At 31.4% G+C, this 143,019-nt stretch overlaps 13 protein-coding genes and 1 pseudogene across 20 annotated transcripts; 8 read left to right on the top strand and 6 right to left on the bottom strand.

Moving 5' to 3' along the window:
• The first annotated feature begins 33,845 nt into the window (after positions 1-33,845).
• On the top strand, positions 33,846-36,050 carry LOC111290987 (O-Glycosyl hydrolases family 17 protein). Of its 3 annotated transcripts, none has more exons than XR_016346685.1 (4): positions 33,846-34,039; positions 34,134-35,148; positions 35,279-35,594; positions 35,743-36,050. XR_016346685.1 is itself a non-coding variant. In XM_022882510.2 (4 exons), the coding sequence occupies exons 1-4, from the start codon at positions 33,958-33,960 to the stop codon at positions 35,763-35,765; spliced, it is 1,398 nt and encodes a 465-aa protein (XP_022738245.2). In that variant the 5' UTR covers positions 33,851-33,957; the 3' UTR covers positions 35,766-36,050. The 3 variants fall into 3 exon arrangements, 2 of the variants coding, with proteins under 2 accessions (XP_089624910.1, XP_022738245.2); XM_022882510.2 differs by having other exon boundaries at positions 33,851-34,039; positions 34,134-35,110; XM_089768784.1 differs by lacking the exon at positions 35,743-36,050 and having other exon boundaries at positions 34,134-35,189; positions 35,279-35,407.
• Positions 36,051-37,404: 1,354 nt separating this feature from the next.
• On the top strand, positions 37,405-40,984 carry LOC111290322 (acyl-CoA-binding domain-containing protein 1-like). 2 transcript variants are annotated; one of them, XM_022881617.2, is made up of 6 exons: positions 37,405-38,050; positions 38,492-38,597; positions 38,726-38,826; positions 39,779-39,870; positions 39,982-40,079; positions 40,370-40,984. In XM_022881617.2, the coding sequence occupies exons 1-6, from the start codon at positions 37,566-37,568 to the stop codon at positions 40,544-40,546; spliced, it is 1,059 nt and encodes a 352-aa protein (XP_022737352.2). In that variant the 5' UTR covers positions 37,405-37,565; the 3' UTR covers positions 40,547-40,984. The 2 variants fall into 2 exon arrangements, with proteins under 2 accessions (XP_022737352.2, XP_089624083.1); XM_089767957.1 differs by lacking the exon at positions 39,779-39,870 and having other exon boundaries at positions 38,733-38,826.
• A 90-nt stretch (positions 40,985-41,074) lies between these two features.
• Positions 41,075-59,840, bottom strand: LOC111290148 (luminal-binding protein 5-like; annotated as a pseudogene).
• Positions 59,841-60,703: 863 nt separating this feature from the next.
• On the top strand, positions 60,704-62,700 carry LOC111291510 (Calcium-binding EF hand family protein). The gene is made up of 6 exons (XM_022883351.2): positions 60,704-61,296; positions 61,408-61,510; positions 61,604-61,669; positions 61,801-61,956; positions 62,153-62,249; positions 62,355-62,700. Exons 1-6 carry the CDS (start codon positions 60,816-60,818, stop codon positions 62,481-62,483), a joined length of 1,032 nt encoding a protein of 343 aa, XP_022739086.2. The 5' UTR covers positions 60,704-60,815; the 3' UTR covers positions 62,484-62,700.
• Positions 62,701-63,447: 747 nt separating this feature from the next.
• Positions 63,448-67,703, top strand: LOC111291508 (importin subunit beta-1-like). Of its 2 annotated transcripts, none has more exons than XM_022883349.2 (3): positions 63,448-63,583; positions 64,178-66,598; positions 66,703-67,703. In XM_022883349.2, the coding sequence occupies exons 2-3, from the start codon at positions 64,191-64,193 to the stop codon at positions 66,899-66,901; spliced, it is 2,607 nt and encodes an 868-aa protein (XP_022739084.2). In that variant the 5' UTR covers positions 63,448-63,583; positions 64,178-64,190; the 3' UTR covers positions 66,902-67,703. The 2 variants fall into 2 exon arrangements, with proteins under 2 accessions (XP_022739084.2, XP_022739085.2); XM_022883350.2 differs by having other exon boundaries at positions 64,171-66,598.
• A 2,698-nt stretch (positions 67,704-70,401) lies between these two features.
• On the top strand, positions 70,402-74,772 carry LOC111289573 (importin subunit beta-1-like). Of its 2 annotated transcripts, none has more exons than XM_022880725.2 (3): positions 70,402-70,503; positions 71,142-73,556; positions 73,653-74,772. In XM_022880725.2, the coding sequence occupies exons 2-3, from the start codon at positions 71,143-71,145 to the stop codon at positions 73,849-73,851; spliced, it is 2,613 nt and encodes an 870-aa protein (XP_022736460.2). In that variant the 5' UTR covers positions 70,402-70,503; position 71,142; the 3' UTR covers positions 73,852-74,772. The 2 variants fall into 2 exon arrangements, with proteins under 2 accessions (XP_022736460.2, XP_022736459.2); XM_022880724.2 differs by having other exon boundaries at positions 71,136-73,556.
• A 6,022-nt stretch (positions 74,773-80,794) lies between these two features.
• LOC111291122 (uncharacterized) lies at positions 80,795-81,752 on the top strand. Its single transcript, XM_022882713.2, has 3 exons — positions 80,795-80,982; positions 81,154-81,200; positions 81,330-81,752. The coding sequence occupies exons 1-3, from the start codon at positions 80,910-80,912 to the stop codon at positions 81,450-81,452; spliced, it is 243 nt and encodes an 80-aa protein (XP_022738448.1). The 5' UTR covers positions 80,795-80,909; the 3' UTR covers positions 81,453-81,752.
• Positions 81,753-82,525: 773 nt separating this feature from the next.
• LOC111290389 (protein phosphatase 2C 57-like) lies at positions 82,526-86,034 on the bottom strand. Its single transcript, XM_022881678.2, has 11 exons — positions 85,553-86,034; positions 85,309-85,437; positions 85,068-85,176; positions 84,756-84,866; positions 84,498-84,577; positions 84,331-84,384; positions 83,998-84,114; positions 83,817-83,871; positions 83,651-83,683; positions 83,506-83,552; positions 82,526-82,904 (listed from the first exon to the last, which is right to left on the bottom strand). Exons 1-11 carry the CDS (start codon positions 85,870-85,872, stop codon positions 82,781-82,783), a joined length of 1,179 nt encoding a protein of 392 aa, XP_022737413.2. The 5' UTR covers positions 85,873-86,034; the 3' UTR covers positions 82,526-82,780.
• Positions 86,035-86,776: 742 nt separating this feature from the next.
• On the bottom strand, positions 86,777-92,357 carry LOC111290781 (RNA-binding KH domain-containing protein RCF3-like). The gene is made up of 8 exons (XM_022882250.2): positions 91,318-92,357; positions 89,572-90,045; positions 89,020-89,268; positions 88,588-88,848; positions 87,683-87,762; positions 87,360-87,468; positions 87,147-87,273; positions 86,777-87,039 (listed from the first exon to the last, which is right to left on the bottom strand). The coding sequence occupies exons 1-8, from the start codon at positions 92,029-92,031 to the stop codon at positions 87,020-87,022; spliced, it is 2,034 nt and encodes a 677-aa protein (XP_022737985.2). The 5' UTR covers positions 92,032-92,357; the 3' UTR covers positions 86,777-87,019.
• A 3,545-nt stretch (positions 92,358-95,902) lies between these two features.
• On the top strand, positions 95,903-101,164 carry LOC111289599 (uncharacterized). The gene is made up of 11 exons (XM_022880765.2): positions 95,903-96,159; positions 96,266-96,464; positions 96,765-96,847; positions 97,019-97,119; positions 97,715-97,810; positions 98,106-98,159; positions 98,787-98,935; positions 99,646-99,763; positions 100,143-100,230; positions 100,536-100,715; positions 100,811-101,164. Exons 1-10 carry the CDS (start codon positions 96,042-96,044, stop codon positions 100,697-100,699), a joined length of 1,170 nt encoding a protein of 389 aa, XP_022736500.1. The 5' UTR covers positions 95,903-96,041; the 3' UTR covers positions 100,700-100,715; positions 100,811-101,164.
• A 982-nt stretch (positions 101,165-102,146) lies between these two features.
• Positions 102,147-106,685, bottom strand: LOC111289600 (protein ABIL2-like). Of its 3 annotated transcripts, none has more exons than XM_022880768.2 (10): positions 106,257-106,685; positions 105,191-105,324; positions 104,496-104,578; positions 104,232-104,382; positions 103,711-103,810; positions 103,524-103,616; positions 103,365-103,431; positions 103,173-103,261; positions 102,927-103,051; positions 102,147-102,651 (listed from the first exon to the last, which is right to left on the bottom strand). In XM_022880768.2, exons 2-10 carry the CDS (start codon positions 105,284-105,286, stop codon positions 102,481-102,483), a joined length of 975 nt encoding a protein of 324 aa, XP_022736503.1. In that variant the 5' UTR covers positions 105,287-105,324; positions 106,257-106,685; the 3' UTR covers positions 102,147-102,480. The 3 variants fall into 3 exon arrangements, with proteins under 3 accessions (XP_022736503.1, XP_022736504.1, XP_022736502.1); XM_022880769.2 differs by having other exon boundaries at positions 105,191-105,333; positions 106,257-106,561; XM_022880767.2 differs by lacking the exon at positions 106,257-106,685 and adding an exon at positions 105,958-106,097.
• Positions 106,686-106,701: 16 nt separating this feature from the next.
• On the top strand, positions 106,702-110,925 carry RKD4 (RWP-RK domain-containing protein). Its single transcript, XM_022881331.2, has 6 exons — positions 106,702-106,710; positions 107,260-107,339; positions 109,181-109,232; positions 109,352-109,407; positions 109,532-110,045; positions 110,676-110,925. The coding sequence occupies exons 1-6, from the start codon at positions 106,702-106,704 to the stop codon at positions 110,832-110,834; spliced, it is 870 nt and encodes a 289-aa protein (XP_022737066.2). The 3' UTR covers positions 110,835-110,925.
• LOC111289963 (uncharacterized protein At4g00950) lies at positions 110,919-112,793 on the bottom strand. The gene is made up of 2 exons (XM_022881332.2): positions 111,888-112,793; positions 110,919-111,376 (listed from the first exon to the last, which is right to left on the bottom strand). Exons 1-2 carry the CDS (start codon positions 112,455-112,457, stop codon positions 111,299-111,301), a joined length of 648 nt encoding a protein of 215 aa, XP_022737067.1. The 5' UTR covers positions 112,458-112,793; the 3' UTR covers positions 110,919-111,298.
• Positions 112,794-117,735: 4,942 nt separating this feature from the next.
• On the bottom strand, positions 117,736-121,707 carry LOC111290388 (Ribonuclease P protein subunit P38-like protein). The gene is made up of 4 exons (XM_022881673.2): positions 121,029-121,707; positions 119,541-120,752; positions 118,405-119,312; positions 117,736-118,207 (listed from the first exon to the last, which is right to left on the bottom strand). The coding sequence occupies exons 2-4, from the start codon at positions 120,727-120,729 to the stop codon at positions 117,869-117,871; spliced, it is 2,436 nt and encodes an 811-aa protein (XP_022737408.2). The 5' UTR covers positions 120,730-120,752; positions 121,029-121,707; the 3' UTR covers positions 117,736-117,868.
• Between the last annotated feature and the right edge of the window lie 21,312 nt (positions 121,708-143,019).

Genomic DNA, 143,019 nt, shown 5'->3' with positions numbered 1-143,019 from the left:
GGCCTAGCCTTTCACTGTTGTCTACCATTGTTAGAGGCTCTCTTATTCCCTGTAAGTTCTTGCCTAGCCCTACTCTTGGATACTAACCTTTATTGATGACTTGGCTCATTACTACCTTTGAAAATGATTGATTTTTAAATCCATCACCCACAGAATTGACTAACTCGAAAGATCAATAAGAGCATTCAATTGTTTTCTCAGTAGCTTCCACATATGGGGCATTCAATGGTTGAGTACTAACATATCTTCTTCTTCAAATATCATTACCAATCGACCTTCTACATTAAACTTGATCTTTTGGTATAGGGTAAAGGGCACAGCATCTGTCATGCGAATCCATGACCTTCATAGCAGATAGCCATAAGATATAAAGATATCCATCACTTGTAACTTGACATTAAAAGTGCATAGTCCAATTTGTAAAGGCATTTTGATATCTCTTAAGACTTTCCTTCTAGTCCTATCAAAAGCTTGCACGACCATTTGACTATCTTTCATATGAGAGTAATCGATAGGTAGCCTTGTCAAAGTTGACATGGGTAAGACATTGATAGCAAAGCCATTATCAATAAGGACTTTAGCCATGATATGGCTCTTGCACTTGACTGTGATATGCAGAGCCTTAGCATTTCTCCTTCCTTCTGGGAGAATCTCATCATCACTGAATGAAATGTAATTTGGCATGACTAGATTTCCAACTAAGTGGTTCACATATTCAACAGATACATTATGTGTCATATATGCCTGGTTTAACACTTTCAGTAAGGCATTTCGATGTGGTTTTGAGTTTAACAACAATGATAATAATGAGATATTGCTGGCATTTTGTTCAACTGTTCAATAACTAAATATTCACTATATTTTACTAGCTTTAAAAATTCACATGCCTCTTTTTTTACACTGGCTTCAGACAATCCTCTTCAGGTTTTATTTCAGGGTTATTCTACTCTTCACCAACTTAGCTTTCTCTCTTCTAGCCTTCTCTAATATTTTTGGAGTATAGCATCTTCCACTTCGGGTAATGCCTCCTACATTAGTTATATTAGCGGCATAAGTCTTAGAGACATTTTTCTCTTACCCCTGAACTACTGTGTCACAACCATATTTTCAGGGTACAACTTTATCATCTTTATATGGGAATGGAGCCAGGACTTAAAAAGTTACCGACCTAGGAATGAGTTTGTTTATGATTGATTTTAACTTGTTCCCATAGTGAATTGTTACCAACTTTGGAAATAATTTTACAAGCTTGTCAGTCATGGATACTTCAACACTCTTTAAAACTTCTCTCTCTTCATAGACTTCTAACTAGTATGACTCCAAGAGCTTTTGTACCTCTTGGTGAAACTGCTCACAAGTTTTGATAGGGTGACCAATTACCTCATTATGATATTTACAACTAGTACCTGCTATATATGCTCCATGATAGCTGTGTGGACTCACTGGTATCATGTTTGCTTTTCATAAAACATCAAATAGTTGACTGAGAGAAGTTTTAATATCTGTAACTTTTCTTTTCATACGACACTCTTGTTTGTTATTCAGGACATTTACATTATGATTAGGTAAAGAATTGCCACTAACATTTGGTGTAGTTACCCCTCTTGTATCAAAGCTAATCATTCTTTCCTTGATTAGCCTTTGCTTTTTATGTTTCAAGGTAGTGCAACTTTCAGTGGAATGACCAATAATCTCGTAGTGATAGTCACAATAGGCTGTGGGACATACCACTTAGGGTAAGGTGGCTTGAGTGGCTTTAATTTGCTAGGAGCAATTAGATGACTATTGTAAAGCTTACGATATAATTCTCTATAAGTCATGAGAATTGGGTCAAATATAGGCTTTTCGCGAGTAGTTCGTTGCTCTCGTGAACCACCAATTGGGCTAGCTGGACGGGTCTAAAGTCTTGAGGTAGGTTGAGTGTTAGGATTGTATGTGGTATTTTGAGGCCTAAAAGAGGGTTGATATGTTTGAGGATAAGAGGATTATGGGATTGATTGGTATGGGTAAGGGAAAGTGTTATTCACAGAAGGGTAATATAGAGGATATCCTTATGGTGGGTAGGGTTGATAACCCTTGAATTGTTGTCTATCAAAGCTCATGGTTTGAGCTTCAGTCTTTTTCTTCTTTGGGGCTCTTTTGTTGGATGCTTCACCTCCTTCCAACTTGCCATTCTTTATGGCTCTCTTAATAATTTCTCCTAAAATCATCATATCAACGAAAATTTTGGTTGCATTTCCTATTATCTTTTCATAATAAAGAGATTTCAAAATGCTGACAAACAGCACTGTAGTCTCTTTTTCAGTTAGAGAAGGTTGCACCTGAGAAGCTTCATCTCTCCATCTCTAGGCGCATTCCTTAAAAGACTCATTTGTCTTTTTATCCATGTTCTGTAAAGGCAAATGATCAGGAGCTAAGTCTATGATATGCCAATATTGACTCATAAAATCATGAGCCATATCACTCCAAGAACGGATGGAGGTTCTGTCTAACTTAACATACCACCTAGCAATGGAGCCTATAAGGCTATCTTGAAAAATATGCATTAATAATTTTTCATTGTGAGCATGGGCTACCATTTTTTGACAGTGCATGGTGATATGAGTTTTTGGGCATTTCGTACCATCATATTTCTTAAATTTTGGTACTTTGAACTTTGGTGGAATGACTACATCCGGGACTAAGCAAAGCCCAGCAGCATCGACAAAACCATAAAATCCAATTCCTTCTATAACCTGTAACCTTTGTTCAAGCATACTAATATTCGAATCTTCATAAGATTCTACCACTTTTGCCTTTTCTTTCTCTTTCTCTTTCAAGTTATCAATATCAGGAACTTGGATTGGTTCTACTGCCTCTTCAGTAAAGACAAGCTTTACATAGCTATGGTAATGCCTTGGGTTTAAAACTGATGGCATTTCAAGGTATACAGAATATATGAACTACTATGGTGGTATATCCTATGTGGACTGGGCTTGTTGTGGACCAAAACTTGGAAGATATAGAGGGTCAACCACTTCTTATGTTGGCTTATATTTTCTTCTATTCGTTTTTCCTTGTTTAGCTTGTTGAGAGCATCTAGAATCTTGCTCAACTCATTTTCAATCTTTTTTTGTGCTTTTTTCAATTTTTCAAATCGATAAAAGTTTTCTTACTCCATTTATCTAGCTCTAGCTCTTGTGTTATATCGATGGGTGAGGTTCTTGCTAGATAGAGCTATTCTTGAATCTTGAATACCATATCTTAGAATTAGCAAGTTTATATGACTATCTCATGGTTACTTTGTTAAATGTAATGAATGAGGATGCAATGAATGAAAATACATGTATGCAAAGAACATTTGTCTTAGGACAGTGCTCAACCAAAAGATTTCATTTATTCCAAAGAACTTTCATTTACATAGAGTTTATCATCCTAGAGTTATAACCATAAAATTATTTGATCTGTTCATACTAGGCTCTGGCTTTCTTGATAAAGTTTAGGAGACGTTGCTCATGTTCTCCTACTGGGCCACCACTTGCTTTAATGCCTTATCTCTTCAACTATTTGTCTTGCCTTACATACCCTTTTGTAAATTTAGGCCGTTAAGTGCTCAATGTATTTCTGTATTCCTAAGTTCTCTCTTTTATCACACCAAACTTGGCATGATAACTCTCTATGCTCTCTAACCAATGCAGTGATGTAGTCTTCTTATTCATTCAATTTCTATCTCAACTTGCTTAGGTAACTGTTCAACATGTTATTCTCTGTCTGTATTTAGGTTTTTTTTTTTCTAATTCAGCATATTCTTGTTTCAATCACACATTCTCTTCAGTCAGTTCATCAATTGTTATCTCTTTGGCTTATACCCTCACACACAACCTTTTATGTTCATGGTAAAACTCTAAAAAGTCTTTGACAGTCGTGTCACGTTCCTTAGCAATCTTGCAAACTTTGACTTCATGCTTTTCAGCTTTATCTTTCCATTGATCCTTCTCATCTCGAAGCTTTTGGATTTCTTGCTTTAACTTATCTTTTTAGACTCAAATTTTTTTGTCGAAAGCTTTAATTTTGATGGTGTTTCTTCAAACTTTTCTCTTGTTGGTGATTGGAAGCTTTCATAAGCGAATACCATTTCCTGTCTCCGCCTTGCTATCCAAACCAAGTACCCTTGAGTGACCTTATCAGTGAATGGTCCATGACTCACTCTATGAGAATTTTTCCATGCTTTAATCATCTCATTCATCCTTTAAAATACTTTTGGCTCACTATAAGAAAAATCTAATTGATGAAGCCCACGCATCATAAGAATGAATTGTTTTGCCCCAAACTATCTTCTTACTAGAAGCGTATAACTTGTTGCTCTTCATAAACCCAAAAGTGGGACAACAGTGTTATCTCTACACTAATAACACAGGTTCTAGATTTATCCATGAGACTGACCATCTTATTTTGACACTTATCAGTTTTTATAGGAAAACTATCCATTCTTTTTTAGACTGTTGTTCTGACCACCCACTTTCACAAAATTTCTTAATCGGAGCTTGATTACGAACATAAAGCTTTCAGAAAGCACCTCTTCTCCACTCGAAATGGCTTTTGATCCATAAGTACAATAACTGTATATAGCTTATAAAATGCCCTCCATTCTGGTAAGAGTAACTCAAAGATCTGACAGTCTCTGCTAATATTACCATTGAAGGGTTACATCCATTTATCATACTCTTGAAGAAGTCAATCACTGCTATTTCAATATAACCCAAAACCTTTAAAAATATCACCATTCCATATATAGCTAAAGCAAATACATCTAACCCCCGTTCTTCGTCGGCATGTTGCACTAGAAAATCATGAAAGAACTTTCAAGGTAGGCTAACCTGTTCTTGTTTCTTCCTTGTATGTGAATCCACAATCTCCTTGTCTATCCTCATGAGATTGGCCAAATCTTTACGGAATCTTAATTTGTGTTTTTTGACATATATCTTGTCAGGAGCCTTGAGGTGCAAACCCAACAAAGTCAATTATTCTTCGATGGTTGGCATCATATCAACTTCATTAAAGATGAAACACTTGTATGCAGGATCCCAGAATTACGCTGCAGCTCTAATTAATTGATTTTCAACACTTATTGCGAGAAGGTATGCTATATGCCCATGTCTTTGGAAAAAATTCTCTTGTCTAGCTGGGCTCATCTTCTTCTATATATCAACCAAATCCTCTAGATTATTTTATTTGATGAAGATAGATGTTTCTTGAGACAAGATAGAATCATAACCGATTTGTAAACAATCTTCCATCTTTAGTTGAATCTTTTCTGACTAGACTTTTACTTCGTTGGATGGCTCATAAGGAGCTAATACAGATGAAGAGCAAACTAATCGTTCTGTTGAGTGCATAAAACACTTTTTGTTGAAGATCATTTTTCAAGCAAATGTTCTTTATGCAACTTTATGATATGAGCATGAATCGATACAAAAGAACGAGAAAAAAAGTTAGTATTACCAAATAAGGAGAAATAAATAAATAACTAAGTAAATTAAAACATCACACAAAATAAGAGGAATGAACCCTATGCTTTTGGTCAATTCTAAAGGGAGGGAGATGGCTCTATCTATAGGTTAGGCATTCTTAAAGTTCACTATATGTGGTTCAAAGTTAAAAGTCTAAAAGTTCCCAAATTGTTTCATACATCATTGTCTATTACAGACTAGTAAGGCACCCCAATCCTCACCCATTATAGGTTACATGTGAAAAAGGTTCAATTTGAGTGGGAATATTTCGCTAGCTACTACAAAGGCATTAAACCTCACGAAAGCAATAAGTACTTTACTCCCTCCTAGAGGGACGAAGCTCGGGTATAGAGCTCATGTTATGCACATGCATATGAATGACAAAATTAACAATGTAAATAAATATGAATATAAAATCCATACAAAAGGTTCAATTTTATTAGGTTTTTGAATGACACGAATTTATTTGCTAGCTTGGCTCTCGGAGTTTCCCCAGTGGAGTCACGATACTGTCATAACATATAGATTTAAAATTCTATAGCAAGACTTATCAAATGAATGGAGTCGCCACCAATCTTTTTTTACTAAGTGTGATTGGAAACCTAAGGAATCTATCATTTTAAGGAACACCTAAGTTTAAGGGTCCCTAAAAGAATAAGTTCAGATCTACTAACTAGAATAAGGTTCCGGAGTACGGTTATATGAGAAGAAGGTTATAGCATCCTCACAACGCCCATTGAAAGATGGTACCAACTCAAATTCGTGTTATCCAATAAGCCTTAAAAATTTTACCAAGTAATTAATTATTGAAAATTATTCTTAATTAACTCAAATACTTTTAGCAGAAAATTAAGAAACTCCCCTCACCTCAAGAGTATGCAAGAAAACTACTGTTTCACTTGTGGAGACTCCGTCGTTGGATTATTTAATATTAAAAAAAAATTCAAGAAAGAAAAGAATAAAAAGAATAAAATAAAAAGGAATAATGATTCAACTCTTGATATAAATCTTTTTTTTTTTCATTTTATAAAAAACCCATTGCTTTTATACAAGGAAAATTGATACTTTCAACTTTTCCTTAAAATACTTTTTAGAAATTTTTATTTTAGAAATTTTGTTTTCAAGAAAAATTGATACTTTCAACTTTTCCCTAAAAAATATTTTTTAGAACACTTTTATTTTCAAAGAAAATTAATACTTTCAAATTTTCCTAAAAATATTTTTTTAAAAACACTTTTATTTTCAAGGAAAATTGATACTTTCAACTTTTTCTAAAATCTTTTTGGCAATTTTTATTTTAGAAACTTTATTTTTAAGAAAAATTGATACTTTCAATTTTTCCCTAAAAATATTTTTCTTAAAAATTTATTTTATATTTTATCCATTTTTTATTTATTCATGCAAAAATATTTTAAAAAAAAAAAACATAAAAATATATAAAATAAAGAAAATAAACCCAAAAAATAAATTTAAAAATACAAAAAAAAAATCGAAATGGCTCGGCTGAAGGGATTCGACGCAATTCGACTCCAGGCACAAAGGACGACTCGAAGGATACGGCTTGGCTAATCGGCTCGGCTCCAAAGATCAGCTGGTAAAAGGGTCAAGCACGGGTGAAATGGTTCAACGCTTGGGTCGAGTCACTCGATGGCAAAACTCATGGATCCTTTGGGTTTTTTAACGCCAAAACGATGTCGTCTTACGCAGGTATAAAAGGCAAATATCTTCGTTTTTCACCAGATGCTGCCTTCCCTCTCTCTCCTCTCTTTTTTTTTCTCTTTCTTCTCTCTAAAAGAATCTCAAGAACACCGATTGAATCTCGTCATATTTTGAAAAATATTACCAGAATCTGGATTGTTCATCAAAAGTTCATCAGTTTTTGGAAATGGTACGCCAAAAACTGGGTAATTGGCCAAAAAATTCAATCGGTGCTGGAAAAGTCATCGAAAAATTCTATCGAAATCTGGAATTTTCAAAAATTTCCAAAAAAAAATCGTCAAAAATTCCCCAAAAATTTTCTAAAATTCCTAAGATTACTCATGACTTTTCTAACGCCTTTTTTTATTTTTCCTTTCTTCCTCCGTGTTTTTTCTATGTCCTTAGGTTCTGTTTAAACATCTATTTATAGGGATTAATTCGAAGAGTTTATGATCAATCCCAATTCCATTTGGGATTGGGAGTCAAACTTTGAATCCAATCCCAACTCTACCAGTCTCCAAATTCACGACCAAATTCATTCCAATTTTTTCTGATCCTAATCCTAATCCCAGTCGAAAATTGATAAAAAAAAAAGATAAAAATAAAAATAATAGATAAATAATAAAATATATTAATAGATAGCTAAATAATAATAATAATAATAAATAAATAAATATTAATAGATAAATAATCATAATCATAATCATAATAATAATGAAAATTAAAATTAAATTAAATTAAATTAAAATTAAAAAAAAATGATCCCATATTACCCATTTGGACCAGGCCTAATTGATCTGGGCGTAGACCAAATTGGGTGTCTACATGTATATTTATCGAATAGATGCCTCAAATGTTTTGTTTTTCCATATACATGTTTTTTCATTATTCGTTTTGGTTAGCATACTTTTAACTTTCATTGGTTAAAATGCCTACCTTCGCTATGTGCTAATCAACCATCTCTTGCAACATTTGATTGTGTCTTTGAGCTCTAGTAATGGCCTTTTGTCCCTCATCTACCTTTACTTACAATAACTCATTTTCTTTTAAGAGTCAAGCAAGCTTAGGTGTGACCGATGCATGTGTTTTGTCTAAATCAATGAATAATACCTTCCATTGATCTTTTTCCTCATTGAGGCTCTCAATTTTCTTCTCCTACAGCTTCAAACTCTCTCCCATTTCTTTCTTAAAATGTTTATTTTCTTGTTCAAGTTCATCTTTCTCAATTTGTAGCTTTTTTTTTTGTAGTTTTTATCTTCAGCTAAAGATCTTGGGGAGTTGGCTTTGTAGAAGGGTCAATTCTTCACTTCTGTGGAAATGCAATATCTTTACCTTTTCTTGCATGCCATACAAAGTACTCAAGGGTAACATCATATGTAAGACTCCATCGGATAACTTTGATAGTCTGTTTTCATGCCTTTTTTATTTTTTCGATTCTTTCATAGGCCTAATTGTCAGCAAAAAAGAATTCTAACTAGATGAGTCCATGTGGTTTTGGAATGAATTGCTTACATTAGACTATCTTCACGCCATAGATGAGGCATAAGTAACAACACCTTATAAACCCAAAAGCAAAACCCAAAGTTGATTTTCACAATTGTATAACACCGAATCATGACATATTTAAGGTACTCTCTAAACTATCTCTTAGCTATAAAGTTTGTGTAAACATGAAACCCATTCGCTTCTTGTGATAACCCATTTTATTTGACTAGTAGATTTTGCCTGGTTTTGGTAAATCAAAGCAAAACAAAACTATGTACTTTTCAATTATTGGCAGCATATTTACTTTATTGAAAACAAAGCACCTATAAGAGGGATCCTAGAACTACATATTAGCTTTAATCATATTATATTCTACATCCACTTGAAGAAGTGAAGCTATGTCCATATATATATTCTTAAATATCTCTTATCTTGTTCTACTCATAGATTTCCAAATATAGACTTTAGACATTTCTAAAAATATAAGACAAAATCTTCATACAGACAATCATCCTATTTTCTTTTGACTTCTTCTAACTTGATTTTCACCTAGTATGAGATTCATAACAAATTGATGTAGACTTTGATTGCATTTGACCTTCCATGAATGTAGTATAAGATTTGGTTTATCAACAATTGATATGTGGCAAATATTCCCTATAAGATAATTAGAATGATGCAAATGCACAAAGTTAAATAAACAGACAATGTGACAATTGAAATTATGTAAATGCACAAAGTCAAATGGTTAAATAAACAAATACAATAGTTAGATAATCAATGTATCACAGACTATTCCTTCTTGTGTCCTAATTTAGGTTATATCTAACAATGGGAAATAATGTCTCTATATGAATGTTGGCCTCTTAAGTGTGGACTATATATAATGCTAAATGATTTTGACCGCTAAGGGTTCCCAAATTATTCTTGTCATAACATATAGATTCGTGGACCTATCACTAAACATAAATTTAAGCAGTTACCACCAATCTTTTTTATTTTGGTGTGATTAGCCATTTAACAAAATTTGTGTCATTTTAAAAAGAAGTACTAAGCTTGACTTAAGTATCTTTAAATGATAGATTCTAGTCTATGAAACCAAATTTAGGTTCAGGAGTGCGATTATGCATGAGAAAGGTTATAGCACCCTTACAGCACCCATCTAAAAGATGGTACTAGTTTGACTTCAAATTATCCAAGCTTTAAAAAATTTTTATAGTTTATCAAATAATTTAATATTGGAAATTTTTCTTAAATTACTCTAATATATTGATAATAATTTAAGAACATTTTCTTACCTCAAGAGTATTCAAGGAGATTATTTGTTTCACTTTGAATAGGCTCCACTATTAGAGTCATTTAATTTTTGTAAAAAATTTTATTTTTGATTACGAGATTTAGAACCTTGGTATTGAATATACTTATCTAAATTCTCCAATATGTTAGTAAAATTTAGAAAAGATTTTCTCACCAAAGAATTTATATAGAGATTACTATTTACAACCCTTATAGTATTTTCATCATCGGAGATCCAAAATCTAATTTTTATAAAAATAATTTATTTTTAAAAATATCTTCCACTATATTAGTAAGATTTTTTGTCAAAGATTATCCTACAATATGTTGGTAAGATTTTATGAAAATTATTTTTTTTTATAAAAATTAGGTTATGAAATTCTCCAATAATTTGGCAAAATTCATAATAAAATAAAAATAATAATAGCAAACCCATGAAATTTCTCCAATAGTTTGCTATGACTTATGAATTTATTTGGAAAATATTTTTTAGAAAAAATTAATTAAAACAAATAAAATCTAAATCGAATAAATTAAATAAAAAATTTACCAAAGGTGGCTCGACTCGGTTGGGATGCAACTTGGCTAAAAAAAAAGGAAGCAAGCTAAAGCGACTGGAAGTTTGACTTGGCTCGGCTTAAACTAGCTTGAAAGATGGCTATTGGAACAAGGTCATACACTGAGGGTCAAGTTTCACATGGGTTGGCAGGTCTCCATGTAGGTCAGAGCCTTCTTAAAAATGATGTTTTTTCAGTGTTATATAAAAGCCAAAATCCTAAAGCCAAAATCCTTTATTTTTTCTTAGACTTGCCTTTTCCTTTCTCTATCTCTCTTTTTCTAGCTTGATTTTTCTCTAACGTTTCTTTAGCAGTTCACTGAGAAATTCAACAAAATCCTAAAAAAGACCATAAAATCTAGATTTTGGCATCGAGAAATTCAACTGACTGCTATAAAATTTAACCAAAACCTAAAAACCCAAACTATTCACAATTTTATCATTGCAAAAACCCTTCAACCACCATTAACCTTGTCATAATCTTCAAACTTTTACTAGAAAATTCAACAAAAAAGCCCAAAAATTCAAACTAACTGCCCAAAAAATTTAAAATTCAAACCCAAAACCCTAAAATATACAAAATCAAACCAGTGACTCAAGAATCTAGAAATCCAAACAAAAAATCTGAGTAAGAATTTATTTCCTAAAGAAAAATTCCATTTTACAAATCCTAGCAATTTAAAACCTCAATGTTATAGAAACATCCAAAAAATTATATCAAAATAAAATAAACATAGAACTCAAAAAAAAAAAAAAGAGCATAATTCTCAAAAATCCAAAAAAGTTGACCCAAAACTAGAAATTTTCAATTGCTTTTAATTGCTTTTAATTGTTAGTGCCCTTCCCCATGCGTTGCTTTTTTGTTTGTTTTATAAAGATTTAATCCTTTTAATTTGGAAAAATTAAATCGAATATGGGATTTTTATAATTTTATTTGATTTGATTTTTTTGTGAATTAATTTTCTATGATTTGGTTTTGCATGAATTAAGCCCCCAAACTTTCCATAAATGCATTGATCATTAAGTCCCAAAGATTGAATCCAAGATCCAAATCCTGGTGGAAAATCCCATGTTTTTGTTTTTGGGTTTTTTTACTTTTCCTTTTTTTTTTTTAACCTTTGGCTAAAAAGTAAAATCAAACCAAAATCAAATTAAAATTCAAAAATTTAAGCTTTTATCCCTTTGGGTCTAAAGCTTTCTAATCAGGCCTATTTACAATCAAAGGCCCATTTCAATTCCCAAAAACTTTTTGATCAAAATGGGATGTCTACAGTTGCTCCTATTTATGCATTTTTTGTGAAATAAAAACTGTATAAAAATAAAAAGACATCCATTTTGTTCAGGTCCAAGAAAAGTAAAAACATTTCTAATTTGAAATCTAAAGATTGATAATTTGGAAATTTAAAGGTTCGTCATTAAATTCAAAGGTTCAAAAAACTTCAAAGATTCGCAAGGTTTTATAGCAAAAATTGAAAGATTTGAAAAAGATTAAAAAATTTATAAAAAGCTCAAAAAATTCAATGAATACTCAAGATTCTCAAATATTCAAGATTTGCAAAAGCTCTATAACTTTAAAAAAAAGATACCTAGAGGTTTTAAAAAATCATGCGCGAAAGTCTTATAAGTCATACCCTAAGGACTTAGAGATTAAGTCTGGAGGTCTTACAAATCTTAACTCCAAAATAGATTCAACTTGAAAAACTTATGAATCGTACTTAAAGGACTTATAGATTATGCTCGAAGGTCTAACAACTCTTAACTTTAAAATATATTTGGCTCAGAAGACTTTACAAATCTTGCTTGGAGAACTTAGAGATTATGCCCTGAGGTCTTACAAATCTTGACTCTAAAATAGATTCAACTTGAAAGACTTATGAATCTTACCCAGAGGACTTAGAAATTATGCTTGGAGGTCTTACAAATCTTAACTTTAAAATAGATTTAGCTTGAAAAACTTATGAGCCTTACCTGAAGGACTTAGTGATTATGCTTGGGAGTCTTACAAATCAATCTTCAAAAAAGCTCTTTTAAAACACATGTTCAGAGGTTTTATAGATCTTTCCTGAAGGATTTTCAAAAAAGTTTAATAGTTTTGAAGATGTACCCAGAAGTTTTAAGAAGAATTATCTAGAGGTTTTTAAGATTGATACTCAAAAGTTTTAATAAACATACCTTAAAGTAAAATCTTATTTGATTTCTATAACAAAGTTTTCTTTTTTATCAAAAATTTAAGTTTACATCTCTTTTCTTTAAAAAATATAAATGCAACATATGAAATGGATGTAATGCATACAATGCATGAAATGCAATGAAAGCAATGCACAAAATCTATACCTTAATTGAAGTAATAAGACTCTAAAAATTTTTTCTTCTTTTCATCTTTCCGTGGCATAGCTTCCGAATTGGTTAACAAGTTCTTTCACTCACTAAAGCAAACATTCTTAACATTTTCATTCTTAAAACCATTTTTCTCATCTAGTGAGTTGTTTAATTATTGATCCCCTGCGTTTGGCATTTTTTTTTAAACTAAAAGGTCTTTTATAGCATTCACTTATCTCCCACCACTAGTATTAAAATTCAATACATTTTAAATATTTCTCAAAACTTCCTAAAAATAGCAATGAAAATTGCCCCACATAACTCTTTCCTACATACGACCAAATCTTTTAAAAATCAACAATTACTGCCTATAATAAAGATGATGAATCACAACTTGGTTTTTCTAAAATGATGCAATGGTTTGGCACATCAGAAAGGATATTAATTATGATTGGAATTTAGCCACTAAATGAGAACAAGAATATGTTTTCATCTTGGCTCATAAATAAAAATTATCTTTTAAAGTGCAATCTATTTTGGCATTCTTTTCAGTTTATGATATGTGATATTTTAATAAATATCAAAACCAACTATGGGAATCTCAAAATTTCAGATTTAAAAGAAGAACAAGGCTCAAAATTTAGAAGAAATCTTTATAGTGAGACTAATCTCCTTGGGCTTTTAAAGAAAAGTCTCCAACGTCCCTTAGTTTATTCAAAATGCCTTCTTGGTGTTCCATGAAAAGTCATGAGTTATTTTCAAAGCTTCAATCTTGCTTTAGGCTGCTTTTTTAGGTTTTCACCTTAGAGTTTCATTTTTTTTCCTTTTTCTCTCTTTTTTTTTTTTTTTTTGAGATTATCCCATCATGCATTTGAACATTCAAAATTCATTAAAAGCAAATCATAATAATTTTCTAAGGAATAAGCTTCCAACTTAGGTATTTACATATGATCAAAATTGACTTTTTGAATAATATAGCATAGGCCAAGGTTTAAAATTTTGAAAGAAAGAATAAATAAGACCAAAAATACATTTAAAGGTGATCAAACCAATGATAATTTCTTTTCTAAAGACATCTTTCCTTTTCTTAAAACATGCATTTTCACCCTTTTTTTTTTTTTTTTTCTTTTCTTCCCTTCCCTTTATTTTTTTCTATATTTTTTATATGAGTTCAAAATTTTTAAAACTCATCTTATTTCAAGCTTGTCCCATAAGGCATTATTTTCTAACCCTCAGTACAAGATCACATGCCATCTTGATGATTTTTTTTCTTTTTTGAACTTGTCCTTATATTTAAAAGATGATCTTTGTTAAGGGCTATTTAGAAAGAATAATTAATAGGCTCAAAAGGAGTAGTAAAAAAATATTTTCCTCTTTTGTAAAGGAAATTTGAAAGATGACCATTTTTCATTTTAAGCATGGATACTTTCTATTGAAAAATAGTTCTTATGAGACAACTTATTTTCTGATTGATTTTAGATTTATTTAAATGCCTCACACATTTGATTTTATAATAAACTCTTTTTTTTAACTCATACTCATAATCTTTTCTTATAACCCATATGGATGTTCATCAATCAGAATGGTCAAAAAGGCTATTTAGGATATCAAGTAAATTTAGTTTTTTCAATAAATTTACCATAAGGTAAGGATAGAGGATCGCTTGGTGAAGACTGAAAAGGGAGAAGAATGTTGCACAAGTCAATATACTAAACAAATTAGAAAAATTTAGCTTAAGGAATTTGGGTGGTGAAGTGTTTGAAATAGCCTTAACATTTATTAAATTACCAAAATTCAAAAAGCTTAGGAAGGTGCCTTAAAAGATTTATAAATTAATTGATCATCTCATTGCTCATAGCCCAAATGAAAATCAATAATTTTTAAAGTTTATCATGGTTAAATGGGATGAAATTTTGAAACATTCAGCCTTAGAAATTCTTAAAGTTTTTAATATTCTAATTGAAAAGAATGAAATGATTAGGAAAATGGCTCACGAGGCTCATTCTCAAAAGTAATCATCAAATTTCTCAAGATTTTTTCCCACATGCATATGTAGTAGCCCAAACAATCAAAACTCATTAGAAATCAATGACTTCCTATTTGAGAAATTAAATTATAAAGAAAAAAAGTCAACCTATGATAAAGCAACTTTCTATTGCTCAAAAAGCTCTTGGGTCAAGGTGCCACTATGGATGAAACTTTCAATATTCTCTTTCAATTGCCTGTATTTCTTAGTCGAGTACTCAATTGTCCCTATATGATAATCACCTTTACTGTTTGGATCATAATATTTATTGATGGATTTGGAATTGCTTTCAAAGGTACTTGGGTGAGGTACTTGTTCGTTACAAGTAAAGACAAATGATCAAAAATTAAAATTGGGATTTTTTCAAAAATGTATCTTAATTTTCTTTGACTATTCAATGGTCAAGTAGTAGACTAGGGACAATGACTTATGTGAGGAATTGATAGTTGGGTTGGCTAGTGAAAATAAGGATTCTGAGAAAGATTACTTATGGTAGAGTAGTAAGGTAGGTACATTGAATAAGGATAGTGTGGGATAAAACCTCTAACCTATATACCTTCATACATCACAGCTTAAACATCCTCTATTTACATTCTTAGTACACCTTCATCATTTATGCTAGCTACATCATCCTCTTAAGCTTTCCACTTTTTATGGCATTTTCTATTATCTCTCCAAATATAACCATGTTAATAAAATTCTTTGTTGTATTTTTTATCATCTTTTCATAGTATGGAGCTTTAAGAGTGTTGACAAACATGACTATAGTTTCTTTTTCTGTTAAAAAAAGGTTGAACCTGGGCAACATCATCTCTCCATCTTTGAGCATATTCTCTAAAGCTTTCAACATTTTTTTATGCTTTGTTGAGATAATTGATTTGAGGTTAACTCTACGATGTGCTTGTATCTGGTTATAACTGTTCTAACCAATTCTTTCTATGAAGTGATATGAGTTTTATCCAACTAAGCATACCACCTAATGATAGACCTTATAAGACTATCTTGAAATACATGAATCAAAAGCTTGTCATCATGGGTATGGACAGCTATCTTTCTATAGTACATAGTGAAATAGGCTATTAAGCATTCAGTTTTATCATATTTCTTAAATTTTAAAACTTTGAACTTAGGCAAAATAATCACATTTGACACCAAGCAAAGCTCTAATGCATCCATAGATCTATAAAAATATATTCCCTTAATAGCTTAAAACTTCTTCTTTATAAGGTTCATCTTTTTTGAGCACTTGAATCTTCTGTTACTTCAAATGAACTTTCTTTAGTTTTTTTGGCTCTTTAAGATTGTCAGGAACTTGGATTGAATTAGATTTATCTCTATTCAAAACAAAAATGATTTATCCTTGAGGCTATCTTTGTGTGGCTACTGAAGGTATTCCAGGATAAAAGTATGCCGTAAAAAATGGTGCTTATTGTGATTGTGCCCCTTGAGATGCTTATACATAAGCTTTTTAAATTTTTTTCTCTTTATTTAGATTTTTTAGCATGTCCATTATCTGGGCCAGATCTTCTTTCATTTCAACTTAAGCTTTCTTAGCTTTTTCAATTCGTTTATGTTATTTTGATTCCATTAGTGGCAAGTAGATTACCTTGACCATTAGGCTCTTGAACCTTTATTACCATAATTAGGAATTAAGATGATGTCTACTGTAAATTTATGCAAAAAGAAAGAAAAAAATGTATATATGAATTGATGCATGCATTAAGTGCTACACATAATAAGAAGTAAAGAAAAAGTCCTTAATTAAAAATTAAAAATTATTTCAACAAAAATATCCAAAAATATTCCTTAAAAAAATCCTAAAATCTATTGCCTGGTCTTATTCTTTAGCTTTAAAATCCTGGTATTGCCATGGATAAGTTCTTTAGTCACTATGATTAGGCAATGACCTCTTAGCAATCTTGGGTTTTCTTTTATTCTTAAAACTTAATACACTAGCTCTAATTAAACCTTGCACCTTATGTTTCACAACAAAACAATTTTCTATTGAATGACCCTCATTCCCAAAATGATAATCACACTGAGCCTTAGCATCAAACTACTTAGGATAAAGAGGTTTTAATGGCTCTAGAAGAACTTGTGTAATTAGATAGTTTTCTAGGAGTTGTGGGAATAATTTAGTGTAAGTCACATGGATTGAATCAATGATGGCTCTTTCTTTCTTTTTACTCAATAATTTTTTAGGTTGAGTAGTTGTTTGACATAGGGGTGCAGGTTATATAGTAGAATTAAGTGTATATGTTTAACGGTTCATTGGGAAACTTGATTGCTAGATGGGTTGATAAGCACTGGGGTTTTAAAAAGCATTGTTCATAACTAAGAAGGTATGTAAGTATAGGCTAATATATAAGGATTAAATGGAAATAGGTCTACTTTGAGATGCCAAAAGAGGTTGTTAAGGAATAATCAATTGGGGATTTGGGTATGTGCCAATTTGTGGAGTCGACGTGAAGTCAAAAGGCTTTATACCTTTTGCCTTTTTTTTTACTTTGTCTTTTCTTAGGCCATCAAATGCATTGGCATGACTTGGATATGCATCAATATTGTGAGAGGCTTTTTAATCTTAACAAAGTGGTTGTTTAATGCACACATGAATTAGAGTTGATGAGAATTCTTGAAAGTGGATCGCTTTAACATTTTCCACCAACTGGGCAAGTTGTGATTTTATTTCTCATAGGTCATGCCTAAATTCCTCCTGGTTGAGTTCCAAAGCTTGGATCCATGCGTCTAATTGATCTTTCGTATCTTTTGAATTGTTGCCCTAGCTAAGCAAAAGATTTTTATTATGTAATGACATGATGAATGAATGATGATGATTTATGAATAAGTGAGATGCATGAAATGAATAAAAATAGACAAACAAATAAATAAATAAATGCGAACCTATTGATTTTAATGTGATTCATGCAAAAAGAAAGTAACAAAAAAGAACAAAGTTAGCATCCAATATAAAGAAAGAAAAAGACAAAACAAGTTAGTGACAACTCATATATTAGAAAAAGTATATGACCTAATTTTGAATCATTTCTATCAAAAGGAAACACATGGCTCTACCTATAGGTTAAGTCCATTACAACTCACTATATGTGATTTGGGATTGAATCTATAAGTTTTCAAATTGTTTCTCACACCATTGTCTATTACAGACTAGGAAGGCACCCAAATTCTCGCCTATCATAGGCTATAAATGGAAATGGTTTAATTTGAGTGAGAATATTTTGCTAACCCATGTGGACACATAAAATCTCATAAAGGCATAGGTATTTTACTATTTCCTAAAAGATGGAACTCAGTTGTAAAGCTCATGTTATGCATATGCAAGTGAATAATAGATATGACTAAAAAAGATAAATAAATAAATAAAATATAGACAAGAAGAAAAAATTCTTAAATTTATTAAGTTAGGCTTAGATAACAAAAAATCATTTATTGGCCTAACTCTTGGCTGTCCCCAGTGAAGTCGCTAAACTATCATAATGTATAAATCTGTGAACCTTTCACTAGACATAAATTTAAAGAGTCACCACCAATCTTTTTTGTTTAAGTGCGATTGGCCACCTAACTAAATCTATTCCATTTTAAAGAGAAGTCCTAATCTTGACTTAAGTATCTTTAAATGGTAATTCTAGTAAAAAAAAATAGATTTAGGTTCAGTAGTGCGGTTACAAGTCAGAAAGGTCATAGCACTTTCATAGCACCCATACAAAGGATGGTATCAAAATTATCCAAATCTTAAAACATTTTTATAGTTTACCAAATAATTTAATATTGAAAATTTTCCTTAAATTACTCTAATATGTTAGTAATAATTTAAGAACATTTTTTCACCTCAAGAGTATTTAAAGAGATTATTTGTCACTCTTTGAAGAGGCTTCATCATTAGATACATTTAATTTTTGTAAAACTTTTACTTGTGATAACGAGATATGAACCTTGGTATCGAAAATTTTATCTAAATTCTCCTATATGTTGATAAATTTAAAAAAGATTTTCTCACATAAGAATTTATATAGATATTGCTATTTGCAACGCTCTTAGTAATTTCATTATCAAAGATTTAAAATCTAATTTTTATAAAAATAATTTATTTTTAAAAATATCTTCCAATTTCTCAGTAAGATTATCTATCAAAAATTTCCTTTAAAATATTAGTAAGATTTTATGAAAGTTATTTTTTTTACAAAAATTAGGTTATGAAATTCTCTAATAATTTGGTAAAATTCATAATAAAATAAAAATATTAATAATAAACCCATTAAATTCCTCCAATAGTTTGGTAAGACTTATAAATTTATTTTGAAATTATTTTTTTAGAAAAAATTAATTAAAACAAATAAAATCTAAATCAAATAAATTAAATCAAAAAAATTATCAAATGTGGTTAGGTTCGACTGGGATGCGACTCAGTTACAGGAAGGGAAAGCAAGCTAGAGTGGCTGAAAGTTCAGCTTGGCTCGACCTCAATCGACTTAAAAGATGGCTACTAGAACCGGGTTGTTCGTTTAGGGTCAAGTTTCACATAGGATGGCACACAGGTTGGTCGGTTTACACGCTAGTCAGAGTCTTATCCAAAATGATGTCATTTTAATGTTGTATAAAAGCCAAAATCTTTTGTTTTTTCTTATACCTGCCTTCCCATTTCTTTCTTTAGCTTGATTTTCCTCTATCTTCTCTCTAGAAGTTCATGAAAATTTCAACAAAATAAAAAAATGGCCATAAAATCAATATTCTGACATTGAAAATTCAATCAACCATCATGAAATTCAACCAAAACCCAGAAACCCAAAAAGCCCAAAATCCAACCACCACAAAGCCCTTCAACTGCTATGAACCTCACCGAAATCTTCACACTTTCACCGAAAAATTCAATTAAAAACCCAAAAAAAGCACCTAAACACCCACAAATTGAATCTAAACCTAAAAATTCAAACTAAATGCCTAGAAAATTTAAAAATCAAACCCAAAATATCCAAAATCAAACAAATGACTTAGGAATCCAAAAATCTAAAAAAAATTCCAAACAAAGAATCTGAGTACTAATTTCTTCCCAGTAACAAAATTCCATTCTACAAATCCTAGCAATTCAAAAACCTCAACGTTATAGAAACATTTATGAAAAAATTATGCCAAAATAGAAGAAATGCAGAACTAAAAAAAAAATTAAACAATTCCCAGAATTCCCAAAAAGTTGACCCAAAACCAAAAATTTCCAATTACTTTTAATTGCTTTGAATTGTTATTGTCCTCCTCCTTTTGTTGCTTTTTTGTTCATTTTATATGGATTTAATCCCTTTAATTTGGAAAATTTTAACTGAATTCGGGATTTCTGTTGTTTTATTTGATTTGATTTTTTGTGAATTAATTTTATGTGATTTGGTTTTGCATGAATTAAGCCCCTTTAAACTTTTCAAAACTGCATTGATCATTAAACCCCAAAGATTGAATCCAAGATCTAAATCTTGTTGGAAAATCCCATATTTTTGTTTTTGGGTTTTCTAACTTCCCCTTCCCCCTTTTTTTAACCTTTGACTAAAAAGCAAAATTAAACCAAAAACAAATTAAAATCAAATCAAAGTTTTTAGCTTTTATCTTATTGGGCCCAAAGCTTTCCAATAAGGCCTGATTTACAATTGAAAGGCCATTTCAACTCTAAAAAAATTCTTAGACAAAATGAGATGTCTACAATTCCTTACATCATTGTCCATCATAAACTAGTAAGGCATTCCAATTTTCATCTATCACAGGCTACCAATGACAAAAATTCAATTTGAGTGAAAGCATTTCACTAACCATTGTAGAGATTATCTTCTTACAAGAGTGTAGATACTTTACTCCTTCCTAAAAGGGATGAAGCTTGGGTATAGAGCTCATATAATGAAAATGAATGTGTGTGTAAAGGAACATTTACAATTTTCAACTCTAATTTTCTTTAAATCAAACAAAAAAAAACAAAGGAAAAAGTGTTAGTAAACATATAAAATAATCATTACAATTTAAAACCATTGAACCAAACGTGTATATCTATGAACATATAGCTAGACACAAACTTAAGAGTCGCCACTAATCTTCTTTACCTAAGTGTGATTGGCTACCTAATAAATCTATCATTTTAATAATGTCCTAAATTTAACAAAGGGTCCCTAAAAGAATAGGTTCTGGTTTGCGATTCAGAACTAAGTTCGAGAGTTCGATTACGTGTGAGAAGGTTATAACACCCCCATAACATCTGTCCAAAAGACGGTACCACTTTATTTTAAATTAACCTAAAAGTCTTGGTTCTAATGGTTTTCTATTAAATTTTTAGATATTGGAAATAATTTCTAAGATTTCTCTATCAATCTAGTATAATTCCTAAAAATATTTTCTCACCTCAAGAGTATTCAAGAATCTCATTTGTTTTCTTATAAATGCCCCATCGTTAGAGAAAAAACTTAAAATTATTTTTTTATTAAATTTTTTTACTAAAAATATATCTAATTCTTCCATTGTTTGGGCTAAAATTAAAAATACTTTCTCATTCAGAAATTTCTTACGTAATCATCCCTTTATGATTACTAAGAATTTCATCCTCAAAATTTGTTCTTTATTTTATTTCTAGTATACTTAAAGTTTCCACAATTTAGACCAAATTTTAAAATATCTTTCTTAGATTTTAGACTCTTATTGTCAAATTTTTTTTGTTATTTATTTCCTAATTTTTTGAAAGAAAATAAAATGCCAATTATTATTTAAAATTTCCCCCAAATTCTTCCATTATTTGGGTTGAATTTAAAAAAGACTTTTACCTAGAAATCTCTTATAAGTTCAACCATTTGTGATTTTCTTTATATTTCATCACTGGATAATTGTCATATATTTTTAAACAAGTTTATAATTTACATTTTTATTTTGGTTTGGAAATGAATATAATTATTTTTATCCAAATTTCATCTAAATTATTCCATTATTCCGGTTAAATTTAGAGAAATTTCTCACCTAAAATATTTTAGAAATTTTACCATTTGAAATTTTTAAAAATCTCATCATAGAATAATTGTTAACTTATTCCCAAAATTTTATAAAGTTATTTAGATTTTTTATTTTGAAAATAAATAATAATTATTGTTATTAAAGTTCCATATAAATTTTTCTTCCATTTAGGTCAAGTTTAGAAAAATCTCTCACTTAGAAATTTCTTAAAAAATTATCCATCTGTAATTTCTAAAATTTCATCTTTAAATAACTATAATTTATTTTCAATTTTTTATTAAAGTTTTATTTTATGTTTCATTATAATTCAAAATAACTTCCTTAATTTTCCTATAAAAAATTAATCGAGCAAAATATATGATAAATAAATAAAAACTCATAAAAATAAATAAATAAAATGGAGAAAAAGAAACAAAATACCAAAAAACCACAACTTAACTTAACAACTGGAAAAGAGCTCAGCTACAAGCACAAAGGTCAGCTCGCGACTTGGAGTCTCAGCTAAATGCATGGCTTAGCTTACATGGCTGAAAGAATGGATTTGCAGGTCAAGTAGCATAAGTCTAGATGGTTTCTTAAAGTGACATATTGATCTTGGAGAAATTTTGTTCTTAAAACAACGATGTTTCATCAAAGTATAAAAAGCCTAAATCTTTCTAACCCTTTTTAGATTTTTTTTTTTATATCTATCTCTTTTTTTATTTTTCTTTACTTTTCTCTCTAAGGCTAATGAACATCGATGGTTGAATTCTACAATTATCATCGAAAAATGTGTCCATCATCGAAATGTCACTGAAATCTTGGTCAGAATCTAGGTTTGGTCATTGGATTTTGGAATCAATTGTCAAAAACTAGGCTTTTTGCCAGAATGTCGCCAAAAAATTCAAACTTAATTGAAAATTTCAAGTTTTTTTAAAATTTTTCATAAATATTCAAAAAAATGATAGAACTTCAATTTGATGTTTTTGGACCTTCTTGATCTTTCAATCACACTATTTTGTCTCAAATTGAACTTAATCGAACTCTAACAAATCCCTAAATTCCTAAAAACAAAATCCTTTAAATTCAAAACCCCATTGCCAAATTAACTTTTCTCTCTCAATTGTTTTTTGTGATTGTTCTCTTTTTGTTTTTTACCATGATGATTTTTTATCTATTTATAGATCAAAAGTCCTTCAAAGATAGGAGTTAGGATCAAATTGAATTTCAAAGCATATGAATTATCTTTCCAAAATTTATCTTTAATTCACAAAATTATCAAAACTTTAGCCAATAAGAATTGGATTCAATTTTCCTTCTTTTTTATTTTATAAACACAATCAAACAACTAATCCATTAGAAACATGATAAATACTACTAAAGGATTAAATTAACTCAAAAGATAAACAATAATAAATAAATAAATAAATAAACAAAAATATTATGTAGATAAAATTGAAAAGTAAAAAAATAAAAAAGAAATACACTAAAATAAAACAAAATTCAACAACTAGGCTTGAATCAGGTCCAAGCCCAATTGGTTTAGGCTTCGAACTAAATTGGGTGTCTACACCTAATATGGAAATCTTCTTTGGATAGCTAAATCTACTATAAATTATAGCTAGGTATTTGGTTTCCAACAAGCTATATATCATCCACATAAAGCTTTATCAAAAAATGATTATACTTCCATTAACTTCTTGCACATACAAGGTTTATCTTAGTCTTTGATGATAACAAACTCTTTTGATTATCTCTTAGAACTGAATTCTCCACTCTTTTTGTAGTGTCATCATTTAAGATAAATACATCTTTGTCCATAAAAAATCTATATTTTTTTGGAAATCAATGTATCCTACTTATACTTAAGAGTTTATTTGTACTTTGAGCTTTTAATTGCACACTTTGATGCCTTAGTCTCTAGCCCATGTTCCATCGAAATGCTTAGTTTGTGTTCTTAAACTTTTCAAATTCAACTTTACTCCCACTACCTTTTTAAAAATGAACAATTCCTTTTAGAAAATGGCATGCAATGGAACAAATACCTTTGTTCATTAGGATTGTCGAATTAATATCCAACGTTTTAGATATCCGTTAACTTACATTTATCCAACCAAACTCTAAGCTTGTTAGATGATGCATACTTTAAGTAAATCATGCATTTTCCAAATATTTTAATTATGACATGTGTGGCTTTTTGCCATTCCATATCTCATATATTATCATGTCAAAGGATTTGGATGGAACCTCTATTTAGTAGGTAAGTGGTAGTCTCTAGGGGTCCTAAAGGAAGTAGGAAGATTATATATCAAGGATCAAGCCATATCCAACAAGGTTTGGTTTCTCCACTTAGAATTGTTATCATTGGTCGTAAAGTTTACAATGGAGTCCATTGTGAGAGAATCTAATTCTCTTTTAAATAATCCAAAGTGATTGGCTAAAGCACTCCACCTTTAATCAATCTTGGGGTTAAGATACTTTGCCAATTTGATTTTCAATCTCATTTCTAAATTCTTTGAACTTTTCAGAAGATTTAGACTTATGCTTCACTAGATTTAGTTAAACATACCTTGAATGGTCCTTAGTGACTGATAATGAAGTAGGAACATTTTCTTTTTGGCATTTAGATTTACTAGACAAAATACATCTAAATGTATAAGTCCAAGGAGCATATTAGCTCTATCTCGTTTTCAAGTAAAAGATGATTTAATCATTTTCAAAGCAAACATGATTCTCAAGTTTCATAAAATTCATAATCATAAGGATCAAGATACCTTTGTTTATGTAACTTTGCAATTCTTATTTCTTTGATATAAATAATTCTACAATATCACATGTAAGATTGATTTAGTTTTTCTAGCTTAGTTTTCCTTGGCATTTATATTGAGAATTTTGATTTTATACTTTTTTGTAGTTCCTCAAAATTTATCATACAAATGAGAATTTCATTTAGTATCTAATACTAATGAATGACAAGTTTTCTCGATCATAAATTATGTATGAAGTAAAAACTTCACTAAGTTTCTTCTCGTTCAAGCTTTACCAAGTAAAATTCTCAATTTTATCTTTCAACAACTTATCTTGTCATCATAGTACAAGTGCCCTTGTCTTTATCCTTTCTTATTCTACCTTTCAACTTAGCAACTTATGATGCTTTGCTTTTTTTCTTCTTAAAGAATCATTTTTAATTATTTAAAAAAAAACCATTCTTAATCTTAGAAGATGAAACAATAACAAAAATATCTTTTTGGTTTTCTTTTATAAACTTAGAACTCATGATAGCTAATATCATATATGTGGTTTTATCAGTATCATCTTTATGGATTTGATGGATTTTTAGTTTCTTAATATCTTCAACAAGGATAAATATATTTGAACAAACAAGTTTTTTTCTTGTTTGAGAACTACTCTCAAGTCTTAGTACCAATCTAACAAGTTTTGGCCAAGTTGGTATCACATATGCTTTAAAGTGACAAGTTATTATTCTATATTCTAAAAACCATACAAGTATAAACAACTAAAAGTCATATTGCATTAACCCAATTTAGATATGGTCTTTTATCTTTTAATTGGTTGCTTTCACTATTTTAATCAAATCAATAGCCCTCACTATCAATTCGAAAAAATTATATTTTTCTAGTGGACTAAAATCCCATTTAGTTTACCATATCCTTAAGGTTAGTCTCAACAAGTCATAATAAGTAAATTAGGCAGATAACTTGCTTATCAATCACATTTTCGCATAACTCCTAGATCAATTGGGTGACAACTCTTTGTCTAATCACATCTTATATGATTTGCCTAATCATTGACTCTATCATTATACTGTCAAGTTTGTTGCATCCAGATAGTATAATGATAGTTAAGTAAACCCATTAACTATAACACAATTTTATTTCAAATAATGAGTACCTTAAGTTTAGTCTCAAAAAGCCCTACTAGTAGAAAGTTTGGTTGTTTATGTTAATGAAAGGCATCAAGACTTAACATTTTTCATAAAAGATTTTTTATTCATAATAGGTTTCATATAGCATGTCTAAGAATTCATCATATACCCAATACATGTAATCTTATCATGCATCTCACAATTATATAAGGCATTTATCATACAAATTCTAGCATGTATAATAATGAACCAACATAGCATATATGGTATTTATCTTATATAACATGCATAAGTATTCAACATATATCATGTATATGTAATCTTATCATACTTATTTAAATATGCATGGCATTTATCATATATCAAACATATATATAAATCTAGCATGCATACTAATTTGGATGATTATGAACTTTCACCAAGCTAGTTTGCTTTAAGCCAATAGAGAGTTATCTGGTAAAAAACCTTGGAATTGCAATGATAAGACTTCCAAAGCCATCTTATTGAATCTTTTTGGTACCTTCATGGTGCCATCAATCTTCATTCTCGAACTTGAAACTTAATTTCTATCTTAATTCTAACATATGTAACTATTACATCATTTAGAGAAATCTTGAGTTATATTCAAAGGGAATAAGATGAGAAAATAATATTACAACTTTAGAATTTAAGAGATGAGGCAAGGCATGCAAGCCTTATTTCAAAAGAAATACCATAAAGCATAATTTAACCATCCACACATATATGTAAAAAGATCTTAAGTCCAAGCCCTTCGCTATTGGATAAAAGATGCTTCTTTTTTACATTTATTACGGTTCCTTCTCTACGAATATTGTAATTTAAAAAGTTTTTACTTCAAAGAAATTTATTTCTATTTTTAATCCAAGATTATTCTTGTTCCTATATAATTCTCATGTACGTGAATATGAATTTATTTTCCTTTTTCTTGGTAATCAATCTTCTTACTTATGACCAACATCTTCTGGATTTTTTCTTGAACGAATTAATTTTTATGGCAAAATAAAGTATCAAACTGTGATAAATAACATGTTTGATTTAAGCTCATGATCTTAAAAATCTATCCTTTGAATTAATATCAACATCATATTTCCAAATATCCAAATATTAACTCAACTATTATGATGCAAGGCGTTACTTGTTCAAATAACTCATTATTTAGAACCTAGACAAATTAGGACAATATGGCTGAATTTATCTATTACATGTTTTAGGATAAGTAGTTTGTAATTATTTGTCCTAAACCATTTAGGATTTATAATTTGATTTTGATACTTAATTTAAATTGATAATTCAAGTCCTAAACCATTTTGGATTATCAATTAATTAAAATCCAAAACAAACTACTAATATTAGGAAATCCTAGTCATACTAGGATAGTAGTTTAGTTTTAACTAAAATAAGAATTGTAGTTCCTTGTGCAATTAATATCCTAAACTATTTAGGACTATTAATTAAACTCATATTCTTACTCTATTCTGGTCATAAAAGTCCTAATCCAATTAGGATTACCAAATTACTTAAGATCCAAGTCCAACTACAAATCTTGTGAAATCCTACTCCAATTAGGATTCTAGTTCTAGGTCAATTAGGAATCCTAAACCATTTAAGAATTCTAATTTGATTTGGAGTCTTAATGAAATCCAATTTCTTAAATCCTAAACTTTTTAGAAATCCAAATCATAGATGGAGTGGAACCAATCTAGGGTTTCACCAAATCCTATTCCAACTAGGAAAGCTTGCTTGCCGCTAGGACATCTTCGTTAAGGAATTTGTGGTTTTCATGTTAGGCATCTAATGCTACTCCTTTTGAGCATCCAATCTAAAATTCACAACTCCTTGACAAGCTCTTATTTGCCTCTGGTAATGGGTCTCAAACCATAAGTAACAATTACTTAGGTTTTAAGTAAACAATCCACTTTTCTTGATGATTAAGAAAGTAAATCTTGAAATCTTAATGAAAAAGTTTCCTTAGATTCAAAAACTTGATTACCACATTAGTTTTTATTAAAACTTTAGTGAATAAGTTTTATAGGCTCTTAACAATTAAGAATACTAGTTGCATCAATAAAGCATAGTCCCATAATCAAATTAGCATTTTTATGCATCCAAACAATTTAGACACATGCAACCACTAGAAACAATTTTCTAGGCAAATTTTGTCATCAAAATTTGAACAATAGATGTCTACTATATATTGTGTTAAAATTTTGCAACAAACTAATCACCTTAAAGAGAGAATTAATTTTTCTTCTCTAATATCGCTGGATTTCCATGAAACAGTGGACAAATTTCAAACTAACTCCAATTTTTCCAAGCAAATCTTGTCCAAAAATTCTCAAATTTTAAACAAGCTCTATCAGTATGGAATCATGGGTTAAAATTTTAGATCAATCAAAGATCGTTAGAGAAACAACCAAATTTTTTTCATGCACACAGCAGGTTGCCAAAATCCATAGCATTTTATTGATCATAAAGTAAATTCAATCTTGGTGAATAAACCATGTCCATAAATCTTGAAATTTAATCTCACTCATTCTATGACAATATATGTTCATATTCTAAAAGAACCAAGTCGAAACAAAATTGACAAACTTGTTTTTCTAGCATTCTCATCATAATAGACAAATTGTAATCAAAATAGTTTTGATATTAAAAATAACCAAACAAGGTTCCAAGTTGCATAATCTATCTTGACAAGACTTTAATATCACTTAAAGGGAAATAAGTATCAATATACAGAGTTAAAACAGTGAAACTTTAAAAATTTTAATTTTTTAAAGTCAAGATCAACAACAAGATCATACAAACAATATATATACATGCATGCATGGGTTTCGGCTATAGGTGTTACCTTGAATGACAAAATGCTTTTGGTTCAAGTTGGTGACCTTTCCAAATAGTTACTCAAGCAAAAAAACTACCTAAATGTTCAATCTTTAATGATGATCCACATGAATGCTTGTGAAATAACCTTATCCAAAGGATGGTAGAACATAAACCACACTTTAGATAGTGAGTGTTTACAAAACCTCTTTTGTTTTTTTCTTTTGTTTTTGCTTAGGGATGCTCTAAGCTATTTTGCATCAAAATATACCTTGTATCTTACAATAGGGGTGACAGTTAGTGTTCTTATTTGGCTTAAGGGTAAAAAAGGCTCTCAAACAATAATTCATTTATCAAATAAGCCTTTAATGTTTTGTTACAATCAATAAAACCCTTATGTTTTTATTTTCTATCAAATAAGCCCTAAATTGGATGGAAACTATTTAACTTGCAAAGTTGACATACATGTGACATTTAATAAATACGTGGCACATGATATGAATTTTTTCCCACCATGGCACATGACATGGCCAATTTGGCAATACTAGTCACCTTACAAATTTACTTACCTAAAATGGCATAGTTTTGGTGTCTATATAAAATTTCAAGTTTTTTATTTTCCTTCACTTTTTCTTTCTTTCTTTTTTTTCTAAAAGCTTTTTTTTTTCACCTTTCTCTCTATAAACAACAGTCAACCAGTCCCTAACCTTAAGCCACCCAAAAACTAGTCGTCACCTCTAATCACCAACGAACATCATTCATCGATGCCAATTGGCTTCCAAACTTTACCAGAAAGCTACTCGTCATCTTCTTTTTCCAATCCTAAACTCAGATTATCCCAAAACAAAATTCACTCATCTAGATCTGAAATTGAAGTCATAGTATTTTCACCATTGTTTCAACCATTTTTCACCTTCTGATCATTCTAATTTTTCAATATGTTGCTGTCTTCATCATTATATATCTTTTTACCGTGGAAGAGCTTCCGTAACTCTTTTTCGATTTTTAGTTTTTCAAACCTTCCAACTTCTCTCTAAAAAATCTTTAACTTAAGAACCAAAACCTAGAACTTGTTAGTATTATGATGTTATTGTTGCCATTTGTCACCATTCACCACCACTAATCTTTGTCAATAGTTCCTTCTTCCTCCATTTTTTATCTCTATTTTAAAACCTAAAAATTAAAAAAAAAAAATTCAAACCAAAAACCACAAAAAAAAACTCTTACAGATGAGTTGTCATGGCTATTATGTGGATTTGTGGTTGTTTTGTGGGTATGGGTTTGGATTAACTAGGTATTAAGGCTTGTTTGGAGTTGAACTTGGCTTTGGGGTTTTCTAGAAATTATGGGTATTTTTACTGGGTTAATTTGAGGTATTGTTTCTTGAAATTAGGTTGTTAGTGAGCTTGGATTTTGGTTATAATTCTCTGTTGTGTATCAACTGTTGTTGAATTTCTACTTCTTATTACTCTATGATCCTAATGGCTTAATAAGGTTGAAATTGATGTATGAATTGCTTGTGTGAATTACTTGTTGTTGTCAAATTTGCTTGAAATTTTATTGCCAAATTACTTATTGATTGCCCAAAATTGTTTATTACTTGCCTCCTATGTGCAGTTAAAGATGAATGATGAAGATGCAAAGGGAAGGAAAAAGAATAGATTTTCATTTTAAATGTAGGAATTTGGGACTTCATTTATTTTACTTTTATCTTTTTTTTTAATTTTATCTTACAACCAATCATAAAATGCCATGTGTATACTTAATGGTGGGAAAAAGTTAGCCAATAGCCAAATTGGCCATGTCATGCACCACGGTGGAAAAAAATTCACTACATCATGTGCCACATATGTCAACTTAACAACTTAAACAGTTTCCATCTAATTTAAGGCTTATTTGATCGAAAATAAAAATATAAGGGTTTTATTGATTACAATAAAACATTAAGGGCTTATTTGATAAATGAATTATTATTTGGGAGCCTTTTTTACCTTTAAGTCTTCTTATTTATATGGAAAGTATTCAACCACATTAGGTTCAATGCTTGAAATGCATATTTTCATAATTAATCCTATGCTAGCTGAATGCACCAAAACAAAGACGACCATTTCTCTTGTTTTTATTTCTTTTATTTTTTGTCATACAAAAATCGAATGAAGTCCAACTTAATTTGTTCTAATTTTAATATTTCACAATTGTCTTATTGTGTGTGATTTATTAGGCTCTTTAGCATGTTGGCAATAAATATAATCATTTTTAGCCTTTACATTCGGCTATAGATGAATCAAAATTTTTTGACTTCATCACAATTCTCCAACTAGCCAATCTTATATTTATAGATCATAATCAATACTAGTTTCATTACTATGATTCTCAATTGCTAAAGAAAAGTCAGTATGGCTTGATAACTTATCCATGAATGGTCTTAGTGTATAATTAACATCATTTCATCATTTAGTATCTCGGCTTGAACATTAAATATGGTTTAGTGTCTATTCAATCTTGTTCAACAATATTAAGTCTTGTCCTTAACATTAATTCACAAGTAAACTCTAGAACAATTTTAAATTACTTCACTTTGGCAAAAAATTTCTCAAGTTCATTCAATAAAAACTAGTTGAGATACTATATTGATAACATAAGGTGATGAGTTCCATCTTGATTACTTCATACATCTTCATAAGCCTCATGTTATATCCAACAATACTCGACTGAAGCATTTTTGGTTAGAACTATAAGTAAAGTAAAGTTAAAGTATAACATTTATCATATAAGATTATAAGTAATTTTAAATCAAAAAATCACTTATACAACCATCACATGAGAATTTAGCTATAGACACTATGTGAACTACCATATAACATTCTTATCTTGGGTCATATTCAATGAACTTGTTCTTGTAAAAAGCGCTCACATGTTAGCTTAAGTTTACCCAAACTTCAACATATGAGATCGATTGCTCGCTTCATAACTAAGTCCCTATTTAGATTTCACCGCACTTCTGGTGTGATGCGATTAAGCTGACCACACCACCAGTTGAATCAAATGCCAACTCCAGTGAGGTCAAGTCAACATAATTATCTCATTAAATTTTTTTTCAGTCACGGTAATAATAACTTTTTTTTCAATAACAACTATACTAATTTTTATTATTGTTTTCAATCTCACCGCAATCAATCTCACCGCCCATCCAAATGAAGCCTAAGAGTATAACTATGTGCTGGTCTCAATAGCTTTTATCAATGTCTTTTCTTAACAAAGCATCGAGTATGAACAATTTAAGAATAATGCTTTATTGCTATGACGACCTCATAATTACAATTTTATTGTAATTCTCTTACAAAGTATATTTATTCAAAGGACTTTATCTATCAGAATTAAGTAGTATCAATTATGTGTATACAATCTTATAAATAAAGAATGCCTTTGATAATAATAGAAATGCGTAATATGACATGTATTACATAGCTAATCCGATTAGTCATAGGGCATATTACCAACAATTAAAAGACTAAAAATTTATCAAAATCATAGAAATGATATTAATAAAACCACATATATTATATTGGCTATCATGAGTTTTAAGTTTCTAAAGCAAAACTAAAATGATACTTTTGTTCTTATTTCGTTTTATAAGATTAAGAATGATTCTTTAAAAAGAAGAAAGCACAAAAAATAAAATGTCATAAGTTGTTAAGCCGAAAGATAGAATAGGATAGAGACAAAGACACTTGTCATATTCTATATATAAATATGTATTTATTGCAAAGTATAAAAAATTCGAAAGCATTTTAAATGCAGTTCTTTTCATTATGATTTTTTAATTGTTTAATTGTAATAAAAAATCATGTAAAAATTTGTCACTTATAAATATAGGTTTTATATAAAATATTAATGACTTTTAAATAAATTTAAATTATAATTTATTATTATAGAATAATTGTAAATGATATGTTAAATAAAATATTATGATCGTCGCGATTTAATTACATGAGATTGAGGGCAAGATAAATGACCGGAGCAAAAAAAAAAAAAAAAAATCACTTTCTGAATTAGTAGTAGCAGGAATATAGTCTATGATTTTTGTAAGAACGGGAAATAAGGATCAAACTAAAAAATGGTAGGTAGGAGCAGCAAAAGCAAAACCATGGCTGCGACTTGTGCATGTGTTTTGTTTTGGTCCTGATCAACCGTTGAAGTTAAGAAATGATAAAAGCTGATAAATTGTGCATTTCCTTTTCATCACATTAAATGCCACTGTCCTACATTTTAAGGATTACTTATTTATTTACCACGTAAATGAGTGACTTAATTTTTTTTAGACACTATCATTTTGTAAGTTTTAAGGGATACGTATACACCTTCTAGTATCATTTTTTCATTCAAAATGTCGATTCATTTTTGCGATTATTGACCACAAACCCAAAATAAATAGTAACAGTATAATTTTAAGAAAAATTCTCTCATTTATCATTCAATCGAATTTTAAATTCTATCACTTAAATTTATAAAATGATACATATTCATAAAATGTATTTAAAGTAATTAAAAAAATTAATATAACAATAAATTTTTTAATCATGTTTCCATAGTTTAAAAACTTTCTGTGTGATGTAAAAAATAATAATAATAAACAAAACAAAACAAAAAACCAAAAATAAACTCTTATTTTAGTCTTTGAGACATTAATGGTCATGAAACGCCCACGATCCGACAGCCATTTTATACCAACTATTGATTGGAAAAAGCAGACCTAACAAACAGAAGCTATATTCAGCAAAAAAAAAAGTTCAAAATTGATAAATTGAATCTTAGGCTCTTTAAGCTGTTTTGTAAAAGTTGATTGGATTCTCATAGCTAGGTAGGTTATATAATGTAGGAGCTGTAAAATATTGTTTATGCCATTGTCAGCATGAATATATATAAACCAGCTCCTTCCAGTTTAAGCTAAAATGGAAATCAAGACTGACCTTTTAACAATACCTTCTCCAGGATGGAAGAAAAGATTATTCCCTGCCATATGAAGTAAAGTAAGATCTGACAAGTTTAATTATTAATTGTCTCAATGACACCTTCACTTCATACCAAGCAGGTTAACTGCTCAAAGCACAGTTCACAATCACATCGTTGGATTGGTTCATATTTAGTTACAAGAACAAAATCTTCTTGCAAAGAAAAAGGGAAAATAATGAAACAGAATCAAAGGAAAAGATGTAATTCCAAGTTACATGTAAAGCAGGCACAAACAGTAAAGTTGTTGCAAACATGCTTCACCCTCAGCATCCAAACCTCCCCCATTGACAAAGAAAAGCATCTCATACTCCACTTCTTAAGCTATAGTTCCCCCCCCAATGCATCATTCAGCTACAATCTTCTCTAACCCACCAAAACCATGTCTACAGAATTCATCTCTATTTCATCCTCAATATTGGTCAGGGTGATTTCGTTTTTTCTGGCCTCAACACTGGTCCGAGGTATGAAAATGATTGTGAATATTAATTCCACTTGCAAAAATTTTGTATCTACGTAGATGTATATCTAATTTGGTATGGTTATCTTTTTATCTAGGAGTCCAAGGGACAATTGGGGTGAACTATGGCACCGTTGCAAACAACCTCCCTGAACCAGATCTAGTGGCACATTTCCTTTTAGAGTCCACTGTTATCAACCGCGTTAGGCTCTTTGACGCGAACCCAGACATTCTAAAAGCGTTTGCCCACACTGGCATCGCTGTCACAGTTACTGTTCCAAATGATCAAATTCCTCACCTTACCAAGCTAAATTTTGCCCAACAATGGGTGGAAGACAATATCCAACCTCACACACCAGCAACCAATATAGTCCGTGTTTTAGTAGGCAATGAAGTAATATCAACAGCAAATAAATTGTTAATAGGAAGTCTAGTTCCAGCCATGCAAACTCTCCACACAGCCCTTGTTGAAGCTTCATTAGACCGTAGAATCCAAGTCTCGACACCTCACTCTTTAGGCATTCTCTCAAATTCAAGCCCACCATCCACTGGAAAGTTCCGACAAGGCTATGATTCTCATGTTCTCAAACCATTACTTAGCTTCCTTAGAGCTACCAATTCACCCTTTATGGTAAACCCGTATCCATTTTTTGGCTGCTCATCTGATACCCTTGATTATGCCCTGTTTCGGCCTAATGCAGGAGTGTTCGATGAAAACACAGAACAGCTTTACACAAATATGTTAGATGCTCAATTAGATGCGGTCTTTTCAGCCATGAAACTCCTAGGATTTAATGATCTTGAGATTGTCATAGCTGAAACTGGCTGGCCATCCATAGGGGATTCAACCCAAGTTGGTGTTGATGCAAAGAGTGCAGCTGAATACAACGGCAATCTGATGCAGCACGTAACATCAGGTGTTGGCACACCCCTAATGCCAAACCGGACTTTTGAGACGTACATTTTTGCACTTTTCAATGAAGATCTTAAGCCAGGGCCAACATGTGAGAGGAATTTCGGGCTCTTCCGACCAGATATGACACCCGTTTACGACATCGGGATCCTAAGGCCCACGGTAGCCGCTGCCGCCAATATTCACCATGTTACATGTTTGTTAGTCATTTCAGTCGGCCTTCTAATAATTAATAATCATGGTGAAAATATATTTCATCAATCATTTGATAACATCGATCCATCATAATGATTAATGAATTTTATTGATTCTTGTGGTTGGCTTTGGCAGGCTAGATCATCCATTCCTAACAACCCAACTCCAGTGCCAACGGCTGCACCGTTGCATCCAATGCCGAAGTCTAAGGGAAAACAGTGGTGTCTTCCCGAAACAAGCGCGGATGAAAATGCTTTGCAAAGGAATATCGATTATGTTTGTGGTTTGGGTTTGGACTGTGGGCCGATTCAAGAAGATGGCGCTTGCTTCCTTCCCAACACAGTTCGAGCCCACGCAGCTTTTGCCATGAACGCTTACTATCAATCCACCGAAAAGATCGAGTGCGATTGTGATTTTGATCAAACTGGAGCCATCACAGACGTTGATCCAAGTAAATAAAATCACGACGCCTCTTCTCAATTCCATGATCTAATCAATTCATTTCTATTTCTTTCTGATATATATGTATATATATAGCTGCAGATCCATCTTTGTCAAACGTTGTTTGATCCTTTTTTTCTGTTTTTTTCGTGTTGCAGGCTATGGAAAGTGCCAATACTGACACTTGGTTGTAATCAAACAACCAGGACATACAACTACCAGAGATCGATTCAGTTTCAATTTTGTTTTCGCTTTTGCTATTTTCACTAGTTTCTTTGCAGACAATGAAACAAAAAGTAGGAGAATGTAATATATATGTCCAGGCATATATAGACAGACGCGCATGGTCATGTCGTAATGGTATTCATGGCGAAATACATTCCAGGACATATATAAACAATTTATCTTACTAGCTCAAAGATGTAATGGTAAATCTATTTGCTTAAATTAAGATTCTATTTTGTGCTCTGTCTTTTTAGGATAAAACTAAATTTTCATTATCCATAAAAGCAAGCAAGAGAAAACCTACTACACAGTTTACAATCCATATAGCATAGCAAATCTTGTTTAATTAACCTTAAAAAATGTGTTTTGATATCTCTTTATGCTTCAATAGTGGTTGCTAAGAAGTAAAAAGGAAATATCATGTTAATATATACGTAATATAACTCTTTCATGAATCTGTCTTTCACTTGAATAATTTCTTTCTTTCCAGCATAGAATCTATTCTTGCTTGCGGTTTCTTCAAGAATAAAAAGCTTTAACCAATCCAGTAAAAAGGGTAGTATAAAGAGTTTGCTTTTCAAATTTGGAATCGACAAAAAGTGGGTTAAAACTGGATTTAGAAAAATAATTTCTTAGCTTAGTTTATGCAATCTTAAAAATTAATCTTCACAATATCAGTCACCTTTTTTACTATTTTCAAATAATTATCTTTTTTTATACTAAAAAATTAAAAAGATTTTCTTTCAACTCTTGGACTCATACGTATAAATAAATAAATTTAATAATTTAAAATATAATATAGATATAGTAAGAAAATGATAAAAAAAAAAAATACACGAATATGATATAATCTAAAATTTTAATAAAAATCACATATGATTTTACAAAAACTATATATATATATATATATTACATTTTCAATATCGTCATAAATCGTAAAAAATAATTTTCATAAAAGATACACTATAAATTCATAAATTATCAAGAAAAATACATCTATATCTACAAATAAAATAAATGTTGGGCCAAATAGAAACTGCGGCTCGGCCCCACGTCTCAAACCCACCTTAATCGGGCTATTAATGTAGCACACCCACTCTCACAAATTTCATAACTATTCATATGTAGACGCAAGTTTTTTTCTTTTCCTTTTTACACATTGGACTTTGTTACATTGGAACAACCAGACTGTCCTTGTCATTCATATGTAGTAAAGACTTTAAACTATGATCTTAAAATTTCTCTTCTTCCTATTTTGTCTATGTCTAGGGTCGGTATCTCTTTGTACCAAAAACTCCAAAAGGGGTAATTGGTAACACAAGCCTTCAAGTTATTGAGATTTAAGTAAATTCAATGAACATGAATAAAAGCAATATCACGTTCTCAACATGTGCTACACTAACAGAAACGATCCTGTTCTAGAATCAAGACAAATCGAGGTCGACAACTACCAACACGCCACCTGTCTCACAAAAAGAAATATCCATAGTCCGCCAAACACCTGACCCCATTTATGGTGTGCGCACTACACCCCCTGGTCGATGGTTCCTTATTGCTATTAATAGGCTCCTCCGGCGCCAAAGTTTCTCCCTCTAAACATTACTCATAATATATTAAAAAAATTAAAGAAGAAAAAATTCTTCAGAACATGATCCATTTCTAGAGGTTTTTTACTCTTTCGTCCGTACGTTCAGTCTCAAATTTTAGGGTTAGGTTTTTATTTTTTAACTTTAAAAGAAAATTCTGGGTTGAATCCATGGCTGACTGGCAACAGCTTTTGCAATCGATATTTATAGGTCTTCTCTTTTCTTATCTTCTCGCTAAGCTAATCTCCTTAGTTGTTTCTTTCAAAGATGAAAACCTTTCAATTACCCGAGCCCGAACCACTCATGTCCAAGCCCACAACAAACTCGACTCGGGTCCCAGATCCGACCCGCATGCCCGTGCTGATCACGTGGGAACACACGAAGCGGATTCGGTGATAGCCGAAGTGGGTAGTGTTAGGAACGAGAGTGATGATGGTGATGACGATGATGATTGGGAAGGCGTGGAGTGTACGGAGCTGGATGAGGCGTTTAGTGCAGCGACGGCGTTCGTGGCAGCGGCAGCGGCGGATCGGTTGTCGCCGAAGGTGTCGAGTGAGGTGCAGTTGCAGCTTTACGGTTTGTACAAGATTGCCACCGAAGGACCTTGCACTGCTCCTCAGCCTTCCGCTTTGAAAATGACGGCTCGTGCTAAGTGGTTAGGCGGTGCTTATTGACGTTTTCTGTTCATTTCTGAATTTCTTCTTGTATTTTGTTTGTTTGTGGGTTGTTTCTTATTTTGAGAAATGTGAATCCTACAGCCGAGCTTGCTGAGCATAATTTAATTTATTCGCTGGCGACAACAGATTCTTTTATAAATGTTTTGACTTAATCTTGAAAATTTATTCTTTGCTCTTATTATGATTCAAAGTTCAAGTTGTTTTCCTGAAGCTCTTATTATTAACATGATTTCTCAGTTAATCGGCTGAAGTTTGATTTGTCCCTATTCTATTTTATTTCTTTATTACTCCCTCATTGTGAGGCACTGCCATTTAGCTTGAAAATTCTTTCTACTGCATAATTCAACACCTGAATGATTGAAAATTGCTTGAGAATTTACAGCCCTGGTTATTGAATTTGGATTTTTTGTTTTTCATAGGCAAGCATGGCACAAATTGGGTGCCATGCCTCCAGAAGAAGCAATGCAGAAATACATTGATATCGTTACAGAGCTTTATCCAACCTGGGCTGCTGGTTCAGCTATGGTGCGATTTTAATCTTATTGGGCTGCTATCTTGCCTTTTCTTTGATACTGTTTTATTTGCATCTACTTTCTTTTCATTTTTCTCCTGTTTTGCTGATATACTTTGTTTCCGAACCTTGTTCCTGGAAGAGAAAAGGTGGGGCTGATGATGCTGCAAGTAAAGATGCCAAAGGACCAATGGGACCAGTTTTCAGCTCTTTTGTATATGAAGAGGAATCTGGAAATGAGTTGTAAGGTTTTTAGAACTTCATCATACAGGTCTTTCTAAATGCTATTCATTTGGTCTATTTAACAAGGTAGGAGATAATTAATTGAATTGTTCTTTGGGTACATTTCGATGTATACTGGATCTTTTGTTGTATATTTGAATGTGATTAGTCTGCATTTATTGGCATGGCTAATGATTTATTATGCACTATTTGCTTGAGAAAAATCTAGGTCTTTGAAATTGGTATTGCTTATGATCACATTATTGGTTTTAATGTGCAAGATTATCCTGTAACGCTTCAATAGATAAATTTCTTACTTTCTTGAGGTATAAGTCAACTATATTCGATTTTTTTCTTGTTCTGCTATTTTGTGGATCTACTTATCACTTGCCTATCCAATCCCAATATAATTACGGATCCATCAAACAATTTTTTAACCCTCCACAATTAAAGGCCATTTAACTGTGGACTACAAATAAGGAATGTGCCTGTTACAGGATTTATGATTTATATTTTCAAGTCTGGTTTTGGGCATAAATCAGTTAGTTCATTTTACTGGTTGCTCTATGTGTTATGGGTTTTTTTTTTCTTATTTTTTTGCTGTTTGTAGGGAAATCTAAATTCTTTTTCACAAGCATTGATGTTGCCTTAGTATAATATAAGTTGCTATGTGCTAATGCTGATTGTTGCTATGGTTGCTCTTTTTTGGGCTATGACTTTGGTTCCTCTTAGCATGGCTTATAGTGATTCATTAATGAACTATGTGCCGATTGTCAATAAGCTTGTTCTTTTTGGACTATGAAATAGTTCCTTTTAGGACAAAGGAGTGTATGTTTATAAGTGATTCATTGATGAGTTAAACTTCCCTTCTGTCATTTAAACAAAAAAAATTCTATTTTACTTCATATCTGAGGCTATTGTTTCTAATAACTAAGAATCTTGATTGGAATGCAAAAGGATAATTATTTTTCAGGAAAATGGATGCTATTCATGCTTTTGCTAGAGAAGGAGAACTGGATAATTTGCTTAAATGCATTGAAAGTGGTGTTTCTGTGAATTTGCTAGGTTTGTTTCTATTTAGTTGTTTTTTTCTTTTAAAGAAAGAACTAGTCTTGCATACCAGGGATTTGAAAGACTTGCTTGACCTTATGTGCTATTTGCTTATAATGCTTGCAGACAGTGAAGGCAGGACCCCATTGCATTGGGCTGTAGACCGTGGCCATCTTAAAATTACAGAAGCGCTTGTTAGCAGGAATGCTGATGTGAATGCTAAGGTGGTTAATGTTATTGCTGTCACTGTTTTATTGGTTTTCGCTCTCTGATATTTTTCTGTGTGCTGAAACAATTCATTATGTCTGGATGGATCTGTAATGCATGAAAAAATATGAAATAATTGTCTCTGCAATGTTTGTTTTCAAAAGAGTACCAGAGTATATGAGAAAAAGGGTGGTTCATGCAACAGCTTGAACCTATTTAGTGGTGCTGAATATTCTTCATGTATTTTTCTCTTTCTATTTCTGGTCTTGTCGTCAGTATTGTTAAATTTTATTTTGTCTATTGGAAGGACAATGAAGGCCAAACGCCCTTGCATTATGCTGTTGTGTGCGAGAGGGAAGATATAGCTGAATATCTTGTGAAGCAAAATGCTGACAAAGATATGAAGGATGTTGATGGCAAATCTCCGGTTGACCTGTGTGAGTCCCATTGGCCTTGGTTGCAACATGAAGGCAAAGCTGATTGACCTATAGTTTATTCTGAGTTTGCTTTAGCTAAAGTAGTTATTGACAAATCTCTCATAGATGTATATGGCTATAAGTTTAGTAACGTTTTGTTATTTTTCCATAGTTGTATGCTGATGTGGGTTACTAGTCATTGCCCTAGTCTTCGTAATTACTATTCCCTCTACCTCCATAATTAGATTGAAGAGAATACGAAGGTAGTTTTGGCCACTGAAATGGAATTCAAATGCTTTCTTTTGTAAAAGTTGAGAGCTTGGATAGATGCCTAGCTGGAGGTTATTGTGGTATCCAGATGTTTCCTTTCAAAGGGAATATAATATTTGTATTAGATGTACTGTTATGTTATGAGCAGAGTCATGAACTTATGGAGAAGCAATAAATCTCATATAGGTTGTATAATAGAGTTGGTATTGAGATATAACTATTCAAATCACGTTCAATTTGTCAAGTGTTTTTTATAAAATAAAATCATGCGTTTCAAAAAAATTAAAACAGATAATATTTCACAAATTGATATTGATCAAGACATTTAGTGTCCCAAGCAGCTCTGAAGTACCAATAATATGTCACCAAGGATGATTGGCTTTCATTAGAGTGGGGAGAAAGATTTATAATTTTAGAAAAGAGTCGTATTTGAGGAAGAAGTAAAGTTTTAAATTTGATATTTGATAATTATTACAATTATTAGCCATAGTTTTAATATCTTTCTTGGTCTTGGTACTGGTATCAATTCAAGAAATCTCACGATAGTTGATAGTTGTGTATTAGAGTTGGTCTTTGAATATAAATATTCACATCACTTTTAATTTGTAAGATTTTATTTTTACAAATAAAATTGTAAGGTTTAGTGGGATTAAAGCAAATAATATTTTATAAGTTAGTGTGTACTGTTGCAGAACGTGAGCAGCGAGCCTAACTGGTTCTCTCAGATCAAATGTAAGCAATAGCTCACGAGGCCGCATATGAGGAGCATGATGCAACCGATAACCAACCTCTGCCTCTTCCGCTTGACAGCTAGGCTGCTCCTTTGAGAAAAACCGTGAGAATCAATTCTGTCTGGTGCATGTATGTAAGAAGCATGTAGGTCATAGGAAGCTTGAACTCTAGGATAACTGACCTACTACAAAGCATAATTCACCAAAGTCCCTGTCAAAAAATTCTCTCAAACATCTCTCCCTCCTGAGTCAGAATAGCGTAGGAACTAGGAATCATGCAACAATAACGATGATAGTTCATTCTCCAGGTCATTTAAAAAAACAAAGCATATAGAAATGTTATATTGGTACAAGAGACTGTTCTCAATTCTCAATTTAGTATCTCACTATACATATATTCTATTCTACCAAAAGATAAACAAGGAAATTGGAACCAAGCAGTGGAGCAATCCTCTCCCCAGCTCAGTCTCTTAGTACCCCTTCCCCATCCCGTCCCTAGTCTTGGCACGGTCGATGGTGATGTAGCTACTAGTTCCTAGTTTTTCAACCAAAGATTTTAGAGATATTATCATGCGAGGCATCTTCTGCATCGGATCCACTTTCAGGGGCTCCTCCTGTCCTCCTTTTCTGCATTCTGATTGTCATCCAACCACTCCAGAGCATCTTTAACTGCTGATCCTTCTTCTCCTTCTCTTCAGACTCCAACTTGTTAGCAAGCTTGTCTGTCATTGATCTGGTTCTTCATATTGTAAACATAGTTCTCCAAGCTGTTTCTAGCAACGATCTTCTCCTTCACCTTCTTGTCTTCCTCGGCAAACTCCTCTGCTTCCTGAACCATAAGGTCAATCTCTTCTTGGCTCAACCTTCCTTTGTCATTGGTAATTGTAATCTTCTCAGACCGCCCTAAGGCCTTGTCTTCTGCCTTCACGTTTAATATACCATTGGCATCTACCTGCTATGTAACTTCAATCCGGGGAGTTCCTCTGTAGAAACAAACTATTTAGGCATGCGTTTTCATGTGATTCTTATAAAACAGATCGAGGATAGCCATGATAAATCAATCACCTTGGTCCTTGGAGCTGGAGCAATATCAGATAAATCGAATTTCCCAAGCATCCTGAAGTCCTTTGTGAGACTCCTTTCACCTTCAAAAACCTGTCTTTTGGCAATCGATTTACAGAGTGATTTCGAGTTAAATGCATGTTTGCACAATTTATTGATTTTGATTGATAATGGAGTCAATGTCATAATTTTCATTAAGCTGATGGATGGAACACTCAATCGGCCAATCCGGAAGAGGTATATTACCTGTATGGATACAGTTGTCTGCTGATCCTGGTAGGTGGTGAAAACCTGAGATTATTTGGTTGGAATAACCGTGTTTCTAAGAATTAACTTGGTCATCAGTCATCACTCCCCCAACAGTTTCTATGCCAAGAGTCAGCGGTGCCACATCCTGTAAAAGTATATCTGAAGAATATTTGATGATAAAAACATTAGTCCTCAATTTTTAGAACCTGCTTGATCTTCTGAAAGGCGAAATAAATGTCAATTGAAAATTTGGAAAGAGAATTTTTTAACTTTGGTTTCATCACCTCCTTCTCCACTTAAGATACTTCCATGTACAGCAGCACCGTAAGCGACAACCTGATCTGGGTTCACACCCGTTTTAGGTTCCTTCCCATCAAAGAATTCCTTAAGAAGCTGTTGAACATTCGGAATTCTAGTGCTTCCACCAACAAGTACAATTTCATCAATCCGATGCTTCTGCCATTAACCGTCCTCCGTGGCTTTCAACACGTCCCATAGTCCTCAAGAACAGATAGTTATTCAACTCTTCGAATTGAGCTCTAACAAGTGGTTCCGAGAAATCTGTTCCATCAAACAAAGATTCAATCTCTACATGGACCTGATGCTGGCTGTTTAGTGCTCTCTTTGCTCGCTCACAGTGTCTCCTCAGCTTCCCAAGAGCTCTGTTGTCCTTATTGATGTCCTTTCCATGCTTTTTCTTGATCAATTTTAATGAAGTATTACATGATGCTCTGATCAAAATCCTCTACTGAAGAAAATATTAGTCTGCATTAGTCCTATTTCTTTGTCGAATTTTCAACTAAGAAGTTAAGAGCCAAAGCAACATGATAGCTAGCAAGAAGCTTACCTCCCAAAATGAGTATCTCCATTAGTGGCAAGAACTTCAAAAACACCATTATCGATGATCAAGATACAGACATCAAATGTTCCACCACCAAGGTCAAAGACAAGAATGTTCTTTTAACCACCCTTGTTGTCCAAACCATAGGTAATGGCTGCTGAAGTTGGTTCATTGATTATTCTAGCAACATTCAGTCCAGCTATCGTGCCTGCATCCTCTGTAGCTTGCCTTTGTGCGTCATTGAAGTAAGCTGTTGATATTAATACATGCAAAATTCATGTCAACCTTTAGGAACACAAACCATAGTTTACTCTGTAAGTCAACAAGATATGACTTCTGCAAATGAAAAACAATTGAAAGATAACCTAATAATATAATCAACAAAATCAAAATCAAAATAATATGGAAAACTTACTTAATTTGCAAAAGCACATCAAAAGCAATGCCGACTTGATTTATTGGTTGGGGATAAGATCACGTATTCGGAAATTGTTCACTATCTTCAACGTAAGTCCTTAAACACCGAAACAATATATTCCTTAGAGAGTTTCCTTCTCTATGTCAATCTCTCTCTTTTCTTATGTTGTTCTCTATGTGATTCATCATATAGTCTCACATGAATGAGACTTATCTCATACTTGATTTGTAATATTCATCTTTTTAATTATAGTCGAATTCCATAATAAATATTGAGAAAGGAAAAGATCGGCCTCTCCTCTCTAGAACGTTTTCTTCATCTTTTCTTCTATGGCTGAATGCCATGAATTAATTAAGAGAGAGAGATCCCATTATGTTTTCATTGATATGTAATACAAAACCAAATTATCATTAACTATCTATGGTAGTTTTGTTTTAGCCTTGGTATTAAGATACCAATAACTACCTTTTTGATAGTTATCTAACATGTGGAATTTTGCCCTTCTATTATGGGCAACAATTTCCTACATCTCCCACTTACACAAAATGGGTGGCAAACTTTTAATGATCAGGAGAACGTTTTCTATACTCTTTGCAACAAGTTCATACAAGGAAATAAGTTGTACGCTAAGCATACTTCGAAAACTTAGTTGTTGTATGACTGTTAGGTGCATATAGTAGCTCAAAATCACGATTTTGTCATTTATATAATTCTTAGGTATGTATAGTAACTCTTAAATACAAATAAAGTAAGTATACAGCACCTTAGATCTATTCAATCACATTTCAAGTTCCTCACAATCTTTTTTTTTTTTTATCATATTGCATGATATATTTGTGTATTCACAATTATGTTTAACATTTTAAACACAATTAGCTAGCCTGTGAATACAACCAATTATGACACCAGAATAATCTTTCTTTTCTCTAGAATCATTCCATTTCAAATCAATTTTTCTCTAGATATGTCCCATTTGATTGAATCATCTATGTTCATTGGCAACATTCTAAGATAGCTAACATTGAACTGAAACTTTAAGAAACACTCAAAAGTCCTTAAGAGTACTAAATATGAAAACATCTTATCTCAAGGGTCTCAAATAACAAGAAACAAAAATCTATTCTTCCATTACCCTTGTTAGTCACATAATGCACATGTCGTATGAAATACATGTTATGGTATTACTCTCTTTTTCCCTTAAAGCATCTGTCTTTATTATTAGATATCAATACTGTACAAATGATAGTTCACATACTCTTAATATCTAACTTGAGTCCATAACTCTACTTGATTTCACATAATCAATAGGACTTTCACCTAGTATTTAAGATATACAAACTGAACTTTAAGATTATTCTTTTCGTTGGTCACAAATTTCAATATCATGTTACCTCATTTTGATCCTTTATCAATGTGATTCCAGTTTAAACTTGGGCTCTCGATCTATAACTTAAAACTAATCTCATCTTCATAATGTCAAACCATTGAGACAATTGCCTATATGAAAAGGTCAATAATTTGTTTGACATCTTTTCAAATCATATCGTATATGTATATATATATATATATACATGTATGCATACTTCACAAAACAAAGTACTAAACTTTAATAACATTAATCACATTCAATACAAGTCAACTTAAATGGGAAAAAACCATAGATCGTTCACATGTAAGATCTTAATCAATATATCCTAAACTACGTAACTCAAAGATTTCATGTAGCTATGAAATATATCTCTAGGCATGGGCTTCGTTAATGGATTTGTACTTATCTTTTGCGTAAAAAGTACTACTATTGACTTTTTTTTTTGTGCGACTATGTTTCTCACGAAATTATACTTGTTATTTTTGTGTTTGGTCTTTAGGATCTGTTTATGAATGCGATTGTTACTTGATTATTGCAATTCATTAATATTGAATTAGACTTATCTTTCTCAATTCCCAAATACTTTAAAAATCCCATAAGCTAAACAACATCTTGCACTACCGTTGAAATGTTACAAATTGAGCTTTCGTTATAGATAATGCTATTCAAGTCTTTTTCTTGTTGATCTAAGATATAACCCAATATTCAATAAAAAAAATATAGCCGAAAGTATTTTTTTTTCTTTCATTTTAATCTTCTCTCCAATTAACGTCCATATAGCCAATTAAATGCAGATGACTTTCTTAATAGTACAATAAATAATCCACAATACCTTTATGATACCTTAATATCTTTTTCATGTCTTTTCAATGGGATTAACCTAGATTGGATTGATATTTATTTCAAGCTCATGGCATAGTAGATATTCAGCCTTGTTGATATCATAGTACACATAAAGCTTATAATAATATTAGAATAATTAACTTTTGTCATTCGTTCCTTTACCTTATGATTGCTACTTTTCATATAACTTGTAAATACACAGATCAAGTAATAAAATAGAAATATTATAGTATCATCTCCCAATGGATTATAGATTGTAATTGTTAGATAGCTTTCAAGTACCAAAATTCAGATCTTAAAATCTTATATCTAAACATATGAAAATTTATGGTTAATTACAAAAATAAGAAAATGAAATATTAAAAAGCAATGTAGGCTTAGATCTTGAGTTCATTAACTGTCATTTGAAAAGTTAAAGATGAGTGCCAAAACTAGATCTTAAGACTTAATAATTACAAAGTTGAAAATAATGAAAGCTTGAGATTGCCAAATACTTATTGTAGAAAAGAATAGACTTGAAACATTGATTACACAAAAGAAAACTTGAAGAGCAATAGATTAAAAGAAAAGATTATGAATGCCGAAAACTTTGATGTAGAAAATCAAGAATTGAAACCAATAGTAAAAAAAAGAAAAAAAGATCTTAAAAAATAAATACTTCTTGAATTAAAGAAAAGAATTTAAAGAAACAATCTTTTGTTATTGGTAAATATGTCATCTAAGCTAATAACTAAAACTAAAGAAATAACTAAAGAAAAGAACTAAGAAAAGAGATAAGTGAAGTGAAGTGAAATGTGTTGAGAGATGATTTACAAGTGAAAAAGCCTAGCCCATTTATAGGCATAGGTTTAGTTAGGGGTTGATAAGATTACAAAACTTTGATTTCAATTCAAATGCTAATGGATAAAGGCTTTCTTGATCTTTAAAGAAACTTGGCCAAAAAGGATTCTTGGTTCTTAAAAAAGTGTAATCAAATGGGTATCTTGGGAAGCAATCTTGGCCATATGATCTTGCTTAATACAATCTTGATTCAAACATTTCCTTGGTTTGACTAAAGTGGATTTACAAGACTAAATGGTTGTTTATTATCAAAACTCTTGAAGTTCAAAGAGATAAAATCCTCCTCCATTTGAAATTATTCAAGACTAAGCAAAAGAGTTATGATGGAGTTCAAACTCTTGTGGCCGAATAGGGTAGAATCCTTGTGCATTTGAATTTGTATAAAGTCTTCTTGAAAAATAGATATGGCTGAATGATGTAGGAGTCCTTCATGGATGCAAATTCTATTCTTGGCCACATGAACAAGTCCTAGTGCAACTAAAACTCTTGGACCTTGCTTTGGTCAAATATAAGGATGACTTGAGAGTCCATGTGCATGTAAAATTCTTTTTTGGCTACATGGTTGAATGACCTTAAACCAATGAGGTTTGGCTAAACCTTTATCTTGTATAACCAAATATGCATCTTTATGCACGGATTGCATCTTTTCCTCGTCCATAGGCTTTAAGCCTTTAAATACAAAATATATATATAGCATTAAAGCACCAAAATTTAAACAAAATTTAAAATTTAGCACCTATTTTTGCATGTACAAATACTATATTTTTAGGTGCTATCATAACCTCACACGTGAATCTTTGCTTGTTTTCAAGCAAAATCTTGAAATCAACATAATTACAAATTACTATTCATACTCGCAAAGTAAAAAATTACATAAAATTCCTTCCATACACTATTGCATAATACAAAATTAAATATAAATGTAAAGTCACAAGAAATTTCATCAAAAACAAGCTCTCAATATCTTATGCTTTTTACACATATAAATTTACTCAATCTTTAATTCATGCATATAATTCAAATAAAAAGAATATAAAATATTTCATCACATTTCAACTTAAAGATAGAATAGACTTTGTGTTCACTTTCCCCTTCCCTCTCCATTGATGTTAAACTTACATTCTTGACCCAAATCAAAAGTTTTTTTCAGCTTATAATGTAAGATTTGGGTCAAGATAGGAAAAAAAAATTAGGCTCAATAACCCTTGATTTACTTTTTTGAAATTTCTTGGACTTTGATTTAAACAATTAAGAGCTTTTTGAAACTTTGAATTTTTGAGACATCACTTTATTCTTCACGACAATTTTTTTAACTTTAGCCGTTTTTTCCTTTATTAGGCTTTGCCTTGCATTTGCTATTTTCTTTTCTTTTCATTCCTTATGCCTCATTTCCTCCAAAATACATAAAAATGTCCATAAAACATAAGTAAGCACAATTCGATTAGGTAAAAAATAAAATAAAATAAGGGATAATAATTAAAGAAAAAGCTTATGAGCTTATTATGTGGCTAAAATAAATAAAGAAAAAGGAATAATATAACATGCTCAAAATATAGGTACTAGGGATGTATTATAATAAGTGGGCTTGAAAAGTTCAAATGGTCCAAAAAATGCTTAGATCATCTCTTAAGGTAAATACAATTTAAGATTTTATCTCAAGGGTTGAGCAGGTGAATTCTAAAGTACTTATGCAAATCTTCAAATTTTATGCAAATTAATATCTTACAAGCTTCCACAAGAATCATATCATTCATATAAAGAAAATAAAAAAAGTACAAAAATCGTATCTGAAAAAAACATGCTTAAGAATTCCTTTCAAGTTTCACTATACACATAATTAACTTCATATCATATTCAAGTCATTATTTAAAAGTTATGCAAAATTAACTAAGTGTTCATAACAATGAAATCTAACAAGTCAATTTGGTTTGAAAGCAAAAATAGGTTAAAATTTTTCAAAAATCATTTTAAGTTCATAAACTATTCTTTTTCCCCCACACTTAAGTTGAACAATATATTAAAGTAGAAAGTAAGGGAAAAAAGAATACTTTCAAAATTTTTAGTCAAGGTCGAATCTTCACTTGCATCAGATATTCTCTTTGCTTCACTTTGTTCCTATCAAAATAAACTCAAAAAACATCAAAATATAAATACCCTAATAAAAATAAAGAAAACATAAACCATGAAAGTAAAAAGTTAGATTACCTCCAAAAGAGCGCTAGTTTTGGTTAAACTTGACCATACCTAAATCTATCAAAATCATTTTATCCCTTTAAGAGGGAGTTTGCCTTGTTACATCTTTCTCTAAGGAATGACATATACAAAACTGGTCTTATGAAATGTGCCAACTCTCCTAACTAGAATTACATAAACAAAGCTTGAATTCATCGTGGGTTTGACACTATTAGAGCTAAGGGTTAATAAGTGGTTTTCTATTAAGGGATCAGGAGGTTTATCCATTAAATCAGAATATTTAAGGTTTTCCTTTACCTCTCTGGTATTTACAGTATTTTCATCCCTAAGATACCATACCTTCTAGTTACAAATTGTAGTTTTTTATTTTTTTAATTTAAGGATAAGGTTACAATTATATACATCAATTAAGGCTTTGATAGTCAATAGGAAAGGTCTATCGACAGTAATGAAGCTTTATCATCCTCCATATCTAATACAATAAAGTCTACAGGGAATGCTTACTTACTAATGTTCACAAGTACATTTTCCAATATCCCTTATGGTAACTTGGTGAACTAGTCAGCAAATTTCAGGTGAATTTAGTAGGCTTCAATTCTCCATATTCTAACTACATAAAAATATTTAAAAGTAATATGTTTATACTAGATCTAAGATCATAAAAAGTTTCATTAAAATTTAGATGTCCAACTTTGCAAAAAATAAAAAAACTCCTTGGATCTTTTTGCTTTTGGGACAAAAGTTGCTAAAGTTCAATACTGCAATCTTCCACAAATGTGGTTTCCTTTAATTCCTTAAATACCTTTGTAAACACTAAATTTTATCCGGGATATTTTTTAATATAGTTGATTTATGGCTCATTTGTGAATATGGACTAAGACCATTTAGGAGGAAAATTTACAATCTATAAAGAGCTCACAAGTTTGCCAATTCAAAATCTAAAGTCAATTCAGATCAAATTCGATCAAACAAAGTCAAAATTACACAAAAATTGATCAAAATAGATAAGAACCCAAATCAATTCTGAAAATTTACACCCTAATTAAAATCAATATGGTTTAAAATTAAATTTAAGAATTTTTTAAGTACAAAATTTTCATCATGCCTCGAGAAAGACAAAATTACTAAAATACCCTTATAAGGGTATTTTTGTAAATTGATGTTCTCGAGCTCAAATTTTTGTGAAACATTCCAGATTTTAATTTTATAATATTTCATAATTTTTGGTGCATTTAATATCACAATAGTACCCCGAAAAGGAAAAAATTACAAAAATACCCTTAAAAGGGTATTTTTGTAATTTGGCCTTTCTGAACTCGAATTTTTATGAAATTTTTCATATCTCAATTTCATAATATGTTATAATTTTTAGTACTTGAAAATCCTAAAAATGACCATGGAAACATTGATTTCTAAGAAAAAAAAATATAAATACCAAAAATTTACACTGTGTAAAATGGTCTTTTTCATAAGTTTGAGAAGTATAAAAATTTAACTTTTGCAGTGTTCAATATGGGTCATTGAATCTTTTTTTGCTTTTTAATCCAAGGGCCAAAGGTGGCTCCTTGAAAAAATAGAAAAGGAGAAACTTTGGACCTTAGATGAGATTTCATCTAAGGGCCCTCATTGATCAAGATTAAGATCTTGATCTTGGACTCTTTGTTGATTATATATAGGCTGAAAGGAAGCTGTTGGAACAAAAGGGGGAGGAAGAAGAGGCATCTGAAAAAAAAAAGGGAGAGAAAACATACCAAAAAAATGGAGAAAAGCTAAAAACAAAAAAAAGAAGGGTTTAAAGGTGAGAGCCTATACAAATGCATATGTTGTCGTTTGCATCTCTTTTTTTTACAACATTCTTGCACCTATCCTAATATCTTCTACAAAGTGCTCTTATTTGTTTTTTTCATGCTTTGACTTTGGTGTAAATGTGGATGAAGTTTAATTTTTACGTGTTTTATTGTTTTGGTTTTAAAAATGGTTGAAATCTCATTCTTTTTTTTTTACTGACATTGCCAAACAGCTATTACCTCTTCTAATGGTAGTAACAGTCAGCTCACCCCATAAATTATTCCTTCATAGCTTTGCTTCTTTAAAGCCCTTGCTTTTTCATCCTTCATAACTAGCCTTTAGGTAGCTTAAGCTAAAATAAATAAAGAAAAAGAAATCGATAACCAAACCGTGCTGCCTAACCTTCCATGGGTAGTCACAGTTTATATTTTTTTTATGTATAGCTCCTCATATTTTGGCATGGAAAAAGGCTTTAACAGAAATGGTTTTCAAAGTAGGAAGATAAGTGTGGGAAGAGGAAGAAAGGGTTTAAAAGTTAAGTGTTCTTTATTTCCCACTTCTTTATTTCACGTGGATGACTTATTCAAGTCATAAAGTTTCAAGCTTTCTATTTCCTTTTGGCTTTTTTCTACTGTGTGTGATTTTATTTTGTTTGGTTCTTGCCATAGAAGGGAAAGCTAAAAATAGGTCCTATATAGAGCAAGATTCATGTAGCTTGTTGATCCCCTTTTATTTTTGTTTTACTTGACTTTTTTGTATGACTTTGTTTATTCAACCAGTGTATGAAAAATAGTTTTTGGATGTGGGATTGCATAAAGAGTGAAAAGCTAAAAATAGGCCACAGATAGGACAAAGTTCATATGTATTGTAAGCTGCCCATTTCTTTTGTTGATTAGCTTGGCTTCCTTACATGCTATTGTCATTTCATTCGATGCATGATTCATTTTGGATGAAAGGTTTTGATTTTGTCTTAGTTTACTGTACATAGAGAATTAAAGCTCATTCTTTTGGTTCTTAGTTCTTTGATACGTGATGAAAGGGAGTCCATTTTTCTTCTAGAACTAAAAACTACTTATAAAGCATAGAAAAAGGGTTTATAAAAGTTTTAAAGGCTAAAAAAAGAGGGTCTATTTCCAAACCAGTTTCGTCACTTGTTGTATGAGGCTTGTTTGTTTGTTTGACATTTTCTTGGTCTGAGATGAGTTTTGCTTACTTCTTCCTCCTTTCCTCACATGGGATCTTATCACAAACTTGTTGTTTCATAGCTGTTGCTAACAAAGAATTATGGAAGCTCAAAGCTTCACTTTCATGCATGGATTTTTTTTTTGTTCAAAATATACTGATTTCTTTCCCATTCATGGATTTTGCTTTTACGTGGGATTTCTAGCATGTGTGTAAATTTTTACAAACAAAAAGAGGAGTTAAAAGGGAAAAAGGAAAATGCATGAATAAACCAAGACGTGAGGCCTTCCTTTTTTACTTACTTTTACCTTGTTTCAATTATATTGCATAAGCTAACAATGAAAAGATGGTATGCTTTTTTTCAAAAAAAAATAGTATGCATAGGAACATACATGAAGAAGCCAAGACATAGGGACCATGGGTGAAACTATTGGAGTTTATTTTTATCTTGACATGAATAATGCATATGTTTCTTCTTTAATTGGAATATTGTGACAAATAAAATTATAAAATATAAGGTTTAACATTCATTTTCAATAAAGTTTATTTTTTATGTGCATTTGATTTTAATTATCCCTATGCAAATTTTTATAATTGTTTAAATTTAATTGTAAGTTTAACTTTATGCATTGTTAAATTTTTTATGGTTTGGATTCTCATGCTTGTCTTAATTCAATATTTCATGTTTAAATTTATGTTTGGTATATTTTATTTTTATTTTTTATGCACTTTAAAGTTATGCAATAATAATAAGTTTATAAAAATCCATTTTAAAAAAAAAAAAGATTTGTAGAAACGAGTTTGCTTCGAAAGTTTGCTTAGATGTTTGAAACTTTTAGAGATATTCGTAAACTCTTGAAATTCAAACCCGAATTTACCTTAAATATAAAACTCGTTTTGAATTTTTTAAGGATTCATTTGAAAACCTTTTTAAAATAATTTGTTCTCGAATACCGGCTAGATATTGAGATATTTAAGAAATTTTATTTCATTAAAAAATTTCATACATTTTTGTAACTCAAAATAAATTTGTTAAATTAAATAATAGTAATAATTGAACGAGATTTTTTAAATATAAAAGGTCATACCCAAACTCTACCTAGATGTTGAAGAGTCCAAGTGGTCTCTTTATATTTGAAAACTCAATTTTTGTAAAAATTCACACTTGATCATCATTTCGCATATGTTTCGTTTTAAATTAATGTTTTCATTTATAATGCATGCATATATATTTGTTTTAGTTATGTTGGTTCCACATGAAAAGTTTTTTAAAAATTTTCAATTCTAAACAAAAAAAATTACATTCTATGAAATATAATTGATTGGTACTCTACCTAGATATTGGAGAGTCATCAATAATTATCATTTACAAAAAATGTTATTTTATTATTTTTTAGAAGGAATGTTATGATAAATTTGAAATGAAAAAACTGTTTTCAAATTATGCCTTTATGTCGGGGTTTTCGAAGGTATTTCTTTAATTTGAAGATTTTCTTAATATTCCTAAATAAAGGATTTTTAAAAAAAAAATTTATTTCTTACAAAACAAAGGGAATTATAATCAAATTTCATATAGAAAACTATTTTTGTCCAAAATTATTAATAGCACAAAATTAATTGGTACCAATTTTATGGGCACAGTGATGGTGCAAATCTTTCCCCACACGTAACCGACTCTTGAACCTAATCTTGTTTTCGCAAACTAAAATCGTCTTTTTAATAAAGTTTTAAACCCATTTTATTGTTTTATTAAAAAGATAAAATTTTGGGGTGACCAATCACACCCCTAAAAAAGATTGGTGGCAACTCCTCGTGTCTTTCATAATTTTTAAATTCTTACTTCTAGCGATAAGTCTCCGGACTGATACATTATGACAAGCTTTTTTTGAATAGGCCTTAAGGAAGGTGGTGCTATAGTAAAACATTGCCTATACATTCTTACAGTCATCATTGGCCTTGCTTGAACTTTTTCTTATATCTTATATTCTTGATATACCTTCTTTTGACTCGTTTCTTCTAAAACTTCCTCCTCTTGAATTGTTTCTTCTTAACATATCTCCTCAGGTTTAGGTTAAATGCTTTTTACTAGTGTTCTTCCCATTTGCAATAGCATTTGACCTTCTTCAGTAGACTCTTCAACATATTCTTTAGGATTCTCTTCATAGTCTATCTCAACATTTTCTTCCTCAATGTCTTTTTTATAGGATTCAATGTTCTCAAAGGCCTCTAATACCACGAGGTTGAACCCTTCCAAAATTTTTTCCAACTTCAATAGTTTTTCATTTTTTAAAATGCCATTTCTCTTAATAAAATCTACTTTAGGTTGTTTCATAAAACTAGGGAGATTTTTCACTATCGGTTCATCCATGGTATCATTATTCTTATCAGATTCATCCATCACAACATCTTCCAATAAGTTGATAGCATTATAAGCTTCTTTACCTTGTTTTTTGAAGTTAGACTCAGTATTACTGGGCAAGATACATATAAGGTAGTTGACTATTACTTGGGTTAGTTGACCTACTTAGTTTTCAAGATTCTCGATTAATGCAGCTTGGCTTTGCATATTGGCATTATTGGCTTACATCAACTACGTCAACATATCTTCAAAACTTTTTTTTTTCTCAGGGTGGATTGTAAGTTGGTGGATTGGGATGGAAGTTCTTGTTTTAAGTGTTGATGGATTGGTGGTTGAGCTGATTCCAAAAAAGGTCAGGGTGGTTTTTTCAGCCATGATTGTAGGTGTTGCTATATGGAATGTAGTTGGGCTTGGATTATTGGATAAGTTAAGATGCTAAAGGACCAATGGGATCGGTTTTCAACTCTTTTGTATATGAAAAAGAATCTGGAAATGAGTTATAAGGTTTATAGAACTTAATCATACAAGTCTTTCTATAAGCTATTCATTTGGTCTATTTAACAAGGTAGAAGATAATTAATTGAATTTTTTTTAAATATATTTCGATGTATACTGGATCTTTTGTTGTATATTTGAATATGATTAGTTTGCAGTTATTTGGATGGCTAATGATTTATCTTATCTTATAGATATGTGCTATTTGTTTAGAGTATCTTACAAATATACTCTTTTTTGCATTGTAGACATAAAACTTGTCATGTTAATGAGAAAATTCAAGACTATAAATAGTAGAACCTTAATTTCTTAAGTTACTTATTTGGGTTTTCTACTAATCCATAATTTATATGGAGTGATTGTAACTGACTTAGAGAATACTCAATTGAATATATAGATAGTTAATAATAATATTTCACCCCAAAATGATTTACTGACTCTCTTCAGCCAATATTAATATAACCATTTCCCAAATAGTTTTATTTCTTTTATCTACAACATCGTTTTGTTGTGAAGTTATTGGAATGGTTAACTATCTATCAATATCATTTTCATCAATACGAGTTTTAGCTAATCAAGCAAGTACTCACATCCATGATTAGTCTTCAACACCTTACTGTTTTTATCTTATTGATTTTTTACTAAGTACATATATTTTTTAAAACACTTTAAAGCTTTAGACTTGTGAAGAATCAAATAGACAAAACTAAAACGTGTGTTACCATTAATAAATATGATGAAATATTAACATTTACTGTATATCCTTACATACATTAAGAGACAAATATTGGAATGTCTCAATTGCAATGGAACTTCAAATATAATTTTTTTATCAAATGATTTTCTTGTCAATTTTTTTACAAGATAGTTTACACATAATGGTTGATTAACCTTATCACATAGGGCCTTGTAATCCTTTTTTTATTAATCTATCCATTCTTTGTTGACCCATATAGTTAAGTTTAACATGCTAAACATTTACATTAATATTAGCATCACAAAATCATTTAATAAACATCCAAATCCATATTGATTTGTTTTCAAAAATAAATCCATATCAATGTTATTAAAATTCATAACAAATCCGAGACAAAGAAGAATAATGATAGAAACTAAATTTCATCAAATATTAGGAGTAAACAAGACATTATGTAAGATGAGGATTTTTTTTCATCATACACACTTAACTTGTAAATGTCAACACCCTTTACTTCAATCTTTTGATTGTTTCTTACGTAAATACATTTTACTCATGTCTCGTGCTACATGATTTATGGCCCTTGAGTCTTCTTCTTTTCATTACATTCATAAGTAAAGTAATTCTCTTTATCATAGCTAAAATACTTGACTTTAACTTTATTTTTTTCAAACTAAGCCTCAAGACGATTCCTTTGCCACTTTGATCACTTTTTGGTCTTGTTGGAACTTTTTCTTTTGTTTCCAACATATGGCTTATGCTTAAAGCCCATAATTTCCTTTGAACATGTGTATGCCATATACACATCAACATTAGGCTCAAATGCTTCTTGTAAGATCTTTTTCTAATTAAAGATAATGATAAGCATCATTAAAAGTCATTATACTCTCATTGTGGGTCAAATATAACTTCACGTATTTTCAATTATATGGTAAGAATCAAATTACAGCTTGAACCTCTTGTTCATCTGTTAAAGTGTTATCAACCCTTTTTTCTAAACAAACTTTGTTACACACTTCACATCTTTTTTAGCAATGTCATGTTACCTAAACTCATGCGTGATATTATTCTCCATACTATTTAGCAATGTAATGCTAGCAATAAAGTTTTATCTATCCTGGCTTACAAGCCCTTAGTCTCTTCTATGTTAAGACGTATTTCTTTACTTAGGCTCTATTACGACAATATTTAAAATTTTAAGAATTTTTTGTTTTTTTAACTCATACTAGATTTTCATATTCCATATTCTATAATTATCCCCATTCAATAACTATATATTTAAATACAAAAGCCATATTCAAAGGATAATTCAATATTGAAAGATCAATGCACTGATTAATGCCTATCATTACACACATCTATTTTACCATAATATCACAAATAAAATAATGACAATCATTCACGTAAAAATAAAACAAAAGTTCACTATGTTCGTGATCAAATTTTATTTTTAATGTGTTTGATTATCACTAATTTATTTCATTATGTAAAATCAACAATTTTAAAATAGAACAAATCAATTATTTTAAAACTCTTACTAACCATAAGTTTACCTTTAATCAATAACATACATTAATTGAAATTCACAGAGACAAGTCTCATATAACATGTACATACTGAACACATGAATAAATTTCATTATTAAACATACACATTGTTTATTAAATTATGTTCTCAATTAGTACGTATTATTGTTTAATGACTAGGATGAAATCTATAAATTTCTATAACAGTTTTCACATTCTTATTAGCTATCCATAAAGATCCAAGTATTTTGTGTGCCATTATAGAAACTTGGGCCAATAAAGAAAGTTGCATTCCTCCTTGCCCTTTTCTCACAAAATCACAAAATTCTTTATCAAAGTTGTAACGTTAGGATATTTCCTCTAATTAAATATCCAAAGATCTTTAAACAGATTATATTGTCTTAATATAAGGAATGTATAAATTTGATATTATGTATATGTTTAAATCCTCATTATATGTATGTTGCCTCATATAATCAACTCTTTAATTTTGTTGTTAACCCTTGATGATATACAATATCATCATCATATGAACTTATTAAGTGTTACACTAGTTAAATTAGTAACCTTATGGCTCTAAGTAACTGGACTTAAGTCTTTATAATAATAGGAGTTCTCACAATCATTGTTATGATTTTTTATAATATATATACGAGATAATTCATGAACACACATAAGTTTTACAATGATTAAAACGTATTGTAATATTTTATGCTTTTCTTGCTCTTAAGGTTAACTAAAAACTATAAAAAAAAAATTTAAATCATTTAAGAAAAAAGTTTCTTTATTTTTCAATTTGTTGAAATATTACATATGACACTCAAATTCTTTAAGAAAATATTTGAATGCTTATTCAAAAAATGGGTTAAAAATTAATATTTTGCTAAAAGCATTCGATGCCCTATCAAGCATTTGAATGCTTGAGTTTTGAAACATAAAACTTGATCCAAAATAATCCAAACTATAATGGCAACTTACATTTAAATATTTCAAAACATTCACAACAACTTTCTATAGCAAAATTACACACTTTGTGTAATACTTCAATAGATTTTCAAACACATTTCAATAAGAACTCAAAAATATGTCAACAATTTTAGTTTTTCAGGACAAATATCAAAATAACTAAGAATCAAGCCAACCTAGCTCTGATACCAATGAAAAATAACCAAATAACATGATGAACAAAATCAAATATCAAAATAATATGAAAGACTTAATTTGTGAAAGCACAACGAAAGCGTTTTTGTAACAATATTGCAGAAGTGGTGCTGAGTTCATTCATTGGTCAGGAATAAGATCATGTATTTGAAAATTATCCATTTTTCACAGTGTAAGTCCTTAAATACTGAAATAAAAAATTTCTTAAAGGGTTTTTTTTTTTTGTGTCGATCTCTCTCTTTTTCTTCTCTTGTTCTTTATATGACTCATCATGTAATCCCACATGAATTAGACTTATCTTATACTTAATTCGAATGAACATATTCATCCTTTTAATCATGGCTAAATTCTTTAATAAATATTAAGAAAAGAAGAGATTGACCCTTTTCTCTGGAATATTTTCTTCATCTTTTTCTTCTATGGTCGAATGCCACGAATTAATTAAGAGAGAGATCCCATTCTATTTTCATTGACATATAATACAAAACTAAATTATCATTAACTGCCCATGATAATTTTCTTTTAGTCTTGTTATTAAGATATAACTACCTTTTTTATTATTATCTAATGTGTGAAATTTTGCCACCTATTGTGGGTGGCAATTTCTTACAAAAATGTTCTTTATCAAAAATAGTGACAATGGCATCTTTGATTTTCTTTCCAAGAAATGACTCTATTGTTTCCTTTATCTTTATAAGAAGTTAAGAACCATTGCATCTATGTCCTCAAAGTTGAAGACCTTGGTTTTCCCATCTTTAATTTTCACTTGAATGTAAGGCTTTCCATCCTTGTTAACAATTCTGTATGGTAACAAGCTTTATGTCCTTCTGAACCTCTCTATTGTCAAATCTACCAAAAACCCTATTCAAATTTTTTATGCACAAATTCTATATTATAAACTAAAAAAAAAAATTTACTTTTTATCGATAAGTCTTTTGACATCAAAGACAGTCCTCTTGGGATTCACAACTACCTAGTTTTATGCTACCTTATTAATCAATCTCTCACTGTCAGTAAATGCCACTACAAAGGGGTCATTCTGTTACCTTGGTCATTAGCTATCATCTCAACATGACCATTTTTGTACACACACCAACACAAGAAAAAGTCGTTCCAAGGTCTATCATTATAACTGTTCCCAACTTAGTGGCCTCCTCCTTTGCGAATAATCAAAAAATATAAGGTTAGAAACATATGCCCACGAATCTTTATCTCCATTTTTTTTATTCATTACAAAAATAGCTTTCAAGTAATGGCAAAAAAAAAAAAAAACACACTTATTGAATGAATGGTTGCTAGTGAGATAAGAGATGAGCGTCGTCTCAATGCACAATCCATTAAAGCTTCAAGGTTTCCTTGTTGCTTTTTGGTCTCCTATCTTCTTAGTAATAAATAATGAGAAATGCTTTTTTAATAGATGACAAAGACATTACTTATCAATTAAGGTTTATATATGAAAAAAATTTACGCGAAATTTTATAAATAAAGTTCATAAATTTTTATTAAAAATGAATAAATAAAAATTAAAATCAAAAATCAAAATCAATAAATTAAAAAATATTATCATATAAATTAAGCATGTAAATTTTGAAAAAATTTAAAAAATTTAAAAAAAATTTTGATATATTTATTAAATAGATATTTTTAGTAAAATTATTAACAAAATTTTTATTATTAAGTGTTGAATAAGTATCAATCAAATTTAAATTATAAATAATTTTTTAATAATTTTTTTATCTATTAATAATTTTTTCATTAAATTCTATAACCAGCTTATTCCATTCGGGTGTTGGTGTTCAAACCTCGTTCGTTGAAACTTGTGATTCATGATGACGTGGACGAGTAAGAACTCATTGGTGGTAGTGTAATCCAATCAGAACAAGCCTTGTGTTGGGACAATCTTGGTCGTTGATTTGGTAAGTTTTACACACAGTTGACGGGTTGACCTTGACGATTTGAACACTGAAGATTTTATGAAATAGGCAAGAAGCATATAGTTCTAACTTTGTTCTGTTGGCTTTTGAAAATAAAAAATAAAAACCAATTAAAATGCCTAAAAATTCAAAGAAGAAACCCAATTCTCTGGATTAAATTTAAACCCCCCCTAATTTGGGTGTTTTATGTATGTGCCCTTCACTTCTAACTGTCAATAACCGTTTTCCCCGCCAGCCCATGTTCATTGGCTTCAATGGATAAAAATAAAAGAAAAGTTGAAGGGACTGAGAAAAATCATTATCTTCTTCATTGCATTTTCCTGTTATTGTTTATGCTACCATCATCCACCCATCCTTGGTCCCTTTTCGTTGCCATTAAATGGCGAAGGCGGTGGTTTACACACTTTTAGCCACCGCCTACATCATTCTCTTCATGTTCTCCCCAAACAAACCTCATGGTCATACCCAATTAGGCCTAAACCGTCGCCTTGGCTACAAAGCTCCACATTTTGACCCTTTGGTCTCAAGAATTGAGAGATCAGCGGAAGAAAAAAGATTGAGCTATCACGTTGATCCAGAACACATTTCTTATGTTCCTGAGGTTGAAGATGCCCACGAGTATTTTGATGACGCGGGAAATTTAAACACCACATTGAGGTTGATGGTTTTGTTCCCTTTGTTAGACAATGCACCAAAAGATGGTTTAATCAGTGCCAAGGAGCTAGGGGCTTGGATTGGGCAACAGGCCATTGATCGTTTGAGTTATAGAACAGATAAAGTCTTGTCATGGCACGATAAAAATGGGGATGCAGCTATCAGCTTCAGCGAGTATCTGCGTCATTTTACTCAGGATGATATAGGTTAAGCCTTTGGCCATTCTTTTACTTGTTTCCTTATTACCAAATAGACCAACAACAAGATTTTCTTTGCGTATGGATATGAATTGACATAATTAGGTGAATTTGAAGCAGATGAAAATGGAAAGGGACATGGTGAAGCTGGATGGTGGATGGAGCAATTCAAAAATGCAGACACAGATACGAGTGGGAATCTTGACTTCAATGAATTCAAAGAGTTAATACTTCTTTCATTTACGTTTCTTTTTTTTTTTTTTTCAATTTTTGGGTAATGCAACAAAGTTAGATTTTTAACCAATTTCCTCTCCAGTTTCTTACATCCAGAAGATAGTGAGAATGAAGAAATTCAGAAATGGCTGTTGAGCGAAAAGATGAAGTTAGTTTCCTGTCAGTTTCTCTGTTTCTGCATATATGTTATAGTCATAACCTAGTTTTTCAATTGAGCCACGAGCTTCTGTCATTTGTTTGCACTGGATCAAGCAATGATCTTTTTTCCTGATTGAGCAGACGTATGGATGATGATCACGATGGAAAACTCAATTTCCAGGAATTTCTAGAGTACGCATACAACATTTACAAAACCTATGCTGAATTTGAAAATGCCGCTGCCACTGCACCTACAGCTGAAGAAAAATTTGCGGAGCTAGATATCAACGAAGACAAGTAATTACTCCTCCAAGCCCGACGCTTTATTATTTATTTTTTAATATGATACGTCCGAAATTAAATTCTGATTATTAAAATTAAAAATTTATCATTCTAACAACAAACTCCACAATCGTGGATTATTTTCTCTCTTCTCAGCTGGTGATCCTATAAATTTATATAATCATGTCTATACAACTTTGAGCTTTTGCAGATACCTGGTGATGGAGGAATTGAAACCCATACTCCGTTATCTCTACCCTGGCGAGTTGTTCTACGCCAGGTACTTCACCAGTTATCTGATGTACGAGGTGAAGTAATTAACACTATTTATAAAATAAAAAATAAAAAAAAATTTCTTGAGTTCCTGGGTTTTTTTTTTTTTTTAGCTTTATTTTATTTTATTTTAACATCAGGCTGATGATAATAAAGATGGGAATTTGACGATTGAAGAGATGCTCAATCACGAAAACATATTCTACAACTCACTCCATGATGACAGCATCTACGATGACGACTTTGATGATATCCGTGACGAACTCTAGACTGAACTATAATTTAATCCGTGCAATGTTTTGGATTTGGTTAACATCCCATCACAGCACCGTGAAAATGAAAACTCAAGTTCAATATTGTTTTTCTTTTCATGTCTTTCACTATGTTTTCTTTTTTTGTTAAAAAAAATCGAAATAAATAGATTATTTAATTTTTAAAATTAGAATAAAATATATTATACTTAATAATTTAAATCAGATAATTGCAACCTTTCGTAACGTTTTAAGTGAAAGAAAATTTACAAAAAATAAATTTGTTGAAGTTAAATAATATACTAATAAATGTTTGATCAAATAAAAAAAAAAAGAAATTTTTTTATTGTTAAATTTTAAATTTGATGAAAAATGTAAAAAAACATTTTTGATAAATTCATTAAAATTAATATAAATAAATTTATTTGAATCAATTTAAAAAAAAAATTTAAAAATTAAATCATACATGTTTGTTGAATGAAAATTCATGGTTTTTTTTTTTCTTTTTGAAACATATTAAAACATTGAACTTAATTTCTGGAAATCTGTCAGGTTTTACTAGGAACAAGAAGCCAACCTACGCTTTTATCAACTAGATTTTCTGAATTAATTTCAGATTGTAAATGGACTCAACTGCTTTAGATTACTTGTTCTGCTGAAGTAACTAAAACCAACTGTACAAACTACAAACCCAATAAATAAAGTAAAAGTAATCACCTGCTTTACAAAAAAGTTTCGACCGTCCGATCAAAATGACTAAAACTTGCCTCTTATGATTTAGGCTACCTAATTTCTCCAAAAGCAATCTTAACCGTTAAGTACTCTGACTTTTTTCCATTAGCAAGTCCTGATAATCAAATTTCCCTGTACAAAAAAGTCTGTCAACTTTATACCTGGGGCCCATTTGAACAACCTGTGGAACGCGTACTACCCAATAACAGCCAAAGAATATTTCTATTCTTCTTGTTTGTTCTTCTTCTCTGTTACCCGTTTCCTTTCCTTTTTCCTTTTCTTTTTCTTTTACCCTCTCCAATTATTAGGGTTTAATTTAGCGCAGCCGCTTTTGATCTTCTCGATCAGTGAAGGTTAAAGTCTGCATCGAATTTGGTGATTTTAAGGTGATTTTGTTGAACTCCGCTTCGAAAGTTTCATTTTTGTTTGTAATTAGGGTTTTGGATACTGATTTTGGGTATTGGATGTTGAATGACTTTATCTGCTCTCAATTTTTGTTTTTTTAATCTTAGGGTTCTTTTTATTTGTACTACTGATTAGAGTATTAGATTTTCTTTGGAAAGATTTGAGTGATCCAATTGCTATGTGATATAGTATTTAATTTAAATATAATTTGATCTGGGATCTTTCTATAGTTTTACTTGTCAAATTTCAAATTTTAAGTTTTTAATGTCGAATTGGCACCATTGATCCTGAATATTTAAGTGTTCCTATCAGTTGCTAAGTATGTAAGTAGAGATGAAAATAGGGTTTTGATTTATTTACTGCATATTGGTATTAGTCTTTGTTTGCTCTTTTTCAATGAATTGTAAAGGAACGGTTTTATGTTAGTTTCCCTTTAGTTTGGATGTGTTTCATATTATAAAGTTCTTTTACCTTGTATGTATTTTTTGCGATTGAGGTGTTGGAATATTTACACTATACTGAATTTAGCTATTGAGTCTATGTATCTAATTCATTTTAATTGTTGAAGCTTTCAGAAATACTAGGGTGATGGAAGTTACACAGGTGCTTTTGAATGCACAATCAATAGATGGAGCCTTGCGGAAGAATGCTGAAGAAAGCTTGAAACAGTTTCAGGAGCAGAACCTTCCTGGTTTCTTGCTTTCACTTTCTGGAGAGTTGGCAAATGAGGAGAAGCCTGTTGAAACGCGCAAATTAGCTGGTTTGATACTTAAAAATGCATTGGATGCTAAGGAAGAGCACAGGAAGTATGAGCTTGTGCAAAGATGGTTGTCCTTGGATGCCAATGTAAAGAGCCAGATTAAGGCATGCTTATTAAAGACTTTGTCTTCTCCAGTATCTGATGCTTGGTCAACTGCATCTCAAGTCATTGCCAAGGTTGCTGGCATTGAGTTGCCACAGAAACAGTGGCCCGAGTTGATAGGTTCACTTCTATCAAATGTTCATCAGCTACCAGCTCATGCCAAGCAAGCTACTTTGGAGACTCTTGGGTATTTGTGTGAGGAGATCTCCCCTGATGTTATTGACCAAGATCAAGTAAATAAAATACTTACAGCTGTAGTTCAAGGTATGAGTGCTTCGGAAGGAAACACTGACGTAAGGCTTGCGGCTACAAGAGCACTTTACAATGCGCTGGGATTTGCTCAGGCGAATTTCAGCAATGACATGGAGCGTGATTATATCATGAGAGTTGTCTGTGAGGCAACCCTGTCCCCAGAGGTGAGGATTAGGCAGGCAGCTTTCGAGTGTTTGGTCTCCATGTCATCAACTTACTATGAGAAACTAGCTCCTTATATCCAGGATATTTTTAACATCACAGCAAATGCTGTGAGGGAAGATGAGGAACCTGTTGCCCTTCAAGCCATTGAGTTCTGGAGTTCAATATGTGATGAGGAGATAGATATTTTGGAAGAATATGGCACTGATTTCACTGGGGACTCTGATATTTCTTGCTTTTATTTTATCAAGCAGGCACTCCCTGCACTTGTTCCTATGCTGCTGGAGACACTGTTGATGCAGGAGGAGGATGAGGATCTGGATGAAGGGGCTTGGAATGTTGCAATGGCTGGGGGAACATGTCTTGGTTTGGTTGCACGGACTGTAGGAGATGATATTGTCCCTCTTGTTGTGCCATTTATTGAGGAGAATATAACAAAACCAGATTGGAGACGGAGGGAAGCGGCAACTTATGCCTTTGGTTCAATCTTAGAGGGACCTTCCCCTGAAAAATTAATACCTCTTGTGAATGTTGCCCTAACATTCATGCTCAGTGCTTTGACAAAGGACCCCAATAGCCACGTCAAAGACACTACAGCCTGGACCCTTGGACGTATCTTTGAATTCCTTCATGGTTCAGCTGTGGATTCACCCGTCATCACTCAGGCAAATTGCCAGCAGATAGTCACGGTTCTGCTACAGAGTATGAAGGACACTCCAAATGTTGCTGAGAAAGCCTGTGGTGCTCTCTATTTTCTTGCTCAAGGTTATGAGGATGTAGGTCAATCATCTCCTTTAACTCCTTTTTTCCAGGAAATTGTCCAGTCCCTTCTCACTGTCACTCACCGAGAAGATGCTGGAGAATCCCGGCTGAGGACTGCTGCCTATGAGACATTGAATGAGGTGGTGAGGTGTTCAACCGACGAGACAGCTCCATTGGTGTTGCAATTGGTGCCTGTCATCATGATGGAACTTCATAACACTCTCGAAGGGCAGAAACTGTCATCTGACGAAAGGGAGAAGCAGAGTGAATTGCAAGGCCTTCTTTGTGGGTGTTTACAGGTCATTATTCAGAAGCTTGCTTCATCAGAACCAACCAAGTATGTATTCATGCAGTATGCAGATCAAATAATGGGACTTCTCCTCAGGGTTTTTGCGTGTAGGAGTGCTACTGTACATGAGGAGGCCATGCTTGCAATTGGAGCCCTTGCTTATGCAACAGGACCAGATTTTGTGAATTACATGCCAGAGTTTTATAGGTACTTGGAAATGGGTCTTCAGAATTTCGAAGAGTACCAAGTGTGTGCTGTCACCGTTGGTGTTGTGGGTGATATTTGCAGGGCATTGGAGGAAAAAATTGTTCCTTACTGTGATGGGATTATGACACAGCTTCTCAAGAATTTATCGAGCAACCAGTTGTATCGTTCTGTCAAGCCTCCCATATTTTCATGCTTTGGGGACATTGCATTGGCAGTAGGAGAGTATTTTGAAAAGTACTTAATGTGGGCCATGTCTGCTCTTCAGAGAGCAGCAGAGTTGTCTACCCATGCAGCAGGCGGTGATGAATTTACAGAGTACATAAATTCCCTGAGAAATGGAATTCTGGAGGCATATTCTGGGATTTTCCAAGGGTTTAAGAACTCTCCAAAAACCCAGCTTTTGATTCCCTATGCTCCTCACATCCTCCAGTTCTTGGATGGCATATACGTGGAGAAAGACATGTTAGTTCTACTAAAAGATACTCTTTTAGCTTTTATTCTGTTGAATGGCTTGTCTTTTGATGTGTGGTCTTTAACATTTTCTTATGTTACTTAATTGCCTTTAGGGACGATGTGGTTATGAAGACTGCCATTGGAGTCCTTGGAGATCTAGCTGATACATTGGGAAGTCCTGCTGGTTCTCTGATAAAGCAATCTCTCTCAAGCAAAGACTTTTTAAATGAATGCTTGTCTTCAGAAGACCATATGATTAAAGAATCTGCTGAATGGGCCAAGTTGGCCATTAGTCGTGCCATTTCTGTTTGAGAGTTTTGCCATTCAGCATGTTTATTTTCTTTTGGAAGTCCATGCATTTGGGTGTGTTGAGTTGAGGGTCTGGGATTGCACGTGTCAAGCCATTGTCATTGTCAAGACAACAGAAGTTATCTGTCTTCAAGTTGTCACTAACTCTTGCATCATCATCATCATGGGGTCGTATTGCATTTATTTTTTGTAACGGAGGAAGTGGTTTGGGATTGTTTAAGAGAATTTGGTGGTGTCTCCATGAGATTGGGGGGAGTGAGTATCATTTGGTCCTGAAGGGTTGAAGTCAGGAGGGATCGGCAAGTGTGACGTGCTGGCGTGACTAACTAGTCAGGTAGCTTGGTCACTTGCTGTTAAGACAAACATCATTTTTGCCTTGGTGTGCTTTTTTCCAAGTAAATTTAGTTGTTGGAATGGATGAGTGAGGATCTGGTTCACAGTGCTGCAGCACTTCAAGACATCTCAAGTGCTGCGTTTCACCATATTCTTCCATCACCTAGTTTTGGTTCCAAGTGTTCGTGGCCCCCTTCTTTTTTGTAGTTAAAGTAATGCATATTTCTTTAAGTATACATCAGTGGCTGGGTTGCATTTAATCTCCGCTGTTTATATAAATATATATATATATATGTACTTGGGGTCGTGGGTTAACCACATGCTGCATTCTATTGGGAGCATTCGACTATTGTGGTTCCTTTTTTTCCTTTTTTTTTTTTTTTTATATAATTTCAATTGTTACCAACATCAGGAGTCGATTGTTAAAGTATCATGCATTCATAAATTATCCGATTTGCGTTTCCTTTGGGTATACCTTCTTTTTTTTTTTTTTTTTTTTTACTTTGTCGTTGTTTTTGCTTCATAGTTAAGATTGTATAAATTATATTTTTGGGTCGTCGCTGCTTATAGAAGGTGACTATTAAATCAAAATTTGGGCTAAAATTAAAAGGGATGAATATCCTGTTCTGCCTCATTAGGGATTGGAATTAAATGCTTGATTTGTGCGATTGCCTATTTTCTTCATTTTTCTTCACTAGACTTCGAATTGCGACCATCCTCTCTCCTAACTCCTCTTTTCTCTCTTTGTCGTCACTTTCATCTTTCCCTCCTCAAAATTTCAAAAAAAAAAAAAATATATATATATATATATAAAGGTAAAAAATAATCTTAATTTTATTTCGAAATGTATTAACCCACGAACTAGAAGTTATTCAAAAAAATTTTAAAAATTTTATATATCTATAATTAAATAGAATGACACATTAATTGACATGTCACCTGTAATATCTTATTAATTATATTTTAAAATTTAGAGATTAAAAGAGTATGTAGGTTAAAATTTGGAGATCATTAATATAATTTACCTTAGAATTTTTTAAAATTTGTCTATAGTTAATGAAAATCTGTCTTAATAATGGCATTACGAGGAATTATCAACTAGAATTTGCGCATATATAAAGAAGAAAAAAGTTGAGAACCATAAATGGATTATCCATATAAAACATAACCACTTCATAGTACTGGTTCTGCTAAAGTAGCCTGCTTTACTAAAGTCTTTGGACCGTCCGATCACGATGATTTAAAAGGACTTTGATAATGTCAACCTAATTTCAAATAAAGCAATCTTAACCATTAAGCAAATCCTAATCACCAAGTTTCCCCATCCATGATTAAAATAAGCTTTAAGAGCGGGCCCAATTATACATTTTATTGAATACTAGCCAATAGAATTCACATTAATTAATTAATATAAGATTTTTATTAGGAAGTGTCCTCGGGGTTAAAGGTCTCTCTCAAGGGGCGACTGATTCCACCATCACCCTTTAGCATTCTGCATTCGTCTTCGTAGGAAGCCACGTCATTACATATTTTCAATTTATTATTACAATTTGCATAATTCTATGGTCTCACGCTATCTGAAACAACAGAAATTGATTGATGACCCGAGTCAAAAGCAAATAAACCATATTTCATTTCATTCTGCTAATTGGGCCTAAAAAGGACATAATGGTAAAATCAAAGATAATATTTTTTAAATATTACCAAAAAAAGTTCTAATGTCACGATATTTATAAAATTTAATTACAAAAAATTACCAATAATTAATATAACATATTCTTTTAGTATAATAAAGTAAAATTTTCTTGGATTACATAAAATTAGTTATACTTCGAATAATATAATTTAAGGGTAAATGATTGTCTATTTTTTTTTTATTCATTTTTGTATAATAGGCATGTTTTAATATTATACATATTTTTTTGAGTAAAATTATAAAAAAAAAATATATGTAAAGAGTATTTAATTTAATAATTTATATATAATTTTTTTATTCAAATAATAAAATTTGCATATTTTATTTTTCAATTAAAAAATAAAATTACAAAAATATTTTAAATAAAAAATAAATTTAATAATTTAAAATATAACACAATAATACAAAATAAATTAATATAAAAAATGATATAATTTAAAATTTTAATAATTATTATATATATATTTAATAAAATTAAAATCTTATATTTTATATTATCATATCGATATAAATTATAAACATAATATTTATTTAAAATATAATAAATATATAAATGGTAAAAACTAAAAAAAATCATATGATATTTAAATGTAAATATAATAAAAATTAACCATATCAATTGAGATAAAAATAATCATGAAAAAAAAAGACAGATTATTTTGTTTTAATTCAAAAGATCTCGAAAAAGAAAGGACAATGGTTCTACATTTTGAGAAGGATAGCATTCAAATGTTAACATATAGCATGAAGGGTGTTTTAGCCATTTCGTAACTTTTAGGATGGGACTCGATAGTACGCTAGCCTTTCACCGTACGATAAAGAAGGAGTTTACCTGGTTCTTAGATTGCAAGTTTTAAGTTCGAAAAGTGAGTGAGCGTGGCTTGTTATATGTTAAGAGTGTTGAAAGACGAAAGTTAAAGCAACTGCCGCCAGCATTCTCATGCTCTCAATATATTAAAAATGTGAAAGTTATCATTTTCTTTGTCTAATTATTATATAATATAAAATATTTTTATAAATAAGCATTTAGTAAATTTTTGCAAAGTCATTTAAAAAAATCAGAAACTAAATTCAAAAAATATATATTGTTCAATTTTTTATGATTTTTTGAATTTGGAGATAAGATTCAAACCCAACTCTTTTGAATAAAAATATATATATTAATTAATGAGTCAAATATTTGGATATAATTTTTTCGTAATATTAATAAATTATATTTTTAATTAAAATTTAATTTAAAATATATCAAAAAAATTATAAGTATTAAAAAAATACTCATATTCTCTGACTTCTTTTTGAAGTTAATTAAATTATTATTCTAAAAAATTATTTTTATCAAAATTTCATAAAAATTTTAAAAAATATCTTTAAGGCTTTTTTAAGCAGCATCTAGGGCAACTATTAACATTTCATTTTAAAAAATAATTTAAAATATAGATTTGTATAAATTATATGAGAGTAGCTTCAGATCCGCGCTTTCTTCTTCGTCTCTCCTTCGTTGTTCTTCCTTTTCCTGTTTCATTTTCTCTCTCCAATTATTAGGGTCTTATTCAGCCGCTCTTCTTTTAATTTTAAGGTTATAGTCGAATTCCCCTCTGAAAGTTTCTTTTTTTTTTTTTTTTTGCAATTAGGGTTTTGGATAGTGTTTTTGGGTATTCGTTATTGAATGCATTGATCCGCTCCCTCCTTCTTTTATATATATATATATATATATATATATATATATATATATTCATAGGGTTCTGTTTGTTTGTTGTACTAAATAGAGTTTTAGATTTTTTTTTTGGAAGATTTGAATGCTCGAATTTCTATGTGTTTATTGAATTGAATTTAAATCTAATTTGATCTGGATTTTCTTTGATTTACTTGTCGATTTTAAATTTTTAAGTTTTTAACGTCGAATTGGCACAATTGATCCCGAATATTTAAGTGTTTCTCTCAGCTGCTATGTATGTAAGTAGGGAATACTATAGGGTTCTCATGGACCGATTTTGACTCATTCACTGCATATTGGTTTTATTCTTATCGTCACTGTTGTTTAGTCTTTTTCAACAAATTTTAAGGGAACAGTTTTATCGGATGTTTTTCTCATTACGCAGTTTTTTTTTTTACATTTTATTTGTCTTCAAGATTGAGATATTGGAATATTTACACAATCTGTCTCTGAATTTCTGTGGATCTAATTGATTAAATTGTTGATGCTTTCAGAAACAGTATGGCAATGGAAGTTACAGAGGTGCTTTTGAATGCACAATCAATAGATGCAGCTTTGCGGAAGAATTCTGAAGAAAGCTTGAAACAGTTTCAGGAGCAGAACCTTCCTGGTTTCTTGCTGTCACTTTCTGGAGAATTGGCAAATGAGGAGAAGCCTGTTGAAACACGTAAATTAGCAGGTTTGATACTTAAGAATGTGTTGGATGCTAAGGAACAGCATAGGAAGTTTGAGCTTGTTCAAAGATGGTTGTCATTGGACGGCAATGCAAAGAGACAGATTAAGGCATGCTTACTGAAGACTCTGTCTTCTCCAGTATCTGATGCTCGTTCAACTGCATCTCAAGTCATTGCCAAGGTTGCTGGCATTGAGTTGCCACAGAAACAGTGGCCTGAGTTGATAGGTTCACTTTTATCAAATGTTCATCAGCTACCGGTTCAAGCCAAGCAGGCCACTTTGGAAACTCTTGGGTATTTGTGTGAGGAGGTCTTCCCTGATGTTATTGATCAAGATCAAGTAAATAAAATACTTACAGCTGTAGTTCAAGGTATGAGTGCATCAGAAGGAAACGCTGATGTGAGGCTTGTTGCAACAAGAGCACTTTTCAATGCTCTGGGATTTGCACAGGCAAATTTCAGCAATGATATGGAGCGTGATTATATCATGAGAGTTGTCTGTGAGGCAACCCTGTCCCCAGAAGTGAGCATAAGGCTGGCAGCTTTCGAGTGTTTGGTCTCTATTTCATCAACTTATTATGAGAAACTATCTCCTTATATCCAGGATATTTTTAACATCACAGCAAAGGCTGTGAGGGAAGACGAGGAACCTGTTGCCCTTCAAGCCATTGAGTTCTGGAGTTCCATATGTGACGAGGAGATAGATATTTTGGAAGAATATGGAGGTGATTTCATTGGTGACTCTGATATTCCTTGTTTTTACTTTATCAAGAAGGCACTCCCTGCCCTTGTCCTTATGTTGTTGGAGACTCTGTTGAAGCAGGAGGAGGATCAGGTTCAGGATGATGGGGCTTGGAATATTGCAATGGCTGGGGGAACCTGTCTTGGTTTGGTTGCACAGACTGTGGGAGATGATATTGTCCCTCTTGTTGTACCATTTATTGAGGAGAATATAACAAAGCCTGAATGGAGGCAGAGGGAGGGGGCAATTTATGCCTTTGGTTCAATCTTGGAGGGCCCTTCTCCTGAAAAGTTAATACCTCTTGTGAATATTGCCCTAACCTTCATGCTCAGTGCTTTGACAAATGACCCCAATAGCCACGTCAAAGACACTACAGCCTGGACTCTTGGACGAATCTTTGAATTCCTTCATGGTTCAGCTGTGGATTCTCCCATCATCACTCTGGCAAATTGCCAACAGATAGTCACAGTATTGCTACAAAGTATGAAGGACACTCCAAATGTTGCTGAGAAGACTTGTGGTGCTCTCTATTTTCTTGCTCAAGGTTATGAGGAGATGGGTACTTCATCTCCTTTAACTCCTTTTTTCCAGGAAATAGTCCAGTCCCTTCTCACTGTCACTCACCGAGAAGATGCTGGGGAATCCCGGCTGAGGACAGCCGCCTATGAGACATTGAATGAAGTGGTGAGGTGTTCAACTGATGAGACAGCTCCATTGGTGTTGCAATTGGTGCCTGTCATAATGATGGAGCTTCACAACACTCTCGAAGGGCAGAAACTATTATCTGATGAAAGGGAGAAGCAGAGTGAATTGCAAGGCCTTCTTTGTGGGTGTTTACAGGTCATTATTCAGAAGCTTGGTTCATCAGAACCAACCAAGTATGTTTTCATGCAGTATGCAGATAAGATAATGGAACTTTTCCTTAGGGTTTTTGCTTGTAGGAGTGCTACTGTACAGGAGGAGGCCATGCTTGCAATTGGAGCTCTTGCTTATGCAACTGGAGCAGATTTTGCAAAATACATGCCAGATTTTTATATGTACTTGGAAATTGGTCTTCGGAATTTTGAAGAGTACCAAGTCTGTGCTGTTACAGTTGGTGTTGTGGGTGATATTTGCAGGGCATTGGAGGAAAGTATTGCGCCTTACTGTGATGGGATTATGACACAGCTTCTCAAGAATTTATCAAGCAACCAGTTGCATCGCTCTGTGAAGCCTCCCATATTTTCATGCTTTGGTGACACTGCATTGGCAGTGGGAGAGTATTTCGAAAAGTATTTAGTGTGGGCCATGTCTGCACTTCAGAGCGCAGCAGAGTTGTCCACCCATATGACAGGTGACGATGAATTGATAGAGTACACAAATTCCCTCAGAAACGGAATTCTGGAGGCATATTCTGGGATTTTCCAAGGGTTTAAGAACTCTCCCAAAACCCAGCTCTTGATTCCCTATGCTCCTCATATCCTCCAGTTTTTGGATGGCATATACATGGAGAAAGACATGTGAGTTGTTCTAAAAGTTACTCTTTTAAGCTTTTACTCTACCACATCATGACGTGTGGTTAATAACACTTTTTTATATTTCTTATTTTCCTATAGGGATGATGTGGTCATGAAGACTGCCATTGGAGTCCTTGGAGATCTAGCTGATACGTTGGGAAGTGATGCTGGTTCTCTGATACAGCAATCTGTCTCAAGCAAAGACTTTTTGAATGAATGCTTGTCTTCAGAAGACCTAATGATTAAAGAATCTGCTGAATGGACCAAGTTGGCCATTAGTCGTGCCATTTCTGTATGAGGGTTTTGCCATTCATATATTCTTTTGGAAGTCCATGCATTTGCGTGTGTTGAGTTGAGGGTATTGGATTACATGTGTCAAGTTATTGCCATTGTCAGACAATGGTAATTATTGGTCTTCAAGTTGTCACTAACTATTGCATCAGCATTATAGGGTCAGATTTCAATTTTTATCGTGGAGAAAGTGGATGAGATGGTTTCAGAGAAGTTGATGAACACCTCCATAAAATTTGGGAAGGCATATATTTTGTGCCTGAAGGATTGAAGTAGTGGAGGGATCAGTAGTTGTGACATGTGGGGGTGACTGACCAGTCAGATAGCATGGTCACTTGCTGCTTGTACGCTGCCATTGTGTCAAGACAAGCATCATTTTTGGCATAGTGTGGTTTTCTCGAGGTAAATTTAGGTTGTTGGAATGGATAATTGAGGATCTGGTTCAAAGAGCTGCAGCGCTTCAAGACATCTTGAGTGCTGCGAATCTTAATTGTCCTTCCTTCTCCTAGTTTTGGTACCCCCTTCTTTTTAGCAGCTCAAGTGTGCATAATTCTCAAGTAAACATCGGTGTTTGGGTTGCATTTAATCACATCTCCACCTTATGTATCTTTGGTTATCGCCGGCGGGGGGGGGGGGGGGGGGGGTTTGGGGGTGTTACCACGTAGTGCATGCTACTTGGAGTATTCCATACAGCATTGCAGTGTTGTTCTTTTTTTTTTTTAATTTCAAATTTGTTAGTAAGTGGGGAGTCAGTTGTTCAAATATCATGCATTCATAGAATCTTTAACTTTGAGTGTACAATTTTTTTTCCCGTTGTTTCAGATTGTTCAATTGTATTTTTGGTTATCATTGCTTGTAGAAATTTCTGAGTGCATTATAGAAGCCTCAGTAGCAGAATCCGGGGCATTCAATTTCATTGTGTTTTAAATCCTGGGTGTACAATTTTGTTTTCCCTTTTTTTCATGCATTCATAGGATTAACTTCTTGTCCTTTGTGTGTTCCTCGTACTCAACTCTCAACATAAATTAAAAAATGGCTGAAAATAGAAGCCTAGTTTCCAGCAGAAAGTTTCTCTATTGTGGATATGGCTTTTTGTCCATCCCACATTAACAGTGTCTTTATTACCGGCGAAAGAGAAAGAGGGTGGAAGAAGAACTATTTTTTTCTCACTCTTAGAAGTCTGAGAAATATTCTACCTATACAAGAAAAGAGAAGATATTGTTAAAATGATTCCGTTGACTTTTATAATTAAGAAATAATATTTCAAAGGTTTAAAATTTAAATTTTAATATCTATAATTTTTTTTATCTTTATATTATGTTTATAAAAAAAGAAAGAGTCAAAAAGATATCCGTATTAAGGATATTAAGCACCAATCCTTCAGAACTTTGAATCTTACACACTGAATAAGTTAGTTATACTGATGAATGAAATGTATGCTCTCACATTGCACAAACTGCTTGATCCTTTATACCACCATGACTCCCATTCTTCTTAGTTGTCGCATCCAAACATGGAGTTAGGGCTTTAGTGGAAAAAAACAAAGATGGCGTTGGCAGGTTGTGCCTTTGAAGGTGGTTCAGAGAATGTGCGGTGACCTGCTGTGATATGACTGCCACCATTCATATCAAACAAATCAAGGCCGACGGATCGGACGAAATTGATGAGTTTTCTAAATTTTGTTCTTTTTCTGGTAATAAATCCTTCCGTCTCATCTGATGCCAACTGCCTTTCATGGCCGTACAATACAATGAAAAACTAAATTATTGGATAATGGAGAAAACATTACTAATTTAGAACGTGATGTATCTTATATTGGATAAAAAAATTTAATTATTAATGAATAAAATTAATTTTTTATTAATTTTATTTATATTTTAAATAATTATGTTTGAATATAAATAATTATCATATGACAAATTGTTATAATTATTTGAATATAAATATATTATTATTCATAAAAATCGTGATTATACAGAAGATTATAACCAGTTTATTCATTATAAATAAATTTTTCAATATAACTATTTTTACTACTTTTGATTGAAAAGTTTGATAATTTATTGTATCTTAAAGGCATAATTACCTTTAAAAAAGTGATCTTCATGAGTCAAAACCAAAATTTTTTTTTATTATTTCACTTCTCTTATTTATTTTTCTAATAATTTAAAGACAATTATGAGAAATTTATTTTTTGGATAAGAAAGATACAAAGAAAAGAAATTAGCATGATTTGGATATCAATATCAGATGAGGCTCAAGGTGTGAAAAGGTTAATGCTTCTATGGACCAAAATGTTAATTTTCATTAAATTTTTCATTAAAGGTATGCATTTTATTTTCATTAACTAAAATTTGACCAAAAATTTGGGCTAATTAGATGATTAATTAAAAGAAAAGACATGTTATTAAAAAAAATATTGAAGCATTTGTCGATTACTAGCATTTTGAATGACGCTCATCAATATCTAAATTAGTCATGTTTATAAATTAGAAAAGAACATGCAAATTTAATGTTCCAAAAGCACCAATGCATGCATATGTTTAATTCCATTTTGTGATGGCATGAAGAATATTGGTATAATTTACCATATATTATGAAAATGAAATGAATGGGATAGAATTTTCTTTCTTACATGTTAAGAAAGATATAGACTATAGAGATAGAATGTTATCATCAAATTAATATATTATTGGTTAAAGATAATAAAAACATTTTTGCTTATTGTACCATGAAAAATGACTTTTTACAAGCTGTTAAAATAAAAAGTAAACAAGTTTTTGAAGTTTTCAATAATTTCATGACAATGGCAAAGATATGACCGGTTATACACCAAATTAACATATGGACTTAGATAATAATATTGGTTTGTGAAAGCCCTAAGCTTTGGAGTTAGCCAATCAATAATTTAACTAATGCAAATTCATCATGAGTTTTTGCATGAAATGAGTAGAACTCATATTATAATTATTATTTATACTATTTTATAAAAATGATTCTTTAGATTCATATATCATGATTTACATTAATATGGTGATCTAGATATGAATATATTGATCGCAAAATGATTGTGAAAATATTTGAAATTGGAGTTAAATATATTATGTGGACTCTTATTGTATATAGGCATATTTGTCCTATAAGTAAAGTTTGAATTTATTATATATCCAAAAATGTTATGACCAATTAAAAGTGGTAAATAATAAAAATATATAGGCTACACAATGGTAGAGAAATAAAGTTCTCATAAAATTTTGAAATCAGGTTTAAAAGCTTCAATAATCATGAATTTAGAATTAGCCATTAGGCAATTACTATATGCATTGAAAACTCATGATAACATTTAAGGTAGTTGGTTTTCACTAAAAGCTATCACTATAAATGAGATGACTTAAATAGCCAAATCTACATGATTTGCAAGTATGATGTAGATTATTATAGTTGGCTTAGAATAGCCATAAGCCAAAATTGATGCCACAATCTTGATCAAATTATGGTAATTTTTTGTTATGTATATGACCTAATTCATGGATTGTACAAATGATTTATCATATATGATTTTACATAATGAAAATTTCAAAGTATATTTACTTTGGAAGCCATGAATGATTCAAAGATCTTATGAATTTAAAAACTTTTATAATAGCAAAAAGAATGCTATTTGATCCATTTGGATGATGAAAATAGTTTTGTTCATGGTAATAAAAAAATTATTAATAGTGTCCATGATGAAATAGATTCATATAAATATTTATGAATTAACATAAAAATCTTAAAAAGAGACTATAAAAGCATGATTATATTTAAAATCAGTTTATTGATGTAAACTCTTATATTGAGTTAAAATATAAAAATTTTGAAACTTTTATTGAAATATTAAGATATCAACTAGTTATCTTTCACTAAGGGTGGATTTGAAAGTCTCTTACTTAAAAAAAAATCACCAAATAGTGAAAAGATAAAAGAAATTGAAACTTGCTTAAGTAAATATGATATCTTGACAATTGAATGAGATATTCTTTAATAAAAGAATACATACTTGCATATGATGGGGGTGATAAGAATCAAAAGAAATAAAAATTACCACCATAGTGTTGTAAGATTTCACTATAATTTTATAAGCAAATTATACAAGCTAATAAGTTTAGACACTTACCAAAGTAAAATCATAAAAAAATCTTTAAAAATCTTTAAAAAACTAAAATGATTTGGTTTGTTCATTAAATTTATCCATTTGTACTATAAGTATAATTATATTAAAGATGTACAAAAGTATAAAAATAGAGTAGTTGAAATTTATGAGTATAGAGTTGTGGCCATAACCAAAACCAACTATTTTTTAAAATGATAAGAACGAGGCAATAATGTCCGAAGCATATAAATGATATGCAAAATTAAAAGTTCAAACATATTAACATGAAATGATTATATTAGAGATTCAATCTCAAGCGAGGGTAATTACTATAAAAAAAATTGAATTCCAAGATATTTGGTTAGTAGTAATACAAGTAAAATGGATTTAAAACCTTACTACTAACACCAATAATGGGAACCCAACTTTGAATTAGTAACCTCTAATTACAAAGTTTAATGGGTAAAAATCAGGTATTGTTATGTGTCTATTAAACACTAGTAAAATCCATTCAAAATTTAGACACTAATGTGATCCATTGAGTAGGGAGAATGAGTTTTTATAATTTTAATGGAGTTTTAAATACCTAAAGTAATTGAGACATAATGAAAATTTTATCTATATAAACATAGAAGTGGTACTGCTTTAGCAAGAAAAATTAAGGTCTCTCTTATAAATATTTATAAATAAGATAAGTACATAACCATAATAGTGCTAAAAGCGGTTATAAACCTTTAATGGAAGAATAAATAAGTATTATATATGTTATATCTTCAATTCTAACACTAAGAGTTGAGATTTAATTTACAGACACCATCAACTTTGTTAAAATTTTAAGATATATATGCTAATTGAAGGTTTAAATTGAAAGATATTTTCTTATATTCATAATATTTATTTGTGTAAAAGGTAAAAATTAAGCATCAACATTTCAAACTAGTGGGAGATTGTTGGTAATTTAGAATGTAGTGCTTCCCACATTAAATAGAAAGATTTAATTATTGATAAATAAAATTAATTTTTTTATTAATTTTATTCATATTTTAAATAATTATGTTTAAACAGAAACAATTATTATATGACAAATGGTGATAACTATTTAAATATAAATAAATTATTATTCATAAAGGTCATAATTATACAGAAAGTTATAACTATCTGAATAAAAGTTTATGTCGATTTATTCATTATAAATAAATTTTTTAATATAATCATTTTCACTATTTTTTATTGAAAAGTTTAAAGCTTTATTATATCCTAAAGATATAATTGCTTTAAAGAAAGCGATCTTCACATCTCAAAGCCAAAATTTTTTTTTATTATTTTTCTTCTCTTATTTATTTTTTTTAACAAAAAAAAATCAGAGAAAAGAAGAATAAAAGAAAAGAAGGAAATTTTCCATTGTAAGCATCCAAAATGAATAGCACGTGTCACTTTGAGCAGTAGTACTCTTGAAGTGACTTCAACAATTCCTGCCATTGTTCAACCATTTGGTATCTAAAACTTAACATCCACCATTTATCAAAATCATCAGCTTGGCTTGCCTCAATTATATGCAAAAATTCCCCTATTTTTCACACCAATGTTAAAATCCCACAATTTGCAGAATTTTAAGATTAAATGTCTGTAGCTTCTAAGAACAAAAAACATGTTACAAACATTATGTTTGTGCATGTTTTGTGAGTAGAAATGTTTTACATATATTAAATAGACTTAAATGCAATTATGTTTACATGTATGGGCAATTATTTTATTACCTCTGGACAACTCAAGACTGTTGGTGAAACTGGCTCTTTTGCATATTCATCAGTCAATGGCCTTTGTTGTTTTATATGGTCTCCTTAAAGATGATTAATTGAACTTTTTTAAAATTGTAATTAATAATTAAATCAAAATTAGTGTTGGGAGTTCATAGTGTTGTGTTGTCCCCTTCTTTTTTTGATAGTGCTCCCGCTAATGGCTCTGGCCAAAATTCAACACATTAAATGCTTTCTATTTGATTTCATCTGTAGGCCACTAACCTGTTTGTCTCCATCTTAATTGCCTTGGAAAGTGATGAAAGCCGAAACATGATGATCAAAGGTACTGTTCAACAAAGTGGTGTTCGGTACCACGGATAAAGAAATCTAGGAGAAGAGATTTAAGAGCCACTGATTCATGAAAATAATGAAGTCCACATAAATTTGATGAAATTTAAACCTGCAATTTCTCCGCTCAGTAATAATAAATAGGTGAAAAGAAATATCATAGTCCAATTTTTTAAGGATAATATTTGATTTTGATAGTAATTTTGTCAATTTTTTTTTTTTCATGAATGATGAGTGTGGAATGTTAAATTTGCAGCACTAAAACGGTGTTAGAATGCTCAAGTACTGTTAGTAACATTTATATACGTAGGGTTTTTTTTTTTTTTGGGGGGGGGGGGGTTTAATTTAATTATTAATAATAGATAGTGCAAATGTGGAGAGAAGAAATAGAAAAGTGGACTGCCTTATGATGAAAGAGGGTGACAAATACAACCTCAGAAAAGCCAACCTGAAAATGGGGTATAGAGTTTGAGCCATGCAAAGGACTGTTCTGTTTGTTCAACATGCATAAACTTTTAGAATTGCTTTTGGTTTTTTTTTTTTTTTTTTTTTTTGATGTAACAATATATAAAAACAGGGCAGTTGACTTTGGGGAATTGTGGGCAAAACAAGGGGTAATGCACCTCATCATCATCATCATTCTGTTGCTAATGGGTGGGGTGTGCACCATTACAACAGCTGGCTATAGCTATATCTCACTGCAACATAATTTCCTACCTCAACACCACCAGTATAAAAGCACACCTTCCCCTCCCCAATCTTCCCCTCTTCCAGTGAAGTCATTGTGCTGATCATCACATCCTCCTCTCCTGCTATCAATTAGACAGATCAAAACATCAGGCAGCCATGGCAGCTCTTCGGTTCAAGACTTTTCTTCTGGTGTCTTTACTCCTCCTCCTCATCACGCCTTTCTCTCATGGTAACTAAAATGAGACTCTAATCAAAGTGTACACTGATCTCTCTCTCTCTCTCTCTCTCTCTCTCTCTCTCTCTCTCTCTCTCTCTCTCTCTCTCTCTATATATATATATATATATATATATATATATACATACTTACTAAATCACTGATCAGAGTAGTTTTTGTTGGCAGGCATGGTTGAGGGTGGCATGCAGGCCAAATACTCATCACTTGAACGGGTATACTCCGCATTAATCCCTCTCATGAGCTTTGAAAATATATGAAAAAATGCAGATAATTAATGTACGTATAAAATAATGTTATTTATTCCAAAATGTTGTTGATTTTGATTAATTATTGTTATGTAGGGTGGGAAAGGGATGATCCAAATGAGATCATCAAGGAAGCTGCTGATGGGTGCAATGCTGGATTACGATGATACAGGCGCTAACCCTAAGCACGACCCCAGGAAAAAACCTGGCAAGCCCTGATCATATAATTACTATTTTTATCTAGAAAGAAATTAAGAATGGTTCTCTCTGTCTTTTCAGAGGTTTTGATCATCTAGTATTACAAAGGGCATAATGTTATGGTGTTGTTAAATGAGATTTTATTTAGAGAGTAATACCAATATATTTATTTACTATTAAACCCTACTCAGTGGTACGTACGTAGTCTATTATGATTAAATTAAGCTCTTAAACTATTGTGTTATCGCAATACATTGTTATTGTATCCCCAATGTGAAATTTATGTTTGTGTTGCAATAATTATATATTAAGAATAAATAATGAAGTCTTCTGCTACTTTTTATTATTATTATTATTATTATTATTATTATTATGCAGTAGCTATAGTAATTTAATTAGTTTATAAGATATATTGAACCCAAGACAAGAGAACAAATGAAAAGTGAGAAACATTGATTTCATTCCAATATCTAATTACTTGATATCAAGAATTTCTGGATCTTGCATTTGAACTAAATTTCAAATTTTAATTTCAAATTAAAAAAAAAAAAAAAAACAAAAAAACAAAAACAAAAAAGGCTTTTGGATATTGTGCATTTCCTGATACGGTGAAAGTAGATAAACAAATAAATTAAGGACACGATGAGAAGTATTGATTTCTAACTTAACCTAATTATCACTTACCAAGAGATGTAATTCCATCTATGCTTTAGATGTTTCTCCCTATTAATAATAATCACATGTTCAACTGCCTAGCTAACTGAATTTCAGAAATTGGAGTCAACAATATTTTTTATTTTTTTAACCTTTTAGATTCCATTATTCTTTGAAACATTAAAGAAAAAGCATATAACTAGAGCGCCTGCCTCACCCTTATCTCACTCACATTTCTTTTGTCTGATCTGGTTGCCGTATAATTAAGAATATATATATATATATATATATATATAATGTCATATATAGCTGATAACACTGAGAAAACTTGAGAATGGAAGGAAGCATTCCTCTCACATTTTACCTTCTTTCTAATGTATGATAATTGATAAAACAACTTTTATCAGTTCAAACAGAAATCAAAAGGTGGCAGAAAAATATGTTGGGAATAAACGCAAAACGGTTGATTTCTATGCTATTAAGGCACTAGTACTAGTGTTTTCCACAGCATCAACATTCAGTATATACTACTGAATTTCAAAAACCCAATACACAGAAACAAAGGTACCTGAACATTCTAAATTACTAAAACTTGCCTACATCTATTTAATTACCAAAAGTGCTAGCCATATACAATTTCATTATACTGACAATGTGAAATCTCTGTTGATCTATATACAACTCATCACTCAAAATCAAAAAGAAACCTGAGATGACAACCATATTCCAAGTGACACAATCCCAACTGTAGCTATGGCTTGGCCAAATTCATTCATAAAATTTTGTTGCTCAAATGGCAAACTCTGCCAGTCAGTATGCCTGTGCGACGGTCCAACCAAGCCAAGACAAAGTCAAGAGGCAGTATCATCTTTTCTTATAGGAATTATGTATAATAAACCAAAGATGATCAGATGCAATTGAGAGCTAAGACAAGCAGGGACCCGTAGAATTTCTTGCTTAAGAATCATTTCCTTTTGTTTCCTATTTTGTTTCTATTAATGCAGAAAAAGAAATAAAGATGTCATTGAACTCAAGGTATTATGAAGAAATAAATTAATAATAGAAGGATAAAAATAGAAAAGAATGTGCACATAAAGAAATAAGGTTGCAATAAAGGACATATCCAATGGCAAGAAACTGTTCTTTCTATTTTTGAAGATCACATAGGAATTTGAGTTAGAGTGCTCATGTCATTTCAGCTAGTGGCTGCAGTAAGCCTTGAAGGGGGGAAAGTATTGATAATTGTTGATTTAAGACTAATATCACTGTATAGCTAAACGTTATTTTAGTTTTATAAGGGGAAAAAAAAAAAAAAAAGGCTAAGCATTAGTTTTGTGAGAGAGGTTGGTTCAAATAATCTGTCAGCTCAGTTTAAACTCTACAGTATAACAGCAATATACTTGGAGAAACAGCTGCTTACCCTAAATCAGCAATGATAATGCTGATGTTGTCTTGTGAGCCTTGATTCTGCATTTTGTGATATGATTCTAAGGTTACCAGAACTTGTTCAGAAACATATAAAGTAACATGAATTGAAAGAAACAAATACTCCTGCAATTGATTACCAGAGCAGCTTCTGCAAGTGCATCGCATGCTACCTGAATTGGGAAAAAGGGGAAAGTTATAACTAAACCAAGGTAAGAATATCATCTGAAAGCTTACATATCTGATAAGAACTAGAAGATATGACATTGTTATTTTTGGTGATATTTGGTACAATGTAAACGTCACCTGAACATCTCCATGTTCTCGTAGTTGATTTCTTACAAAAGCAACCGCATCTAAGCTGAAAGAAGAAAATAGTAGCTATGTCAGAGTAACATCCTTCTCTCAATTGAACTTACAGCAAACTAATAAAAAAGAGACTTCATGTACAACAGCAAGAGTTAAAAGCATATATAGCTTTGAAAACCTGTTTATGTAATCCCATAAACCATCAGATGCTAACAGGACAAATTCTGCATCTGACCCCAGAGTTACTATAAAAGTGTCTGGAGATGCAATGACCAAGTCTCCATTGAACACTACTCTGAAATAAAACAAAAGTTGATGGCTAAACGATCTTGTAAGTTTGAAACAGGTTTGAAATAAATCAAACAGCTATCTGATTAGTGCTAATTAAGGAAAAACCACTTGAGCCAGATGTCACTCTAATTAAACTAACTTGTAAAGCATAACCAAGCCTCAATGAACTAACATCAAAAGGGGGAAGATGAAACTAAGAAAGGATCCATAGAAGATATACCGAGAAATAAATTTTTCAGACCATCTCCTTTCTTCAACTCCCTTCTTCAGCATTCTGAGCAAACAATCCCAAACCATTATTAGGATGTACAAATACAATGTACAGAACATATATACAAACAATCATGAAAAAAAAACTTTAAATTGAAGGCAAGGAAAGAACAGAACTCATTCTTTTTTGTCTTGAACCGAGCATCACCAAAAGAACGGGATACAGCTATGTCACCACAAATCCTTCCATTGACAATCTATATATGGACGTTACATGAAAAAGATTATGATCAGAGCCATGTAATGAGAGTACCAAACTTGTCTGAGGGAGTTTCTGGTTAAGTCTTGATACAGTTAAAGAAACAAGAACTCTCATTGGAACTAGAAAGGATCAGTATTCCAGAAAGGAAACCATCAAGAACAGAAAAAACACACCCATCCACCTGCTTCTCTGATTCTTCTGATTTCTTGCAAAGAGGCCTTGTTGCTCCCATAGGGTCGATGAGAATCAGTCAACACTTCTACTTTTCCAGAACGAGATAAAACCTGCATCAATGTATCAGCTGAGAAAAGAATGAAAAAGTGATACAACCCCCACTAAAGAATAAAGGGGTTCTTCTGTTATGTCTTACACGGTAATTCCCAAAATGCTACCATTATACAGGAAACTAAACAAGTTTAGTCTTAATGATTCTAATGTAAAAACAGCTTTAATTAGAAAACTGAAACAGGAATAGGCATCCATACCACACTGGAATCACCAACATGAGAAATGAAGAGTACTTCATTTCCAATTAACATAACAGTAGCGGTTGAACCAGATTCATCTTCGTCGCCTTCTCCAATCGTTTCAAGCCTTTACAAAATGAAACACCAGCTAATCCTTCAACCAATAATATACAAAAATCTACAATCATATTAAGACTAAAAAATTAAATTTTAAAAAGAAGCAGTGTTTGTCAGTTCTAAAGCATCTATTTTTCCTTACCAATTTAGCAACTTTTTATCAGCATTTTCAAAAGCTATCATTAAAGCCTTCTTAATAGCGTTGAAATCTCCTCCGTTCAACAGAATTCCGTCTTGTAAAGCTGTAACACACTCTTTATACAGCTCATCCCTGCTTTAACCCAAAACATCTCAAATTATCTATATTGGTTAATAAAATCACAATACAAAATGCAAAAGAAATAAATATTTAGAAATAATTAGCAAGTAATTACTAATTATCGCACCTCAGGAACTTGACGGAAGATACGCCACCATGACCATCAAAGACAGCGGCGAACGAGAATCCATCAAGGCCGTCCGATCGTATGACCAAGTCGTCCTCCATCTCCTCGCGAGTGCCCTGCACGCTGGTGGACCCCCAACGGATCCCCGCGACGTCCGTTAGCGAAGAAGGAGCGCCGATTGCGATCGCGGAGCAACGGCAGGGGCTTCTGGCTCTTACGGCCGTTGTGGTTAGGTGGTTCCTGTTGGCGGTCTTGGCATTGGAGGTGAAATTGAACTCGGTAGCAAGGAATCGCTGAAACTGTGGACTCGCTAACACCATTGCTTTTGGTCGACTCAGTGAGTTGAACCGCTGAGTCAAAGGAATGAGTTGGAGTATGAGAGGATGAGAATCTCCTCTGTGACTGTGGTGGTTTTTGGCGAGAAGATAAGAGAGTGAAGTTAAGCCTCTAACTGATTTAACGGATTGTATTCGCGTGGCTGGGATCCTCTACGGATTTTCCCACTACACTTTTAAGCGAGTATTCTGCGGTTTATATTTTGCCACGTCAGTTTGAATCTCTAGCTTTTTCTCAACTATGCTGAAGATTTTCAGATACTAGAATTATTTCCCAATTATTTTAAAATATAATTCTAATATTTTTTTTATATAAAAAACTTATAAGCATATTTTCTGAATATTTTAAACTTAAATTATATAAATTTTTTTTACATTTTATTAGCAAATTAACATGGAAAATACAAGAAAATTTTATTTAAAAATATATATTATTAATGAATATGTTGAGAGTTTGAAAATTATCATATTTTTTTATTCATGATAGCAATCACTCAATGTTATTAATATGCATAATTTTGTTTTACATTTTGTTTATTTTACATGTATATAATATATATATGTTATTTATAATTAATATTAAAATTATTTTGAAGTTTGAGAGACTACCATATATGTTTTCTATTCATGCCACAATTTATTAATCACTAAATTTCTAATCATTTATTTATTTATTTACATATATATATGTTATTTATGATTAATTTTAAAATTATTTATCATATCTTACAGTATTCAATACTGGATTCTCAAAAATAAAATTTCGTATCTCGATTTTAACATCTCATGACACTAGATAGATATTATAGATTACTAGAAAACCAAGCAAAATGAAATTTGAAACTGGCATTGATAAATGCAGAAGGCAAGTTTGTGGCAAAGAAAAATCTTGAACAGCAAAGTCAACTGCAGTATTTCTTCATTGCAGGAAAGACCACTTAGTCAAGAGTTCCTGATGTTACATTTACAATGACCCAATCGTTTTGTACTTACATGACAGGGAACACAACCTCCTTACACTCCAGAATCATACATAATCTGGCCAATCAGATTCTGTAGATAGAGAAAAATTTTAACAGCACTGTCCCCATACATACGGCTTCCAATTCTACCCTCACTTACTACCAGTAGCTTAAGGTCCATCTTCTTGTGCTGAATCAAAAACAGAAAGACCCAGGTGAGAGACTAGTTCTACAAGAATAAGGTGAAGGAACAGTCATACGAGGTAGGCACAAACATACTGATATAAACAGACTTACTGCTTAAAATAAAGCCTTGAAGCAAGCTCTGGGCTCTCTCTGATTGCTCTGGAGTACCTGATATTTGAATGATCTTTTGTGTGTCGTCTGGTCTATCTTCTACCAGAGTCACATTGGCACCAGACAACTGTACCCAAGAGACGAATTATTGTAAATTAGATTGAAACAAAGCAAACATAATTTAATACCTAGTTGGAAAGCAGTGTTGCTTACCTCACTGATCAATGCCAGTTTGTTTTTTGATTTTGTTATCAGCTTGGGAACTGCATGCTCTGGTATAACAACTTCAAGTGTACTCCTCGTAACAAGTGGTACAGGGATTCTAACAGAAAATTACAAGCAAGAGAGGCATTATTTATCAGAATATCACAAGGGTCCTCTAAAATACAAGTAAAATATTCAGAGAACCTTTTTTTTTTTTAAATAGAAAAAATTTTAAAAACAACACTTAACAACAAAAAGACAGAGATTGTGATGCAACCTTCATTATAAAAAAAAAGAACAAATAAGAGTGAAATAATGCAAAACTTAGCCACCTGGTAATTGCACTTGGTACATCTTCACGGCATTCACTTTCAGTCTGCTTCACCGCTTCAGTGCCAGAGTTCATAACTTCCTATAAATAAGAATTAACTTCTTATGATCATGTTTTTATAATGCAGAAGAAGGCCAAGAAACTATCAGGATAAGTCACTAGTTTTTCTTTTAGTTGGAAATAAGTAGAGGTGTACATGGACCGGATCATGTGGGTTCAGATCATGCATAGGCAAGATATAAGCACTATACATGCTTGCTCAAGCCCGACAATTCGGGCTTCAAATTCTGCCAGGCCACCCAATTTGTAAATGATACAGCCCAACGTTGCCTAGATTATTATTTTTCTACTAAAAAAATAAAAACACATGTCATTTTTTTATTTAATCTTTAAAAATTTTACCTTTTCTTTTATTAAATTTTGAAACACAAATAACATAATTTCTAATGTTTCCAATGCAAATAGAACATATATTTGTCCTTTATATGATATAAATTACATAATACATAAAAATAATAGATATTATATAATTACAAAAAGGGCTGGCCAATGCAAATATAATATATATTTCCAAGCCAAGGACCGTGTCTCATTTCAGGCTTTATATTTTTGCCCAAGCTCTTCCAAATATTGGGCAGACCTTAAGGCTTAAGTGGGTAGGCCAGCCCTTGAACAGGTCTAGAGATAAGTCACTAGTTATATATTACATTCTAGATATTCACCTTGAGCACAACTAAGAGCAGTTAAAGATTTTCATCCTAAGAAGCTAAAGAAATACTTGTGATATTTAAGTTTGGAGAACAATTTTTTTATTGTTTGACTATGTAAGCAACACAGAAAAACAAATACCAACAATAAAGCAGTAAAAGGAAACTCGAAATAAACAGAAAAGCAGCTAAGAACAACCTTTGATAACAATGATGTTGCTGAAGTTTGCACATTCTGATAGGCTACAACAGAAGGATCATTGGCACTTTGACTATCATGAGCTGGAGTTAAGTTTGGAGAAGCATTCTCCAGTCCTGAAACACTCCCAACGGATGCAGTTGCAGAGAAAGGTGGTGGTGGTGGAGTGTCCTTTTGAGAGAATTCCCTATATAAGTAACTTCGTATTCGGGATGTGATCTCAACAAGAGCATCTCGAGCTGCCTTTATCTCCCCCACAATCTGTAGAGCATCAAAATGCTATTCAGATACAAGGTGAATCAATCCAATCATCCCACCCTCGTTTATTAAACTTAGCAGACCCCAGGTTTGAACCCTTCCAACCTGGATTGATAGACACCAAGAAGCTAAGATTTCCATGCTTCATAAGAATAAGGTATCTAAGCAACAAACCTGTATAATCTCATCAGGTCCTGATACACAAGAAGGCAGTTCTTCTCTTGACAAGATCTGTATGTTTGCACCAGTTAATCTTTTCATTTCAGATAATGATCCATCTCTTCCCTCTAAACATCCAATTTCACTTGATGGAACAAGTAACCGAGTAGTTATGATGTTATCTTTATCAGGAACAAGGTTAACAATCCGAGTTTGGATATGCAATAAAGCCTCCTGGGCTGGAAACAACTCATCATCAGGACCCTAAGGACAAAACAAAAACCAAAGATATGTTAGAAACCTCTATAACTCTGTATCATTGAAAATTCAGAAGGAATGAACAATTTGTTTTTTAAATGTCTTTCAAGTGTTTAAACATTTAAATGACAAGATTTAATTTGAAAGGCTAAAGTTAGATGGGATTTATCACACATACACACACACACCACAAAAAAAAAAGGGAAAAACACTGACAAACAAGAGAAAAAGAACTCTATAGGCCAAAAAAACAAATATCCACCCATATAGCCATGTGTCATCAAACAAAAATAGAGAGATGGTAAGTACCTCCTCAGAAGAAATGGTGATTATCTGCTCATCTGACCCAGCCACAGGATCAGCAACCTTGACATCCACACCAATTTCATTTTGAAGTAAATCTACTATACCATCTGGATCTCCAAAAACACTATCAATCTTGTCAATAGGGCAAAGTATTTGAAACACAAGATCCTCAGCATAAACAGGCTGCACACTGTCAGCCATAGGAGCAGTCCCAGCTTCAATGAAGCCAGATGAACGTGAGGAATAATTATTGCCTCTGTAATTTGCAGTAGACATTCGTGAACCAAAAGTCAACCCATCCACAGATGATCGACGTGATGCATTGTTTATGTGAGGCATATAATCATCATCAAGGAAAAAACGCTCTGGTGAATGCATACGTCCATGGAAATGACTGCGATCACGATGCTGACTCTCCCTTAAACGTGATGAAATAATCACTATAGCATTTTTTACAGCATTTACATCACCCATAACCTGCACGACAATAAAATTACCATATCATAAAGCCATTTGAACTCTATGATCTTCCACCAGAGGGAAATATTCAAGTTCAAACTGAACATGCAAAAATAGATGTTAAACCAAAAAATATTCTAGAATACTCATTTTTTGTAGCAAAGCCACTCCTAATATATAGCACCATCAGGAGCATTATTCTTTGCAAAGCAGCATGAACAGTTGGACACTACTTAAGATACATGGATCTGAACAATCCAACTTTTTTTACACATTTGCAGCCTCAGCTGCATAGAATACCTAGATTCAGACTGCTTTGTCAGCAATCCCAGATATATTCTTCAGAAGCAAAATGGCATAAAGTATCAATGATCATAATAGTTACATAGCATTCATATGAATAATTGACAGTCTACCATTTGCAAAGAATACTTGTAGAACCGCTGGGATAAAATAAAAAGAACTTCTATCTGATAACAATGGTACATTCAAATAACACAGATGCATGATGCTGAGCATGTCAACATAAAACATTACATGCAAACCTGATACCTTTCAAATACATGAAATATTCCATCAGTGAACCATTATTAGAGGAAAAACTACATTACACACACATTTCTACTGCTCAAGAACCCAAGTATCTACAAAGCATAAAGTAGATAAAAATTGCGCCATGCATGAAGCAAAAACTTGAAGAAAATTGAAAACAATACATATTGACCAAAATTCATAAGCAATGCAATCAGAACAGCGCAAAGAGTGAAAATCCCATGTAGTTGAAGTTATTGTTATTGAAACAGTATACCAGTTAATATATGTCAAGTAAATCCATAATAAAACCTTATGAAGATCTTAAGCCTATTTAGTTCAAAAGCAGAGTAGAAAGAATAGGTGTTTGTTTCATCAAAGAGTAAATTGTTTAAAATTTAGAAATAGGTTCATCAAGCAGCAGTTAAACCACTGCCAATGGCATATACTAGTAATTAGCTTCTTAATATATATAGTCATCCAGGTTTCTCTAAGGGGAAAAGCAATGCAAGTAGACCACACTAGTAACTCCTATAATCCACGGGTAGCATTGATTCAAACCAAGATTTTGGATTCAGCTCAATAATCCCAAATTACAAAATGAAACCCCTTAATCAATATATAAACATTTAACCGTCCAATCATTTCCATTTAGCCATTGCATTTAAACATATCAAATATTAAAAACCGCATGCATTAGTATTTAGTAACTTCCCATTTGTGCATTAAATCCAAATCCAAATGCAATTGGTTGCAGACCTGAACAATCTCCTCAGACATGGAAACGCAACGGGGAAGCGTATGGTCTCTAGGTAGAATCCTAATCTGAGTCTTTGTTTCAATTCTCATTTGCTCAATAATCTTCCCTCCTTTCCCCAATAAACACCCCACATGCATCCTCGAAACCACCAACCTCGTCGCCACCCTATTCCCTCCTCCTCTTACCACCCCTCCGTAATCCTCCTCCTCCTCTCCTCCGCCACTACCAAAGCTAAACTGCGAATCACTCTCGAGAATCCTCTCATGTATAAGGAACAATGCCTCCTGAGCAGGCGAAAACGACGGCATTCTCCCTTCAGGGTCACGGCGGCGCGTATCTGATATCTCGATGATTCGTTCTTCGTCGCTGGGAATCAGCTCGTGGACGTTGACCCACGCGCCTGTATGCTGCCTTATGGACTTGATAATGCTACCGGACTTGCCGATTACGCCCCCGGCTTTCATGTCGTGGCAGAGAATGCGGTAGCTCGTGGTGACCATAAGCGAAGGATCTTGTCCTCCGCCGCCGCTACCGCCTTTATTCGGAGGCCGGCCGTTGTTGGCGTTGTTGTTGTTGTTGGGATTGTTGCCGCGGTGGCGATGACTATTGGGTAGGTAGTGATGGTTGTTGAACCGAGGTTTTGTTCTACCCATGGTCTCTCCATCATAGTCTTGGTCGTAGTAATAGTTCCTCTTAGATCTAGATCTCTCCATCTAAAAACACTACTCAAACTTTTCTTTAAGGTTTTCAAAATTAAAAAAGATTTCAGTTTGTTTGTTTTGTCAATGCTATGGATGATGCTGACGATGATGGTTCTGCTCCTTGTCATGGATCGGGTCTAGGGTTTTTGAGAGTAGAAAGCTTTGCTCTTACGCTGTTTTTGTCTGTCTGACATTCCTTTCAGTTCGTTTCTGTTTATTTCTCGGGAAAATTTTTGAGAAAATGTATGTGTTTATTTCACTGGAGATGGGATATCCGAAATGAGGTGTGAAAGCTGTTAGCAAAGTCATGCGAAGGATTTTGGCCCTCCTTCCAAGATACTTTTTACTTTTTTTATGGGCAAATATATAAACGACTGCCACTTCGAGTAATGTACATAGGTCAGCAACGACGTCGTTTGGAGATTCTAGCCCTTTTTGAAAAAGAAAAACAAAAAAAGAAAAGAAAAGTTACTGAATCCAATCAAAACTAATCGCTGGAGTCCAAATTTAAAGGCCCATATTATTTGTTGATTTATTATGGGCTCAGTCTCAGCCTCAGGCCAGTTCGTTAGAAGCTAGGGGCAGTCTACTGTAAAAAAATTTTATTGGGAAGTGTAAATATTTATTGTGCTTTGTGCAGCTTTTAATGGAAAATATTATTTTTTACGTTGTATTTGAAATTAGAAAAATGAATTTAAAAATATTGATATTTTAATTTTAGATATGTTTAATGTTACTTTTTAAATATTTAAATTTTCAATCTCATTACACTTGTCATTATTTCATCACTTTTATCCCATTATATTTCTGGCTTCTTGAAATCAATTAACTTAATTTTATTATTCAATAATTATATGTCTAGTCTCAAGCAATACAAATATTTTAGTTCATTCCTGGCAGTTGCAAGGATTTTAGTATACCAAAGAAGGATTGTGGCTTAACCCAAACTTTTCATGGAAATAATCATAGCAAAGCTCAGCTGCTGGAAGCACTACGTCATTCTCGGACACCAGCAAGAGAAGCATAGAAAGGCATATAATGAACAAGGAGCACATCATCGGAGTCTTTTTCGGACAGGCTCCAACTGCCCCTGTTTCAACTCTTTTTTTTCCAGCCGCATTACCTTGGCTCCCACACACAGGCATGAAGATGAACGCAAAGTTGTAAAGCAAAAGCACAAATCACTGAACTATGGGGCCGGTAGATCGACGGGATTTGATTATTGCTGGAGCTGGATTACCCCTTGATTGGACCATGGGGTGGTTGGTTGATGACATCTACCAAACTAAACTACTCATTTAGTTTTGACCACATATATCACTTCTCACTTTCACAATCGAACGCGATTGAGATCGGTATATGCTTGACTAGAAATTTATCTATGCCGTACAACTACATTAGAGTAAAAAATTTTAATTCAATTAATTTTAAAAATTAATATCAATAATTTTAAATTTTAAATTTAAATGTTTATTATACATCTTTTATTATCTAACTATCGTCACTTATTTAAAAACAAAAAAAAATTGACCAATCGATCCACTCCCTTCACTGAAGATTTTTATAAAAATCAAACCATTAATTCGACGTTAAGCCAAAAGAACACCATAGTCTTGAATAATGATTATAATACCTTGCTTATATGTATGAATTTATGAACTGCTTATATTTGATATTATCTTGTTAGGACAATCGATTCACATATTATTCTAATGGTAATAGAGAGTATTGTTGTCATGACTCTATCATTTGGAGAGCCCGAAACTGAAACAGTTAGTTACCAGAACCTTGATACTGCTATCTGCTATTATGTAGAATGGTATTAGAATTACCAAAGCTTATTACAACCAAAACCCTTTACCAAAAAAAGTAAAAAAGTGCTCATGAGTTCATGCTAAAAGAATGCATTGATTAACATTGGAACATACTCTTTTGGAGTTTGATATTTTGGTTTTATAAGGCTTTTTATGGATCTAGTAAGGGAAGTGAAAGAATTTGAGAAAGCTATTAGGAATTTACAAGAGGAAGAACTATTTGTTGGATTTTCTTTTCTTTTATAATATAATCTACTTTATAAAGGAATTTTAACTTAGAAGAAGAAGAAAAATTTTTAAGTATAAGGGAAGGAGGGGAGGACAAACTAAAAGAAGATCTAGACGTGAATGATTGAGAACAATAACTATTTGATAAATTCATAAAAATAAAACTCTTTTTTGGCTTTTTTATCCAACTCTATAGTCAAGAAACAAAACAAAATTTCATCCTTCTGTTTGGAGTTGCACTCTGATACCATTTTTGCACAACGATAGATAGTAGCGCCAAGGTTATGATAACTGACGGCTTCAGTTCTGAGCTCTCGATGTGGTAGAGACATGACAACAATACTATCTATTACCATTACAACAGCATGCGGATCAGTTACCTTAACAAGATAATACCAAATATAAGCAGTCATATATTCAAATATATAACCAAGGTATTCTAATCGGTGTTCAAGACTCTAGCGTCCTTTTGGCTTAATATCGAATTAGTGACCTGACTTTTATGAAGATATGTCTTTTACTACAGTAACTTATTTTAGTAAGATCTTGGTATAATGCTACAAGACTTTCTAATACAGAGGATCTACAATATTATGGTAACTGCAGAGCATATTTAACTTATATTATTGTAAACCATGAAATAAAAAAATATATTATAATCTAAAGTTAACTATTAAAAAAGGAAGAATGAATTATCAAAAGAGAAGAGTTTTAGCCAAGCATATTTTATAAGAGAGGATATTTTTTACAAAACTTCTTGAAAAAGTTTTTTTATATTCTTTTTGAAAGAAGGAGCATATAATTTATACAAAAAAAAAAGTAAATAAATAGTAATCTAACAGGACTCGCTCATAATTAAAAGTCATAATTAAAGTGATTGACTTGACATAAAAGAACTTTAATAAAGTTACTTTAACAAAGTGGTTTTAAAAAAGTAAACATAAAATTGACATAAAGTAAAGTTGATTAAAAGTTGACATAAAATTGATATAAAGTCTGATGAGATGTCAACATCAATTTTAGAGTCTTATGAAGGAAAACTAAAAATCATCATCACACATCCATCCAATCTCTTGAAATATATCATGAATACTCTTTCATTGACCCCTTTAAATTTCCTTACCCATTTTGTTTCTCAAATCCCTTGAAATATATCCTGAATACTCTTTCATTGACCCCTTTAAATTCTCTTACCCATTTTATTTCAAAAAAAAAAAATTTATTTTATGTAATATCTTTGTCACATTTACTACATTATTATATAATTTTCACTCTCAAAGATCAAAATACTATTTCACCTTTTTCAACAGTTCATTATCAACCCAAAAAGATATTAGATAGACTCCAATCATCAATACTTCAAAAATTTTTTTCAATGGTTCAAACTCATTTCTATTTGGATCAAATGGATAGAAATCTATAAGAAATACACAAAAACCTTTATTGATCCTCACATTATCTTGATTTTTCACAAATCATACTATTATTTAATAGATTGCCCTCAATATTTTTCATATATAACAATTTATAGCTCATAAAATTATTCATTATTCAATTCTTTTTTTAATCACCTTGCTAAATATTTAAAATTTTAAAAACAGCATCACCGACGTAAAGAAGAGATAAGTTAATAACATAATTTTAAATTCTGTATGCATTTAGTTTGAAGATGTTTTTACGAGAATTTGTAAAAAAATTATTTTCCCATGTGCTTATATCGACTGTGACCAACTAAGCGCCAACCAACCATCCTACGTGGCAAACACCACTGATCATCTACCACGTGTCGAAACCCCACCGCCCATCCCCTATAAGTATGCATCGTCGTTTCTCATCTTTCCATTCTCTTCCATTCTATTCTGGAGCAGTGGAATTTTCAATAATCGCTGATATATCGAAACAAAGAAAAGCCAAAAATTATATTCTCCCCACCATATTCTCTCCGCAGAGCATAAATTCTCAATCCACTCCATAAAAACGATGCCGTTCTGCGAGGTGGGGAAAACGCGGAGCGACGTCGACGCAGCACTAAACAATGGGATCCAGATTTTTCATCGGACTTATGGTCACGGCGCCACTAAAGTTCTCCTCATCATAGGTCGCTTGCTTTATTATTCATTTTTTCCATCAGATTTATTTTTCATTTTATATTATTGATTATATATATTTTTGGGTGGCTGATATTGTGGCGAATGAATGGTCAGGATTGGCGGGGACACACGACTCATGGGGCCCACAAATCAAGGGACTGACCGGAACCGACATGCCCAACGACGATGAAACCATGGCGGTTGATCGGGAATCCGGCGGAGGTCACAATGAGGTCGGTGGCATCGAGGTTTGTGCCTTTGATAATCGTGGGATGGGTCGGAGCTCCATTCCCACCAAAAAATCCGACTATACGTGAGTCCTTTTTTTTTTTTTCTTTTTATCTGCTTTGACTTTGAAAAATCCCTCATTTCTTGTTTTTTAGTCCATTAATGTAATTTAATAGTAGTATTATTAGTAGTAGTACTTTTTTTCCTCTTTTTGTGGGTAAACTGCAGTTGTTAATTGTTGAGGTTTTCAATCGAAAAAGCTAGCTTTAAGTATAGGATAATGTAATTTGCTAATATAGAAAGTGACTTAAAAAAACTACCAATTCGAGCTGCGGCAAGATCCATGAAAAACTGATTGTTTTACTTTTGTGGATGTTGAGTGCAGGACAAGAATTATGGCAAAAGATGCAATTGCCTTATTGGATCATCTGGGCTGGAAGAAAGCCCATGTTTTCGGACATTCAATGGGTGAGTGAGTTCGTTGGACTTTTCGTTCAAAAAATGTAATAGGACTAGAAAAACGAAAAAGATTTATCCTTCTATTGTTTGTATAAATGGCAATTGTTCCTCTTTATTTAAGAGAAGAATGCTTATTTTCTTCTAATATAAAGCTTGCTTGAATTCGTTATATGAAAGCAGGAGCTATGATTGCTTGTAAGATGGCGGCAATGGTTCCTGATAGAATTCTTTCTTTGGCATTACTTAATGTAACAGGGGGAGGTTTTGAATGTTTCCCAAAGGTATTTTTATCTTCTATTAGTGTTTCAGAGCCGTGGGAGCATTGATGTTTAGTCCTGCTATTAGCAATGTTAGTCATCAACTTGATCAAATGTGTTTATATAATTATATGTATATCCATTATTAGAAAGGTCAAGAAACTCTAAAGATAACTGTAGAGATTATGACACACTTGGGAATCTGCTAAAAATTCAAATCAAGGATACAGAGAGGATTTTGCTACTTTTTACGGGCGATTTCTTTTTAGTTTTGAAAATGGAAGCCATACGAATTTAAAAAATCCATGGCTTCTGGTTAAAGTTGATCATAATCTGCTAAGCACTTCCTCTCTGAATTAGGAAGACTCCTTGAACTGCCAAATTTCACCAGATATCACTTCTCCCTGTCATATCTTTGTTGTTGAGAAAGAAGTATAACAGAGACAAAAAGTTAATTCCTGTCATCGGCCAATCTTTTGATTATAGTTCTATTAGTTATGAAGTTCTCATCTTGATATAAAGTTAATTAGCTCTCCTTCTGAAAATGCAGATGCATTGTCATACTTTTGGAAGTTATATTAGCAGGAGATGGTGATTAACTTGTTTTAATGTCTTGCAGCTTGACCGCAAAACAATATCCATTGCAATTCGTTTTTTGAAGGCGAAGACTCCTGAGCAAAGAGCAGCAGTTGACTTAGACACACATTACTCGGAGGTAATGGTGATTACAATATCATTTTTTTTTTTTTTTTGTGAATCTGAGAATGAGGATGATTCTACTGGATGATGACAGTGCTGTTTTATTTAGTTTATGTAACTTCAAAACTAATGATCTGCCATTCCAAATTAAGAGTTTTCCAAGTCAAACAAGGTCAAATTTAATATTTAGTTGAAGCAAAACCAAGGATACAACTTAGTTCTTTTTATGAAAACAAGAGTTAATGTAACTTTTTTATTATTTTTGATGCACAAAGCCAACTCATATAGTCTCATGTTGCCTATGATTACAGGAATATCTTGAGGAGTCTGTTGGATCTAACACTAGAAGAGCAATTTTGTATCAAGTAAGCAATGCTGAAGCTAAAAGTTGTTACTGGTCATTGAATGACAATCAAATTAATCAATTAGACCGGATAAATTTACCCTTGTTCACTGAAATCTAGTGATAAAAAGTTGCTAATATTTGTTTGAGTTGATGGTCTGATTTTCTTGGCAATGGACATGATACTACACCAATTAGATAGGCAATGTATTAGTGAGAAGAAAATGTTTCTGCATGGCATAGCTGCAACTGGCTGTCCTGGTTGCTTTTGATTGAATACTCTCCTAAATATACTCCAACCGACTATTGAAGTTGCAGGAAACCATCATGGTTTTTTCCCATTGAATATGCTGTAAAATATACTCTTCATTGGCTCTATCTCAAGGATGATACAATAACTACATGATTATCTTTCAAAAGTATCCCACTAGGTTGGCTTTTTTATATCACTCCCCTTGTGAAATTATTGTCAAATGTTTGAATAGTCAGATATCTGTTTAGATCTTTAATTGACAGAAGCATTGAGGCGTGTGTTTCAACTCATAAGAAGATATTCCTATGGAGTTGTATGCGACAATAATAATGTTATATACACCCTATATCAACTTTGTAAGATGCTAACTTTAAGATGCTTGCTTGTCCTTGGCAGGAATATGTAAAAGGCATAACAGCAACTGGCATGCAATCTAACTATGGTTTTGATGGTCAAATCAATGCATGTTGGACACATAAAATGACACGAAAAGAAATTGAATTAATTCGTTCGTGTGGATTTCTTGTATCAGTCATTCATGGCAGGTACTATGTCTTCATGACTGAAAATAATTGTTAATCGTGCATACACTTTTGAACTCTCTTAGGACATATCAATCTACAGTAATAACTGAATGTAATACCTTTTGGTGAATTGAGTTTTTAAATTTCATTTACACTTCACATATAAGACAATAATGATTTTTTCTTTTTTCCTACCAGATTGTTTGTGATGAGAAAAAGGAACTAGAACCATCATCTTGACAACCTTTTTATCCTCTATCTTATAGCTAATTATCCATTCGATATTTTGATTCATATTTAATGCTCCTAGTTCATAGAGAGATCAAGTGTGGGAAATTCTTCTTGCAATTTGAATCAGTTTGCTTTCAAGAGTATGTGAAGGTTGGTCTGCAGTGAATGCTAGTGCAACATTAAGGATAAAAGAGGACAGATATACCAATATGAGATTTTTAAAATAAAGAGCACATTCTGAAAGCTTGCTTCTAATCTTAACAGTTCCAATTTGAATTTTGAAATAAGTATTCATTTTTCTTTAGAAAAAGAAAGTTCAAGAAGTAGGCTGCTTTGATACTTGTTGTATACTTGTGCTCAAATTCCTCATTGCTATAGTTTGATAGAAATTTGGTGTATTCTATGTTACAACAATTTACTAATGTCTTTTATGTATCATCATAATTATCTCTTGAGAAATGTATGATACTCTACTAATTTAACGTTCTCTGAATATGTAGGCAAGATGTCATTGCTCAAATAAGTCATGCTAGGAGGCTTGCAGAGAAGCTGCAGCCTGTTGCCAGAATGTTAGAGCTTCATGGGGGGCATCTAGTAAGTCATGAGAGGACAGAAGAGGTAATCCTCTTCAGCTAACTGAAGTCAGCCACTTGATGTAGGCATTATGAATGTTCACCTTGAGAATCTTTCTATGGTGGAAGAGCCTAAAAAGTTTCTTTCAAAAGAAGTTGAGAATATAATTGACTGAATTTGATTGAGAAAGAGTAACAAAAAGTTCATGTTGTGCTTGTAGAATTGTGTACAGAAGGTAATGTTCTGGCATGTGTTAATGATTACTCAATGCACGAGAGTTGAATATTAACTTGACAAAATCGGTGCCCTTCTATCATTAGTAGAAATATATCTGATCATCACTGAGATAACTTTTATAGGTTTTACTTTATTGTATTTGCCTGCGAAAAGAACCTTTATAGACTGGTTATTTACAAATTTTCAGGTTAATCAATCTCTTCTTGACTTGATAAAGGCATCGGAAATGAAGATGAGTCCACATGATTGGAACAACTTCCCCAAGATAAGTTCCGGTAGGTATTCATCTCAAAAGTTCAAGATCTTCTCCTGAATTATGGGATCAGCATAATGACCTTAATGCAGTAAATCATTAATCATCCCCTCTGATACATAAACCAAATGCTTGAATATAAGAATTGCTCTGGATATTTAGTAAGATGATAATGATAGATAAATCTTGTGGTGGTCATTACAGATAAAATAGATTATCCTATCTGATCTTACAGAGATAGCTAGCTACCAGAATTCACTGGAAAGTTACTAAATTCTACTGTTGCTTTTAATGTCTATTGCTCTGTGTCTGGGTGTCTGGTAACAGAAACATCAAGCGGAATAATTGTAGAGGGGGAAACCAACATAATCTTAGGAAAGCTCTACTTCTACCTATTATATCTATTCAGTCTATTTATGATGGCATTAAAGTACGGAAGAAGTGCTCTACAGAGGCTAAAACCAGCAAGAGTTGGAGCTTCCCTAACATAGTCTCCTTTTTTAGCTGGTAAATTCTGAGTTTGTCTTTCCTTGTGTTTGAAAGCAGGTTTAGTGTAGAGTAAACTGAGACTCAACCGCTGGTATCTTCTATTCTTTTTGCAGGTTTCATAAATTTGTCAGCCATTGTGGCACAGCCCCCTTTGATTAGGCTGTTACCTTATTTGTATATTATTGTGAAAACCTAGTAAAAAAAATTAAGAGTAAGAGAAGCAAAATTTGTAAATGAAGGAGATTAACATGACCTAGCTCGAGGCAGATCAGTCCGTGGAGAAGACTAAGTTGGTGGAGGATGCTCTTTCCTGACCTCCCCTTGATTCTATGTACTAGCAAAACATGAAGCTAAGGTGTAGTACATAAATATGACCATAAAAGGTAACACATTTGTTTCCTAAACCAGTAAGTGAGATTGCATATGACAAGTGCGTCCGTCCACTGATAAATTTACCTGCTTCTCTAGATACAGTGTTTTATAGTGCAACTAAATAACTAGAAAGCAAAATGGATTGTTGGGTGCCGCAAAACACAGGTTTATATGCTTATTTAGATCAACTCGATCTGGGCATCTTTATCTTGATATAAACCAGCTAATTCGTAGCTCCAAATCAAATAGAGGATTCACAATAGCTAGTAATAATTTCAGGCAAAGATTGATTTTTGCTTCCTGGTCATTGACTACTTAGATATAAGATCCAACTGTAGCATATATTTACCTCTATTGAGCCATGCAACAGGAAATAGTTAAAACAGTTTCCCGAGAGGAGCAGTTTGAAGACGGTAACACTCACTGAATATAGAACAAGATTATAAAAGAAAAATATGAGGGAAAGAAAGAGAAGGGGCCTGGAAGTTGTTTCCGGTTTGCTAAAACATTGATGCGAGCACGAGCTTTCCTGCTTCAAAGCCAATATGAGGGAAAGGGGACAGAAAATAGAGGAAAGGAAGATAGATTCTAATAATATGCGAAAATATATACCTTATACCTGGAATATCATAACATGCTTGGACCACCCTTTTTTTATTCAAATTCTTAGCCTCGGGCCCAAAAAAAAAGAAGAATTACTACTTAGGGTAGTATTGCCAAAAGAAGTGGGCTGTAAGATCAACCAAATGGGCCTTCAGCTGTCTGCATCAACTGCTAATCTCCTTTCTTCCTTCTTTGACATAAGCCATAAACCCTATCGATTCTCTCAATTCTTTATCAAATTTTTTTTTTTAATCCATGCTTTGATATTTTTTTTATCCATTGAGAAGGAAGAGGAAGTGGAAGTGAAGATTGTGGGATTCGACCTCCGATGTTACATAATTTTTTAAAAAATTTTCTTAATTATTTATGAAGAGAATAGAAGGTTACAATATATAGGACATGATGAAATAATTGAAACTATTGTTAGATGGAACTTCAAATGGTAAAAATTAATTCAATCGGAGATACAAACTTCAAAAAGAGTGCGATCAGTATCGCATACAATGTCAACAATGATATACATCGTTGCAGGCAAACTGTGAAACACACCATAGCAAAGTATAAAAAGCTCGCGTGCTGAAAATATGATAGTAATCCTAATACACAATTATATCTTACACTGGAATTTGTTTTTATAGAAAGAAAAAATAGCCAAGGAAAAAAGGTAACCGACAAAAATAGTAATAATAATAATAATAATAATAAAGGAGTGCAAGTCCAGAGTGTTTCCTTTCTTGACTCCCCCATTTTTTCTTTGCCTCTTATCAGTGGCCATTTGTTGGCCCTCTCTTTTATCAATTTTCTTTTCTCAGTACTCATCCAAATAAGTATATAGCATCTCATCTTTCTTCGATTTGCGACGACTAAGCAATGCTTTGAGGAGTCTTTTACTTTTGCTTGGATACCGTTCAATCTCTTTGGGGCTGTCTTTCTCAGATTGTAAACGCATTGAAGCTGATTTCCGAGGCTCTGACGGATACTGACAATAATAAGCAAAATAAAAGTTAGAAAATAAACAAGGATAAACAACAAGAATGAATTACTCATAAGCATCATGAACACAGCATCCATCGTTTTTAACACTTACGTTTTTGGACCAAAATTAAAATAAAATAAAAAGTGCAGCAATGCTTCAATGACAGACTAGACTAGCTAGCTGCTATTCCTCTAGTTTTATGATGAACATATTTTAGTTAATGGCCATGCATTTTCCGCTAACTACTTTGCATATGAATTTAACTATTCTATGCTCACCCGCTGCCTTGCACCAGCTGAATTTGGAGTAGTCGGCCTGCTCTTATTTGGGGTTGTAGGCCTGCTAGTGCTAACAGATCCAGAACGTAAAAGTGGAAACCGATGTGGTGATACAGTTCGCTTCTCTGATTATGCATATAAATATCAGCAGCGAGTGAACAATCTCAAAAGCACCAAGACGACAAAAGAAAAGCAGCATACAACCGTAGTTCCAACATATAAATAAGGTCAAATACGCATTCCAACCTAGTTCTTTCTTGGGCATAGTGGCAATAAAGGAAAAGGTGGCAGATCGCTGTGGAGGCCGTGGTGAAGGTGAGGGAGAATACCCTTTTCTGCAACAATCATTACTGGAATTAGTATTGGTGCGCCTAACTACACAATTAACCATGGTTTACCAATTGCAATGCGCTAGAATTATATAACTTTAACCTTTACCTGACTGAAGATGTTGGGGTTTGCCTGACAGAAGATGTTGGGCTTTCTCTAATTGTAGCTCGTACAGCTTACAGGAATCGTCACAAAGCAGGATCGAGTTACATTAGAATCTTGTCCAACATATAAGAAATGATACAAAAGGATAGACAGAGCAACTACCATTCCTAAACTGATGCCAGTCATCTTCATCGTCTAGGCTGCATCCTAGGTATTTTGACTTTGTAAGGTTTGCACCATGCATGGTCTCCCCAACTGAAAATAAATTAAAGACGTTGAAAACAACCAAATATCCTTATCCCTATAACTGCTAAGAAGTGGGAAAAAGACAAATTAGAAGGGTAATTGCCTGGCAAGATGTACCGTTTATGGTACTTTGGTGTATTAATCACCAGCGACTGTTGGGAAATTCCTTCGTGATCAATATACTCTTGGCATGTCCGTAGTCTCTATATTGCCACATTTAAGTAGAGAAAATTTCACTACCTTGTAAATTATCCTCTGTTTAAAGCATAGGAACAGGTGGTGTTTTGACTAGAGTGAAATCATCCATGCATAATTCCCCATGCTTTTGGTCATTATAAGTAAAATATAAAAGAGGTTCTGTTTCTGGGATAATTTCTCTCTATGAGCAAACTCCAATAGCAACCAGCAAGAAGAAAGAATTTTACTGTCGGTGTTTGATTTCTTTTTTCACGATTCCAATCTTGTCAACAATTTCAACATTCAAATTTAAAATAGATCAGCAAATCATTTCCTTTATAGTTTCTATATAAAGCATTTCCAGTAGAGAAACCTACAAAATCTTGATTAGAAAATTGGTTAGAATTGTAGTTAGCTCAATATGTGATGAAAATAATCCAGCCTTACCTGTTCAATGCAAGATACCCGGAGCTCTGTTCCAGAAACCTCATCAACCTTTTCATCCAAAAGATCATTAACCTTGTATGTCACAGAACCCAAATGATCTACAGTGTTCACAAGAGCTTTGATGGCATAATCTTTCAATGTTTCTACCACTCTGCATATACATGAGGATCTTTCTTCTTAAGGAAAAATAGGAGAGAATGAAAGTAAATAAACTCCAATACCAACAATTGAAGGTATGAACCATAAGGAATCGAAGTAACTCACATCTGCTTTTGGTCATCATTGGTGTAGGATAACTCAAAATACTCAGCTGCTGAGTAGAGCTGTGTTCTCAGATTTTTCAAATCCTGAAATAAAGAAACTGTGTCATAAAACCACTATGCAGAAAGCCAACTGCACTTAAAATTAAGCCAAGACTTAACAAAACAATGAAAAATAAATACATTATCTAGCAGTATAAAGTGCCAAATAGGTGCACGTTCACACTTGACTCACATGGATGGGGACTTAGTGACCTTGAGAAACATCCACCACTTGAAATCTTAAGACTAAAATCACCCAAATTTGGCAGTGATTTAGCCTCAGTTAGTAAAGTAATTCTACCTAATTCAGCATTTAGTAAAGGAATAGAGGAGAGGGAGCAAGAAGGGATTTTGGTTTCAAATTCTGCAACTTTTCACCGATAACTTCAAACATGATTATATTTAATCATGGGATAAATAAAGCTTGAATGCTGGTAATCAGCCTAGGTAAAAGCTGCTGAACCTTCAAAATGCAAAAGCATATAAACTAAAAGTGCCAAGGTTTGATCAGGATATAGAAGAAACGCCAAAAACAAAAATTTAAACTTTAAGGAAGATCCCAAATCCTCAAAGGCCAAAGCCACTTACTTAGAGAGTTAAGAGTCTATCTTGCAAGCCTAAGGGCTAAACACACACAAAATACAAGCACTGTAGTACCTTGAGACTATCAGAGAACAACAAGCTCTGCTGCATAGAAACCTCATCGTAATTAGATGCCTCTCGAGACATGGGCATTGCAGCTGCTGTAGCCATTAAACCCGCAAAGGAGATTAGACCGAGTTTGGCTTAATCTGCATCAACTAAAATAACCAAATTAAATTTCAAGCAAAGGGGAAAAAGGAAGAGCCAAAAAAGTAGTCCATCTAACATCTGACAAATGAAAACTGGAAATCATATGGTATATTATATCCCTAAGCATTCTAAACTGAAGAGACCGAAAAGAATCAACGGCAACAGGTGCTTGTCTTTGCGTCAGTGAAGACAGAGATAGAATCAAAATGAAAACCTCATTGAATCTTGAGAATTTAAAATAAGAACCACAAAGAATCATTAACAATATGACAACAGCAAGCATGAAACTTGTAGACAGAGTGAGACACTTCAAAACTAAGTTACAACTAATAAGATACAAGAAGCAATTATTCCAACCAAACATTACCAAAGCTCTAACCAAGTTAGGGCAATAAAAAAACAAAAAATAAAAGCCAGACAGCACTTTACCAGTTGCTGCACTTCTTCCATTACCCAGAAAGCAAAAAAAATAATAATAAATAAAAATAAAAAATCGACAGATAATAAATTAAAATACTGGAATTAGAACAGCTCCTGCTATACGAAAAAAAGCCCATTTTGTCTGAATCTTCAGCAATACTCTAACTGTATTAAACATTTAAAAAACCCCAAAAGCTGGAAATTTTCCATACCCTTTCTTTATTTGCGGAGACAGCCAAAGAAAAGAAAAGAAAGGAAAAGGAAATTCTTATGTGAATCAGTGTATGTTGAGCTAGTTCTCATAACGTGCAAATGTCATTTCAGTTTAACTAAAGCCAAATTGGCAAATGGCTCTATATCAGGCTCAGCTGGGTAAAACAGGCTGTGGCCTGCAGCCTTGTTGTGTCATCTTCATCCCCTTCTTCTCAGTTTCTCAGAGTGTCAACATTTAAAAACTTGAAGCTAACCGAAATAAAAAGTGGGTTTTATGAGTAAAATTGAAGAGACTAACCTCCTCTTATAAAAGCTTGTTCTTGTCTTTCCACTCGTTGTGAAGCTGAACATGTAAGCCGAGACCCAATTCCCATTTAACCTTAAAAAGTCACCAGCAGTTAAATCAGGCCTAATAGGACATAAACAGGCCTAAATGATTGACGGTGAATGATATAGTTTGGTGTAAAATTTTTTTACTAAACATCAACAGGCGTCTACAGCTTGAGAGCTGCTGCATAAAAGCAGAAACTTGCAGTAGTACAACAGGAAAAGAGAGAAAGAGCGGGATTTGCTTTTGTTGTTTGAAGAACTAGAGACAGAAGCAACAGGCAACAAGGTTAGCACGTCTTCTTTATTTGATTTTGAAGGGCAAAAGCCGGCTCTTTGGGGAATCAAAACCCGGAATGTGTAATCTCAATTTCTCATTATTTGCCATTCCAGTGGGACCGACTTGCCTTGCATTAATGGAGTGTGTATATATATATATATATATATATATTTTTTTTTTTTTTTCCTGGTCTGATAGGTCCCATTCTGAACCATAATTACATGACCCGACCAGGCTTTATCACTCCTTTAATCAAAATCTTAATCCTCTTTTATGAGGGGCCTTTGTAATTGGTTAAGCTTGGATTTTTGGAGAATTTTGGCAGAGCCAGCCTAACCGTTTTGATTAGGAAACGTATGCATTCATTTAAAACAGGTACAAATAATTACTCTCCAAATTTTTTTGTTATGTCCCTATTTTGACATTTTTTCAGTAATGAAGTTTGTCCACTAATATTTGATTTGAAGGGTGCTTCCATGACATAAAACAAAGTTCTTTACTTTAGTAGAAAAGAAAAGCTTGCAGCTTTCATTGGGGCAGGTGATGCTCGTTGACTTGCTATCATACCAGGAATGCATCGATGTCCCCTTATTTTCTTTATTAGTTCTCCAAATAGTATGTGGTTTCCCCATTGGCTTTGGGACCCCATTTCTCTCTTTACTAGTCTTTTCCCCACCGATGGTTTAATTTCCAGAGTCCTGATTTAACATATCAACTATCCCATTTTAAAGTAAACTGTGTTGTTGCAAGGCTGCTAACCCCACGCACCTTTGGGTGGACTGGGCACTAATTGCCTCTTCCAATACGGTAAATTCATATGCCCTTAGAAGGCACGCGAGGCTGGTACTGTGCTGCTTTCTTCAATCAATCCTGAAATGGATTCTATGCTTGAATTTTAGCCTTTTTTTTTTTTATGAAAATTTTCAGCCTATTATAAATTCCAATAATGATTTCGTCTTGTTCTAATTCAATAGGATAATTGGCAACAAGGAATGAGGATTAAGATTATGTTTACTGGATTCTCGAAAAAAAAAAAAGGATTATGTTTATTGGAGTGCATAAAAATATTATTATAAGATAAAAAAAATAAAAGGCGTGGCCTTAGAGGCACTCATGGTTTGGTCGTGCATTTGTGAACAACCAATATCCCCAAGACACTGCCAATAATTCTCTGTCTTCACTCTCCTGCACTTCTTAGGCAGATTAGATTGGATTGGAAAAGGAAAGAAAAAAAATACATTTTTCATGTCAAAATTTATATTATAGTATGAACATGCAATGCAAGATAATTTTTTTATAAAAAAAAAATTGTAATTTGAAGATAAAAAAAAGATTATAAATTTTAAATTTTAAATTTATTAAATATTATTTTAAAAAATATACTATATAAATCAATTCAATTAAATTTTGATTCCAAACTGCCCTTCGACAGTGTCATCATTCATTTAAAAATATTTTTGCTTTCTTGAACGTGGGAATTGGGAGTGGACTTTGTTTGTTTGAATTTGTGATTCATAGAATCAAAGTGGCTGGGAGTACTTCAATCAAGTTCTGCATTTTTTAAGTAATTAGTGCCGTGATTGGTGGAAATTGGATAGCCCCACTAAACGTAGGAATGATTGTTCCTTTTCTTTTCTTTTTTTTTGTCCCTTTGCTTCTCCTTTCTTATCATCTTTCTGGGAAGTCATTGTTGGGTTGGGTTGGGTTGGTGTCAGAATTCGTTGGGCTAAACCAGCAGCAGGGTTCTGACCGAATCTGTCTTAGGCTTTTTCCAGTGCCCTAGTAGCTTTCAGTCTTTTTGCAATTTAGTTTAGGCCCATGGCAGTGAAAGGCAGAAGTTTAATCATTCAAATTTTACGCAAAATGGGGAGATAAAAGTAATTTACATATGGACCATAAAACAGATAATTCTCCTTCATGTATTAAAATAAGATCGATAAGCAAAATTCACCGGGATGATCTACAGAACAGCCAGTGGTAATGAGAAAATCATGTTTGCCACTGTAACTTACAAGGTTTTTTTTTTTTTTTAATATCATTGATGGATAGTTACAACTTACAAGCAATAATTGGCCTCATGGAAACAGCCAAAACCGAACCACTATCTCAATTTATGTCGACTTTTAAAGATAAAAATGATGAAGATTAACATCATTGGGGGTGTAAACTCATTAAATTAGTAACTAATTTTCTTGGCCGAACAAATTAGTCACTTATGTCGATTTTTAAATTCAATTAATGCTCTCAACCTCGTTAATAACCTTCCTTGCATTTGTTCTTCTTTCCCACCCTTTAATTTCCTAAAAAAAAACCCTTTTAAGCTAGAGTTTTTCTTTTTTTTTTTTTTTTAATTTCCACTGGGACATGTACTTCCTTTCACGTAGGACCTAGAATATTTGAAACCAAGTTTACGGAGTTTCTTATAATTAAGCAGGAAATTAAAAGGAAAAAACAATTTATATCTTAAACTTTTGTAAGTTGGTAAATCGAAAAGATATGATGTAATCCTGAAAAAAGGGCTATTAAAAAGAGAGAGAAATGATGATGATAATGATGCAGCCCCCTATTGCTATTGGTGATTTGGTAATTGTTCACTAATAAATGATCACATTTAGTACATCCCATGAAAATTGTGTAACTCATAGACGTGTGCACAAACTCCAATATGTAACAATTCATCCCCTTCTTTCCCTGTTTATATAAAGTTATAAGACATTTTTTTTTATCCTCGCACTCTCTCCTCCTCATCTTTCAATATGGATCCTACCCATTTTGATTTTCTGAAGTTGGAGAATGCACCTGAATTTGACTGCTTCAACTTTGAAGAAAACCCATTTGGAAAGTAAGATGCTTTAATTATGTTCTTTTCATGATTTGCTTCTACAGAACGCTACTATTTATTTTGAACTGATTTCAGGTTTCAATGCTTTATTTTTACTGGTTTTTTTTTCTTTTTCTTTGTGTAGGGTATTGGATTGGCCGCCTTTTGAAGTGGACAGTTTTTACGACTTCGATTCACCTGCATTGCCTTGCCAGACCAATTGCTATATTGAGTTCAACGATTTTGATGATATAAGTGGTGACTTTGCCTTGTTTGATCAGAACAGTACTCTCCCATCACTGAATGAAGATATCATGGTTGACGCAAAGCCACTAAAGACATTGGCTGGTTCTTTCGGGCAGTATTGTGACAATGATACTAATGGTGGGTCAAGTGAAACATTAAGTATGATTCAGAGAGAGTATGGAGATTCAAGCGGACTACGTGGAGAGCAAACTAGTAGGATTAGTGGAAGGAAGAGGACTGCTCCATTGGAATTACATGAGATTCAGAAGTATTTCGATTTACCGATTTCAAAAGCTGCTAAAGAAATGAACGTGGGTCTAACTGTCTTGAAGAAGAGATGCAGGGAACTTAACATCATGAGATGGCCTCATAGGAAGATCAAAAGCTTGAAGTCCCTCATTAAAAATGTCAAGGTACTTCCATGCATATGTTCACAGATGGATAAACTATCATGTCAGAACTCCATGTTTCAATATATCTGCATGGGATGAAGAATTTGATAATTAGTTAAGAAACCTTTGATTTGTTACGCTTGAGATTAGAAATTTGCAGTTATTTGTCTTATTTATTTATGAGGCAGGCTACAGCCTGCATGAATCTAATAAGGTACTGAAATGTGTACTAGGTCCCTAACATGACATGATCAGGATGCAAGCACTAAACACATTTTAATTTTTATATACGACATCATCATAAATTAAACACATGATTATTCATCGGCATTAGAGAGTGATGGTGCCAACGTATCAAACTCTTTTGAGTTTTTGAGTCTTAAGAGTCAAAGGTAACTCTGGTATTGTGTGGCTTTCAATCAGCCATTATATTAACAAATTAATATTCAACTTAGCCCATATGCCTGAGCTTTCTCGCAAGTCTTATCCCTAATTGGATAATCCGAAGATTAGTTTATCTACAATTATTGTATGGTCATATAAATATATGCGTGCACACTAATAATATCGCATTTTCTTCGAACAAGTGCATGCAATGGGTATTCCATTCTAGATGTGAAGAACTTATTTGTCATTTTTTCTTTATTTTAGGAGCTTGGATTGACTAATGAGATAATGGGGTTGGAAGAGCACAAGAGGATGCTTGAAAAACTGCCAGATTTGGAATTGACTGAGAGAACCAAGAAGCTAAGGCAGGCTTGTTTCAAAGCCAATTACAAGAAAAGAAGGTCCCTGGCCGCTTGTTCTTGAATGCCATGCTGTTCTCTGTTTAATCAGTGCTTATTGTTTTGAATCACAACCATTTGTAGAAAGTAATGATCAAAAATAGTAATTGACCAAATCCTAATTTCTGGGGATATATACAATACATAGAATCCATAATCAATTAGTACTCTCAAAATTTTATATACATGAAAATCCTTAGAGATTTGCCTTGAGACACTGGCTTGATCAACATTATATATATCAGATGGTTGAGAATTGAGACTACAATTTCTATCTCATTTATGAGGAACAGATTGTGAAACCTAGCTACATCCAATGGTCCATGGCTCAATGCCAAATGAACCATCAGATCCTCACACAGGGTGTGAAGCTTAGGGCTCTAAATTATTCCTTATTACTTGAAAGAGAACAATTAAATATTTTCCATTTTATTCCTATATAAAAGTTAAAACTGATCTCTTCTCACAGATGAGGCGGTGGCAATTCGTTCAGGAGTCCTTTTTCTTCATTTTCTCCTGCCCACGTCTCCATGGGACCACTTGCTTAAAGCTTTCATAAATGCTAGCCTGCAGTTACATGTATATATGTTAGTATGACTAGAAGAGTGCAATAAACATAAAAAACGTACATAATTTTCTACCCTGTTAGTACATTTAAAAAGTCAGGGTAGATTTATAAATCTATACATATACAGATATATAATTCTTTTGCCTGTTCCTTTTACTTTGGGGTTGAATGGTTTCTCGTTCGAGCACCAAAACCAAATGCTCATTAATTCAAAAGTAAAACTTCCATAAAATTAAGAAAGTTAAAACGGAAAGTTAGATTTTGATGTATACAAAGTAAGAAGAAAACAGAGAAAACATTTCTTCAGCAGTAGACAGATGATTGAAAAAATCATATGGAAGTCTGGAAACTATAAATTATAAAAGAGAGAGAGAGAGAGAGAGAGAGAGAGATGATGTGATGAAAATTGTTTTTTCTTATGCCTAAAATTTGTGTAAATGAATAAACAAAGAGATAGCAGCTAATTGGTAGAACGGATCATCAACCAAGAGTTGGTTTCGCAGTACTTACCAAGACATGTGACCTAGCTCGAGAGAGGCTCAATAAGCTCCCTTTCCTCCTAACCCTTGTGATCTTCACCTGCGCACCGCCAGCATCTTCACCCTCAACAACCGGAGTTGAAAAGTCAAAACTTCCCTGAACAACTCGTCCAGCCTTTCTAAAGCTCCCCCACCTACCCGATCCAAACGTAACTTTCCCCTTAATCGCCCTCTTGTTGTCTGGGCTCCTAAAAGATCCGCCTTTTCGAAACGACAAGGTGTAAGACACAAACCGACCGGCATCAGGCCCCTCCAAGACAGTAGTTGGAGATGACAAGCTAGCAACCTTAGCCTCAGCTAACAGCTTTGGAGGCAATTCCAAGCATCTTACAGCGTTTGGCTTGGATTGACTGGTTGTATCAGTATCACTAGTAGGACATGGCCTAGGCTTGCCAGGTGCTTCCTCCCACTGGAATGGAATCGAAACTGAGGTATAGATCGGCGGTGTTATCATGCCAGACGGCTCTTTTGCCTTACAAGGAAATGAATAAAGAGACAGTTTTGGTGTAGGAGTTGTTTCACAATCTGCCTCTAACCCCATTTTTCTTTTTCTCTAAAAAAATGACTGATCATGCAAACGCTTTTTTCACACTGTAAAATAACAGTTCTTTAGATTTATAAAAAAGGGTTTCAAAGTTTATAGATAAAAAGAGAGCGGGTAAAGAAGGTGGCGTTGAATGTGAACTGACAAGGTCACAGCAACAACAACAGCAACAACAACAGCAACGCTCCTGGCGCTTCTTGTTCACGAGAAAATGCCAGGTTTTTTTTTTTTTTCTTAGCCGTTTGTTATTGCATGTTGAAAAAATCACGAAATGCCCTTGGCTTCAGGAGGGATCCCACCTTTAAAGAAACCATTGAGTTTTGATTGGGTGAAAGTGACAATCAACAGTCTTTGATTAGATTAAGAATTAAGAGCGATCTTTTGAAAAGTCACCTTAGCAGCTGTTAAGTATAACATCCAAATGGTCCAGAAACGCCCCATGATTTATTTATATAATTAATCAAATCATTAATTTATAACTATATGAAATCAGCCGGCATATATTGTAATATTCAAGGCCATTATATTTACATTTTTTGGTTGTTCCTATCCACGAATTTGATTGTTCTAGTTATCTTTCTTCCAGGTAATAGGAGATCAATTTTTATGAAATTATCTCTAGGAGAAAAGGACCGATAGTTCGTAAAAACTACTCTAGCAAAAATAATACAGGTCGATCCCTATGTGTTCTCACTATCTAATTACATGCAAAAGTTTTGTCCCGGTCAAAATCTCGCCGGATATTTTGAATAGTCTAAACTAATTTTTCCCATAAAAAGAACGAAAGAAAGAGAGAAGATAAGAAGAGGAATTCGGGCATATTGTTGATGTGATGGCGACTTTACTGCATCATAGCATAAATTTTCAAGACTTATCTTACCCAACACAGAATCAAAACTAATGCTAGCTCTGGATTTTGTTCATAAGAAAAAAAATATCATTCTTTGTGAATCGGAATTAATTATAACATAAAAAAATTGAGTGATGAGCTTAATAATTATCATTTAATATATGACTCGAATAAGAAAGTACTATCAGTTTGTGTTAATATTCAATAAGATTTAGAAGGACTTTTAAGTTTATATTTATGTACTGTTAATATATAAATATTAAATTATATATTATATATATTATTAGAGAATCATATAAAATATATAATAAAAATTAATTTTAAAAAATAAATGTATTTAATCTTAAACTTTTATTTAAAATTAATTCTTTAAATATTTTTGGATGCTAGCTTGATTTATGAAAAATACATTTCAAATTTGATATACAAATACTTTTATATTTAATTAGTTCATTATTGTATGGCTCTATCAGTACTCTATATATATATATATATATACACATTATTAATTATTTTAATAAATTATCAAGCAAAGTATATAGGGCCCAATGGATGTCACATCCTGCATAAGTTGTTCAACACCCTTCTCAGGCGGTAGTTAAGGTGGCCATTAGCAGAGCTGATACCGTAAGCAACCAAGAAGTAAAGAAGAGTAGGAGGGTGGACTGTGCTTCTCCAAGTGAGAAAATTAAGGAAGATAAAAGACACCCGCATCTCTTATTTCCTTTTGGGACGGAGATACTATATCTCAGCTATATATATCATCTATAGATAGTCCCCTATCAGATACAGCATATAAAATTGTTTTCGCCTGAGACAATCCTTTCCAGGACCACGGTTCCCAAAGGCCAATGAGCCACTCTGTCATCATCCCATTCACTTTGGTTAGTTTTTGTCATAGAAAGCTAGCAGACGTGCCTCTCCACAATTAATTGACTGACGAGGACGAACTCAACCACCTGTAATTGTAATATGATGATGAATTGAAGAGCACAGAAAAATGAAAATAATAATAGATATCCAACCAGGATCTTCCTTCTCTCACTCTTTTGAAAGGCTCAAACAGCTGCCGCTATTTTTGCTAGGTCACATCTTAGATGCTTTATAGCATAAACAATTATATATGGCATATAATTTCTGGATCCCCATCGTGGGGAAGTCACAAATCAAAAATTATATTTCCGTTTCATCCATGTATACCTTTCTACAGATGACCATAATTTATTTTAGGCAAATTTAACTTTGTTGTTGGAGTCCGAAAATTTTTAAATTAAAAAAAAAGTATGTTTAAAAATTATAACAAAAAAGTTTAAATATTTAATATTATTATAAAAAGTGTTATAAATAATTAAAATATCAAAAAATATGTATAAAATAATAAAATATAAAAATAATATAATAAGTTTTATTTGAAACATATATTTTCATAACCAAAACACGCCTTAATAAACTTTTTGATTTAAAATTACAAATAAAAAATTTTTAAAAAGTTATTTTTATTATTTAATATTAAAATTAAAAAAATTTTGAACATAAAAATTATTTTCACATCGATGCTAAAGGAGGGCTCATATAAAATTTTAGGTGGTGCTAGGTCTCACTCCTCTGCTTCACTCTTCCATCGCCAGCCACTGGTGCAGGCAGATATTTTGGGAAATTATGAGGGACGTGTACCGGATTTACACTCCTTTGAACAATGTTTAGACCGAAATCACCAAGACTTTTTTTGAAGGACCAAAATTAGTCATGGGAGTGCATTTAATGTGAGTTGGTGTCAGATTGTAAAATGATTTGATGAAATGTCAAATATAGGGGCCTTGATTCCTACTGAAGCTTGTGATTGACAACATTCCAAGTAAGCAAAAAAAGGAAAGATCTAATTTGTACAACCCCCAAGTCTGCAGATCACCTAAAAGTCTTTCTCCTCACGTGGATATGTCTCCATTTATATATATATATATATATATATATACGTATTGACTCCCCATTTTAATTTTATAAATTTCGTGATTTTATTTTATAAAAAACACTTTACATATTTAATTTTAAAATTTCATATATATATTATATATTTTTAATATAAAATTAAAAATATTATAATAATTTATTATAAAATATGTTATCGTTCAAACCATGATACTAATAAAACTTGAAAGAATAATCCATTCTGCCGTTTATTGGTCAAACTATTAACTGGATAAGGGTTCAATCTAACATAAAGACGTTGATCTTAATTTTTTGGAATAAAGTAGTTGCATGAATATTACAAATTAATGTATTCACTAATTGTCATATACATACATTTATTTCAATTCACAAATAATATGTCTAGCGTGTATGTGTTTTTTTTTTTTTTTTGAAGAAATGTATGTGTTGATTACAAATGATATGCTTTATCTGGGGTTGGGCCCATGTTGCTGTTTGATCCAAGGGTTTAGAGGGCTTTGATATTTTTTTGGGAGTTTTGCGTTTACTCTGCTTACCATTTTCCTTTTAATTTTTTTTAATAAAATCAAAATTACACTTTAATCAAAGATCACTAATGGTTTTTTTTTTTTTTTAAAGATTGCAATATTAAGATATAAAAATTATAAGTATTAAAATTTAAATTTGAAACCTATTAAATATTACATTTTTAAAATGTCTATTGATTTAAGTTTTGAGTTTAAGACTAATGATTTTTTCTCACAATGAAATAGTTACCCTTTACTTTTAATTTTTTAAAGGAAAAAAATCAATAAACTAAATTGAAAAAAAAATGATTAAGAGACATTTAAATTGCATGTAGTTAAGGGTGGACAATCGATTAGTTCGATTTAAAAAAATTAATAATCGATTTAATCGATTTTCATTCAATAAATAATTAAATTGATCAAATATTTTTAAATAACTGACCAAAATCAATTTGGTTCAGACGGTTTGGTTAAATAACTTATTTTTTTATTATTTTTTTGAATAATTATTTAATCACAAATTTAATTTAATAAAATTCAAACTTAAGTATCATTTAAATTAAATGATTAAAAATTTTAATAATATTTTACAAGAAAAAATAAATAAAAATATTTATTTTAATTTTTTTATCTTTACTTATTAGAAAATTAATTAATTCTGTTAATTTAATTATCAATTTAAAAATAAAAAATTAATCAAATTAATCGATTTAATCAATTTAAAAAATTATTTATAATTAAAATCAAAACGATTCAATTAAATTCATTCAATTTTAATCAATCTAATAGACTTAAATCGATTTTTACTCATCTTTACAAGTAGTAAATTAATCAACAAATTCGGCTAGGCATACCTTATCGGCGGGCCTAATTTAATCCATTTTCCCAAATCTCCAGTGATGTCTTCTTTCCATCTTAAAATTTTAAACTCATGTCAGTGATTGTATTTTTCTTATTACAAAATATCTTTTGTAACGTTGAAAATATCTAGTGCCACATTTTTAATAATAGAAATTAAACAAATTATGTGAAAGAGGATGATTTTTTTTGTAGTCCTTAAGTTAGGTGAGATACTATGCACCAAAATAATGCCCATTTTGAAGTGGTGGGACGTCAAGATTGCCGGTCAAAGGAGGAAAGGATTTGGGAGTTTGAGACCATAACATGACAATGATATTAATCAATAAGTGATTTATTGGTTTAATTGATTAGATTTATTTTTTTAGATGAAAAAGATTTAAGTTTAAATTTTGTTGATGATCACTTGTTGAAGTTATTTTAAATGTACGATCTACAGTCACTTATCTTAAACTGTTAAGTACGGTACATTTTATTATGATTTGAAGAACTGAGTAATCTATTTACTCAGATTTTTTTCCTACTAAAAAAAAAAAGAAAAGACACTTATATTCCAAAACAGAGGTTCATAACACCCTCTCTTGGATTCGAAGTTGAGGTCATACTCTTCCTAAAACTACATGCTACTTTTGTGACTGGGAGGATGAAACTAGAGAGCGTACTTGCTGCTTTTCAGAAGATGTTTGGAGGAAAATTTTGGAAAAGCTACTTATAGTCAAACAGGTTGGGGACTGGCAAGCTGAATTTGATTGGATTCAAGTGCATTCCAGAAGCAAAACTTTGATAGCCATCTTGTTGCATGGGGCTTGGACTCCCTATACTTATGCTACATGGCGTGCTAGGAACATGAAGAAGTTTGTCGGCTACTCTTTTAGTGTTGAGCAGGCAGTACAATGTATTGTTTTTTTATGTACAAATTAGGATGCAAGGCAAGGCTTTGTAAAATTTATTGATTCTTCAACTAACAGATCTATTTGTAATAATCGGGACTTAGGTGCAGGGTACTGTAATAATTGATGCAAGGGAATGTGAAAAAGCAGTTGCTTTTGTATGTACATTTTGTAGCTCTCTTAGATAATAAAATACCAATTCTAAAAAAAAAAAAAAGGGAAACTGAAGGCATTAATTCATGTTGTAGTAAATTGAAATAACTCCTATATACAAGTTGGAATATGGAATTCAACAAACAGAACATATGGTATCTTTATTGGAGCTTCACATCGTATAATATCTCCTACATTTTATTACTACCTCCTAAAATGTATCATTCCCTCACAAGCCAATGTCCCTTCAAGATCTCCAATGATTCGAGCTATTCGAACCTCAAGACCTCTTTGAACTTCCTGAAATAATGATCTGATGTTATCAGAGAAGCGCTTCACGTCAAAGGTGGCTGTCTTGTCTAGCTCCACCCCAATAAACCCAGAGGCTATTTTGGATTGAATTTCCATCAACTTTTGACCTGTTGCAACCATATATCTCTGCAGCTGGAATGTCTCCTCAAGGAAATGCTCCAGTGTTCTAGTATCTCCTTTCATTTTTCTAGTACTACAATCTCCTTGGCTCGTGTCTAGATCATTGTCATGCTGAAAATTGTAGTTAAGATAATGATAAGCAAATAGCAATCTTTTTCACTTGCAAAAATACAGGCCTATTGATTTCATTTTCGGAATTAGTTTTAAACCTGGTGATTAACAACAAGTAAAGAGGAAAATGTTGCAGATCATGGTGAAAAACATAGATATCAGCAGAAGCCACTAAATTAGAAATTAAATCAACTTACCATCCGCTTGCAGAGATCATCAGTCTTCCCTTGAAGGGACTGGTAGCGGCTGACTTGTTTATTTAGCAAAGATAACAACAACAGCAAGCCTTTCATCCCATTGTCACCGCCTTCCATATCCTCTCCACTTTCTTGCTTTCCTGTTAGCCTCTCAAGCATGAGAAGTTGCTGCTTCAGCCTTTTGATCTTGTAAGAAACTCCAAGAGCTTGAAGATCCATCCTCCAGGGGGTATTTTTGGTTTTACTCGATGACTGGCCAGGTAATAATGACTTGTCAACAGAATCGACTACTGCTGAACCGTTAGTTTCTTTCTGAATTGAACCTGGGTCGGGAGATTCTCTCTCTTCTTCATACTCCTTTTCGGGTGATTGGACTCTCAATCTGATGTTTCTGGACTCGTGAGATGGGGTTACCTCTTCTTTCTCGGCATGTCTTTCTTGGGACTTATCCAGCAAAGTTATTTTTGTTTCTTGCTCCTTCTCGGTTGACTTTTTATTTATAATCTTGACCTTAGACCAAATGGCATCATGTGTTAATGCTGGATCATGGAGAGATAAATTTAATAAGTTGGTCTTCTGACAACTCAGAGGCTTTAATTTGGATGTAAACTGCTCCTTCAAGGAATCCAATTCTTCTTCTCTCTCCAGTAGCAAGGCTTCCAATTTCATATTTTCCTGTCTGAGCTGTGCGACATCCTGGTTCAGCCCCTCAACATGGGACTGCAGCCGTTTCGATTCTAGTTCCATGCTCAGCAGCCGCCAACGAAAAGCCTCTAACTTCTCATCTTTCAGTCTCATTTGTTCTGCAAAGGCATCCAGTTCCAAATGATGCCTCTTCTCAATTACAGTTGTATACTTTTCTGCTTCTGCTCGAACCCAACCTTCCAACCTTTTGACATCAGCTGTTACTATATCAAATGCAAGGGTAGAAAAGGAATAAAAACACACAACCAAAAAAAAAAAAAAATCTAATGCAGAAATGATAAAATCTTAACAATAATTTTGACTGGATCTCATAAAACATACTACATACCGAGTAGATGAAAGACATATAGTACAACTAAGTCATCAACAATGCTAGCTATCAAGAAAATGTTTTTATGGTGAATCAAGAGAATAAGAGAAATTGTTCTCACCCAAGTCCTCATTCCCTTCTGGAGAGTGACAATCAGGAAGATGGGAAAAGACTTCTGGGTCTGTCTTCAACTCTGAATAGTCATATTCGAAAACAATATCAGTTGGCTGTGATCTGGTTTTGCCAGAGTCTGACACCTCTTTGACACCAGAGGAAACATCCAATTTTGCATTGGCTTGATTAGAAAACAAACCCTTCAGTGAATGTCTCTCATGTCTTGACTCAGAGACTGCCCTCCGCCTTTCTGTTTCTAGTTCAGCTTGCTTCTTCTTTGCCTTTGATACTTTAACCTCCTTCAAAAGCAATTGCTTCTCAGCCGAGTCCAACTTAGATTTCCTTAGCATTGCGGACAAAATCTTGTCTTTCTGCTCCAAATCCTTTCGCATTTTTGTAATTTCTATGGACAATTTTTGTGCCAATAGAACCGACTCCTCCTTTTGCTCTAGGGCTGCATCAAGCTCCAGCTTTGTAGCTTCAACTTGCCTAAAGGCTCGTCCCATCTCTGCTTCAAGCTGCCGTTGATTTGATACAATCTCAAAAAAAGCGGTTTTATGCTTCCAAAGCTCAGTAGAATGCTCCTGAGCTTCAAGCCTTGCAGTTTCTCTCAATTCGTCAGCAACAATTTCAAACTTGATTACCTTTTCTTCTAATTCCTTCCCCTTCTGCTCCATTTCTTCAATTATCTTATCCTTGGACTCCACCAAGAGCTCCATTTCATTCAATTGTTTATTCAAGTCAGCAATTTCTTCATCTTTCTTTTTCGCAAAGACTCTCAACTCATTTATAAGAGCTCCAATTTGCTGTCGAAGTTTCTTCCTTTCAATTAACCATCCCTGTTCTTGAGATGCAAAGATGCCTACAACCTTCTCATTTGCTTTTGCATCTTCATGTCTCCTTTTCTTCAACTCCTCAATCTCTTTCTCAGCAGTCTCAAGCTTTTGGAGAAGCTCACACTTTGCTAGATTGGCTTTTTCTCTCTGGATTCTCCATACAAGCAATCCCAAGAGTTGAGCACTTCCTTGAAGCATTTTATCCCGTAATTCAGACCATTTCTCATCTTCCTTTTCAGGTCCTGTGAGGAGTCTGAGAGCAAAAAAAGCACAAGAAACACCAAAATACATTGGATACAAGCTGTCACTTTTCTCTTCAGAGATAATTAGATATGAACCAGAGATTCTCTTCTCATCCATTGCTTAGGAACTTGCTTCTTCGCCTTTCGAAATGTTAGAAGGAAAAAGAAAGTTAGAAATCAAATTGGGAGATGAAATTAATAGGCAAAAAGAAAGAAAACTGAAATTCCAGGCATTCTTTGCTTTAACATGACAGAGTTCACACCTATAAAGGAAAACCATTTTCTATATGATTTAGTACAAATAATTGAACACAAAAAGCATTACAATAATGGAGGAACAACAAATACCCTACATAGTTAGCAGCACAAAAACCTTGTAAAACCGTACAATCCATGACAAAACAGTGTAAAACTTACAAGAACAAAAGGTTGAAAGGCTTTCTTCAATTAAAACCAGATCAGATGCTACAACTTTATGAGAAAATTTTATTAGCCTAGAGAGGCCAACGTTGGTTTTCCATGAAGATCTTTCAAAGGGCTAGCTAAACCCAGCTGTAGAAGAAAAATTTTCGAAGTGCCAGCTTGATTTGGAAGTTATCCATTATAAATGATCAGGGAATACCAAAAGCATGAGTTTTTACACGTGTAGAAGTCTGCCAAAATCAGTTAAAAAAGCAAAATTTTTACAGAACGGAAGGCCCTGTTCCCTGGTTTTCAGTGAAACACTCAGACCTGATAACCCCACTTGCTTCCACTCAACTTTTTCATCTATTCCTCCTTCAGCACTGGGTCATGAGTCATGACTGAAAAGGGGAGCAAGAACACTAGATTCCTGGTGGTTTGTCACTATTAGTAGCAAGGAAAAAGTTGAAGAAGAAAATAAAGAAATATTCCTTGAATATATTTCCAGAGTGTCTTCCACTTTTATAAATTACATAAAATTTTTGTTTGAAACCCCAATGCATTGAATAATAACAATCTAAAAAACTGCTCAAAAGTGTACGTTTTTTCGTAGGTATAAAAAACGAATGCTAAAAAGGCTATATGAAAGTACTTTTCAGTTCTTACTTGTAGCATAATAGACTGTCCTTAGCCTGAAAAATAGAATTGCTTGGAAATGTGTATTTTATTTCCATTTTCAATGATTTAGGACCATATGAAAAAGATATTATGCGAGTTAGGATTACAACTTAATGATAAACTTACGTGAGATATATCTAAATATAATCATATATATATATATTTATTTAGCTAAAGAGAAAGTAAAAGTCTTACTTAAATTATTAATTATTGAATAATATAAAAAATTATTAATTATTATAGTATAAATCCTTCAACATACTAAAATAAATTTTTTTCTTGAGAGTTGTACACTACCAATCTCTATCCTTTTCTCTCATGTTCTGTTGTTTTCGAGAAACTTTTCTCTCTTGGTTTATTTTTCAATGGCTGAATGCTGTTTTCTTAGTAAAAGTGAAATGGCCGACAGTTTCATGTTGGTTTTAAAATTAAACCAATAACTGCCCAAAGGTAGTATTTTTTTAAGAAACAAAACTGCCTTATAGTAGTTACAAATGGATACAGTGCTCGGGTCGAATGGTACCAAACTCTCGTAATCTCAAGAGCATTATCTTTATTCTTTACATCTACTTCACATAAGAAAATAAATCGTGTGGCTAGTATACTTCAACAACTTAGTTGTTATATGAATGTTAGGTGCACATAACAACTATAGTCATATCCATGCATTTATACAACTATTATATATGTATAGTAATTCTTAATTACATATAGACTAAGTATGCAACACTCTACACATATTTAGTCACATTTTAAGTTTCTCATGATCTCTTTTTTATCATATTACATGATATATTTATGTATTCACAATTATATCACAATTATGTTTGACGTTTCAAACATAATTGATAGACCTATGAATATAATTAAATGTGACACCAGAATGATTTTCCTTCTTCTAGAATTTTTTCATTTCAATTCAACTATTATCCATATTAAAAATGATATGAAAAGATTGTCAGGATTTAATTCCAGAATCAATTCATATTAAAATGACAGGAAGAGATTTTTAAGATTTAATTTCAGAATCAATTCTCATTAAAACAAAAATCAAATAAAATCATATGTTTAAGGGGAATTGATTGACATGAATTCTTATATAAATTTGTGATCAAAGCAAATGGGGGATTCGGAGAAAAAGGTTATGTAGAAACTCTTGAGAGAAAAGAGAGAAATTTGTTTAGCAACCAATATGTTTTAGGTTATGGGTTTGATTTGTTTATATTTTCTAGAATTAGGATTTGGTGTTTTTAAGTTTGAATTTCGGTAGGGTTCTACATTCTAAAGATTTCTAGGTTTAGCTTTTTAGACAATTTGTTGAGTTTCTGAAAATTCTCTATCAGCTTTTGGGATTTGTTTATCAATTTCTAAAAATCAATTAGAGAAAAGACAGAAGAATAACTATTTTAGAAAGAGAGGCATACTTAAACACTTATGAAGAAAAGCTTGAAATTTAAGGTACCCACATCTATATGTTTTATCATACACAACCCGACTTGATTACAGGTTTTTTTTTTCATTTTTATTTTAATTTTAATTTTTTGATTTTTTTATCATTTTATATTTTAAGTTTTTTATTTCATTTTTATTATTTATTTTATTTTATTGATTTTTTTGTAAGCTTTTATTATTTATTAAATATTTTATTAAAAAATTTTATTATTTTATTTTTGAAAAACAATAAAAAAACAAAAAAAATCTTCTTAAATAAATTCATGAATCCCGCCAAACTATTGGAGGATTTTCATGGATTTAAATTTTATGGAATCCATTAAACTATTAGAAAATTTCATAAATCAGTTTCCAAAAAGAAATATTTTTATCCTACCAAATTATTAGATGATTGTTTCATAAATTAAGTCTTACCAAACTATTGAGAAGCTTAATGAAATACTTAAAATTTTTAAAATATTTTTGTAATAAAATTTTACCAAACTATTAGGAGATCTACTTCAAAGTAAGTCTTACCAAACTATTGAGAGACTTTACTGATTTTTTTAAATACTATAATAAATTTGACGACAGAGCCTCTTTAGAGTGAGACACTGGTCTCCATGAATACTGCTAACGTAAGAGAATTATCTTAAGTTGTCACCAAACTATTGGGGTGATTTTAAGATTATGTCTCAATATTAAATATTTTGGTAAAATACAAATATAATCAAGGTTTGGATAATCTAAAATCAAATTGGTACTATCCTTTGGATTGGCACTAGGAGGTGTTATAATCTTTCCCATGCATAACTATACTCCCAAACCTAAACTCTGATTTCGTAGATCAGATTTGATCAAATGATCAATCACACCTAAGCAAAAAAAATTGGTGGCGACTCCTTTAATCCATGTCTAGCGATAGGTCCACAGATATATATATATATATATGTTATAATAGTTTGGAAACTCTACTAGGGAGATCAAGAGTCAAGCTAGTAAATGATTTCTTATTATCCAAGCCTTGCCTAATAAATTTGGTATTATATTCTTTCTTTCCTATTTATTTCTTTTCATTGCTTAATTTGTTTAGTTATCCATTTATTTATTGTATATATCTGTCATTCATTTGAATATGCATAACATAAAGCTATCCACTCAAGCTTTACCCTTAATAGGGAGTGAAGTACCTATGCCCTCGTGAGATTTCATGTCTCTGCATGGGCCTGCAAAAAACTCTCACTCCAATTGAACCATTTTTCGCTTATAGCCTATGATGGGTGAAGATTGAGGTGCCTTACTAGTCTGTAATGAACAATAATGTAAGGAATAATTTGAGAATCTTTTAGAAGTAATCCAAACTGTATATAGTTAACTTTAAAAGCCTAACCCTAGATAGAGCCATATCCTCCACCCTTTGTAATTAATCTAAAATTTAGGGTCATGTTGTTATTTTACTTGCTTTATAGTGTTTATTCTATATTTTCTATTGAGGTGACTAACCAATTTTCTTGTCTTGTTTATTTTTTTTCTTCTTGTGCATATTTATAAACATACATGCATTGCATTACATTCATTCATGACCATTTATTCATTATGTCAAATAATGTCAAGATCACTTATTCTAGACTGTGGTACTAAGGTGCAAGAATAGCTCAACATCCATATAACACTTGAGCTAGAGCCAAAAAGATGGATCAAAACAATGCAAACTGTTTTGAAAGGTTAGAAAAGGCTTATAAGCTAATTGAGAGGAAGCTAAGCTAGATCCTCAAAGCTCTAAATAAACTAAACAAAGGAAAAATGGTAGAGGAAGATATCTCGCATGAAGTCACTGAGTCACTATATCCTCTAGGTTTCAATCCATATCAAATCCAAGCCATTCCAAGCTTTCAGCCACAAAAACCACGTTCCCAAGTCACAGTTACTTGAAAATGCCCTATGCACCCAATCAAGTAAATGCTCATGAGTTACACTAATTCTGTTTTTACTGAAAAGATAGTCAAGCCAATCCAAATCCTTAATCTGGATAAGATAAAAGAAAAAGTAAAGTTATAGATGACTATGTCCTTGGAAAACTTTAAAACTAATTAAGCTATGAGCATGATAGAAAAAAATTATGGGCTGTAGAAGGCATTAATTTTTATGGATCCATGGATGTTGCCAACCATTGTTTGGTTTCAGATATTGTAATTTTTCTAAAATTTGAGAAATACTATAATACTAAGTGTCCCATTACACACATCATAATATACTGTCGTAAAATGATAGCACATGCTAGCAATGAAAAACTATTAATGCATGTGTTCTAGGATAACTTAATCGAGTTTATTGCAAGATGGTATGTCCAGTTGAATAAGACTCACATTGAGTCATGAAAAAATTTGACTTGATCTTTCATTAACCAATACCATCACATCATAGACATGGCTCTTGATCGCCTCTTGTTACAAGTACGAAAAAAAATATTTGAATATTTCAAGGAATATGCCCAAAGATGACGAGATGTCATTGTTCAGGTACAATCTCTCTTAACGAAAAAAGAAACGATAGTGCTATTTGTAAGCACTCTAAAGTTATCATACTATGAGAAGATGATAGGGAACGTAAATAAAAATTTTATAGATATGATGATTTTAGGAAAGATAATTAAAAATACAATCAAAAAAGATAAATTGAAAGAAAGAGAATTTTTTACTACTAAAAAGATACCAAAAAAAAAAGAAAGTAAGACTCAAGCTGTGAGTTTCAACAAGCAACAATCCAAAAATTACCCTAAATAAATCTATCTCACATATCATTCTCTTATAAGTCATACTTCTGTTGTACTCTACTAGTCAACTCCATGACCTTCTTATCCATTTACACCTAAGCCCTCCATTCATCCAACTACCCCAATAAATGGTGTGTGAGAATCACGAAATTGAGAAAAACCTACATTTGACCCTATTCTTATGAGTTACATAGATTTATACAAAGAGCTTTATAAGAATCATTTGATTGTTCTTATTTCTGTAAAACAACTGAATTTCCCTATCCCCAAGGGTATAACTCCACCACTTACTATGACTATCATTTTGGGGTGACGAGCCATTCTACCAAAAATTGTATCCCTTTGAAACATATGGTGCAAAGTTTGATCAAAGAAGGGCTAATAAATTTTGATACTGATAGAAAAAAAACCCATTATCTAATCATCCAAGGATATAATTTTAGAGAGGTTGATTGAAACTACTTATCATCTTAAACTTTTTGAGAATATGAATATTCTTTTGTATACTTGAATTTCATCTTATTTTTCATCATTTTAATAAAGTGACAGATTTGATGCATTTTCATAACATTTTTCTTTTGTATGAAACACCATTATTTATTTTTATCTTCTCATACCTTTTTCCATATCCATTCTTTGATTTTGAATAATGAATTTCAAATAATCGTGATAATAATTCAGGATTCAATTTTGAAAACCTCATTCGATGATCTGATTAATAAATGAAAATTGTTTATTCATTAAAACTGTTGAATAAAAAGATAAATTTGAAGAAGAATTTTAAAAATGATGTAACACATGATCTTTGCAATTATTCACAAGTCTACTCTTAGTTAGTGAATGTTCTTCATTGAGAGTATTCATATTCGAAATGAGAAATGGTCATATTTCTTTTATCCTTCAAAAAAAATAAAAAAAAGATAAAATTATCCTTTGCTACCTTATTTGAGTATGTTAAAAATTTTTTTGTAAGAACCCTAATCAAGGATCACCCTCACACTGGGGGACAAAGCTTGAGAAACTTGTTCATCTTTAGTGATTTTAGGGGCAAAGCCCTTTTGTGCTTAAGTTTTTTTTATAAATGAAAAAAAAAAGAAAATAAAAAAAATTAATAGAGCAAAATGCTAATGTATTCCGTAAAAAAATGAAAAAAAAAAAAAAGAAATGAGGTGTTTAAAAAAAGGTAAAAAAAGCAACAAAAAAGGGCAAAAAAAAAGAAACAAAAAGTGAAAAAAAAATGAAATGAAAAAGAAAAATAAGGAAAAATGGAAACTTAGACTAAAAACCCGAAAGGACAGTTTAAGTAAAGATGAAGACTAAAAAAAAATTCATGTGAAAATCTCAAGAATAAGGATGATGATTGGTTCAAATATTGAAAATATGCATTTTTTAAGGAGAATTCTAAATTAGAGTTCAAAATTGTTTAAACAATCGTTATTTTAGATGTTAATATCTTATAAATCATAGCATTTTGCTTTACTGCACCCTTGAGTTGTTCTTAGCCCTATCTTTTGTTTTTTCAATAATAAAGACCTATTTTTCTTAACTTTCACCAAATAAGCATTCCATGAATGAACCAAGGAAATGTATCATATCTGTCACTAATTTGAATGATGGCAAATAAATAAATGATATTTTTCATAAAGAGTTTTCCATTCTTTTGAAAGAAATTCAAGATGAGATAAATGAAAAAAGCATGAAAAAATGATTTACAAGAGGGCAAACAAAGTGACTTAGTGATGAATTCAATGATAGATTGGTTAACATGACCTGTGAGTTATGACCAGATGAGAATAATGACTTGGATCAGTTGATAAAATTTACTTTAAGATTACTAATACCGAAAAGTTAAGAAGAATTGATAAAGTCTTGAAAATCTTGTCACTACAATTGAAATTTCATGACATCAGCACTACATACATTACGTTTGCATTTGCATCCAAGATAGGACATGCGTCTGCATCGTTGTATGATCACTTATCACTCATTTTTATCTTAGTTCAGTCTATATCATTTCTTTTACTCGTAGTTTCATCTCGATCATTCATCTTCAACCTCGACTCGATTATGATCATTTTATCTATTAAACTCACAGTTTCATCTTAATCATTCGATCTTGACCCAGTTCAGATAATTTTTTTTACTCATGGTATCATCCTAATCATTCATTTATGACTCAACTTGGTCTTTGTCACTTTCAGACTCACAATATTATCTTAGTCATTTGATCTCAACTCAGTCCAGATCATTTTTTTTAACTTGTGATTTTATCCCAATCATTCATCTTCGACCTTGATTCGATCCTGATTATTTTATTTTCTAGATTTGTGGTTTTATCCCAATCATTTGATCTCGGCTCAGTCTAGATCATTTTTCTAACTCACGATTTTGTTTCAATCATTCATTTTTTACATCGACTCGATCTTGGTTGCTTTATCTTTTTTACTCTTTCAAATTATTATGAAACCTTTACAAATCTAGAACCTTTATGAAACTTAAAATCTTGTGAATTTTTCATTCTTGTGAATTTGAAAGTCCTTACGAACTTGAAACTTTTACGAATCTAGAACCTTTGTGAAACTTTGAATCTTGCGAACCTTTCATTCTTGCGAATTTGAAAGTCCTTGTGAACCTGAAACTTTTGCCAAACTTAGAATCTTACGAATCTTTCATTCTTGCAAATCTGAAAGTCCTTACGAACTTGAAACCTTTACGAAACTTAAAATCTTGTGAATATTTCATTCTTGTGAATCTGAAAGTCCTTGCGAACCTGAAACTTTTATGAATCTAAGACCTTTACGAAACTTGAAATCTTGTAAATCTTTTCTTCTTGCAAATATGAAAACCTTTGTGAATTTTAAATCTTTGCAATCTTATTAAACTTGGAATATGGAGATCATTCAACTTTTGTTATAGAACTTGACAAATTTTTGAATGTCCAAATTGTAAATCTTTAGATTTAAAGTTAAAATTGTGAACTTTATTTTTTCAACATGCGGTTCAATCCCGGTCGCTCATTTCAATCTCGTCTCAATCCAGATCATTTTATTTTTTTGACTTACAGTTCAATCTCGATCACCTATTTTGATCTCGGTTGAGTCCAAATCATTTGATTTCTTATTTTGCAGTTTAGTCTTAATCATTTTGGCATACTTTGATCACTTTTTAAATCTTGATTTCCAAACCTGAACAAAATGGATATCTTTTGCCTTTGTGCAATTCTTATTCCATAAAAAATACATAAAGAGGGATAACTGTAGATAACTCATTTTGTCCGGGAACATTTTTTTGAAATCAGGCTTCAACCGTAATTGAGATATTTTTAGGATTTAATTTTAGAATCAATTGACATTAAAAATGATATGGAGAGATTGTCAAGATTTAATTCTAGAATTAATTCACATTAAAATGATAGAGAGAGATTTTTGGGATTTAATTTCAAAATAAATTCTCATTAAAATGAAATTCAAATAAAATCATAGGTTTAAGGGGAATTGATTGAACATGAATTCCTAGATAAATCTGCGATCAAAGCAAAAGAGGGGATTCAAAAAAAATATTATGGAAAAACTCTTGAGAGAAAAGAGAGAAATTTGTTTAGTAACCAAGAGGTTTTAGGTTTTGGGTTTGATTTATTTAGATTTTCTAGAATTAAGATTTAGTGTTTTTAAGTTTGAACTTTTGTAGGGTTTTGTATTGTATAGATTTCTGGGTTTAGCTTTCTAGACAATTTATTGGGTTTCTAAAAATTCTTTTTTAGCTTTTGGGATTTGTTCGTCAATTTTTGAAAATCAATTAGAAAGAAGACAAAAGAATAACTATTTTAGAAAGAGAGGTATACTCAAACACTTCTGAAGAAAAGCGCATGTTTTACCATGCACAACCTGACCTGATCGTAAGTTTTTCTTTTTTCATTTTTATTTTTATTTTATTTTTTTATCATTTTATATTTTAAGTTTTTTATTTCATTTTTATTATTTATTTTATTGTATTGATTTTTTTGCTGAGCAATTTATTATTTATTAAATATTTTATAAAAATTATTTTTATTATTTTATTTCTAAAAAATAAAAAAAAAACAAAAAAATCTTTTCAAATAAATTCATGAATCCCACCAAACTATTGAAGGATTTTCATGGATTTAAATTTTATGGAATCCACCAAACTATTGAGAAATTTCTTAAATCATTTTTCAAAAAGAAATATTTTTATCCTACCAAACTATTGGAAGATTATTTCTTAAATTAAGTCCTACCAAACTATTGGGAGGCTTAATGAAATTTTCAAAATTTTTAAAAATATTTTTGTAATAAAATCTCACCAAATTATTTGAAGAGTTGCTTCAAAGTAAGTTTTACTAAATTATTGGAAGACTTCATTAATTTTCTTAAATACTATAATAAATCTGACCATGAAGCCTCTTTAGAGTGGGACACTAATCTCCATAAATACTCCTGAGGTGAGAGAATTATCTTGAGTTACTACCAAACTATTGGGGTGATTTTAAGATTAAGTCTCAATATTAAATATTTTGGTAAAATACAAATATGATCAAAGTTTGGATAATCTAAAATCAAACTGGTACCATTCTTTGGATGGGGGCTGTGGGGGTGTTATAACCTTCTTTATGCATAATTATACTCTTGAACCTAAACTCTGGTTTCGTAGATCAAATTTGATTAGGTGGCCAATCACACCTAAGCAAAAAAGATTGGTGGTAACTCCTTCAATCCATGTCTAACGATAGGTCTATGGATCTATATGTTATGACACTCATTGGTCGAACAATACACATGTGGTATGAAACACATGCTACAATTTTACTTTCCTTTTCTTAAGAAGTATATGTCTTTCATTATTTATATATCAATACTATACAGATGATAATTTAGATACTCTCAATATCTAATTCAAGTCTATAACACTACTTGATTTCACATAATCAATAAAACTTTTACTTTGCATATTAAGACAGACGAAGTAAATTGTGGGTTTATTTATTTTAGGTCACAAATCTCAATATTGAGTGACCTCATCTTGAATGTTATTAAGGTAATTTTGTTTTAAACTTGGGTTCTCGATCATAACTTTAAACTACTCTCATCTCTATAATGCCAAACCATTGAAGCATTTACCTATGTGAGAAGGTAAATTATTCATCTGACATACCTTTCAAATCATATCGTATATGTACATATGCAAATACATGTGTGCATGCATCACAAAATAAAATATTAAACTTTAATAGCACTAATTATATTCAATATAAGCCAACTCAATTGAGAAAATATCATACATTGTTCATATAGAATTATTCAATTGGTACATGTACATCATCTACGTAATCCTAAAGATCTCATATGACTATTAAACACATCTCTCGATAAGGATTTAGTATATAGATATTTAATTATCTTATGTGTAGAAATTTACTGCACATTGATTTACTTTTGTGCAACTATGTCTCTCACGTAGTTTTATTTGGTATATATATATATTTGTTTTAAAATGATATTTGAGATTCTTTGTGAATGCAATTACAGCTTGACTATCACAATTAACTAGCACTGAGTTAGACTTATCCTTATCAAATCTCAAATAATTCAAGAATCTTTTAAGTCAAACAACTTCTTGCATTACCATTGAAAATGCTAAAAATTCAGCTTTTATTTTGGACAGTGCTATACAAGTTTGTTTTTTATTACTCCATGAAATAGCCCCACTACTCAATAAAAAAAAGTAGCTAGAGGTAAATTCTCTTTCATCTAAATCTCATTCCCAATCGGTGTCCATATAGCCAATCAAATGCATATCATTTCCTTGATAGCATAATGAATAAACCTTAGTGCCTTTTAAATATCTTAATATCATTTTAACGACTTTCCAATGAGGTGACCTGGATTGGATTGATATTTGCTTGCCATTCTCACAACATAACAGATTTTCAATCTTGTGCACATCATAATATACATAAAGTTTCCAATAGTACTAAAAAGAGAAACTATTGTCATTTGTTCTTTTTCTTACAAAGTTTTAGGATATATTATTTGGCTAAAGCCTTCATCTTTTGCCATTGGAGTACCTATAAGCTTGAAGTCTTTTATATTAAATCGTTTTACAATTTTCTTAATGTATTGCTCTTGTGAATTTCTCGACCTGTGAAATGAAAAAATATACTATAGAGTTTTTTTTTTATATTTATTTGAAGGAAATATAATAAAGAAAATAATAAATAAAAGAAATAAAATATATATATCAAACTATAGTAATTTAATACACATAGAACTAACAATTTCTTATAATGATCTCCAATTATTTTTACACCAAGCATGTAACCTGTTTCTTCTATGTCATTCATTTTAAAATTTGAGGATAACTAGGTTTTCACCTCAGTGATATACTCCTTGTTATTGTTAGCCAACAAAATGTCATCCACATAAAGTAACAAAATCATTAATTTATCTATCTCTTTTGATATACACACAGTGATCCTCATCGATCATAATAAAATCATATGAAATTATTGTTTGATGAAATCTAATATAACATTGCCAGGAATATTATTTAAGGTCATAAATCAATTTTAACAGCCTGCACACTTTATGATCTTAACCTTTGTCAATGGAACCTATAGGTTGTTTCACACAGATTTTCTCTTTTAATCTTCTATTTAGAAAAGTAGTTTTCACATCCATTTGATGTAACTCCAAATCTAAACTAACTATAATTACCAGTATTAAGTGTAACGAAGTAAATCTCACAACAAGAGAAAAAAAATTTTCATAACCAATTCTCTTTTGTTGAGTATACCTATCTGCTACTAGATGGGCTTTATATCTTTCAATTGTCCCATCTGACTTACACTTTATCTTGAGAACCTATTTGTTTCCATTCACTTTATGTCTTTTAAAAAGATCAACCAATTCGCAAACATGGTTTAATCTTATAGACTCCATCTTTTTTTCTATTGTTTTCATCAACTTTTCTTTTCCAAAAAATGAGATAGCTTCTTTAACAATTATTAACTTTTCTTTATCTTATAAGGTAATCAAAAGCGTTTCCCTTTTTATGTCAAAATGATGTTAGGGAATATTTTCACGATTACTTTGCCTACCTTATGATTTTTGGGAAACTAATTCACCAAATTTATCATCTTTAGTCATGCTTTCAATTGGATGAAATACCATTGGTTCTTGATCAGGAACATGTATTAATTGATTTAAAAGTAACAAATCATTTGCTTTTCTAATCTCGTAAAAAGACATTTCTTAATCTATCTCATTTTTCTTTAAAAACTCATTTTTTTAAAAAGTGACATCTCAAGATTGAAATTCAGTTACACTTTCACTTAACTATTTACCTATGAACATGTATCCCTTTAAATGCTTGGATTATATTACAAATATACTCTTTTTACCTTAGAGACCTAGCTTGTTGTGTGGATGAGCAGTCTCATGTACATAAACAATACAACCCTAAGTCTCAAATTACTTAGATCAATTTTTTTCCAATCCATAATTCATAAGATGTGGACATAATTGACTTTAAGTATGCTTTTTGAGTATATAGGCAACAATTAATAATACATCACCTCAAAAGTTGATTGGCAAATTTGCTTAGACCATTATAAACCTATAATTTCCAGAAGAGTTCTGTTTCTTCTCTCTTTAACCCTATTTTGTTTTAGAGTCCTTGGAATGATCAATTGCCTATCAATACCCTTTTCATCATATAATTGTCTAAACTAATTAAACAAATGCTCATGTCATCTGTCCATTTTTAACGCCTTAATGTTTCTGTCTAATTGATTTTCTACCAAGTTATACTTTCTAAAACACTCTAATATTTCATACTTGTGAGAAATCAAATAAATGAATCCAAAACATGTAAAATAATCAATGAATGTGATAAAATACTAAACTCATTTCTATGACCTTACATTTATCAAGCCACAAATGTCAAAATCTATCAGCTGTAATAGAATTTCAGATTTAGTTCATTTACTAAATGGTTTTCTTATCATTTTATCTATTAAACAACTTTCACAAAATTAATTTTCTCAATAAGGCATAGTAATTTTTTTCTACTAAACTATCCATTCTTTGTTAACTTATATGGCAAACTCTAGCATGCCAAATATTTACATTAATATTCATATCAAAATCAATCATAAGGGAAAGGCATAGATTATTGTATGGAACAATATTTAACATAATAAAATCATCTAACAAATATCCAAATCCATAATAAGTTGTATCCAAATATAAACTCAAACTAGTACTATTAAAATTCAAAACAAATTATAAACTAAGAAGAACAGTGATAGAAACCAAATTTCGTTGATATCATGAGCAAAAAGTACATAATATAGGATAAGAGTTTTTTCACCATGCATATATAACTTGTAGATGCCAATTCCTTTTACTTCAATCCATGAATTGTTTCTTACATATATCTATTTTATTCTATGTGGAATCCAATGAATATCCACAAATGCATTTTTATCTCATGTTATATAATTTATGGTCTCTGAGTTTACCATCCACAAAGGATGTGATTCAATCATTGTAACAATTCTAGAAACAAATACAATACTTTTAACATTACATAAAAATGATTTAAAGGTTTGTACCTTATTTGGCTTGTCACATTCATAAGCAAAGTGACCTATTTTGCTAAAATTAAAACACATGACTCTCAGTTTGTTCTTTTTAGGATAAGCCTTAGGGCCTTATTCTTTATTGGTTTGGTCACTTTTTGGCCTCTATGAGCTTTCTCTTTGTTTCCACCATGTTGTATGTGCTTGAAGCCTGAAGCTTTTTTTGAACTAGTGATGCCATTTAAGCATTAGCACTAGGCTTAAATGCTTTCATACAAATTTTCTCTAGTTAAAGATGATGAAAAATATCATCGAGTGTTGTTATACTCTCATTATGGGTAAGGTACACTTTTATATGCTCTCAACTATGTGGTAAAGAACCGATAATAGCTTGAACCTATTATTCATCTATTAGAGTTTGCCCAACCTCTTTTAGCTCATTTATCATGTTTGACATCTCCTTTACATGCTACCTCATATTATGATTAAGTCGTTTCTTATAGGTATCAAACTTTATAGTAAGCTGCCTCAGTTTGGTACTACACCAAACTTTATGTTTCAGGCACTCCACATCTCTTTGGCTATTCCATGAGAATGAAACTCACATATAATATCATTCTCTATACTACTAAGCAACATAATACATGCAGTGAAGTTCTTCTTTTTTTAGGTCTCATAAGCCTTTCAATTTCTCCTATGTTGGGACGTATTCCCTTTATCAGGCTCATCAATGACATTATTCAAGACATCAAAACCTTTTGTTCTTCAAGTACATATTGAATTTTTATACTCTAAATCTTATAATTGTCCCTATTCAACTTCTCACGTTTGTTTAACTTAGCAACAATGTTCTTAAAAGTAGAAGCCATTTAAAAGTATAATCTTACATTTGAGAGACATATGAACTAATTAATGCTTAGCATTGCACACTTCTTATTTTGTCACAATGTTATGAATCAAACAATAAAACAATGTTCTTAAAAGTATAAGCCATTTCAAAGTATAATTTTACATTTGAAAGACATATGTACTAATTAATACTTAGCATTGAACATTTCTTATTTTGCCATAATGTTATGAATAAAACAATGACAATCATTCACGTAAAAATGAAACCAAAAGGTCACTACATTCACAATCAAATTTTTTTTTTTAAAATATGTTTGATTATTACTAATTTATTTCATTGTAAAAAATCATTAATTCTAAGATAGAGTAAATCAATTATCTTAGAACTCCTACTAATAATAATGTTGCCAATATATAATAAATAATATATATTGATTTCACATAAGAAAGTCTTACAAAACATAATTTAAATCTGTAAACATGTTCATAATAAAAAAATATACATACTAAATGTTAATTAAACATGTTTTTGATCATTTATTTATGAATAACTTGTCTAAGAATAAACATATATTTTAAAAACTCATTTGATAATTCAATATTCACATTGCCCATCCATGGAGGTTTAAAAATTTCGTGTTTTCCATTATAGAACCATAGGTATACTAAGAGGGTCACATTGTTTTTGCCATTATTCTCACGTATTCCTTCACAAAATTGTTAATTAATGTTTGATACTTAGGATCACTTTTCAAAGACATCCAAATATCTTGAAGAAGATTCTTTTTTTTAGAAGTCAAAAATGTACCCATCAACTTTTTATATCTAATCTGGTCATTCCTACTATGCATGCAGCCATGTCAGATCAATTCTTGGATCATGCCATTGATCTTAATAATATGCCCCTTCAATATCATCATTTGGATTCATTCAGTATTGTGTCAATTCCATCGTTAGCCTTATGACTTTTAGAAATTGCTTTTGTGTGCTCTTAACAATGGGACTCTAGACGAAAATAGTCATGATTTTCTATAATAAAATATGAGATAAAATCATGAATCCATGAGTCAACACAAGTAAAAAAAATTATTAAGAGTCATCTCAATAATTCTTGTGTAATTTAACATCCCGAAGTTAATTAAGAACAAAACAATTTTTAAAAAGTTCTTAGAAAATTTTTTTAAGAATATTTTTGAAAAAAAAGGGCAATAAAATGTTCTTGAGATGGCACTCAAATGCATGCTTTTTATTCAAAAATAACTATTAATTGTTTAAAATTTCATTTAGGGCATTCAAATGCCCTATTTGAAAATCGAAAAAAAATTAATCCAAAATGACAAAACATCAATGGCATTTTTTTTTATTCTAAGAATTATCACAATAATATTAATTGTACCAAAAATACAAAAATTATGTCAACTTCAATGGATATTCATAAGCATACAAAAACATATCATTTTTTTAGGTATAAAGAATATATAAAACGAACTAGAAGACAAGCCAACTTGGCTCTAATACTAATTAAAGATAAACTTATACAAGATACATATGAACATAATCATATATATGGATTTAGCAAAAATGAAAGTTTAGCTTGAATTAATGATCGTTAAACAAGATCACAATACAGAAATTATTCGTTTTCAGAACATAAGCTTTCAACACATCAAAACAAGAATTTCTCTTGACAGTTGTACACTACCGATCTTTATGTCTTTCTCTCAATGTTTTATTGTTTTTAAGAAATTTTTCTTTCTTGGTTTATTTTTCAATGGCTAAATGCCATTTTTTTAGTAAAAGTGAGACGTGCGACAATTTCATTTTGGTTTTAAAATTAAATCGATAACTACCCAAAGATAGTTCTTATCTTAGCAAAATTGCCTTATGACAGTTGCTAATGGATAGGATGCTCAGGTCACCCATTATGAACGCTCAACTCATTTCTTACAACAACTCTTACCAACTTATAATAAATCATAAATGTCATGTTTGATGCATAAGATTATTGATAAGATATAATGCTTATGTCATATTTGATTTGTATTTAAAGAAAATGATAGGGATTGTAAGAAGAATTAATATCCTCTTAACATAAGATTATTCAATCATCCCCAAGTGAAGATGATTATTTTTAACCCATGGTATTAAACTTATATGTCCAATTATACCGTTAAAAATTATATCAATAATTTAAATTGTATAAACTTTAAAAAAGGATAATTTTGATAAATAAATAAATTATTCTATCATAATTCTTGCATACATCAAATACAAAAAAGATGACATTATTTAATTTAATTTTATTCATAATATTATCTTATCTTATCCTATTATAATTTTGTATACCAAACATTACCATAATACCTTATATTATATCTACAATGTAAAAATATGAACCATATAAGTATTTTGCTTGGACCACATTATGAAGTCATATATTGCTTCGGTTTTATGTGATCTTATATTTAAGTTGAACATCTTCATTTATTGCTAAGTGATTTTAGGTTGAATATTTAATATGATATCAAAATTTAATATGTTGTTTTTGCATGTTATTATTATCTATTATATTTTTCAAATTTGTCGCATAATAGATTTCTATTATTACCTATAAATAATATAGATCTATTAAAAAATATTATTTACTTATGTTAAATTTTAGATTTTTTAATCTTATATATAAATTGAATCTTATCGTTTATTATCAATTGAATTGAGTTTAAGTTTGATACTTATTAATAATATAGTTATATAATTATTAATAATATAATCATATCTATATAATACTATTTTTTATTTACACTTGCAAAGTGTTAAGCAAACAAAACTCTTGACCAATACATTTGGCAGTCAAAACTCAAGAAAAGTACTATAAAAAATGCGAAACCCCAATTTGACATGATTCCATTGCATATTTAACAATCCAAGAATTTCCTCATGAAAGATATCCTAAATGTCAACAAATTAGATAGAATTTAATACCTGTGGAATCTCGTCCAAGTGGGGCTAGTAAGCAAAAACTGGTGGTGAAGAGCACTTTGAGCGAACAGAGAGGGAAACAAGTAATCAAGAATGTCACTTTCAGTTCATAGCCGTCATGATGAAGCCACCAAAGAAGCCAATTCTTCAAGGGTCCATAGCTATTAGGGTCTCTCAATTTGCTTCCTTGGTTGAGACCTGTAAAGCAGGAACTTGTTGAGGAAAAAAAATCTGTGTTTTTTATATGAAAATTAGTATACTAAGGCAAATGGGCAGCCCCAATTCCATAATTTCAATTCTAATTACATGTTCCAAGATCTGCTCTTGGAATTCGGATTAACCAACTGCTGGGATTCATTTTTGATTACGCACGAAGCAATCAATAAAGAAATAATTAATAAAAATTGAATCATCAACGGGCTCATTAGCCAATTTGGTATTCATGATCAAGCTCAATGTGGGTCCCTCCTGTCTGAAATGACGTGTACGAATTTTGTGTCACTAGTTACTATATCCAATAATTGAGCCAATTAAAGAGCCTTCCATTCCGAAATTCTTCACACTTGAACTGTATGATAACAAAATGTCAATATATAACTCCAAATGCCATCAAACGATCATGTCCCTATGCTTTTTCAATTAAAACCCATAAAAAAAAAAATTTTTTTTATTCCCACTCAAATCGATTTAATTAAAAAAACGTTTAATAATTTAAATTTGTCTAATTCACAATAATTCAAATTTAAATAAATTTTATTTTAAAATTTAGTAATTTGAATTAAAAATGACTCAATCAAAATGATTCCGTCCGAATGCAGTGGTTAATATAGAAGCAGCTGTATTATGCATAGGGTGGAAAAACGAGACTTAGAAAACGAAAGAACTGACGGTGAAGACGACGAAGACGTGAGTGGGATTGCTGTTTAGATTTAAGACAAGAAAAGAACATAAGAGATGTCCTTTATTTTGCCCAAATGGGGTTCTGTTTATTACAGTTCCTGGGAGGTCTGAAAGACGGTAGCAAAGAATATAACGGACATATAAGGTGAGAAATGGGCCATGAATCACCGCACGGGCCAGCTTTGCAAGTGTTTTAGGGCCCATTTCATATGACATGGGTTTGGCCCAGGTTCCTTTTTTTTTTTTCTTAATTGTTGTTTTCCACGTACAGTGCCATCGCCTCGTCAATCCATCTCATGACAATCAATTCGGCCACAGCGATATTGTTTTGTTAGGTTCCGATTGTTTGTTTCAAAATATAATTTTCATATTTTTAAATATTTATTTATTAAAAAAATGATTGATCAACAAAAAATAATTTATTAATCAATAAAAAATAAAATTATTTTACTGAAAATTATCTTACAAATTTGAAAAAAAATTTTCAAAAAAAAAATTGCTTATGAGTAAAATTATTTTTTAATACTTTTGAGTATAATTTTATTTATAAATAATATTATATTAATAAATAATATATTAACAAATTATATACTATTAATACAATATATTAATAAATAATATAAAGAATAATAATTTTATTTTAAGTATTTATAATATTAACATAATATTCTAATATATTAATAAATAAATAAATTTTTCAAAAAAAAAACCAAATAACAAAAAATATTTTTTATTAATTCATTCAAATAACAAAAAATCTCTTTAAATTCAAAAATTAAAAATATTTTTTAAAAATTATTTTTCAAAAATTATTTTATACGAAACAAACGAAATTTTAATCCATCTACTAGAAAATGCTCCTCCAATTTAGTGGGTTTACGATGTTTTTACGAACATCCGTTTGTATCCTCAATTTATATATGTTTATTAAAATTAATAAATAATTATAAATAATATTTTAAAATTTATTAAATAAATAAATATATAATATTTATTTATTTATATTCAAGATATAAATAAAATGTTTAATTTTATATTAATTTAATTTTTATTTGTTTATATTAATTTATTAAATTTTATAAATGATTATAAATAATATTTTAAAATTTACTAATTAAATATATAAATTATAAAAGTAAATAAATTTTTATTTATTTTCAATTTGTTTACTCTTACTTTAATCGTGATAGAAAATGTTTATATGACAATTTTATTGAATAATTTAAAAATGTGATCTATCATATCAGTAAAACTAACTTATTATCCATGCAATTCACAAATTATTTTTATTTATATAAATGTGTTTAGATATATAAATTAACATTATTTAATCACTCAAATGTTCAATATATATATATATATATATATATGTAAATAATAAATAATATAATTAAGATTAAAATTTAAATTTTTATTAAAAAATTAAAAATTCGAAACGTATAATAGTATTTGAAGAAAAATAAAATATCCAAAAAAATAATATATAAATTGTATTATTGAGTACACTAATAAAATCGTAAATTGCAAACTAAAAGTTTTATCATTTTAAATCAAAATTCTTCAATTTGTATTATTTCTATCTTGTGCAATTATTTTTATATACATGTAAGTTTATATAATTTTAAAATAAATTTTATTTATTTAAAAAAATAATAATTTAAATGTTTAAATAATATGCGTGACAATTTACTTGCATATATATTTTTTGCATGAGTTTAAGAAATATATTGATTTTGAACATTTATAAGATTTGTCAAATTAATTTTTATACTTGTTTTAAGATTTAAATTTGATATAAAATTGTATTATTGTAAAAACTGAAATAAAATAATTTTAAATTTTAAGTAATAATATTAAATTTAAAATAATTATTTAAAAAAATTGTTGTAAAAAAGTTTTAATAAGAAACTGTCAAATCACATTCACAGGATTTTATAATAAATTTCAAAAGTAAAAAAATTTACATTTTATTTTTACTACTTACATTTTGCTTTTAAAAAAAAACCAATAATACTATAGAAGAATTAAATTATAAAATTTAATTTTAAATAAATAAATATGATTTTACTTTTATATTAAACAATTATGTTAGAATTAGTAGTGCATCTTAATCATTTACCTTTATTTATAAATTTAAATAAAAAAAAAAAAAAAAAGTGCAACAAAATCAACAATTAAAAATAAGTCTATAGAATATTTTTTAAATAAATAAATAAAACCAACAAACAATGTTTAAACAATTAAATCAATATTTTTTACTTTTAATTGTTAAAATACTTCAAAAAAATTATTATTGTGTTAAACCAATATTTTTACTTAGCTCAAAATTCCATGAATTGTTAAAAATTTTATATAAGATCCATGCATACACTTTGAAATAAATAAAATATTCAAAATTTTCATAAATTTTTCAACAACTAAAAAGTGTTGATTTTAACTTTTTAACATGTGGATATACATATCATAATAAAATATAATAAAAATTATGCATTTCATATATTAAAATATTATAAAAATATAATAAAAGATTTTGTGTATCTCATAGGTTAAAAATCATTTCTTTTTCATAGAGGTTGAAAAAAATATAAAAATAAAATTAATATTGAGAATATTATTATAAAATAAGTTACCTTCTAATGTATTAAATATTTAATCTTTTTAAATAAAAAATGACCAAATAATGAAGGATTATTATGAAATCTTTAAAAATAAAAGTTATATTTTAACATTTAAATTATTAAAAATTTTATTTTATAATATCACTATATTTGAGATATTTAGATTTAAAAAGATATATTTATATTATTAGAAAATTTATTTTAAAAGATAATATATCATTATATTTGAAATTTTCAATTGAAAAAGAAATATATTTAGATTATTTAGAAATGTATTTTTCAAAAATTAATATATTTTTTGAAAAATATATATTTATACTAACTTTTTTAACCTGTACAATGTATGGGATTTTTTATTAAATTTTTCATAATTTTAAATTTATTTTTTAATTAGTTATCTAATGTATAATCATATATTTATAAATACTAAGTTACAATTAAATGATAATTTATACATAATATATTATAAATGATATTGTTCATCTAAAAAAAATCTGAACTTTCATAAATTTTTAAGAATTATAAGAATCTTTTTTTTTATTAAAAATTATTTACTTCAATTTATTTGCTAAATACTAAAAAATTTGCTACTGCTTTTGTCTTGTTTGATAAAAATAAAGAATTAATATTTAAATAGTTAAGATTAATAATTGTTCTTATCGAAATGTTGATTCGGTGGTGTGCATATGTATATATTTGATTGAACAACAAATCACAATTATTAATTTTGTTGTAATCATTTATTTTTTATTAGTTCTTATTTTTTTATTATTATATAAATATATTGGGCTAACAATTATTTTTATATATGTCAACAAAATAAAGTTATTTTTTAGATAAAAAGGGAAATAATAATTTTGAAATAAAGTTATTTTTTAGATAAAAGTTATTTACGTTATGCTTAAAAAAAATTTTTGAAATATTTTTAACATAATTGATAGTATTTTTTGTGAGTTAGATATGGTAATGATTATCATTCTTCTCATATCATCTATTATAAACAAAGAAATTCAATAATAAAACTATAACAAAAGGAAATAGTTAGTATAAATTTACATATTAATTTATCAAGATTGATTATAATTAATAGAGAGGAAAAACATTGAAGAAATGAATAAAACAAAAAATTAATTATAATCAATCTAAGTAATTTAAAAAAAAGTTATGGACTAAAGAGAA

Source organism: Durio zibethinus, chromosome 11, assembly GCF_047325235.1.
Source record: "Durio zibethinus cultivar Kanyao isolate XHJ-2024 chromosome 11, ASM4732523v1, whole genome shotgun sequence".
Taxonomy (NCBI): Eukaryota; Viridiplantae; Streptophyta; class Magnoliopsida; order Malvales; family Malvaceae; genus Durio; species Durio zibethinus.
This window is presented reverse-complemented; position numbering and strand designations above follow the sequence as displayed.

Excerpts from the sequence above, each read along its gene's own strand:
- LOC111290987 (XM_022882510.2), top strand. The coding sequence starts at position 33,958 with ATGTCTACAGAATTCATCTCTATTTCATCCTCAATATTGGTCAGGGTG. Across the intron at positions 34,040-34,133 it reads GGCCTCAACACTGGTCCGAG|GAGTCCAAGGGACAATTGGG; the intron begins GTATGAAAATGA and ends CTTTTTATCTAG. Across the intron at positions 35,111-35,278 it reads TCGGGATCCTAAGGCCCACG|GCTAGATCATCCATTCCTAA; the intron begins GTAGCCGCTGCC and ends TGGCTTTGGCAG.
- LOC111290322 (XM_022881617.2), top strand. The coding sequence starts at position 37,566 with ATGGCTGACTGGCAACAGCTTTTGCAATCGATATTTATAGGTCTTCTC. Across the intron at positions 38,598-38,725 it reads GGGCTGCTGGTTCAGCTATG|AGAAAAGGTGGGGCTGATGA; the intron begins GTGCGATTTTAA and ends TGTTCCTGGAAG. Across the intron at positions 39,871-39,981 it reads TGTTTCTGTGAATTTGCTAG|ACAGTGAAGGCAGGACCCCA; the intron begins GTTTGTTTCTAT and ends TAATGCTTGCAG.
- LOC111291510 (XM_022883351.2), top strand. The coding sequence starts at position 60,816 with ATGGCGAAGGCGGTGGTTTACACACTTTTAGCCACCGCCTACATCATT. Across the intron at positions 61,511-61,603 it reads GACTTCAATGAATTCAAAGA|TTTCTTACATCCAGAAGATA; the intron begins GTTAATACTTCT and ends TTTCCTCTCCAG. Across the intron at positions 61,957-62,152 it reads CTAGATATCAACGAAGACAA|ATACCTGGTGATGGAGGAAT; the intron begins GTAATTACTCCT and ends GAGCTTTTGCAG.
- LOC111291508 (XM_022883349.2), top strand. The coding sequence starts at position 64,191 with ATGGAAGTTACACAGGTGCTTTTGAATGCACAATCAATAGATGGAGCC. Across the intron at positions 66,599-66,702 it reads ATATACGTGGAGAAAGACAT|GGACGATGTGGTTATGAAGA; the intron begins GTTAGTTCTACT and ends AATTGCCTTTAG.
- LOC111289573 (XM_022880725.2), top strand. The coding sequence starts at position 71,143 with ATGGCAATGGAAGTTACAGAGGTGCTTTTGAATGCACAATCAATAGAT. Across the intron at positions 73,557-73,652 it reads ATATACATGGAGAAAGACAT|GGATGATGTGGTCATGAAGA; the intron begins GTGAGTTGTTCT and ends ATTTTCCTATAG.
- LOC111291122 (XM_022882713.2), top strand. The coding sequence starts at position 80,910 with ATGGCAGCTCTTCGGTTCAAGACTTTTCTTCTGGTGTCTTTACTCCTC. Across the intron at positions 80,983-81,153 it reads CATCACGCCTTTCTCTCATG|GCATGGTTGAGGGTGGCATG; the intron begins GTAACTAAAATG and ends TTTTGTTGGCAG. Across the intron at positions 81,201-81,329 it reads AATACTCATCACTTGAACGG|GGTGGGAAAGGGATGATCCA; the intron begins GTATACTCCGCA and ends ATTGTTATGTAG.
- LOC111290389 (XM_022881678.2), bottom strand. The coding sequence starts at position 85,872 with ATGGTGTTAGCGAGTCCACAGTTTCAGCGATTCCTTGCTACCGAGTTC. Across the intron at positions 85,177-85,308 it reads GATAAAAAGTTGCTAAATTG|GCTTGAAACGATTGGAGAAG; the intron begins GTAAGGAAAAAT and ends CATTTTGTAAAG. Across the intron at positions 83,553-83,650 it reads CACTTGCAGAAGCTGCTCTG|AATCAAGGCTCACAAGACAA; the intron begins GTAATCAATTGC and ends CACAAAATGCAG.
- LOC111290781 (XM_022882250.2), bottom strand. The coding sequence starts at position 92,031 with ATGGAGAGATCTAGATCTAAGAGGAACTATTACTACGACCAAGACTAT. Across the intron at positions 89,269-89,571 it reads TCACCATTTCTTCTGAGGAG|GGTCCTGATGATGAGTTGTT; the intron begins GTACTTACCATC and ends TTTTGTCCTTAG. Across the intron at positions 87,274-87,359 it reads AACTGGCATTGATCAGTGAG|TTGTCTGGTGCCAATGTGAC; the intron begins GTAAGCAACACT and ends TCTTGGGTACAG.
- LOC111289599 (XM_022880765.2), top strand. The coding sequence starts at position 96,042 with ATGCCGTTCTGCGAGGTGGGGAAAACGCGGAGCGACGTCGACGCAGCA. Across the intron at positions 98,160-98,786 it reads GAAGAGCAATTTTGTATCAA|GAATATGTAAAAGGCATAAC; the intron begins GTAAGCAATGCT and ends TGTCCTTGGCAG. Across the intron at positions 100,231-100,535 it reads CTTCCCCAAGATAAGTTCCG|AAACATCAAGCGGAATAATT; the intron begins GTAGGTATTCAT and ends GTCTGGTAACAG.
- LOC111289600 (XM_022880768.2), bottom strand. The coding sequence starts at position 105,286 with ATGGCTACAGCAGCTGCAATGCCCATGTCTCGAGAGGCATCTAATTAC. Across the intron at positions 104,579-105,190 it reads TGTTCTCTGATAGTCTCAAG|GATTTGAAAAATCTGAGAAC; the intron begins GTACTACAGTGC and ends TCTTTATTTCAG. Across the intron at positions 103,811-104,231 it reads GGGTATCTTGCATTGAACAG|AGACTACGGACATGCCAAGA; the intron begins GTAAGGCTGGAT and ends GTGGCAATATAG.
- RKD4 (XM_022881331.2), top strand. Across the intron at positions 109,233-109,351 it reads GTGTGCACAAACTCCAATAT|TTGGAGAATGCACCTGAATT; the intron begins GTAACAATTCAT and ends GATTTTCTGAAG. Across the intron at positions 109,408-109,531 it reads GAAGAAAACCCATTTGGAAA|GGTATTGGATTGGCCGCCTT; the intron begins GTAAGATGCTTT and ends TTCTTTGTGTAG.
- LOC111289963 (XM_022881332.2), bottom strand. The coding sequence starts at position 112,457 with ATGGGGTTAGAGGCAGATTGTGAAACAACTCCTACACCAAAACTGTCT. Across the intron at positions 111,377-111,887 it reads GAGCTAGGTCACATGTCTTG|GCTAGCATTTATGAAAGCTT; the intron begins GTAAGTACTGCG and ends ATGTAACTGCAG.
- LOC111290388 (XM_022881673.2), bottom strand. The coding sequence starts at position 120,729 with ATGGATGAGAAGAGAATCTCTGGTTCATATCTAATTATCTCTGAAGAG. Across the intron at positions 119,313-119,540 it reads AGAAGGGAATGAGGACTTGG|TAACAGCTGATGTCAAAAGG; the intron begins GTGAGAACAATT and ends CATTTGATATAG. Across the intron at positions 118,208-118,404 it reads ATGATCTCTGCAAGCGGATG|CATGACAATGATCTAGACAC; the intron begins GTAAGTTGATTT and ends TACAATTTTCAG.